This window comes from Miniopterus natalensis, chromosome 15, assembly GCF_054644295.1.
Source record: "Miniopterus natalensis isolate mMinNat1 chromosome 15, mMinNat1.hap1, whole genome shotgun sequence".
Taxonomy (NCBI): Eukaryota; Metazoa; Chordata; class Mammalia; order Chiroptera; family Miniopteridae; genus Miniopterus; species Miniopterus natalensis.
In genome coordinates, this window is record NC_142095.1 from 7,871,243 (window position 1) to 8,007,987 (window position 136,745).

At 49.1% G+C, this 136,745-nt stretch overlaps 4 protein-coding genes and 1 long non-coding RNA gene across 11 annotated transcripts; 2 read left to right on the top strand and 3 right to left on the bottom strand.

The window, feature by feature from the left end:
* Nucleotides 1-9,163: 9,163 nt before the first annotated feature.
* Nucleotides 9,164-17,895, bottom strand: LOC107524340 (uncharacterized). The gene is made up of 3 exons (XR_001601965.2): nt 17,616-17,895; nt 16,340-16,426; nt 9,164-9,551 (listed from the first exon to the last, which is right to left on the bottom strand). It is a non-coding gene; the product is annotated as an uncharacterized LOC107524340 (long non-coding RNA).
* A 554-nt stretch (nt 17,896-18,449) lies between these two features.
* On the top strand, nt 18,450-29,871 carry CSRNP1 (cysteine and serine rich nuclear protein 1). Its single transcript, XM_087824594.1, has 5 exons — nt 18,450-18,549; nt 24,946-25,196; nt 26,612-26,871; nt 27,333-27,647; nt 27,751-29,871. The coding sequence occupies exons 2-5, from the start codon at nt 24,986-24,988 to the stop codon at nt 28,729-28,731; spliced, it is 1,767 nt and encodes a 588-aa protein (XP_087680720.1). The 5' UTR covers nt 18,450-18,549; nt 24,946-24,985; the 3' UTR covers nt 28,732-29,871.
* A 2,972-nt stretch (nt 29,872-32,843) lies between these two features.
* TTC21A (tetratricopeptide repeat domain 21A) lies at nt 32,844-59,651 on the bottom strand. Of its 3 annotated transcripts, none has more exons than XM_087824597.1 (29): nt 59,625-59,651; nt 58,287-58,416; nt 57,349-57,459; nt 56,513-56,679; nt 55,847-55,969; nt 55,356-55,513; nt 52,479-52,563; nt 50,674-50,772; nt 49,528-49,720; nt 45,795-45,892; nt 45,459-45,659; nt 44,642-44,771; nt 42,659-42,816; nt 42,255-42,470; nt 41,539-41,777; nt 40,743-40,815; nt 40,541-40,651; nt 40,060-40,198; nt 39,770-39,873; nt 37,836-38,024; nt 36,514-36,624; nt 35,715-35,796; nt 34,727-34,877; nt 34,324-34,485; nt 33,997-34,189; nt 33,686-33,910; nt 33,266-33,386; nt 33,022-33,089; nt 32,844-32,921 (listed from the first exon to the last, which is right to left on the bottom strand). In XM_087824597.1, exons 1-29 carry the CDS (start codon nt 59,649-59,651, stop codon nt 32,844-32,846), a joined length of 3,942 nt encoding a protein of 1,313 aa, XP_087680723.1. The 3 variants fall into 3 exon arrangements, with proteins under 3 accessions (XP_087680723.1, XP_087680721.1, XP_087680724.1); XM_087824595.1 differs by having other exon boundaries at nt 50,674-50,790; nt 52,473-52,563; XM_087824598.1 differs by lacking the exon at nt 55,847-55,969.
* Nucleotides 59,652-59,906: 255 nt separating this feature from the next.
* Nucleotides 59,907-70,770, top strand: GORASP1 (golgi reassembly stacking protein 1). 2 transcript variants are annotated; one of them, XM_087824852.1, is made up of 9 exons: nt 59,907-60,005; nt 62,595-62,702; nt 63,183-63,386; nt 64,617-64,703; nt 64,843-64,973; nt 65,197-65,689; nt 66,479-66,629; nt 67,065-67,214; nt 67,431-70,770. In XM_087824852.1, exons 1-9 carry the CDS (start codon nt 59,943-59,945, stop codon nt 67,688-67,690), a joined length of 1,647 nt encoding a protein of 548 aa, XP_087680978.1. In that variant the 5' UTR covers nt 59,907-59,942; the 3' UTR covers nt 67,691-70,770. The 2 variants fall into 2 exon arrangements, with proteins under 2 accessions (XP_087680978.1, XP_087680977.1); XM_087824851.1 differs by having other exon boundaries at nt 62,595-62,675.
* Nucleotides 69,537-101,185, bottom strand: WDR48 (WD repeat domain 48). 4 transcript variants are annotated; one of them, XM_087824849.1, is made up of 21 exons: nt 101,107-101,179; nt 91,516-91,656; nt 89,545-89,623; nt 88,774-88,856; nt 88,517-88,646; nt 88,137-88,202; nt 86,484-86,572; nt 85,989-86,090; nt 84,892-85,116; nt 83,038-83,112; nt 82,057-82,159; nt 81,188-81,285; nt 80,473-80,580; nt 80,057-80,153; nt 79,271-79,366; nt 77,415-77,520; nt 76,406-76,493; nt 75,144-75,179; nt 73,471-73,547; nt 72,174-72,366; nt 69,537-71,516 (listed from the first exon to the last, which is right to left on the bottom strand). In XM_087824849.1, the coding sequence occupies exons 1-21, from the start codon at nt 101,152-101,154 to the stop codon at nt 71,421-71,423; spliced, it is 2,136 nt and encodes a 711-aa protein (XP_087680975.1). In that variant the 5' UTR covers nt 101,155-101,179; the 3' UTR covers nt 69,537-71,420. The 4 variants fall into 4 exon arrangements, with proteins under 4 accessions (XP_087680975.1, XP_087680976.1, XP_016051648.1 ...); XM_087824850.1 differs by lacking the exon at nt 88,137-88,202 and having other exon boundaries at nt 101,107-101,185; XM_016196162.2 differs by lacking the exon at nt 75,144-75,179.
* Nucleotides 101,186-136,745: the final 35,560 nt, after the last annotated feature.

A 136,745-nucleotide genomic window follows, 5' to 3' on the forward strand; every position in this document is an offset into this window, starting at 1 on the left:
CTCTCAGATCTTTAGTGACTGGGCTCCTTCTCACTCAGATCCCAGTTCAAATGTCTCTCCAGAAAGGCCTTTCCTGATCCATAGTTCCCCTACCTCCCCCTCTTATCTCCTCCCTAACCCCCCCTTCTAACAAGGCCTTCCTCCAAATTATCATGCTCTTTTATGTTTTCCTGAGGACCCATCATCACAATATAAAATTATATTGCTTATGTATTTGCTTGTCAGCATTCTACATACTATTCCTGTATAGCAAACCACCTTGAATTTAGTGGTTTAAGCAACCACCAATTTATAATGCTTATGATTTCTGTAGGTCAGGAATTTGCACAGAACACAGTGGAATGGTTTGTCTCTATGCCACCATGTGTGTGGGGCCACAGCTGGGAGGTCTCAAAGGCTGGAGGGATTGGACAGCTAGAGGCTGGAAACATCTGAAGATTCACTCACTCACGTGTCTGGCATTTGATGCCGGCTGTTGGCTGGGACCTCAGCTGGGATGTCAGCCAGAACACACATGCGTGGCCTCTCCATGTGACCTGGGGCACCTCAAAGCATGGCAGTCTCAGGGTAGTAGGACTTCCTACATTTCATCTCAAGGCTCCAAAGGCATGTGTCCCAGCTAACAAGGCAGAAGCTGCATTGCCTTTTAAGACCTAGCCTCAGAAGTCACACAGAATCACTTCTGCTGCATTCTGTTGGTACAAGTGAGTCACCAGTCTGCCTAGACTGAATGGAAAGGGTATTAGACACCACTTTTGGATGAGCAAGAGGCAAAGTTCTAGAAGACATGTGGCCGTCTTTGGAAAGTGCCACCTCCACAGCCAAGTCTTCCCCACTGGAATATCACCTCCATGAAAACCACCTCTCACTTGTTTATTGTTGTATCCCCAGTGCCCAGAATGGTGCAAAAGTACACCGTAGGTGCTCAATCCATGTTTTAGAGTGAATAAATAAAGGTTGGTCTTTCAACGAGTCATCTGAGCCCAGTTCTTCTCCCTATAAGTGTATTTCCTACTCCCGCCCTTGAATTTGGCCTGGTCTGCTCCGGAGGAAGGCCATGGGGAGCAGGGAAGTGGCCCAATGGGAATGGAGCTTTGGAGAGGTGCCTTGGGCAGCAGGGGGAGGGGGGCTGTGGTGCCTATTAGGAGCCATTCATTGCAGAGTCCACAGGTCTGTTGAGGTGCACAGATTCTCCTGGCTGTCCTACCCGTGAAGGACCTTCCAGTGGGTCTTCCCAAAGTCCTGAAGCACATACGGTTTCTTCTCATGTTTCCTCCTTTTCCATGAGGGGCAATGGGCAGAGGGGCAAGCCTAAGTGTATTCCCCCCGCCTCCCACCCCCCATCAATCTGTCTGCCTTCCCAAATCTCTCCACTGTTGCTCTGAGGGTTTGGATGTCATATTGCAGCAAGAGCCATCCCAATGTTTCCCCACTTCAAGTCGCACCCCCAAACTGCCAGCCCCACAGTGGCTCCTCGCCACCTCTACCATAAAACCCACACTCCTTAGGCCATCAAGGCCCTTCTCCTGTAGCTACTTCCCATACTTATAGTCTCTCCCCACCCGCTCGCCCAGGACAGTCTCCCTTCTGGGTGCTTTAATGTTCCCTCCAGGCTGTGTCATGCCACCCTGGCTTTGCCCAGGGCCAGCTTGCCCATTGGGCACAGCAGGCATGGAGCTTTGCGCCAACCACATTTTTAAGCGCCTGTGAAAATGTTTTAACTTCTTTTAAAATCAGAAGAAGGAAAAAAAGCACTTTTAGGTAGAAGAAAATGTTTTAATATGTAACATTAACATATTCATTTTTATGCCGCAAGTTGGTAAAATATATTTTAAAATATTTGTTTGTGGAGGAAGGAGCCCATGCAAACAAAAGTGCCTAGGGCCTGCAAAAGGCATAATGCAGCCCCAGGTTTGCAAAAGGCATAATGCAGGCCTGGGGGCTACCCCCCCCCCCCCCCCCCCGCGTAGCCCCCCTTTTGTCCACCCCGCCGTTTCTGGAAGACTTGATCTTGGAGACTCAGCTCGGAGGCAACCTCTTCGAGCAAGCCAAAGCCATCGAGGGTGTCCTTTGACCTCTCAACCTTATGAAGTTCTGTAGCTGAGATAATCCGGTTGTAACCTTTCTGTTCTGTGTGTCTCTCCCCCACTAGACTGTTGATCTGCAAATCAACACCCCCCCCCCGCCCCGCCCCGTTTTTCTCCCTCTTGGTACCTGCTCCCCACCTTTGGCAGAGCTGACAAGTTAGAAGCCAGCTCATTTCAAAGAAAACTCTAGTAAAGGCTCAGCCCGGGGGCCCCTCGGGAATAGCCCCGTGGCCCCAATCCAGGAAGGGCGGGGGCGGGGCGCGCGTGAGCGGGGCTGCGGGCCGGGGGGCGGGTTCCGGGGTCCCGCTGGCTGCAGCTGGGCCGCACCCCCGCCCCATCGCAAGAGGGAAGCTGGCTCCGCCGCCCTCTCTCTCTCCCTCTGTGTCTCTCTCTCTTCTGGCCCCAAAGCTCCGCCCCGAGCCCCCCCCTTTCACCCCGTGACGACGCACCCCCTTCCTTCTCCCCACCAGCCTCCCCCGTTCGGTTTCTTACGAAAAAGTGCTGCTGAGAATTCCCAGAAGGTCCCGGATGTGAAGTCACTGGTGTGAGGTCACCGAGGCTGATTCCAGGAATCAGATGCTGGCGGGGGAGGAAGAAACACGCAGAAAGCGAGGGAGAGTGGAGCCCGGGGTGCCGGGCGGGCAGCCGGGCTGGGCTGGGGCCCAGGCCCCGTCGCCAGCCTGGTCTGGGCAGCTCTGACCCCAGGAGAAGCTCCCAAGGAAGGCTCTTCAGTCCTCTCATACTGTAGAAATGCTAATTAGACACCAAAATACCCATCGGATCGGTGTTAACCGAGATCAGGAAGTTGGATCAGGGGTGCCAACAGGAGGGCGAGGGGGGGTGGGGGAAACAGGCTGGGCCTTCCAGTTGGAGATCAGCTTGGCAATAGGATCAGAATTTTAAAGGAACATACCCTTTGACCCAACCAATTGCACACATAGAGGGATTTATCCGGCAGACGTGAACACTAGGATAAATGCATAAGATGGTTCACAGCAGCGTTGTGTGAAATACCAAAGATTGGAAGCCACCTAATGCCCATCCACAGGGAGCCGATTAAATAAAGTATATGGCGCCCTGTACCCTGGGATACTGTGCCTTGTGGAAAGGAGTGAGGCAGTTGTAGATGGACCAAATGTCCAAGCTATAGCACTGGATAAACAAAACTGGGGAGCATCCTCTGACCTCCTGTCTGTGCCACTCCCTCATTGTGATGTTTTAAAGATATACATTCATTTAACAAATGTATTTTGAGCACCTACCAAGTACCAGGCACATTGCAGACCCCCGGGGGTGTACCAGTGAGCAAAACAGCAAGCCCCTGATTCCTGTGGGTTAGAGGACTGGGGGTAAACAAATGAAATGCATTAGGTGTGGAAAAGTAAGTGCCATGAAGGGAATGAGAGCAAGGAGTTTAGAAAATGTTGGAGGTTGTGCTGATTAGATGGGATGGTCAGGGAAGGCCTCTTGCCCAAGGTGACATTTAAGCAGAGAATGAGGGGAGAAAACTTCAGGCACCTGTCGAGCAGAGGGCAGAGAAAGTGCAAAGGCCCTGAGGCGGGATTTTATTTGGTACATGAGGAGCAGTGGGAAGTCCAGTGTGGCTGAAGCGCAAGGGTCAAGGAGCAGAGCGATAGAAGGGAGTGTGGCCAGGTTGCGAAGATGAGGGAGGGGGACCATTGAGGCCTTTGTAGGGGCTTTGGCTTTCCTGGTGAGATGGAAAGCCAGTGGAAGGTCTTGAGCAAAGAAGATTAGTCCGGCTGCTGAGGGGAGATAGATGACAAAGAGCTAAGGGTGGGATTTGAGAGCTCAGGGAGGAAGCTGTTGCAATAACCCAAGGGAGACACAACACTGGCTGAACAAGGGTGATAGAAGATGTCAAGCAGTGATGTGTTTCTAGATGTATTTTGATAGTGGAGCTGATAGAATTTGCTGATAGAACAGATGAGCCTGTGAGAGGAGTCAAGAGTGATTGTGTAACAAGCATGGAATTGTCATGGACCAGAACAGGGAAGACTATGGGAGGAGCAGTTTTAGGGAGTAGGGTAAAGAGTCATTAATCTGAGCTGCTTCCGTGGGTCAGGGGTTCAGGGGTGGCAGAAATATGAGGCTTGTTTGGAATTTGTAGCAAGGAGGGTCCCAGAGGGAAACAGCCGGGTCTCTTGGATTGAGAAATTTGAGAAGGGTTTAGTAAAAGAACTCTTTACAGAAGTGTAACAGGGTATAGAGAAACCTCGAGGACCATGCAGGACCTCAGGGCTAGTAACAGTGCATAGTTCTGAAGGGGTAAGAGGAGGGAGTTGCTGGAACCTGGGGACAGAGGGAGCTAAGTGAGAGGACAACATCCAAACTTGTGTGATTTCATCCAAGGAAGGAGACCTGTTTTTGATATGCTGACAAGAGCAGAGGCCCTTAGAGGAGGAGGGCAGCCATGGTAACCTTACAGGAAGAACATACAGCCTCACCTCACTCTTCCCGCCCTCCAAACGCGTGTCTGTGTTGGCCAGTGGTCAGGCCCCACGGGAAGCCAAAGGGCAGGGGAGCCACTGAGTTGGCTCATACAGGTCAGCCCCTAGGCACAGGGCATGCGGGAAGGGCAAGTGGAACTCACCCAGCACAGGGGGCGGCAGTGAGGGTGATTGCTAAGCCACGGCTGGAGAAGGGGCCACCTGGGGGTGGACATAGAGAGAAACGGAGCGGAAGTCATTGCCCTGGGGTCATCTGATATTTAGAGATTGAGAGATAAAATAGAACCAGGAAAGGATCCTCCTAAAAAGCAATGGGCGAGATAGGAGAACAGAGAGCCACGTCACAGCCAAGTGACACAAGTGTGTTTAGTAGGAGAGAGGGAGGGAGGGACAGGGAGGGCTGGGATAAATGCCCCCCATAGGTCAAGTAGGATGGGATATGTGTGTGTGTGTGTGTGTGTGTGTGTGTGTGTAATGTACATAGACTGTTTCTGGAAAGAGACTAAAAGAAAGACAAAAACAAAAAACCTATTTATAGTGCCTCTAGTAAAGTAACGCAGACCTAACTTTTCATTTTATTCCACTTTGGATATTTTAAACCATGTACATGTATGAATTTTATGTACGAATTTTATCAAAGGAAAGAAAATATAGGTTAAAAAAAGTCTCTCCCATGGCAAGAAACATACAATTTTACAAAAACTAGATCCACAGTTTTCCCTAATCGCTGGAAGACAGGCTTGAGGGAGCACTGGGACTTGAGGGAGAGAACTGAGGGAACCTGGAAGAGCAGCCCAGAGCAGAGGTGCTGGAAGGGTCTCCCTGTGCAAGTTCTGTCAATGGCTTTAGGAGCAGTGACACCAGAAATCCAGTGTGAATCATGGCCTGTTGCTCGTTGTAATCCTCCTGTAACTTGCCCCTTTCCCCACCCTGCCCTCTGTCTGATCCAAGATGTCAGGAAAACTTAATTCGTCATATGCCATGCTTTAAAGATGTGCAATCTTGTACATCAAAAATAAATCCCCTTCCTTGGGTGAAGTTGCACACGCTTGGATGTTGTCCTCTTGGAGGGGAACGAGTCCCTACAGTTCTGATGAAGCTGTGCTTTAGGCAGGTGACTTCTCTGCAGAACACTGACTCCTTTGGATTAGAAGCATTGTCTTTTCCTGTTAAGAATCAGCTCCAGGTGAAACTTATTTCAGGATTGTGCACTGGTTCTTATCTCTACTGCAGATGCTGAGGATGGTGACCCACTTAAGGGTCCCAGTAGAACCAGACAATCAGGAGCCTCAGGACAACTACAGGAAGCTTCTCAACAGGTGGAGGGGTGGGCATGGGAATGGGGCTGGTGGGGGTAGCCCTGGGAAATCTGTGTCCCTCCTTTCCTGGGGCTGCTTCCATGGGCTGGGAGGGGGAACTCCCAATGGAACAGGCTTGTGACTTTTCTAACTCAGGGTTTCCCCAAAGGGAGGGGCCATGAAAAAGAAGGGAGCCACCAGCCCATCTCCCCTCTTGGGGACTGACTGGCATGCTCAGTCTGGGCTTCACTTCACTCTCCATCTCCTACTCCCAGAATTACTCAAACTTCTCAGTATGCCCTAGCCTTTGAGTCTGTCTCTGTCCTGCTAAATAGAAAATTCCAGGAAAGCAGAGACCTTGTCTGTATTATTTGCCGCTAATGATCCATTACTAGAATAGTATTTGGTATAGTTCAGTAAACAGCATGAGTGAATGTACAAAATGACTTTTCTGCATCTCAACCTGGATTTCAAGGAAGAAATCTGGAAGGCTCTCCTGACCGTCCATTACTACACACATTCTCTCCATCATCTCCTCTGAACAGGGGTCCTGGGCTGGCAGCCTGCACCCAGGGGTGGATTGGAGCTGCCACCAACTGCCTGGAGAGCTGAGTGTGCCCATCTCTTTCCAATTTCACCTGCTGTGCCAGTAGCTTGAAATCAGCCGTGATGGGAGAATTTACACTGTGGAAATTGGCGAACACTGCAAATCATGACCCCCCCCTCCAGAGAACTGGCTGTTAAACATTTACCAGCTCACCATTGCCTCCCGTCCTGTTTCTGCCACTTGCAGGCTCTATAATCCAGACAAGCTCCTCTGTCACTCAGAGATTCCATTCTCCGGGAGATGCAGATCCCACAGAACCCACCTAACAGGACCGTCTGGGGGTGAGATGTGGTTACAGTGTAATGTGTTTAGCACAATGTTTGGCTTCTGGTAAATACACAATTCACTTTAGCATGGTTCCAGTTGTCTACTGCTGCATAACAAACCACCCCCACAAATTAGTGGCTTAACACGCACTGTTTATTTTGTTCAAGAATCTATAGTATGGGCAGGACTAGTGAAAATATCCCATAACTAGAGAGGCACCAAGGCTGGGGGTTGGAATCATCTGAAACCACGCTCACCCATGCAGCTGGCGTTTGGTGCTGCCTGTCAGCTGGGACCTCGGCCGGGGCACTGTAGAAATCAGAACACACACACATGGCTTCTCCATGTAAGCCGGGCTTTCTCACCACGTGCTGGCTGGGCCGCAGGCACGAGTGTCCCAAGAAAAAGCCAGCCAGTAGCTGCCTCACCGTTTTTATTTAACTTACCTTGGAAATCACACAGTATCATTTCTTCCACAATTTATTGATTAGAAGCAAGTCACCAAGGCTGCCTCTATTCAAGGGGAGAGGGATTAGATGCCCCCTTTTGATAAGAAAAATGTGAGAGTGTGCGTGGACATTTTTAAACCATCACAGCTAGTAGGGTTATTACTGTGGCCCGTATACTCCAGCTTCTAGTAAGTGAATTGCCCCACTTCTTAGTCCCAGCCCCTGTGGAAGGGCAGGGATTCATTGGGTCATTAAGGCCCCCACACATCGCTGCTCCCCTCATGAATCTGGGCCCTGTCCACTGCGGAGTCCACAAAGGTTAGGGAAGTGACTTTCCTCTCGTAGGAGCTGGCCCTGACATTTGTGCTCCAGCTCCTTTGGATGACATCCCTGTTGGCCCCATAGAAACTGAGGTGAGGACCTGGGCCGGGCCCAGCCAGGAGGGCAAGTGGTTTTACCAGCAGGACCATGACCCCAACAGGCTGTGCCCATCCTGGGGTTGTGGGTGACCAGGAGAGTAAGTTTACGGCAAGGTTGCCATCTGGGAGTCAGATCATGGGCTCGCTGTACAACTTCTTCCTTGGCCTCAGGTTTCCCACTCTGGCAACTGGGACTAAGTAAAGGTCTGTGGGTTGGGCATTTGGAACAGATCATCATATTATTTAGAAAGCTGGGCTAGAAGCCAGTTTCTTCTTCTGGCGATGGCTGACAGGGTCACAAGAAAAAGCCGGCTTTCCTCCAGAAACAGGGAAAGACAAGGCAGAGAGGAATCTCCTGCTCTCTCTGGGACATGAATCCATCAGACGTGGGGTCTAGCCCCAGAGAGCGCGCACGTGTGTGCGTGTGTGCGTGCATGATAAGGTGAGGGGAGGCTTCTTCATTTCAATGACGGGGTAGGGAGTAGGTGGAGCACCCACAAGAGCTGGAGAACAAGCTGGGAGGGGCTCAGGGGACTGAGAAAGTGCAGAGGGGTCATGCCCAGGCCCCATTCAGCCTCAGCTGCCCCTTCTCTTTTTCCTCTCCTGCCCAGTCCTGTCCTCGCTCAGTAGCTCTTCCAGATGTCTGAGAAGGGCTGAGACCCCTGAGGCCACGCCTGGGGCAGGGAGCTCCGTCAGACCCCCTAACACAGCCCTCAAGGGCATCAGAACCTCCTCCTGTGCTAGCTCCATCACAGGGAACTCCAGAGCCAGCTGGGCCACCTCTGACATGGAGCGACCCTGAGCACATCAGGTTCCCCCACTCCAGGCCCGTCTTCTCTTTTGCAAAATGACCAGAGTTGTCCAGAGCAGTTTTCCCTAAAGTGAGGCTCATGAATCTCACCACCAGCAAGGGGATTTCAGAGGAAAAACCAGCTGTGGGCTCATTTTCCCCAGAGGCGGGCCCTGAGACAAAGATGTGAGCACGAGTGTTTCACGTGGCAGGTGATCCCAGGAAGCACTAGTGGAGGAAAGGCAGACAGTGTGGAAAGAGAACCAACCCAGGGTGTGCTGGGGAGTGTTTGCAACTACGGCTCAGTCCCACTGGGACCTCTGGGACGCTGGCTGTGTGGGACAGCCTCAGAGCACCCCGCCCCAGCCCACTAAGGGGAAGGGCTGCAGCCAGGGGCATCAGCTCCCTGGCACTTCCAGCCTGCCCTGTGTGCCAGCTGAGCACAGTCCTAACGCCAGAGAAATCCCCTGGGCTGGGAGTGGCATGTGTCTACAGGGAGAAGCCATCAGCTCATGTGAGAATTGTGAGTGCCAGGGGACAGAGTGAGGTGCAGCAGGGGCTACTATATAGACAAGCAGTTTCATTCATGTACATTTCATAAACACGAGATCAGGGGAAATTTCCATAGAAATCCATCACCTTTGTAATCATTATCATGGCCTTGTAGGGGCACCTCTGCCACCAGAACTGAGTGGGCCAGTTCAGCTCAGTTCATCTTTAGTAAAGAGAATGCCATTAACTGTAGTTCAACTTGCTAAGATATTAGTCTACACCACTTTCATGTTATTGCGTGCATCTGTTATATTTTCATTTTATTGTGACTATCATATGGTAGTATGGCCCCAAATCGTAAAGATGGATCAGTAGTTCCAAAGAGGCTCATTAAAGCATAAAAGTAGTATTGAAAATAGTAACAAAAAATACTGCAGCATAAAATGTGATTATGTATACCAGCGTAGATGAGGTTGTGGAATGAGATAATTTTGCACGAGCAGGAAAAATGAAAGTGCGAATCAGAAAGAGAGATGGGACTGAATATCTGCAAATAGGATTTTGTTCGCTGGTGATATGTCGCCTCAAGTCCTGAAGGCACCATCTATTATGCAATGTTGCCAAGTAGTGGCTCAAAGCCCGCGGAGGCGTTTGCATCATGGTCACAGCAGGCCCTGTAAATTAGAAAGAAACCAGTCAGATCTCCCCAGAGTGTGCAAAGTAATAACGTCCAGTGTGACACCGATGCATGTTGTCATTAGAGACAGAGAAAAGATCAAAACCAGAGAAGCATCGTCAAAGTTGCAGAGAAAACCAACCCAGTTCCCACTATGACTTGTAAGTTGAGTCACAGGCTACTGAGAAATAGTACGATCAGATAAAAAGCAGAGCAAACTCTTGGCAAAACTCCTCGATCAAACAACACTTTTGGATGTCACATAGGCTCAGTGGCACACAGTGTGAAAGAGCAATCGCTGTTTCCTGAGTGAGTGCTAGCAGACAATCGGCTTCATTGTTGAATTAAACCACTTGTGGCAAGCCTTGTTCATTGTGGATCCAGAATCTATCCCAGCCCTTCTTTCTTGATAACAGATCCCTGATTTTGATCCATGCACCGAGATCTCCAGTCTCAGGCAACTGATGACAAGTGTCTAAAGCATTCCTGACCAGCCCATTTCCCATGTTCCCTTGCCGGGATTGGAGACCACGAGGCCCAGTTCTGGCCAGTGAAATATGATGGGAGGTCTGCTGAGGGCACTTCTAAAATAGGCATACATGCTGGGACCCCACTTCCCCTTTCTTCCTGACTTAACTATGGTCAGGATGCCTGGTGCTGGGAGGTCATCTTGCAAATAGGAAGCCACCAGCACAAGGTAAAGCCTGAAAATTCTAGATACCAGCACCGACATTACTGAATACGGGTGGCTGCCCACTTCCAGCCTTCCCGTTACCGTAGAGAAGCAAACCTCCCTGTTTGAAGCCACTCCATTACTGGGAGTTGACAGCATTCCCAATGGGTGTACCACTGATGTGGCTGCTCTCCACATATTTGCAGAAAACATGAGGGAAATGTACCTGATGACTTTTTATTCTATTTACCACTGAAAAACTTTGCAAGATAAGATGAATGAGCTTATGGATCCCAGTTGGGCTTAGCCATGGGGACCCCCAGCAGGAAAGGGAGAGGGAAGAGACTGAGATCATTCAGTCCCCTGGATCCATGTGTCGGATGGACCCTTCATTGAGGGGCCGCTGAGCCTCCCGAAGCAGCCAGCCCAGTCTGCTCAGTTCTCTCCTTCAGGTGACCCGCTCCTCCCCTTCCCCCCTCAGGCCTATTGGTGATCACAGCTTTGTTGGTGCTCCTGCAGGTTATTGCACCATTCCTTGGGCTGCTCCTACACCCACACGTCTGTAAATAGTCTTTTTTAAAAATAAGCTTTCCTAAAAGCATCCTATTTTGAGGGTGCCATTATCTGTTAGTTCACTGACTGATCAAGCAGCATCAATTCACAGATTTAAAACAAAACACACACGCACACAAAACTTGCATCTGAACGCCAATCACACACCACTGTATTTACAAACACCAGCTGTCAGGCAACAATCTGGCCCCTGATCTCGGTATGTGTAGAAACAAATAGCAAGAAGGGTCAATGCCCTCTATTTGTGTCCTCTCCAACCATGTCTTTTCAGACACTGTGTGGAGGGATGGACAGCAAGTAAGAGACACTGTTAAGCAAAGTACGCTGCCTGTTCGGGAAAAGATATTCACATGAGGTTTCGATGTAAGAGATGAGACACAGCATCCCTTTGTGGCTATCACTCTTTGCCGTAGGTGGCCAGCTCAAGCAGCATCTCAGTGGCATGTTCAGAATCTTGATTACCCCGAACCCTTGGCTTCAGAGCAGGACTATCACCATTTTTCACATTGAAGATAAGATATCAAGAATTCGAAGACAGAGTGGTGGTGCCAAGGCTCAGCCTTTGAGAATCTGACTCTTTCCCTACATATGAAGGTTTTCTTCTCTTGGCAGAGAAATAACTCAATATAAAGGCAACCACTAGAAAAATTAAAAGCAGACTATAAACCTTCAAATCATCAGGCAAAAATACAAACACATGTGCTCGCACACATGCATATCAAAGAAAACAAAAAAATACACATAGTAAAACAGAGAACAGAGGAAACATTGAAATAGAAAACACAGAAGATAAGATGACAGAATTAAGACTAATATATCAGTTATATCAATAAATATAAATAGGATAAACCCTCCTTATAATAGAAAAAAGGTTCTCACATTGGATCGAAAAACAATGTCCTATTGTGTTTTGTGTAGAAGAGATGTATCTTTACCAAAATAACTTGGAAAAGTTAAAGATAAAATGTAAACCAGATATATAAGACGATACTGAGCTGAGACTGCAGGGCTACCATCAGTCAAGGTTAAATTCAAAATAAAAATGTTAAGTGAGACAAAAGGAAGTTAAACAGAAGAGAGAACAGTATTCATGTTAAGAATCTAGTTTAGAATCTAGTGTTAGAAATCTCTACACACCAAATAGTATAACTTCAAAATCAAGAGTAAGCTATGATAGTTGAGAATAAAAATATACAGAAAACACAAGTAGAAATTGGATGAAACATAAGAGTACTTTTAAAAATATATATATCTTTATTTATTTTTATTTTTTAATATATCGTTATTGACTTCAGAGAGAGGAAGGGAGAGGGAGAGAGATAGAAACATCAGTGATGACAGCCATTGATCGGCTGCCTCCTGCACGCCCCCCACTGGGGATCGAGCCCACAACCCAGGCATGTGCCCTAACCGGGAATCGAACCATGATCTCCTGGATCCTAGGGCGATGCTCAGCCACTGAACCACGCCAGTTGGGCAAGAGTACATTTTAATTGAGTCCATCAGCTCGTGGCCTATCAAGAAAATGAAAGATAGGGAGGAATGTGGAAAATCTGAATAATATTAAATATGACTGAGCTTGAGGTCAGAGACATAAATCTCTGAGGTGGAAAAATCTCAAATAAAATACAAGCAAATATAGATCAACAATGTCTCAAAAGAATCATTTATCACCTCCAAGTAAGTTCATCCTAGTAACATCCAGGGGGTTCAACAATATTAGGGAATCTCTAATAAAATTGACCATATTAATAGATCAAAGAAGGATGATATAATTTCTTCTCAATACATGCCAAAAAGATATTTGACATCCAGTCCTGCTTAAAACAAACAAAGCCATAACAGAATAGCAAAAGTATGCATAGATGATGTGATTGAAAAATGCACAACTATCAGAGGCAATAAGAGAATTCAGGATGAGGGCAATTTCCAAGGTTAACATACAAAACTCAGTACCCTTCCTTTATATTGAAAAAATACAACTTATCAGAATACATAACAGCAGGAAACCGAAGTGACAATAGCACTCAAAAAGATAAAATGTTCAGAACAATATTTAAAAGACATATAAGGGCCTTTACAAAGATAATATTAAAGTTATACAGGGAACATTCTATTATTAAAATGTCAGCGCACCCCTGGCTGGGTAGCTCAGTTGGTTAGAGTGTCATCCCGATACGCCAAGGTTGCGGGTCAGGGCACATACAAGAAACAACCACTGAATGCATAAATAAGTGGAACAACAAATCGATGTCTCTCTCTCTCAAAATAAATAAATATATTTTTTAAATATCAGTGCTCAATTAATCTTTTAATTCAGTGTGATTCTAATTAAAATAATTGACCCTTGAACAAAGTAAGGTTAGGGGTGTCAACTCCTTGCAGTCAAAAATCTGAGTATAACTTTTGACTCCCCCAAAACTTAACAATTGTCTTCCGTCAGTATCCACAGGGGATTGATTCCAGGACCCTCTGCAGATATAAAAATCTGCAGATGCTCAAGCCCCTTATATAAAACAGCACAGAACAAGGCACATAGTCAGCCCTCCACACCTGCAGACTTCCAACCGCGGGTGGAAAATACTGTTCTCCGTCAGCGGATGGTTGAACCTTGGGATGTGAACCTGAGGATACAAAGGACAGACTGTACATTTATTGAAAAAGTCCCCATATAAGGGAACCTGCGAAGTTCAAACCCATGTTGTTTAAGAGTCAACTACACTCATAGGATTTGTTTGTAAGGTGGAGAACTTGTCAAAAAAAATAAAAAATATGATAAGAAACTCAACTGTGGAAATAAATAAGAGCCAGGAAATCTCTGAAAAAGAAAAGTAACGTGATGGGACTAGACCTATCAGATGATAAAACACATTATGAAATTATAATTTGTAAAGCATTTTGGTACTTAAAGATGAAATAAATAGATAATCCAGTGGGCCAGAACAGAGAGCCAGAAGCAGATTCCACCACACATGAGAAGTCAATTTCTGTTTAAGGGAGCATTTAAATTAGAAGAGAAAGGTGGTAGGAAAATTAACTGATCATGTGGAGGAAAAGTAAAGTGGGAACTCTATTCCATCCCTTATGTCAAAATAAATTCCAAATGGGTAAAGGATTTATATATTAAAAATAAGGTCATAAAATGCTAGAGAAAAGAATAGGTGAATTGATTTATAATATGATGATAGAAAATGAGGATCCCTCAATTGACTATATAAACATTTAAAACTTCTGTGTGGTGAAACATACTATAAATCAATGTAAAAACAAACAGGAATAAGTGTGACAGGCAGAAGAGCTCATTCCCTCAATCCTCAAAGACTTAAAACAGCCAATACAAAATAAGAAAATATAAACCAGCATTTAGAGAGAAAAACAAATGGCTTATAAAAGTCTCAACTTCACTCATAATTAGAGAAATGCCAGTTAAAGCAGTAAGATATCTTCTTTGTTTCTCCTATCAGATTGGCAGAGATCCATAAGTTTGACAAGACCTAGTGCCAGGGACGGTGTTGGGAAAGAGGCATGCTCAGATGCTACTGGTTGAGGGAAATGGGTGCAACTTTGGGGAGGGCATTTGGCAACATCTGTCAAAATCCTTTGACCCAGAATTCAACAGCTCAGCGTTTTAATCCGCAGATCTACACTCAAATGTCTTCCAGTTTAGATAAACAAGAATGTCCAAGAAATGTGCTTGAAGACAGTCCCCTTGCCAGGGTTTTGCTCTCCAAGGCCTTATTAGCTCAGTGGGTCTCAAACTCTGATGTGCACCAGAATCAATGGAGGGCTTGTTAGAAGACAAGTTGCTGGGCCCTCAATACCAGAGTTTCTGATTCAGTGGGTTTGGGGAGGGCCCAAGAATCTGCATTTCTAACAAGTTCTCCAGCGATGCTGATGCTGTTGGTCTGGGAGCCACACCTTTAAGGACTAGGGTGAGTGGAGGGATAGGGGTCTGGAGAGGTAAGTTCCTTTGAGTGGAAGGGGGAAGAGGCAAAGTGGAGGGACAGGACTCTTCCCAGGACTGGAGGGGCGGGGTTGTCCAGAGAGGGATGTTTGAGCATCCTAAGGAGACAGGGCCTTGTTCCCTTTCCCAGCCTCACTAAAGACTCCTCCCTTCCCTCGCTACAACCAAGAGAGCCACCACCTACTCTGAGTGAGTCCACAGGCTGGGATAAGGGGCGCATTAGCCACGAGCAGGCAGCATGCATGGAAAAATCAGAGCGCCAGGCCACCCTGAACAGAGAAAGGCGTCTCCATCTGAGAGACAAGCTTTGGAGGCAGTGGGGTTGAGGCAGCACATGGGACAGTGTCCCTGCTAAGGTTGAATTTCTGAGGAGCCGGCTGCTTTGATTTGATTGTGAGCTCTTCAATAAAAGGCCTAAATGTAAGAACTCAAACTATAAAACTCTTAGATACAAAATAACATGCAGATCCTTGCAACCTAAGAATCACAGTTGAATAAAATTCTTACCCGCTCCACTGATTTAAACAGAGAGAAACCTAAACAGTTGAACGTGACGTGACCTGTGACCCCAGGTATCCCTCATTGGTCAGGAGGTAGACTTTCTGGTGGACAGCTGAAAACAAGGGCATCAATTGTCATTCCCTCCCCTTCCTCTTATCAAGGCGAAACTTACATACAGTGAATAAATCTGAAGTGTAGAACTTGACTTTTTACATATGGACATACTTGTCCAACCACTGCCCAGATCAAAATATGCAACATCTCCAGTACCCAGAAGGCTGCCTTGTGGCCCTTTCCAGTCAATACTCCCTAAGGTAATGTTATCTATCACTGTGCTTTAGTTTTGCCTGTTTTTAAACTTCATATAAATAGCTGGAATCACAGTTATTCCTATTTTGTGGTTGGCTTCTTTTACTCAATATAGTTTTAAAGATTCATCCCTGTCATTGTATGAGGCAACTGTTTGTTCTTCTTCAGTGCTGTGTAATATTCCATCATAATCACAATTTGTTTCCACTTACGGTTTGGACATTAAGGTTGTTTCCAGTTTTAGGCTACGATGAATAAAGCTGCTATAACATTCTTGTGTCTTTTGGTGGACATAAACACCTTTTTTCTCTTGGGTATATACCAAGGAAAAAAACTATAAGATCATAGAGTTTACCTATGTTTGGTCTTAGTGGGTACTGCCAAATTAGTTTCCAAACTGTATCAGTTCACCCTCCCACCAACAATATAGAATGAATGTGGTTAATTCTCAATCTTGCTACATTTGCTACTTTTAAAAAAAATTGTCCTTTTAATTTTAGTCTTTCTGATGGAACTCATCATTAATTTTTAATTTTTAAAAATATTTAAAACTAGTCATTTTTTTATTTACCTAAAACAGGTGGTCCATGGATGCGGAATGTCTGAGAAACTTGTGGGACTCTCCTAAGTATTCAGCAGTTCCCTGAGGATGTGTGGGCGTGTCTGCCTATGTATGTGCCATAGTCATAGATGGATGCTGCTCCAGACCCAGCCCTCCTTGCCTTGGAACAGACCCTTCATTTCCCCACCAACAGGAAGAACTTACTTCGGATCCCAGAGGGAGATGTTTTCCATCACCGCCAACATCTGGGCAACATCTGGTGAGCCCATCCCAGGACAGGGAGATGCTTTTCTGGAGAAAACACGTCACTTATTTGATTCTTTTTACTCTCCTATATTTTCCCTTACTCTCTTCTTCTCTTCCTGCCCCCAAGCCCCGTCACCCATTGGGCTCCCAGCTCTAAGCCCCCAATCCAGCCCTTGCCAACTCCCTGCCCTGGCACCTGTTGGGTCTGGTTTCCCCAATACACAGCCCCGTAGGATGCAAACCTAGGCAGCCTGAGGGACGCTCATGAACTCTAGCCCTCAACCCGGCCCAGTTCCCTCATCAGCAGGCAGGGTCTTCTAGCTCAAGGAATGTGGAAGCTGGTGGGGTTCTCTAGTTCAGTGCTCCCCATTTTATAAGTTGGAAGACTGAAAGAGGGAGGGAGAGAGAGAGAGGGAAAGCAGAATTCCACTCTAGGTCCGAGACACCCGTTCTCCTGGGGACCTGGCCAGAGGATTAGAGACAGGAAGGAGGCAGTGAAAGAAAAATTCCTGGGGACCAGCAAGGTCTGCAACCAGCAGCCACAGGGACAGCGTAGCTCAGTGTCTGATGGGGATGGTGGTGGGCATCGTAGCCCTAAGGGCTGAGTCTTCTCTAGCAACTGACACCCAGCTCTGCAGCCTTTAAACTCCCTGCTGAGCCGTCTCAGCCACAAACCATGGCTTCACGGTATGAGCCTTATGCTGATGACCCATCTCCACTTCCAGCCCTGTCCTCACCTTGAGCCCCGCCTCCCTGTACACATTCACTAGGCCCATTCAGTTCACTCCCTGAGCTCTAGCCGCTGAGCAGAACACACCCTAACAACTTTATCAAGGGTGTGGGGTGGGAGTGTAGAGGTGGGGCTGGAAGAAACGTAATGAGATGTAGAACCGAACGCCCCCCGTGTAAACTGAAACTATATGCAGCTGTACCGACGTTACAAGCACGAGGTACAAATGAGAAGAAATGCGCACAAATTAAAAACAAAATGAAGGAGCAGGGAAGGGAGTGGGGGGCGGGGAGTATGGAGAGAGAGCAGTGAGGCTGCAAAGGTGGGCAAGGGCCAGGTTATCCCAGCTCCGCAGGCCCCAGGGGGTTAGCTGAGACTTCAACCTGAGGGCCCCGGGGAGTCGCTGGGAGCTTGGCTCCAGCAGTCCAGACACCTCCTGCTGCAGGCCCCCAGGTCACCCACTCAAGGCACCCAGGAAGGACAGGGCTTGTAGCTTCCCCCAACCTGCTCTCCTCCGAGCGTTCTTCCCGGGAAAAGTAAAGGCCTCCGGGCCCCTTCTGCAGATCTACACCTGTGGCTGGAGCGGGGCCTTCGCTACCGTCTCCGCCGCAGAGCCTCCCGGGCAGCGGGCAGCAGGGCCTCCCCGCCCCCACCTGCAGGGAGGCAGAAAGGAGCACCGAGGGCCGGGCTCGTCCCCGACAACTTCCATCTAGGACAGTCAGAGAGGAACCCAGAATGCAGCGGGAGCAGGGCCGGAGGGGGAGGGCCAGGCTTCCCCGGAGGCTCCCTGGAGGAGGCATTGCAAGCTGAGGCCGCAAGGCGACGGGGCTCTGGTCGGCGGCGAGAGGGCAGCAGGCATCCCGGGAGAGAGGACCGCCTGCAGCGCAAGTGTGAGGGTGGAAACGCTCGGGGCGCGCGTGGTGGGTGGGGTGGCTCGTGCGGTCGTAAAGAGGGGTGGAGGGTGGGCTCCTGGGGCCGGGGCTCGCTGCCGGGGTGCGCACACTCTCCCCTGCAGAGCACCCGGAGAGTTGCGGGGAGTCACGGAGGCCTCGGCGCGGGTACGGAGGCCGCGGCCGCAGCGCCGGGCGGGCGGGGGCGGGGCGTCGGGCGGGGCGTGGCCTCGGGCGGGGCGGGGCGTGGCCTCCGGGCGGGGCGGGCGGGGCTGGCGGGCGGGGCGGGCGGCGGGAGGCCTGGCGGGCGGCCCCGCGTGCGTCAGCGCGGCCGGCCCCGGAGTTTTCCACTGACGACGAGGGCGGAGCGGCGGGCGGGGCCGGGCAGACAGTCTCCCGCCGCCGCCGCCGCCGGACCGCAGAGCCCGGGGAGGCTGGGCCGACGGCTGCCGGCCGAGCGGACGCAGGGTCGCGGAGCGGACGGTGTCCCCGGGCGGGACGCGGGACTCGGGTCGCGTCGGGATACTCGGAGCGCGCCCGGCTGGCAGGTAAGCGCCGAGGGTCTCGGGGCCGGACCGGACGGGACTTTGGGGAGGGGGCGTCCCGCGCAGGTGGCGCTGCTCCTGCGGCCCCTGCCGTTTGCCCCCTGACACCGGGAGCGGGCACGGGGACAAGGACAGACAGCCCAGCGGGGCCCCAGGCTGCGTGACACGGCCGGGGTCCGGGGCAGGGAGGCCGGGAGCGAGAGGCGCCGGTGTTCCGCTCCCCTCCCCCGCCCGCCGCCGGCACCCCGAGAAGTCACGGCGCCCCGAGCCGCGCGCCGGCGGCGGCCGGGCCGAGGCTGCGCGCCGGGGCCGGGTGATGGGGGCGCGTGTCCGCGGGGGAGTTTCCTTTTGACCCAGTTGCCTGAGAACTTTTCAGAAGTTCCTCTCGTGGCCGGAGCAGGTGACATTTGTCTCTTTCTGCCTCGGGCTCCCCCCGGGGGCGGATGCTGGGGCTGCGGCGCGTGCCCGGCGCCCCTGGGAGGCGGGATCAGGGAGCCGGTGGAGGGATGAGCCTGGAGGAGGCTCCGTGAGTCACGGACCCTGGGAGGGAAGGGGGTGGAGGGAGAGGGATCGTGTCGTACACTCACCTGTTTGTCAGTCAGTCGCCGTCACCCGCGGAGGCCACCGGGGTGAGTCACGGGCGCAGCGACACAGGCCACCCCGGGGCACTCGCGGCTGCCGCCCACGCGCGCCTTCTCCCTTCCCCAGCACGTACTTCCTCCCGGTCCTCAGTTTCTCCCACCCGGGGGCTTTTCCAGCGGCGCGTACCGGAGACGCCGACTCCACCGCCGCCGCCACACACTTAGTCACTCCTGCTCCCCGGCACAGTCACACGCATAGCCCACACTCGTGACACAGAGGGTCCCTCCCCAGCTCCACCGCCCACCCCCCACCTCCATTCAGATGTCCCGCAGCCCTCTGGAGCGGCACTCGTCACCTCGCCCCCCAAATCCTTGACATCGCTGCCCTCTTCGGTCCCCACATCCTGAGGTCACCAGGTTCATTCCCCTTTCTCCCGTGTCCTTGCCCTGTCATCTCTCACTGAGCTCGGGCTGCGAGGTTTAACCGGTCACACCCCCTCCAGTCCCGGTGCTGAGCCATCTTTTTAAAATGCAAATCTGGTATTGTCACTCCCTATTTAAACCCTGCTGTGGCTTCCTGTGCCCTCAGGTTAAAGCCTGACCCGGGAGCCCTGGCTCTGCAGCCTCCTTGGAGCCCCTCCCTCCCCGCCACTCTGGCTCTCCTCTCTAGTCCCTCACTCCTGCTGAGCCCCCTCTCTGGAACCCTTTCTGCATCCTGGGAGAGACCTGTCTTCACTGCCAGCTGCATCCCCCCTGCCCACCGCTTCTACCCACCATCGGCGCACACAGCAGGGCTTGTAAACTCTGATTATACTCCTGCTCACTGAACTCAAAGCTTCAAGGGGCGGCACTAACGCCCGTCGTGCTCCCACTATGCCCAAGTGCCTGAACAGTGCTCAGCACCTCATAGGAGCTCAATAAATATTTGTTGAATGAATGAATGAGAGTGAAGGAGGCCTGGCTGGGGCGGAGGAAGCAGTTGCTGTCAGGTGCAGTTTCCCTGCTGCAGCAGCAATTGCCTCACTTAGCCAGCAAACATTTGGCACCTACCCCAGTGCCAGGCCCTGGAGGCCAAGGCGGAGGAACTGTCCCCTCCCCCCATCCCTTTCAGAGGGAGAGGTGGGGGAGGGGTGTGCCAAGGCTTCCTATCTGCCCTCTCTGGGCTGCCCAGGCTGTTTCTCCAGCCAATCCCAGTGGGGGCTTGAGGTGCTGAGAGGTGCCCTCCCCTTCTCCCAGGTAGTAGTGCTTGAGAGCCTTGGGGTCATGTCACCCCAGGTATTGGGGGTAATTGACCTGCCCTAGGCCAGGGGCTCTGAGGTTAAAAGACACATTTTTCAGATTCTTGGAGTTGGATGGAGGCTGCTAAAGGTGCCCCCTCCCCAGTACTAGCTTGGGGTGGGGGCTGGGGCATTGGGACTGTTGAGGTGCACAGAAGAGTTGATGTATCTTTTTCAGAGTCCCCGAGATTCTGTTGCGCCCCCCCTCCCCCAACTACCACCCCAAATGGTCTTTGTTTGTTTGGTGCCCAGGGTGAGGTGGCCTTCCCTGGATTCACATAGCATGGCCTGAGTGTGTAGATAGTTGTCGCAAGTGGGGTGGGGAGGTATGCCCCCCCGGCCCTGGGCTGTCAGCTCCTGTGTGTGGTGGCAGGAAGGCGGTCAGATTCTCAGGGCCCAGGCAGATCCCGGAAGAAGCCTGGTTCTCTTTGATTCAGGGCCTGTCTCCGGGGCTCCTGGGGGTGTGGTATTTCTGTCTGAGCCAGCTCCTGGGAATTGCTTTTCCTTCCTGCAGGACCCTAGGAGGGGGCTGTGCTCACCCTGGGAACTGTGCCACAGCCGGGATCTTGATTCCTGGGTAGCTGCTGGAGGCCCCTCCCCCACCCTCTGACTCACTGTCTGACACTTTTCTTGGACTCTTCCACTATCTTTCATTCCTTTTTCTGACTTGGCCTCTCGTCTCTGGCGGAGTCTTTTTTTCTTATCTCTGGCCTCTGCCTCTCTCAGCCTTTGGATTCCCAGGTGGGACAGTGGCGCTTCCCCCTCCCCCCACCCAAAGGAGTATCAGGGAGGAGGTGATTTCTCATTTCATTCCAGGCCTGCAGATCCTGCTGGGGTTCATCACAAAACCTGCAGTGCGGCCGTAGCTCCCCTATACCCTAGTTTCTCCATCTGCAGCCTTGGAGCTTATAACTCCTTGCCTTAAGTTCCCATTCTGTAGATATCCTGCGGCAGAACCAAGGTGTCTGACTTAAACCTGCTTCCTCGACCTGTCTAGTTGACAGGGCACCTCCTGAGATTTCTGGGTTGGCACCTGCTTGCAGCCAGAGCTTTCTTCTCCCTCAGAGCCACCCCCTTCTGGGTACCATTCTTGTTCAAACCCTGTGCTGCAAGCTGGGGGAGGGGCGTGAACCCTTCCCCTCTTTAACTGTGATGGGATCATTAGATCACACTTACCACTCACCCCCGAGAACTTGTGCTTAATCTTGTTTCTGTGTTTATACCTGATATAAAGCTCCCACCTGCCTACCTCTGATGGTCCTCAGGTGTCTTCTCTATGCCATAATGTGTTCTAGGCATGGGCACAATGACAGCCAGGCTGAGAGGCCCTCAGCCTGGTGTGAGGGAAATGAGCAGTGAGGCCACTGGGAGGTGGAGCGGTGAGGGCTGTGATGTCGGGATCCCAGGACCCAGAGAGGTGTGTAGTCAGTGAGGAGTGGGGGTTTCAGGGAGGCCCTCTTGGAGATGACTTCCACAGGGGGTGAGGCTGAGTGTCAGCTTGTGCGAAGGCCAGGAGGTGGGCAGGTCATGGCCATTAGGGGCACCACAAGTTCAGCTGGTGTATAAAGTGAGAAGGGGTGGGGAGACTTACAGGATGAGTCTGGAGGATAGGCGGCAGCGAGGCCTGCTTGGGTCTCGTGGGGTTCTGGACTTGATCCTAAGGGCAAGCTCCCCTAAGGGGAGCTCCGGAGTGATTCTAAACCAGGGGTGGCAGGTAGATAGGGGATTTAATAAGACACTCTGGCTGTAGGGTAAAGAATGGCTATGGGGAGAGGACAGGAGCAGAGGCAGGGGACATGGGTAGTAGCAGCAGGGGCAGACACATGAGGGTAATAAACTTTTAAAATTATAGGTGACATGCATGAAGTATATGAATTTCATGTGTACATCTAGATGGATTTTTATGGTTTTAGACACCCATGGAACAAATCTCAACCCAGATCAACTCCAGACTGCTCCATCCCCTCTCCAAAAGATTCCCTCATGTCTGTCCCCAGTGCATCCCTCCCCTCCCCCGGTAACCAACCATTCTTCTAATCTGTATCATCACTGATTGGGTCTGCCTTTTCTTGAGCTTCATTCACATGCATTCTTGTGTCTGGCTTCTTTCACCCAACATGGGATCAGTGAGATTCATCTGTGTGTGTATCCAGGAGCTCATTCTTTTTTTCACGGTGCAGGATGACATAGCCACTAAGCGCCGAGCACTAAGAACTTGACATGTATTGACTAATGTAAGCCCCCTAACCCTGCGAGGTTTTATGACAGGGTTGGAGTGGGGAGGTTAAGAAACTGACCCAGGGTCACTCAGCTAATTAAGAACTAAGCCAGGGTTCAAATGCAGGCAGCCTGGTTCTGGAGCCAAGGTTCTGAACCCTATGCTGGGTGGGCTCCATGATACCTACTGAGTCTGTGCCTGGCCTTGTGCCGATTAAATGAGCTAATGTGCGACTGGATGTGGATGGAAGGAGAGGGAAGGAGCAGTTGAGGATGACTGCAGGTTTCTGGCTTGAGTAACTGGGTGGGTGGCAGTGCTGTTACTAAGATAGGGAACACAGGAAGAGGAACAGATGGCACGGGTGGGGGGGTGGGGAATAGAGACAAGGGGTTCGATTTGGGGCTTGCAGAATTTTATGTTTTTTATGTTTCTAGGGAACAGCCAGGCAGAAATACCAAGTGGGCATTTGACTTTGGGGGGAGGGAGTCTCAGGCTTGGGTGTGTGATTAGGGGGCCACTCAGTACCCTGTAGCCACCTCTGGAGCTTGGGAAAAGATGGGTTCTCCTAGCGGGACTGTGGTAGGGACAGCATCCCTGGGTGTAGTTTGTCCGTGTGTGTCTGAGTGTCTCTGGTCTGCATGTGTGTATATGTGTGCATGCCTGGCTCTGGGTCATGAAGTTCCCCCATTTCCTGGGAGAACCTGCAGGTCAGCTGGGAGCTGGGTTGTTTTTGTTTGTGGTTTGACCCTGGGAGGGGGGGTGCCAAGCCTGAGAACCTACCCGCTGAGAAGCCCCCGGAAACACCTGCAAGTCCTCTTTCCCTGGGGCCCAACGAGGAGAGTTTGCAAGGCGAGCTGTCTCTTGCTTCTCTTGTGCCTGCCGGGGGAGGCTGTCCCTGGAAAGAATCTTATCCAGTAAGTCTATCCAGTAAGTCGATTGACAGCACACCTTCTAGGTCTAGGATCCAGGGACTTCATGGGAGGCTTGGCAGAGGGGAAAAGGGGTGTGTAGAAAGGACACCTTCGGAGGAGATTGCCAGCCTTCTGGTTGGTTTTTCCTGTTCTCTCTCATTTCCTGTGATGGCTGTGGGGGAGGGGCCCCCCAGCCGTGGGGCCTCTGCATCGTTTCCCTTTCCTTCTGGTGACCTCCTGGGGGCCCAGGCCTGAGTGCCACCGGATGTGCAGAGACAAGGTAGCTGTGATCAGCCCTTAGGACTGAGTCCTTTGGGGATTCCCAAGGAGTGGAAGGGACTGTTACTTGCCTTGGCATTTAGGGGAGGGAACCCCAAGTCCCCTCCACTCCACTTGGATGGGGCCAGCTGGCTGTGGGAGTCTGGTTGCATTCCTACGGAGGGCTGAGACCTTCAAACGGGAGACACCAGTGGTGGGTCCTGGGGTGCTCCCAGTCCCCAAGCTGCAGACTGGAGAGAGTGGGATATTGTCTTGGCAGGTCGGTTTCACTGGAAGAGTTTTTTGCTTTGTTTTGTTTAAGGGGAAGAAGTAATTTCCATGGGAAGTTAATTCAGACAAGCAGGGCTAGATATTGGAGTATAAGGCAGATGTAGGTGACTTTTTAAGACTAAGCAGGAGACATGAAAGAGGCGTGAAGCCAAGGTGGCTCCAGGTCCCACAGCCATGACTGGAGGCAGGGGACTTCTGCTGGTGGGGGTTTCTGAGGGAAAGTCTGAGCTGGTCCTTTTTGGGAGAGGAGGGACTTAGGAAAGTCCTGGGGCTGGGAATCCGGGCCAGTGGCGGAGCAGGCCTGTTCCCTGGAGTGTCCTGGTCAGCTGGGCCCTGGAGCGAGGGCTTGCAACTACTGTGTGTGTGTGTGGGGGTGTGTGTGTGTGTGTGTACACGCCCGGCGGTGTGCCTGTGGGTGTGCTTGGAGGGAAGGAGGAGGAAGCAGAGCCACTGTGCAGACAGTCTCGCACACACAAAGGCACACAGATGCGAGCCCTGTGAATCACCCAGCCAGTGAGTCAGCCCCCAGGATTCCTGTTGGGGAGCGATCGAGGCTGGGCAGAGGTCTGGCGGTCCATCTGTCGGTCTGCTTGAGTGTGTAGGTGGGTTGTAGGAGGTAGTGGGGAAGGTGCCTGCAGTGTCCTGGGAGAGCTTTTGGGAAGAGTGGTGGGAGTCTCCAAGCATCAGGACAAGGGCTTGGGCCTCTCTGTCTTGTGCAAAGAAGCCTCCTGGGGATGTGCCCCCTACACATAGGGCTCCCAGGGCTGGGGCGGGAGGGCCTGGGACACCCCGAAAGGTAAGTGGGAGAGGCGACAATTGTAGCCTCATGCCTGCCACTGAGAGCTTTCTGTTTCCCGTTCCAGGCTGTCTGTGCCCGGCGTCCGGAGAACCCCTATACCCACCATGACGGGGCTGCTGAAAAGGAAGTTGGACCAGCTGGAGGACGACGACTCCTCACTCTGCTCGTCTTCCTCATCTTTGTCCTCGGGCCACCACTCTGGCCCCTGCTCCCCAAGCTCTTCACTCTCCCCGGCCTGGGACTTGGAAGAGGAGGGCCCCTGGGATCAGATGCCCCTGCCTGACCGCAATGTCTCTGGCCCCCGAAGTTTCACCCGTGAGTCCTCACTCCCGTGGGAGCCCCACATGCCGCTTCTTTTTTCCTAACGATGGAATTGGGAGGCCTGTGACAGAGCTGCCCTGGCCTCTGGAGGCTGTGTCCCCATGGCTTTAGCTCCCCACCTCGTCTGCTTCCCGGTATACCGTGGTCACTTAGGAATGCCCACTCTCCAGAAGCACGTGGCCCTGGCTCCATCCACCTTTGACCTTGGGACTCCCTGCTTGGAAGTCATGACATTTTCCCGAGAGTGGCCCTCAGCCTTCCTGCCCAGGCCCCTCCCTTCTGCTCCAGTTTCGTTTCTCCAGCTTTCACCCTGTCCTTCCAGCTGCTGTGCCAGAGTCCCACGCCCGCACCTCTCCGCTGCGAGGCTGTCAGGCCAGTCCCTCTCTTGTCAAAATGTGCTTGGCTTTGCCTGAGCGGAGTGAAAAGTTTTTTCCCCCGGTTACTTTTCAAGCTGGCAGATCCTGATTCCAAACTGGAGCAGTTTCTTAACCTTGCTTTTTATTATCACTCCCCTGCCCCAAGGAGCCTTTTTAGATCTTTTCCTCATCACCCCCACCTGGTATTTTACAACCACGGATATAATGTTTATTTATGTACCATTTGTATATCTGCATTATACATAAAAAAGTAGGATTTTTAGCATGTAGAATTTACTGACGGAACAACTATGGGTTTATCCTGGAAGTGCAAGGATGGTTTAATATTATAAAACCCAATCTCATAGTTTACTAACTGACTTTGTCGGAGGAAAAACTTAAGGGCTACTCTAGATGCTGAAAGAATATTTTATAAAACGTAATGTTCCTTCTAGATAAGACTCTTCGTAAGATAGAAATAAGTGAGTTCTACTTAAATGGTTTAAAAATATGTTTCATCGCAAAAGCTGATTCTGAATAATAAGGAAATATTGGAAGCTTTTCCCACTAAGTCAGGAATAAGATGAGTATGCCGTCTGCCACCACTGTTAGCTAATGTTGTTCAGAAAGTGCTGGACAGTTCAGGTTGCAGAGAGAATAAGAATTCTATGCATTGCATTGGGACAGGCAGAATTGCCATTGATGTCTCTAATATCATATATAAAGAGCTCCTACAAATCAATATAAAAAAGTAGAAAACTGTACAAAGGACCTATAATTGGCTGATAAAGGTGGGAAAGATGTTTAATCTTACAAATGCTCTCATTTCGGCTGGTAATAACAATCAGCCAGTGTTGACATAGGGGTGGTGTTCAATTTTACCAGTTCTCGTCCCAGCCAGGCTGGCTCCTAAAATTTAAATCCATTTCTTTTCTGGGGGTGTGAGGATAGAGGAGAAGGTGTGAGGAGAGACCATTCAGCATCATCTTCTCTGGGGTCGTGCTGTGCCTTACGGAGAACTCATGCCCTGCCCTCTCCCTGCCTGCCTTCCAGCCCCGTCCATCCTGAAGCGGGCTCCCCGGAAGCGCCCAGGCCGCGTAGCCTTCGATGGCACCACCGTTTTCTACTTCCCTCGGTGCCAGGGCTTCACCAGCGTGCCCAGCCGTGGAGGCTGCACTCTGGGTATGGCCCCTCGCCACAGCTCCTGCCGCCGCTTCTCCTTGGCCGAGTTTGCACAGGAGCAAGCCCGGGCCCGGCACGAGAAGCTCCGCCTACGCTTGAAGGAGGAGAAGCTGGAGGTGCTTCGATGGAAGGTAGGGAGACCCCTCCAGGGCCCACAGTGGGGCAGGTGCTGGTTTGCTCACCATGTATTTGGGGAAGGAGACCCACGGGACCAATGATGGCTTGATCAGGGTCTGTTGCCTGGATTATCTGCAGGCAGAATGGGTCGTGGAAGGGCTGGTTCACTGCAGCGCCTGGGGCATAGGGCCTGAATCTCCCACCTCCCTGGGGAAGGGATACAGAATTGACCGACACTGGGGATCAGTGTATCTGGCTGGGTGAGGGCATTTGTCCGTGAAATGGGGGATGACATGAACAGGAAATCTCTCTGCAAATGCCCCTAGGGCAGTGTTCTTGGCTGTCCTGGTCACTGTGGTATCCACTGTGCTCAGCCCATAGCAGCACATGGGGAGCGATTGCCGAGTGACTGATGGCTGTGGGGACTGAGACCACCTGTCTGTGCCTCTCACATCCCTCTCTCCTATGGATGCAGCTTACGGAGGCTGGGGTACCTGAGACGGAGGCTGGCCTGCCACTGACAGTGGACGCCATTGATGATGCCTCTGTGGATGAGGAGCTGGCAGTGGCCGTGGCAGGCGGCCGGTTGGAGGAAATGACCTTCCTTCAGCCCTACCCCGCCCGGAAGCGGCGGGCTCTGCTGCGGGCTGCTGGTGTGCGGAAGATCGATCGAGAGGAGAAGCGGGAGCTGCAGGCTCTGCGCCAATCCCGGGAGGACTGTGGCTGTCGCTGCGATAGGGTCTGTGACCCTGAGACCTGCAGCTGCAGCCTGGCAGGCATCAAGTGCCAGGTATGGTGGTCAGTGGTCGGGCTGGGCTGGGAAGGGGAGGCTGAGGTTGGGGGCTTCTCTGGGCTCCTCAGGATCCTCACTCATGCCTCTACCTTCTCTGCAGATGGACCACACAGCGTTCCCCTGTGGCTGCTGCAAGGAGGGCTGTGAGAACCCCAAGGGCCGCGTGGAATTTAATCAGGCGCGGGTTCAGACCCATTTCATCCACACGATCACCCGCCTGCAGCTGGAGCAGGGGGCTGAGAGCCTGGGGGAGCTGGAGGCCCCTGCCCAGAGTGGCCCACCCAGCTCTGGTGGGCAGGTCCTGACCCCCACTTTCCCACTGGCCAAGCCCCCCGTGAGCAGCGAGCTGGGAGACCACAGCTGCAGCAGCGACATGACTGACTCTTCCACAGCATCAGGCACTAGCGAGCCTCATGATGACCCTGCCCACCCAGCCCTGCCTGGCCCCGGCTTCCAGCCTGATGTGGATGACGACAGCTTAGAGTGGATCCTGAGATTAAGTGACTCTGACCTGGGCGGAGAGGAAGAGGAGGAGGAGGAAGCGGGTGTGGGGAACCTCGACAACTTCAGCTGCTTCCACTTAGGCGATATCTTTGGTTCTGGTGACCCCGGTGGCCTGTCCAGCTGGACCCATGGCTATTCCAGCTCTAGCCTCACGTCAGGCATCCTGGATGAAAATGCCAACCTGGATGCCAGCTGCTTCCTAAACGGTGGCCTGGAAGGATTGGGAGGAAGTAGCCTCCCTGGCACCTCTGCGCCACCCAGTGCAGACGCCGGCCAGGGCAGCTCAGTGGACCTCAGCCTGTCTTCCTGTGACTCCTTTGAGCTGCTCCAGGCCCTGCCAGACTACAGTCTGGGGCCTCACTACACCTCTCGGAAGGTGTCTGACAGCTTGGACAACCTTGAGGCACCCCACATTCCCTTCCCTGCCCCTTCCCCGCCTGGAGACACCAGCGTTTGCTTCTTTGAATCCATCATGGGCTTGTCTGAGCCGGCTGCCGAGGGCCTGGTTTCCTTCATGGACAGCCAGTTGTTTGAGGACACTGCCCCAGCATCACTGGTGGAGCCTGTGCCCGTGTGAGAACTAGGCTGCCTTTTCTGGGCCCTGAAAGCCCTGTTGCTGCTGTGCCATAATTTGGGGGCTCCCCGGGGTCCGTATGTAGCTGTCTCCCATTGCCTGGCTCACCCATGTGGGCACTCCTAATTTTCATGCAACACTCTGGATTGATTTTTTATTTATTTTTATTAACTTTCTGAGTTGAAGAAAGTGTGAGAGGGGGCTCCCCCCCTTCAGCTGCCTGGTGCCCACAGTTTCTTCCACTTCCATGGCGCATGCCAAGAAGAGGAGGGCATGATGTTTCTTAGCCCTAAGACAGCAAGACAGGGCTGGAAACATCTACCTCTCCCAGCTTCTGCCACCATGAGCCCTACCCCCCTGGGTGGCTGAACCCTCTGGACTGTGAAGACTATAATTTATTTCCATAATTTATTTGGAGACTAGGTGGCTTAGGCTTCTCATCCCTGGCTGGTAGGCAATACTGAGGTCGGGGTGGGGCACAGACCCCACGAGTCCCTTTTGCCTTGTCCTGCAGGCCTGCCCTGCCTGGTCTTAGGTGTAGACCAGATATGGATTCACACCCTGTGTCTACCCTGGCAGCTGCCTGGCTCTGGATGGCTGAGCAGGCAGAGGCTAGCCTAGGACAGTGTCTGGGCAAGGGAGGGACTAGGCTGACCAACCATGACCAAAACCCTCTTCTGCTCCACTCAGCCCCCTCCACTTCCTGTCCTCTGCCCCATCTCCCCTCCCCCAAGGGCCACAGCCTTTAGTCCTGGCCCATCTATGTAGGAAGGGGAAGAAGGCCTAGAGAGGGCAAGGGGCTTGCCTCAGGGCCCACAGCATGCCCTTGAAGACTATCTCAGGGCTTTCTGGGCACTGCACTCCAGCCTGGCCCACCTGCCTGTGTCCTTGGTCAGTTGGCCAGGGCAAGGGGTGGCACCTTAGGGCTTTTATGCCCATTTGCTGATGTTGAATTTTGCATCCTAATTTCTATATTGTCCCTGAATATTAGAGCTATAATTTATTCATTTTTCTCTGTGTCTGTGCCAAGGAGCCCAGGCTCTGGACCAGCCTTCTTACCCAGGAGGCCTTGTCAGCCTGTGTGCTTGTGGGAACACCTTATACCTGAACTTACAGGTACCAATAAAAAGGCTCTATTTTTAATGGTGTGGTCTGCATTTGTGGGACATCTGGGAACACAGGTACACCCTCAGGAGGCAGTGGGGAGAAAGGTGGAGACTGGCCCTGCACAGCACTGGGTGCAGAGCCTGTGTTGGGGGTGGGAATGAGGGACATAACATTCTGGGCCTCCTTCCATGCAGGCCAGTGAAGAGGCAGGTGGGGCACAAGGATCCGTTTTCCCTTTGGAAGAACCCATCTCCAGTGGTCGTCTAGGGTGGATAGCCTCTGAGATAAGCTAAGTGCTTGGATAGGTGAGGGCGCACTCCCACTCACCCACGTTGAGCTGGGGCCTCTAATGGTGAAGTCACCGCCCCTCCCCCAGGTTGGAGGCAGCCAGTGGGATGGGCTGGGGAGCGGCCTTATGTGGGGCTGAGCTGCTGAGGTCCCTGGGGACTTGAGCACCAAACACCGGAAGCAGTAGAACTTCATCCATCTGCACCAGCCAGACCTGTCTGACCTGTCCCTGGCAGCCTAGGCTGCAGGCCAGGGGAGCAGGCTGCACTCTGCCCTGGTAAGCCCCAGTCTGGGGGCCTGAGGAGCAAGGTCAGCCTCCCCTTCCCGTAGGAATAATAATTTGCACAAGTGCTGGGAAGGGGACTCAAAAGAGACCTGACTTGAGTCTCCTTGTTCTAGTCTCTGCCTCTGTTGGTCTGTGCTGGCCTCCCTTGTTTCATCTTTGTGGTTTACTGGTTAAGAGCATGGACCCACAAGGCCAAGTTCCAATCCCAGCTCTTCTACCTAGTGAGGTTACTTATGCAAATTACTTCCCCTCACTGTGCCTGGGTGTCCTCGGTACTGCAAATAACACTGCGCACCCCACAAGCCTTTTCGGTTCATGCATACGCAGCACTCAGAAGAGAGCCTGGACCATGCAGGCCCCATGCCTTCCTTCTGCCTTTATCTTCTCTTTTTTCTTACCGGTTCTGTTGCCTTTTAAATATGTCTCTTGCCTGCGGACATGTGCGGACACATGCTCATATCATTAATGGCCACTAGAGGACGCATGGCTTGGAGTCTGGCCCGTGGTGGGGTAGCCTGTCCTTGTAAGCAGTTTAGGCAGGGACAGTCTGAGGATTCTCAGGGTGGGCATTCAGTTGTCCCGTCTCCCTTCCCACTGGTCCCTGGGAATCCTTTTGTGGAGACTGCTTCAGCATGCATGATCCCAAAGCTGGATCTGGCCAAAGGCTGTGAGGCTCTGCTCTGACTAGCCTGGGGTCTGGGTGGCAGCCTCCAGCAGCTCCCATACCCCCAGCTGGAAGACCCTGCAGGCTCTCCTACCCTGTGGACACAGCCCATGGCTAGACAGCCTGTTCACTCTCCATCTACAGCCACTTCTTGGCCTCTTTTGTTTTTTAAACATAGATGAAGACAACTTAGGTTTTATAGCGATATAAATGTGATTAATGCGCAATCCTTCAGAGGATCATTCTCCATGCAGACGGGCCTGTTTCTCAACAACCCTGGGTTGTAAAGCACATCATCATAAAGTGGACTGTTTTCCCATAGGAATGATGGTAGTAACCTGGGGAAAGCATTCCAGGTCAGTGATTCATACCAAGAGGCCATGCACCCAACCACAGTATGTCAAAAACAAGGCTCAGTAGCCAGCGAGGACAACTTGGGCCGATCTAAAAGGGACCCTTACCCGTTCACTGTTCCCAAACCTCAGTCATCGGACTTCTCTTCATAACTTGGCCACAACCACATTCTACTTATAATGACTATTTTACTCTGTATCAATGGCATCAATATGCTTAAAAGTTAGAGCCATCCTACAGAACACCACCCACGGATTCATGGGTTTGTTGTGCTGTTTTTCTCATTATATAAAAATATTTAAACACACAGTTATATAAAATTGTTAAATGTTTGCTAAATAGCATTGGCAGGGATTTGTACCATGATTTGGGAACACACAGATCCAGTTCTAATTTCCTGCCACAGATGGAGACCTGAAACCAAGAGAGGGGAAGGAAGGGTCTTAGGAAGGTCACACACGGACACTCTAGACCTCCTGACTCCCCGTTCAGAGTTCCTTCCCTCTGAGGTCAGGCTGGCCCATTATTGCCATCCTGATAAACAGGAAGAGAGGCATTGCGAGCACAGCAAAGGTGACCTTTATCGCCCTCTTGCCAGTTACAGTGAACAATATTCGTCTAAGTAGGGATCACTGCATTTGTCCCTTTAGGTGTTAAAGGGTTTCTGGAGAATGAACGAGTTGGTCGGTGTCTTTCACAGAAGCTGAAGTGGGAACTATTTTTTCTTGGGACGTATTTCCCTGTACTGGGCAAGGGTAATCAAGTTTCTCCCAAACCAGTGAGGACCAGCAGAGGCCAGCTGAAGACCCAGGGAGGAGGAGACAGGATGCGCAGGACAGAGTGGGCCGACGACCCTTGCAGCCTGCAGGATGGTGTTCTCTCCCACGCACATCACGGCTATGGGAACCTTGTGCCGCTGGGCCTCCTGCCTGGTCCCCCTGCCAGGGAGCACACAGCGAGCACCGTGGGGGGGGGGGGGGGGGAAGGGCCTTGGTTCTTTAGCTCCAGGACTCAGGGGACCAGACAGGAGAGGAGAGGCATTTATAGGGCTAACATAACCACTTAAAAATAGCTGTAGGGTACTTTTTAACCACCTCTTTGTTCCCCTCCGTCCCCTCCCAGAGTCTGGGATAAAAGTGAGGCCCATAGGAAGGTGCCCAATGAACCCAGCAGAAGCTAAGCCGCTTGATGTCCTTGTTCCCTAGAGCAAAACTGCTTCTTGTGCCTTAAAAACATAAAGCTTTGGGATGCCCCTTGGAACAGAGGAGGCCACTGTTCAAACAAATCACACCATATAGAAATGAGGAAGAATATGTCATTTTCTGAATCTCTTCTCCATTGACCTGCATCCCACCCCTTCCGTGAAGTTTCCATAGGTTGATGGCTTCCACCCAACCTGGCTCCCACTGACCAGAGCTAGGGCCTCAGAGACCCTTGGGCCTTTTCCAGAATTTCTTCTCTGATTTTGGGGTAGTTGGGGTGCTCCCCGAGGACCTTGGACAGAGAGAGAAAGAGCGTGAAAACATCAGGTGGGCTCCCTGCCACTATACCAGGCCAGTGCACCGAGCCCTCCCCGCCGGTGCTGGGGGCTTACATTGTGGCAGACTTCGATGGCCTCCACGAATCTCTTGCCCTTCAAGTAGTTGAAAGCTAGTTTGAAGCCTATCCAAGGGCAGAGAGAAGACAAACGGTGGGTAGCACCCTGATGACCCAAGTACCCCTCTGGTTCCAACAATGGGCCGGAATACAGGCCCTGAGGCCCGGGGCCAGGGGCCAGGGTGGCGGTCCTGCTGCCAACTCCCTCCCCCACCCACATGTGCCCAGGCCGGCCGCCTTACCGACAGCAGGGTTGGCATAATGGCTGTACTTCCAGGCCAGCTCGTAGTTGCTGGCTGCATCCGTGTAGGACTGCTCTTTCTCCATGATGAAGCCCATGTACTCGTAGGCTTTACAGCAGGACTGCAGAGAAAGCCAGTCAGAGCCTCGGCGGATGGGAAGCCGCATCGGGTCCCAGCGCCCGGGCACCCACAGCCCCTCCCGGCCTAGGCGACCCCTGCACGCCCCTCGACACGTGAACCCTGCCCAACTCTCCCCCGTCGCATGCTCCCCCTTGGCTGCCCGACCTTGTATGCCTCTTCTTGCTGTGCCCCCGCTGCGCTCCCCGCTCCCGTCCCGCTCCTATCCCGCGTCTTCTCCAGCCTGGGTGTCCCCCTTGGCCGGCCCCCCCCACCAGCCCCCCAGGGCGCTGCGCCCCTCGCCTTGTTGTACTGCAAGCAGCGCCGCAGCAGCTCGGAGGCCAGGTCGAACTTGCCGCCCTGGCAGTAGATGTCGGCCAGCAGGAGCCAGCTCTTCTCCAGGTCCTCGGCCTCGGCCAGCACCCACGGGGCCTTGGCCAGACGCTTCAGCTGTGTGCGCGCCTTGGGGACCTGCTTCAGCAGCATGTAGGCCTGCGCCATGGCCAGCAGCGCGGGGACGCTGTCCTTCTGCGCGCGGGGTGGGAAGCGGACATCTGCGCTGGGATCCCCGCCCTCTCCCGCCTGCCCCCCGCCCGCCCGGCCGGCCGGCGCACCTCAGCCTGCGCCATCTCGATGAAGGTGCCCAGCGCGGCCTCCACGTTCGCCTTCTCCCTGGTGGCCAGCAGGCAGAGGCCCTGCAGCAGCCGCAGCTGGGTCTGGCCCCAGGCCGTGTGCGGGTAGAACTCCCGCAGCAGCTTCTCGGCGGTGCGCACGCCCTGCTGCTCTGACTCCTTCCTGCCGGGGGAGCTGCGGGCATCCCGTGAGCCTGAGGCCGCCCACCTGCCCGCATGGCCCTCATCGCGTCTGGACCCAGAGGCCGCAGGCTCTCCCCGCCTTTCCCGGGGTCCCGCCCCTGCCCCCGGGGGCCAGCCAGGCCTTACTTGCTCTCGGCCACAAGGCTGTGGAAAGCCTCTCCTCCCACTATCTCGTTGTCTGGGTTCAGACAGATTTGCACCATGTAGTAGGTGGCGCTCTGGCCCCAAGTGCTGTCCTTGCGAGCTTTGTTTAGGAACCTCAGAGCTTCATTGGCCTGCCCTATGTGCCTGCAGTGGAGGAGAGAAACACCAAAGATAAGATGGGAAAAACAGAGGCCTGGGGAGTGTGGGGACACACAGGGGCCACCCCACGTCTGCACAGAGCAGGGGCTGGATCGCTGGTCTCCCCGCTCTCCGCTCTGGAAGCTGAATTTCTGCTTCCCCGTGCTGGGCAAAGGTCCAGCCAGCGAGCCTGTGAGGGAGAAAGCCTCCGGGCCTTACCTGCCCGGCACACCTGCCCCCCACTCACCAGCAGTAGATGCCTGTGCAGTAGTTGAACCCCGGCTCCAAAGGCACTCGGCTGGACAACTTCTTGGCCGATTCAAAGAAGGCAGGGGCGTCTTCGAGTTTCCCACTTCTTCGTAGCAGATCAATTAGTTTACTCAGTACAGAAAAATTGTCTAAAATAAGAGAGTGGAGATCTCCAGGCTGGGAAAAGCAGGGAGGACCAGGAGACACCTCCCCCATCTGGGCTGAGCAGGGACATTCCAGCAGCTTCAGTGTCTCCACTGGTCTCCAGTGTTGAGAGAATAGCGATAATGATGCTTAGATGTAGTAATAAGAGCAGCTAACAGTTACACTGACCCCCGGCATTAAGTGTTTCACCTGTATATTAACCACACAACGAAGCAGTTACTCTTATTGTTCCCATTTTACAGATGAAGAAATGAGACACAAAGAAGCTGAGAAATCTGCCAAAGGTTACACAAGCTGACAAGTGGAAGGCCAGGATTCAGACCTAGACATTCTGGCTCCAGGACCCACACTCCTAAAAGCTATGATCTGCTGGGCCTCCGGGCAGACCGCTGTGGGCCTGCTGTGTCTGGCGCCTTCTCCAGCCAGGAGGGGGGGAGGGGTACGTGCTGTAGTGAGAGGCAATGGAGCGACATACCAGGGGAGAAGTTCTAGCCACTTCCAGGTGGCTGTGACCTCAGAAGGGGACTTATGTTGATCCCCAGTGTCTGTGACTTAGGGACAGACAGGCTGTCCTGGGTCCGGTGCCAAGCACTGCCCTGCCTGAGACCTGGAACTGGCCCCTTGGACTCAGGAAAGACCAGCACGTTCCATCGGGGCTTTATCAGTTTCCTGCCTCTCTGGGAACAATCAGAGAGGAAGGGGCTTCCTCAGCCCGGTCAGGAAGGAGGGGAGGGGGCCCACCCTTCTGGGGAGAGCAGCGCTTGCTTGGTTGGGAGCTGAGAGAGGCAGCCTCAGTGGGCAGGCTCCATGCAGGCAGCTACCTGGCACTTTCTCCAGGACTTGGTGGTAGAGATTGATGGCAGCTTCGTACTTCTGTTTTCTAAACATCAGGTCAGCCATCATCTATCAGAAAACACACGGAGCTCTAGAATTCCTGCCAGCAGCTTGCGTGGGCGTGGGGGTGGGGGTGGCGGTGGGTGGGGGAGGCTGAGGGGAGGGGGGAAAGAGGGAAGGAAGATGAGCCTCCCTGGGCACTGGGAGAAGCTGCCACGGGAGGAGCCCAGAAGGTGGGGCTGCCTGGGGGAAGTGGGTGGGGTAGCCCTGGGGTGAGGATGGAAGTGGGGAGGGAAGGCCAGGGCTGGACACCAGTGGGATCTTTTGCCAGCTAGCAGAGCCAGCCCCTTCACCCGTGTCTGAGAACTGCTAGCTCCAGGCAGTGGAGGTAGAATGGGGGCTCCCCTCCTCTGCTGGGGTGGCCCTGGAGGTGGCCTGGGTGATAGGGATAAGTGGGACTGGGGTGGTGGGGCTTTTCCCACACACTTCCCCAATTCCCAGGAATTGGTCCCACCCTTGCCTTCACCAGCTGTGGGTGTGGTTTCCCCTGAAGTGAATCCACCTCCCTGCTGCCCCGGGTTGTCCCAGGAGGCAGATGCTGCCCCCTGCTGCCAGCCCACCCTCCAGTCTGAAGGACGGCAGGCCCCGAGTCTCCTCTGCTGGACAGGCCTCGGGGCTGGGTTAGCCAGGCATTGGAGGTTATGGGGCTAGAAAGAGGCCTGCATGTGGTTGTGGAGAGCCTGGGAAGGATGGGGAAAGGGACCGGGACCGGGGGGGGCCTTGTACCACGCAGGCGGTCTCGTGGTTCTTCTCAGTCTCTAGGAGAATGGCACAGTGCTGCTCGCACAAGTCCAGGTGCCCCTGGAGCAGAGAGATCCGTGCCAGTTCCATCACCACCTGGAACAAGGCAGGAAGTAATAAACGAACGAGGGACAGCATGGGACAACTCTGGGGAGGATGCCTCGCTCTCTCACACCCCAGCTCTATCAGCTCTGCCTCCAAAATAAGTCCCAAGTTCCCTGGGAGAACTGGCCCTCCTCCTCTCCCACCAATACTCCAGCCACACCACGCGTTTCACTAACTACCCTCTCGGAGCCGGGGGCTGATTAACTCGCACTCATCCCTCGGCTTTAACTCCGACCTCACCTTCTCTGGGAAGCCCTCTGTGCCCCAGACTCTGGGACAGGTGCCCTTCTTCCAAGTTCCCATAGTGTCCTGACCCACACACAGGCACGGATCTCGTGGTATTAGAACTGCACGTGTACTTGTCCACAGCCCCTTGCCTGAGGACAGTCTGTGCACAGGGACTATGTCTTGTCCCACTGTGTCTCCAGGGCCAAGCATAGCACCTGGCATGTATTAGAAATCTGTGAGGCGAGCACGTTCAGTGAATGAATGGGTCTGTCATGAAGCTTTTCATTTACTCTCTCTTTTTTTTTTCCCCTCACCCAAGGATATTTTTTCCATTGCTTTTCAGAGAGAGCGGAAGGGGGAGAGAGAGAGAGAAACACCGACGTGTCATTGATTGGTTGCTTCCCGCACATGCCCCGACGACAGGTGCTGGGGATCGAGCCTGCAGCTGAGGTTTGTGCCCTTGGCCTGAATCGAACCCGGGACCCTTCATTCCACAGGCCGACTCTCTAACTACTGAGCCCAACTGGCTAGGGCTTCATTTACTCTCTTAGGGTGAACTCCAGCCATCATTCCCTAACTGGAGCCCTACCTCCCTCAAGACTCTAAACCTCCTTGGAAACTTAGCCTGGGCTTCGTGCCCAGAGTCCCTGGCAGTCACACTCTCATTGTCTCCCCACCTCCAAGGGGGACCTGAAGATGCCAGACTAACATGACTTTCAGTAATGTCTCCCCCACTCCACCCTCCATGACGGGCCATCAAAGTGGGGCTCCCCAGCCTTGCTCCAAGGGCTGTGGTGGGGGAGGCCTGGGCGTCAGCTAAAGCAGGCTCCTCCTCACATCAGGGGTCCCATGCCCCTTACACCTGAGCTCCTCAGGGAGGTGCAGAGAAGGAACTAGCCTGCGGCCTGGTCAGGGAGCTCGGCAGGGCATCGTGCCCTAAGAGAAGGAGCAGGGTCTGGCTTTGAGGACCCCACCTCGTTGTCAGTGGGCCAGTAGGAGAGGGCATCCTTGTAAGACCGCACTGCCTTGGCATACTCCTTCTCTGCCAGATAGTGCTCCCCAAACCGGACGCAGATGGAGGCTGCCAGCTGCTTCTGGGAGGGGATCATCTCCGGTTGCTCCAGCGGAACGCGCTTCAGTATCCGAGACTGGAGGTCCAGGGCCTTGGGAAACCAGTAAACTCAGGGTCAGAAACCTGGAGGCTGATGAGCCAGACCTCAGGCCAATTCACAGGAAGTCCCCAGCTCTCATGTCAGGGCCTGCAGCGCTAGAAAGGGCATCTTAAGTGCCCTTGAGCAAATCTGGGTCACTCTGGACACGCGAGGCCACTGGCTGAGTGCTTGGGAGGCAGCTGGCATTCCCTCTGGGGCAGGAGCTGAGCAAAGGCACTCAAACAAAACACTCTATTGTACTCGACTTGTTTACCTGTTTCCATCACACCTTGGCACTTACTGTGTCAAATTTGCTGAGGCCCTCCTGCAGGCTAGAACAAGCACACAGTAGGTATTCAATGTAAGGCATGTTTTTTTTTTTGTTTTTGTGGGTTTTTTAAATTTTTAAAATTTATTTTATTTTTTAAAATTCTTTAAAAATATATATATATCTTTATTGATTTCAGAGAGAGGAAAGGAGAGGGAGAGAGAGAGATAGAAACATCAATGATGAGAGAGTCATTGGTCAAGCCCACAACCCGGGCATGTGCCCTGACCGGGAATCGAACCCTGATCGCCTGGATCCTAGGTCGACGCTCAACTGCTGAGCCATGCCTGGCCGGGCTGTTTTTGTATTTTTTAATATATCTTTATTGATTCCAGAGAGAGGAAGGAGGAGGGAGGGGGGGAGATAGAAACATCAATGATAGAGTTGTCATCAATTGGATGCCTCCTGCACTGGGGATCAAGCCCACAACCTGGGCATGTGCCCTGACCGGAATCTAACCTCGATCTCCTGGATCCTAGGTCGATGCTCAACTGCTGAGCCACGCCTGGCCAGGCACAAGCCATGTTTTGATGGATGTGCTTGTTCTGAATATTGCCCTGCTGGGAATGTGAGGCAGCCCCCACAAATGTCCATGACGTGCAATGACCAAGGGAGTAACTAGAGAGCATATCGGGGCAAGGGGAAATGATGATGCCAGGGTTAAGTTTCAGGAAGAGGGCACACATCAGCACTGGGCTCCCTGGGGGCCAAACAGAGGAATGGGACCCCTGTGGCAAACAATGGAATAAATCACGCAGTCAGAGTGGGCTCTCCCTCTACAACTACAGAATGCACCCCAGGAACAAGCGCCAGGCCACATCCTTGGGCAGAAAGAGTGAGGAAGGCAAGGCGGGAACAGCCAGGAGCTGTCCCACCTGGGGCAGCCCAGTGGGGAAAGAGCATGGGCTGGGACCAGCCATACTTGGTTCAAATCTCAGCTCCACCACTTACTAGCAGTGTGACTTTGGGCACATTTCTTAATCTCTTCGAGCCTTATCTGTTAAATAGCAACGTCACAGTGCTCTTTTCTAAGGGCTACTGTGAGAATTAAATAAGAAAGCAAAAAGCCTAGTACAGAATCCAGCATAGAGCTACAGGCATCGTTTATCATCGTCACCACCAGCACCCTTGAGGACAAAGGCGTTATCCTGCTCCCTGCCTTCTCCAGTCCGGCCCAGCCCAGCCCAGCCCAGCCCAGCCCAGCCCAGCCCAGCCCAGCCCAGCCCAGCCAGGCTTAGAGCACTTGGGTGCACCATCCATCAATGAGCAAGGGGGCGGGGGGAGTAAATGGGAGGTGGAGCTCAGAGGTGTAACCAAGTCCTCTTCTGAGGACCAAGCCTGGAGACGTCCAAACCTTTCGTCCTATTTTTCCTTCTCAGCCCCATCAGAAAAAGGCAGATTAAGGAGCTTGTACCTACTCGTCAGTTACCTTGTTCAGGGTTTCCAGCACATCTTCTTTCTTATGGCTCTTGTACACCTTTGCCAGCAAAAGCAAGCACTTGACATCATTCATCATGGATGGGATGTCTGTAGCTGCAACATGGAAATGCAAATTAGTGTTGTCTGCCCTTTGGGAGGCTGGGGATGGGGAGGGGGGCTGGGTTCAGGACCTCAGCTGGTGCCTGGTCCCTGCACCGGTCTGCAAGAGAAGAGAGAACGGGGTGGGGGGCAATGCACCTGCCCCCAGTGCGAGGGTAGTGAGTTCGAATGCTGCCTCACCTACATCATGTTCCAGCGCTTGCTTCAAAACCTTTTCTGCTTTGTTGAACTTCTTTAACCTCAGGAGCAGTTCGGCCAGATCACAGCACAGAAAGTCCTGTCCACTAATCTTCTGGGCGGCCTCGTAATAATTAATTGCCTTAGTGCAAACAGGAAATATTGGCATCAGGTCTGGTTTTACACTGGAGCGCCTCACGCTGGGTTCCCCTCAGCAGCCACCACACCTGTGGGCCCCTCCAGAACACGGAAGCCTAAGTTGAAGAGGCCCTCCTGGCTGGCAGGGCTCAAGCTTCAACCAGAGCCGGTGGGGAGCGGTGGAGAGTTGCTGAGTTCCCCCCTCGGCACCCCATTCAGCAGAGAGTTAGGAGGAAACTCAGGCACTCCCCCTCCCAGCCAAACCCTTCCTCCCACCCATGCACCCTCCCCTATCTTCCCTGCTGGGCCGGCCCTCCCCTCCTCTCCCCACCCAGCCCAGCCTGACCTTGGTGTACTGGTGAGTCTTCACGTAAGCTTGCCCGATTCTGCTGACCAGGGAGGCGTCGTGTGGGTTCTTTCTATAGGCCTCATCATAGACCTCCAGGGCCTTCTCCGGCTGGTGGGGAAAGTGTCAGAGGTCTCTCTTCTCTCCCACTGGAGAAGTGAGATTGGGGGGCCACTGGCAAGGCCATGAGGCCCTTGCTCACCTCCTGAATGTTCATGAAAGCATCACCCAGTAGCAGGCTGGTGTGGGGGCCAGGCAGATGTTCACAGAGCTCCCTGCAAAAGGAACCCAAAGCTGATCTCAGACTTGTGCATCTTTCAAATTCCTGAGTCCATCTCCTTCTCTTCTTTCCACTCACTCTGGTTGACATTCAGTCATTCAATCACTCATTCATTCATTCATCCATCCATCCATCCATCCATCCATCCATCCATCCATCCATCCATCCAATACCCATTGAAATCCCAATGTGATGAGGCATTGTGCTAGCTACCTTAGTTCAGGCTCTCCTCATGTGTCACCCGGATCATGGCCAGAGCCTTCACCCATTCCTCTGGCCTCCACTCAGCCCTCCAGACCCCTCTCTATGAGGCAGCCACACTGCTCTCTAGAACTCCAATCTGACCGTGTCACCCCACTGTTTACGGTTTCCCACTGCCATTGGGATAGTCGCCTCTATCCCCAAACCAGCACTCTCCTCTCACCTGAATTGCCTAGATGGAGTTTTGCCTGAGGAAAGGGACTGGGAAGGTACCCTCTGGGTCCCAATGTCATACCATAGAGAGACCTCCTTGGGGTGTTCCCACAGTTCCCCCAGAATGTGAGCCATACAAGGGGATGGAGGCAGGGCTCAGGGCTGATTCAGTTCGGTGTCCTTAGGACTCAGCAACGAGCCAGCCTGGCTGACCTACCAGGCTCAAATTCTAGCCCACGGGACATTTCATACTTTCGTCAATGCCGCTGGAGAGGAGGCTGTGGGTGCTCTGCCGGCAGCTCACCGGTAGCATCCGATGTAGAGGCCGATATCCTTGCGGGTCTGCAGGTAGATGCTGGCCATTTTTTCCTTGGCTTCCATGTAGCAGGGCTGCTTGGGCGTGATGTTCCTGAGCATGCTCAGCGCCATGTCCACGTTCCCCTTACTCAGGGCCAAGTCCACGTTGGCAATGGTGATGCGGATCTCCTCCGGCGTGCCGTTGAACTCATTGATGGCATCTTGCATGACCTTGGTGGCCTCGTGCTAAGACATGGGAACCCAACAGACCCTCCATTTGCCGCAGCCAGCCACAGGTGGCCTGACACCTAAAATCTCTTCCGGGAAACTGAAAGCAATCACCCTTCCCAACCTGGCCCGGGAGAGAAATGAAACACGGAGAGCAGTCCTGCTACATGGAGGCCAAGCACAGGCTGACCCACCTCCACCTGTGGAGGGGCTTCAGTGGCAGAAAGAAAAGAGATCACTTTGGTGTCCAGGGCCCCTCCTCCTTGAGATGCTAATGAGGACAGTGACATAGGCAGGGGACAGATAGGGCAGGTCCCAGTCAGGTTGAGACTTTATCTTGAGGGCCATGGGAGCCACTGAGGCCTTTTAGGCAGGAGAGATGTGCTCTCAAATAAAGGCTCGAATAACTGCCCAAGTAAACATTAGCCAGAATTGAAAGGTCCGGTGCCCAGGCTGAGCCCCAGGCCCAAGGAAGAGGAGCATGGCCTTCCTTACCAGCTCCCCGTTCATCCGGAGGGCATCGGCCAGTTCCAGCAAGACCGACACCCGCTCGCTGGGCCGCATGGAGGGCCCGCGGAGCTTCTTGCCTTCCTCCGTCTTCAGAGTTGGTAACTTGATGATCATTTTCAGTGTCTTGATCGCTTCTGGATAGTCCCCAGACTTGTTGAGGGCCCTGGCCTTGATGAAGTGGTAGAGGGGGTGGTCTCGGACCTGGAGCAGAGCAGAGGGTGGGGTTCATAGTACCACGGGAGCCCACGGAGCCTGCCCCCCCCTTTGGGCCAGCAGCATGATCTGAGGGATGCAGGGAGCTCCAGGGCCCTCTCTCCCAAGGCAAGTGGGGACTGCAACCAGCTGGGCTTTGGGGTGCTGAGTGGGTGACGGGCACAGAGGACTCCTACCTGGAAGTTGTGGCTGACGCCAAGCTCTAAGCAGTGGGAGCACATGGCAAAGTTGCTCTGAGCCAGGTAGATCTGGGCCATGAGGAGGTGGGCGTCCACGGAGGTGGGGTCCAGCTCCAGGCAGCGCTGCACGGTGCTCTGGGCATTCTCCAACTCCCCTGGAAATACCAAACAGACCACTGCATCCAAGGAGCCTCGGGGACTCCGGGGACCCAGTGTGTAAAAGCAGAATGACTTTCACATGTCCTGTTACCCAGAAGTACCCAAGGTGGGCATTTTACCCAGTTCTGCTCTGCTTCACTCAGAGGCTTCCTCCTAAAATGAAAACTACACAGTTTTCGTGAAACCCAAACCTCAGCGTGACACATCCTTTCTGTCACCCTCAGGGAGACAGCTACGCCATGTTACTGCTCTATCTGGAAGCTCCAGGAAACATTTAAGTCTTGATTCCCACACCTAAGAACAGAACGAAACCTAATAATAATGGTGGCTATACTCGCCACAACTTACGAAGCCCCTGCTCAATGCCCAACCCACACAAAGCACTTCAGAGGAAGGCTGGTTTAATGTTTGCCCAGCCCTGCAAGGTTGGTATTACTATCCCTGTGTTTTAGGCGGAAGGCTGGGACTCCAGTGATATAAGTCATGGAGCTTGCGTGGGACAAAGTCAGCATTTACACCGGGGCCCTCCAGCTCCTGAGGCGGAGCTCTGAATGCCCTGGCATGTGGGGCTCAGAGACCTCCCTGAAGCCAGGCTGGCCCTTAGCGGTGGCAGTGGCATCCTAGAGGTGGGGTGCAGTGAACTGGGAGGAGAGCCCTCCTCCTTCAGCAGCCAGGTTCCTTAACTGTTCCCACTCCAGGGAAAACAAAAATTGAAAACGTGAGCTCGGGGGTCACCAGAAGCTGGGTGCAAAACATGCGCAGGCAGCCAGGCCCCTTAGCAGCAGGGCCCTCCACCGCATCACTGGTGGGTGCGGCACACCCGCTCCTAGGCCCCGAACTCCCTGCTCCTTCCCTGGTGCTGCAGAAATGCGAAGATGTCGCCATGGCAACACAAGCAGCTGGAGACCTTGCTTTGGCCCTAAACCTGCTGGCAGCTGCCAGCACCCCTGGGGGAGCGCTCCTGCCCTCGCCTGGTACCCAGGAGGCCTTGAAGCTGTGGGTAAACCTGGTACTCAGATGAACACTGGGGAGGACTGAGGATGAAGACGGGGGAGCCCTCGGCAGAGTGCCACCCATAGGACGCAGCACCGGAAGGCACACCCCCATGGCATTCTGGATCCTTTGGAAGCCCCCGGACAACAGAGGTCAGCTTGGCTTTCAGGCAGCGGGGGTGAAAGGTGGCAGGGAGAGAGGGGGAGGGAGAGAGAGGACAAGGGGGCACCCACAAGGGTTCTCTCCTTCCCCTCTCTCCAGGATCTGGGCCTTGAGATGGGAGAAGGAAGCCACTCTGGCCACCCAGAGGCTCTGAGAGACTAATGGCACAGGGTGTCACCTCCCCACGAGGCCTTCCTGACCACCTGCTAAAAGCTGCAACCCTGCCACAGTCCCCTCTACCCCTTGCTCCGGCTTAGCTGATGTATCTTTACTGGAATGCAGGCTCCATGGGGAAACTTCTGCCTGTTTGATTGCTGCTGTGTCCTCGTATCAGAGCAGTGCCTGCCCGTAAGGGAGGCTCAGTGACTACTACCCAGCACGGGCCAAACCATCAGCAAAAGGCCTGGTGGGAGAGACCCCTGCTGGTGAGGGAGGTCAGGCAGGTTTCTGGGAGACTGGAGGCTGGAAGAAACGAATCGGCAGGCCTGGTGAGTGTGTGTGTGTGTGCGCGTGTGTGTGAGCGTGTGTGTGAGTGTGCATAAAGTATACCAGGCAGGGATCCCATGGACACTAACTCGGGGCAGAAGTCCTGCCAGGTGTCTGAATAGATGAACGGATGTGGGACGATGCAAGTCCCCACTTGGCCACCAGGACCCACAGGCTCACCTGAGAGATATTTGACCTGAGCCATCACATACAGGGGGTCGATCAGAGCCGGTGCTGCCTTCACCACAGGACCCAGGATCACAGCGACTTGTTTAAGAAGTGGAGACACGATCTGGCCTGGTGACCGGGGCTGTAAGGACGTGGGGGGGGGGGGGGGTCTGGCTGTGAAGCTTGCCCCATTCTCAGAGAGACTCCTGGAGCTCTCAGAGAAAGCTCTCCCAGCAAAGAAACTTCCCTCCACACATATTATCTGCTCTGTACTATCTAGTGCAAGAGCATAGCTCCAGGAATGGAGACTTCGTTTCGTCCATGCGTGTTCCCAGGGCCCAGCTTGGTGTCCAGCACATGGCAGTGCACTCAGCAAACATTTGTGGGGTGACTCACGACGAGGCATGAGGGATACTGGGTGTGTCAGATGTGATCCTTGCTCACAAGGAATCTCGACCGGCTGGGAAAGCAGGACCAACGAGTAGACTAACATACTTCTTAGAAGACTTCTGGAAAAAGGGAACTCGGTTCTTCTCGAGGATAAAGGCCGGGGCACGGGCTGGGGCCCTCCAAGTGAGATCCCTGGACCAGCTGCACTGGCATCACCTGGGGGCTTGTTCCAGATGCAGGGTTTCTCCCACTGAATCAGTACCTGCACTGGAACAACTCCCAGGTGATCTGCGTGCATGCTGCAGGTGGAGTCTGAAAAGCACTGGGCTCCCCAACCCCCTGGAGCTTGGAGCCTCCTGGTGACGGGCCGGGGGAGGTCCCTGCCTCTGTCCGAATCTATGCACCAAACCCCCGCCGTGAAGACATGCCTCCCGCTAACCTGCTTGGGGCAGAACAGCAAGTACTCCCCGGCGATGCAGACCAGGAAGAGGGGGTCCAGCTGTTCAAAGTACTCGGAGCCCAGGGGCAGGCCCTGCATCCTGGAGAAGTGCAGCTCCGCCGCCTCCCTCAGCAGCGCCGTCACCTCCTGCTCCCCCTTGCGCTTCTTGGAGGCCAGAAGGGCTTGGAGGAAAACCAGCACCTGTGGAGGCAGCCCCGGGGAGACGATGGTGAAGCAGGGGTCCGGGCCATCGTGGCTGCTTTCTCCTGGAGATTGGGGGTGGGAGGATGGGGGGACACCCTCCTGGAATAACCCACGGCCCCAGGGAGCTCTGACCTCAGACTTCCCCAGGGACTGCTGCACCTCTTTCAGGAATTCCAGCTGGTGCTCAGCCTCCTCCAGGTGGCCCTCTAGGATCTGACACCAGATGACCCCTGGGAGCAGAACAGAACACAGTGAGGAGCCAGCGGGGAAGTGCAGCAAGCAGCCCAGCAGGCCAAGGAACTTGGTGGGACCGCGGAAGGAAGGGTCTCAAGGTGGGGGACCTTTTCCAACATCTTTGTAAACGTAAAGAGTGATACATGCTCATGGGAGAGAATTAAAATCCTAAGGCAATGTAGAAAAACATCCCCAGCTCGTGCTCTGGCTTTCACAGTGCCTCTCTCCAGAGGTAACCAGCAGTAACGAATCGGGTTATTAATGCAAACACATACTTTCCCATCAGCTCATACAAATCTGCCCCATTCTCTTTAATGAAGACATAACATTCCTCTGTGGGTGTAACCACTGGTTTAACTATTGCCCTGTTGAAGGACACCTCGTCTCCCACTGGGTTTGTTTTCAATGAATAAATATTGCAAGGCGGTGGCGAGCATTTTGTGTGTGTTCCAATTCCCGAAGTGGAGTCGATGGGTCAGAGAACATGCATGTCTAAAACGCTGGCAGGTAAGGCCGGCTTGTCCTCCAGAGATATTTGCACTGATATCACTGCCAAGAACTTGAAAGCATCCTTTCCTCACCACCTCGCAGTCTAAAAAGTGAATTCCAACATGCCTTAATTCATGTTTTTGATTATTAGGAAGAATGAACATCTTTTCATATTGTTACTGTCTTTTCTACTATGAATTTTCTGTTCACAGCTTTTTCCTGTTTTTCTTTGGGGGTGATTTTTATTTTCCTCTTCAAATATTAAGATTATTAACTCTCTGTAGCAAACATTTTCTATTAGTTTACCATTTACCTTGTAACTATTTTTAGTGTCTTTTGCCATCCATTAGTTTTAAATGTTTACATGTTTAAATGTTTACAAATCAGTAAAATATTTTCCTTCAAAGTTTCGGAGTTTGTCGTTCATGCTTAGAATCTCCCAGGGAACCCAAATTCAATTCAATTTTTATGTTTAAATGCTTAATTCATTTGGAATTTATTTTTGAGTACGGTGTGAGATGGGGAGCTGCCTTTAGTTTTTTCTTGCTGGACAGCCAGGTATCCAACCATGAGTCCTTGAAATTCTATTGGTTTGAAGTGTCATCTTTATCAGAAGACCGGTTTCTGTCCCATTTTATCTCTTTCATTTATTGCAGCATTGGCCTCAAGCTGGCTTCACTGCTGTTGTTTTGTGATATGTTTTGAATTTGGGAGGACAGATCCCTTCTGTTTCTACCACTCTTTTAGAGGTGTTTCCTGGCCACTCTGGTGTATTTATTCCTAACTGTCTTCCTAATCACCATCTTGGTTCTCAGTGATATCCGTCCTGCTACTGGGCTCATCCATGGAACTTTTTACTTTGCAATCACATTTTTAATTTTCAAGAACTCTTTTTTAAAAAAATTATTGATTTCAGAGAGAGGAAAGGAGAGGGAGAGAGAGATAGAAACATCAATGATGAGAGAGTTATGCCTCCTGCATGCCCCCCACTGAGGATCGAGCCCGCAACCTGGGCATGTGCCCTGATCAGGAATCAAAGCTTCTTGGTTCATAGGTCGACGCTCAACCACTGAGCCACATCGGCCAGGCTCTTCAACTCTTTTTGGTTCTCTGTATTTTTTTCACGGTAGCATGTTCTTTACTTATTGACGTCCTAGCCTCTGGAGCCAGCCAGCTCTGGAGGTGTTATGTGGGGGCAAGTCTTCTCTGTATCCGGCCACGGCCTCGCACGTCCCGCTTGGCCCCTCATTCAAACTGCCAGGAGGTTTACAAAGGGACTAGACTAATGGGAACGCGCAGCTGGGCAGATTTCCCAAATTGTTAAGGTTACCGATTTTCTCAGCCGGGCCAGATAAGGCGGTGACTCCCGGCTGCGCGCGTGGGGCTGCCCCGTGGACTTCCCTCTGGCCTAACGGCCGGGGCTCTCCCTTGGGTGAGGAAATGGGGAAGGACTCAGCGCGCTGGAGGAAGGTTTCAGGGGATTTTGCCCATGTGTCCAGCAGCCACGTCTTTGGGTCCTTCCTGTCCCTGTGGTGTTGGGAAATCACAGGGGTGGGGGTGGCCGGGGGAGGGGTCTGCTCTGCTCCCTCTGGAGCCTCCTGATCCCATCCCTGGTCGTCAGCAATCCTCCCGCTATCTCGCCGGCTGCCCCGTGGCGTATCCTCTGCCAGCCTCCGGTGCCCCCGAGCTTGGGTTTTCCGTTTTTGTTTTCCCTGGAGCTCTCTGGGGGGAGCTGGGCCGCTCTGCCCGCGCTGGCTCGCGGGTTTCCAGACTTGCAGGAGTGTCTATGCATCTGAGGCTCTCCGCTTTACAGCTTCTCTCTGACGTTCTCAAAGTTTCTGGTCCACCGGCAGCGCCTTTCCCCATTTCTATGGCTGCATTTATCTTTTTAAAATGTCTTCCATCATTTCCATGGGATCTGGGGGTTAGGAAGAGGCCTGGGCCGAGGAGTCAGCCTGGCGTGCTGAAGGGGAAATGAAGACCGGCCGCTCTGACAATTGTGTGGCACCAACGAGGAGCCTGGAGTGGAGAGAGAAGTGACTTGTCCCAAAAGACACAGTTCCTCAGAGCCAGGGAAAGAGGCAGGCCTGCCTTGAGCACTGGATGGTGCGGCTTCCTCGCCCAAAACGAAACACTGCTGGTTCAGAATTCACCAGGGACCTGGATTGGAGGGCTTTTAAAAAATGTGTGAAGCCCTGGCTGGTGTGGCTCAGTTGGTTAAGCGTTGTCCCGGGCACTGAGAGGTCACTGGTTCGATTCCTGGTCAGGGCACATGCCCGGGCTGCTGGCTTGATCCCCAGTAGGGCGAGCACAGGAGGCAGATGATGGATGTTTCTCTCTCCCTCGCCCTTTCTCTTTCTCTAAAAAAAATCAATAAAAAAATATTTTAAAAGCCCAGCTGGGTGTGGCTCAGTGGTTGAGCATCAACCTAGGATCCAGGAGATCGCGGTCCGATTCCCGGTCAGGGCACATGCCTGGGTTGTGGGCTCGATCTCCAGTCGGGAGCATGCAGGAGGCATCCGATCAGTGACAACCCTCTCATCACTGATGTTTCTCTCTGTCTCCCTCTCCCTTCCTCTCTCTGAAGTCAATAAAGATATATTTAAATATATAGATATATTTAAAATGTGCAAAATGAAAATTAGGCTCTGGAAAATTCATTTGACATTTATATAAAGGGGGAGGGGAGAAGCACCTGGACAGACAGGGAAGTAAAACTCTCAGAATTACTGGTGGCCATTCAGCTCAGGGGCCTGTGGGGGGAGGGTCCACAGAGGTGAGGCTAGAGGCTTTGGGGCAGGGGTGCTGGGAGGACTGCCTCCAACACTGGCCTTGTGGGGCCTGAGCAGAGGCAGGGCTGTCCGAGCAGAAAGGGCAGGCTGTCCAGGGGGTCAGAGTGTGGACACTGGAGGTCTGATGTAGGTCAGAGTGGCTTTAAACACACTTTGGAGAATTCCTGTGCCTCTTACATCTATGCTTGTAGATTCACGGAAAGGTACCCCATCATACAATGTACCCCTAAACTCACACACCCTCTGGGGACAATGCTTCCCCACACCTCTCCTTCGGACCCAGGAAGGCCACCCCGCTTGCCTCCCAGCATCTGCCCTCCCAGCCCTCACCCTGCCCAGCCTGCAAAGACCTGTCAAGGCGGCCACACTGTTCTCGTCCAGTTTCATGGCCTCCGAGTACCACATGGACGCCTCTTTCACCTGGTCCTGCAGGATGAAGCAGTAGCCCAGCTCTATGGCCATGCGGGCGCAGGCGGGCGCAGCCATGAAGGTGCGCTCTATGAAGTTACACACCAGCCGTAGAATCACCTGGTGCCTCCCACACTGCAAGGAAAGAGCGGACACACGGGATGGGGAGACCGGTCAGTCCAGCCTGTCTGAACAAGGCCGTGTCAGAATTGGGGGACATTTGGACAGGCTTGGAGTGGGGCCCAGGGGAGCCTAAGAGGCACCCTATGTCCAGGTAGCTGAGTCTGTGTAGCTGATCACTTCCCAAAGAACCTTGCACTGGCCTCTTCAGTGGAACCTGCCTCCAGCCACAGGAACCCGTGTCCAAGGAGTTACCACAAGGTTTTTCAAAAGTTGAAGCTGGGTGACAGAGATCCCTGTGCCCCATTGATGGGAAGTGGTCCCAAAGCCTGTGAGCAGCCACGTTTCCTACCAAGTGCAGAGAATGAGTTGGATAGACTCAGACACAGACACGAAGGGAGAGATGGTCTCCCCGTGGCGTTCAACCCCACAGTTCTGGTCCCTGAGGCCCGAGAGCTGCCCCCGTTCCTGGGGCAAGTCCTAGTAAATCCTGCTTTGGAGCTGATGGGCCTGACAGAGGCAGGCTGTCTGGAGGCCTGGCCTGTTTGCACCTTGCCTGAAGTCACAGAGGCCTTCTAGACAGGCCAGCCTTCCCAGCTCACTTCCACAGAGATTATGGGGTGCCTAGTACCCCAAAGCCAGAGCTGGGCGTGGCTCTGCTGTGCAACAGCCAGACCGCCACCCTCAGAAACCCAAAGAGGCGCCTCCCACTCTAAAAGTGCTGCCAGTCTTATCTCCCTGATCTTCTTAGCATCTCTGAGGGGCACGTGAGCCAAGGAGACAGAGCCCACATGATACAGGTACTGGCCAGAGGCGGGTAGGGGCCATGGGGTGTGGGTGACCAGCCTGAGAGGCCAAGTCTGAACCAGAGAGAGGAGAGGCGGGGTACACAGGAGCTTCCAGGGGGACCATGGGGCTCCCCTTAGGGAACAGCAGTGCTTCAGAAACCTGGAAAAAAGCCTTCTTACCAGTCTGCTAACCACCAGAATTTTTTTAAGATGGAGGCTTGGATTTTGGGGTTCTCTAGTCTCTAGCGCCTTAATCAGATTTCTAACGTGATCGGCAGCCTGCAGGGACGAAACAGACAATGTCAGAGGCAATATGTAAAACGGGAGCTGGGAAGAGTTTCTCAACTCTGGCTGTGCATTACCATCAGCTGGGAAACCTACACATACCTACACCTGAGGGCCAGCCCCAGAGACCCAATGTAACTGGACGTGGGGGTCTAGGCATTGGCATTGCTTCAGAGCCCCTAGGTGGAGCTTTCAGGGACATTGTCCACCTGGAGTTGGCACTGCCCCTTGACTTTGTGAAGAGAAGCTGCCCTTTCTGACCCACCCAGGCAGAGCCTGGAGGCAGCTGTCACTGCGCCCGCACTGCAGCCCACCGGGCCAGCAGCAGCCCACCTGGGCTGGTCCAGGACCAGATGGTCAGAATGGGTCCCTGGCCCCGAACCTCTGCTCCACTGTGATGGAGTCACCACACTGGTGCCTCTCTGTCATTCCAGTGAATCCTCCCAATGGCCCTATAAGTCAGTGTTAACCATCTGGATTTTTCAGCCCAGCAGAGGAAGGGTTCAGAAAGGTTAGGGAATTTCCCCGAGGTCACCCACACAACTAGGTGATTGATCCAATGCCTGTGTCCTTTCCCATTGACTCCTCGGCCCGCTCCCTCCCCAGGTGTACAGGGTTCTCAGTTCCCAGCTGCAAAGACGAGCCAGGAGAGAAACCCTGGTTGGGGGGGTCCACTCTGCTCAATAAGTGCAAGCAAGATCAGAGCTGGGCAGCCTGGGCCGGGGCGAAGGGTAGATCCCAGGGTTTGAGGTGGGGGCAGAGGAGGGGCAAGACTCGATAACTGCCCTAGAAACTAACCCTCCAGCCAGTCCCCAGGAGGTCTTGCCCAGGGCCCTGGGGTCTTGGGGAGCTGATGACAGGCCTGTTTCTCTTATTCCTACCCAGGGACAGTGCTTGGTTCCAATTGTAGGCTGTTCCTCTGCCTCACCACAAAATCCACAGTCCCAGGGCTGTGCAGGAGGAACCAGAAGCTTCCCCCTCCTTCCATGACCTCTTTGACCTCTTGAAGACTCGCTTCGACATACTCTCTACAGAGGCAATGCACTTATTCAAAAGGCAGGCTTTTGGCCGAAAACACAAACTTTTTGAAAATAAGAACCTGCCTGGACATTGAGGTTTTTATTAAGAATTCTAGGTGTTTCTGAGTGCATTTGAGGGCAATTTTGGGTTTCTTCGGAAAACGACAAGGCTTAGGTGCAAGTTTGGGTCCAGGTTGTGCCTGGTCAATATCTGATTAATTCCAACCATTCCCTAAAAACAAACAAACAAAAAAACAAAAAAACTGGCATTTCCTGAAATCTGAAATACAACCAGGACCTCTATCAGTTAACATAGATCAAGTTGTTATAGTGCACCAGGCACTGTGCCAAGTCCTCTCACTTGTCATCTCATTTATTCCTTATAACAACCTTACAAAGTGAGTGGAATTATCTCCATTTTACAAATGAGGATCCTGGGGCTTATCCAGGTGGAGATACTTGCCCAGGTGCACACAGGGAACACCTGGCAGAACCAGAGTCAACCTCACTGCCTGCCTTTCGACCTGTGTCACCCAGAGACCAAACCAGAGCAGAAATCCTTGGCAGGGAGGGGCGGAGGGAGGGAGCTGAGATCCAGGGCGCACCCTCTGAAGCCTTGGGGATGGAGGTGCTATGAGGGGTTCCTCCTTGGCTGTGTTTGTTTCAAGGCTCAGAACTTACTATGGTCACGTTTCCTTCTCTTGCAAGCTCATGCATGGCTAGAATTTGGCAGGCATCAATATTTCTTTCGTCTTTTTCTAGGATTCTGAAACAGGAAGGGGAGACACGCGAATGGAGAGTGTTCCTAGGCAAGGCTAGGATGGTGCTGCAGCGGCAACTTCTGATTGTCTTCCAGTATCCATTCTCCCCTTCTTTTAATAATCGAATTCCCAAATTGGTGGGGCACATGGCTACCCAGAAAAACTACACTTCCCAGCCTCCCCCTGCAGCTTAGGTGTGGCCACGTGATTAAGTTCCGGCCAACGGGAAGCACGTGCAAGTGCCCAGTGTGATACCCTGGGGTGCCCTCAGACGTGCCTTCCATGTCCGCTTCCCTCCATCCTGCTGGCTGCAGTGTGGACCACGTGAGCGACGTCCTAGGGATGGCGGAGCAGCGAGACAGGAGGGGCCTGGGGCCCTACAGCCCTGGACCACCACCCAGACTTTTCCCTAAGAGGGGAACAACCTTTTATGTTATTTAAGTCACGTATTTTGGGGTGTCTTTGTGAAAGAAGCCTATTCAAATCCCGACTAACACAGACGTGAACATGGTACCAGGGTCTGGGGTGGAGGGAGCACAGAGAGGTGGGTGCGGCTGGAAGACGGAAGGGACACCTTGGTTCCCATCATGTGTCATTGTGGAGGCAGTTTCTGATCCTATTATGGGCTTTTCAATATTCTGTTTCTTTATAGGAAACTTCATATTTTTCAGTCTGGTCAGGGAATGGCCTTCTGTTTAATAGAGGGTCATGCTACTTAACATGTAAAATTCCAACGAGATTAGGCAGAGCCCACATTCAAGGAGTTCTAACCATTTACAAGGATTGTGAAGGGACTGTGAACCTCATACATTTGGAAATTTTTTAAAAACAACTTTTAAATGACTTATGGTCTGAAGAATCAGAATGGATATCAGAAAGTTCTTAGAACCAAATGATACTAAAAATACTAAACATAAAAATGTGTAGATACTGCTAAAATCTCAAGGGCCAGCCATAGAATGAAATGATTATATCCTAAGAGACTGAGAATGGAGGAGCCGGGCATCCAACTCAAGAGTTAGAGAAAGCCCGGCCAGCGTGGCTCAGTAGTTGGACATCGACCTATGAACCAGGAGGTCATGGTTCGATTCCCGGTCAGGGCACATGCCCAGGTTGGGGGCTCAATCTCTCTCTCCCTCTCCCTTCCTCTCTCTGAAATCAATAAAAAAATCCCCAAACACCAAACACATTTTTTTTTTAAAAAGAGAGAAAAACAACAGAATAAGTCCAAAGGAAGTCGGCAGGAAATAATAAAGAGCAGAAATGAATAAATTAGAAAACAAAGACATAATAGCATCAACAAAACTCAAAGCTGCTTCTTTCATAAGACAAAAGAGACACATTATTTTAACACTGGTGAAGAAAAATAAGATGAGAGAATAAATAAATAATATGGGGGGATGACAAGAGAAACGCACCCAGAAGCAGCAGAGATTTACAAGTGGGAGAATTCTGTGAACACCAGCGGCCGGGAGGCTTCCGTGGAGGAAGGTGTCAGGGGGTTAGGCTCAAGCCACTGGCAGGAAACCCTGTCTCCCTGCGAGTGAGGGCGGCAGGGCCCGGGCGAGTGGCTGCGGGCACCAGCGGGTGTGCCCTCCAGCCAGGTGCCTCTAGGTAGCCTGCTGGCCCAGGCCCAAGGCACCAAACCCAGCTGTTGATCCAGCTCCTGCCAAGGACGCTGGCCAGGTGTCAACGAAGAGAGGGACGCTGAGGGCCCGCTGAGCGACTGCACCTGTGGGGCCCTGCAGGCTGAGCGGGGGGGGATCCCTTTCAATTTCCTAACAGCCCCCTCTCTAGGAGGCGCAAATTGCACTCCTCTCTGGAGGACTCCCCCTCCCTTCACAGCGAAGGAAGAGGCTTGTGTTTTGTTTTCTTCGGGGCTGCGCTGTATATTATCATAGAATTTATTACTTGATAAAAACAGTTATAGCGTTAAAAAGAAAAGCTTCAGTTCTCTAGAAAATTCCATCCTCAGAAAACGTCCCATCAGATATGCCTCCCCTGAAGCGGTCTTTCTCTCTCTTCACAGTGAAAGTGCTTCCAGATCACCCTACTCTTGGCGTGGGGCTTCCACAGTCCCAGTAACTCCTGAAACCTCCACTGTCTTGTTGTCGGGCCCAGCCCCAAACTAAAAGTCTTCTCTCAGTCACCAATGGCCTTTTCCCCTAAAGTTTTTATTAAAGTAAATTATAGCCATAGTTTGTTTATTGTTTTATTTTATTTTATTTTTATATTTCAGAGAGAGGAAGGAAGAGGAAGGGAGAGGTGGAAACATCAATGATGAGAGAGTCATTGATCGGCTGCCTCCTGCACGCCCCCTACTGGGGATCGAGCCCGCACCCCGGGCATGCGCCTGATGGGGAATCGAACTGTGACCTCCTGCTTCCTGGGTCGACACTCAACCACACCGGCCGGGCCCATTGCCATAGTTTAAAAAAATTAAGAAATACAGTCCCCTATCCCTCACACCTCAGTGATGACTGCTCTTGCCCTGTAACTCCTGCTGCTTTGGGTTCTATAGGTAGTTCCCTCCATCTGTCCTCTAAATAATAAGCTCATACCTCACGAGATGCCTATTTCTTGATTTGTCCATGGCAGGCCACAGCTGCTGGCTTCCTGCCAGGACAGGTAGGTGCTCTCCCTCTCCTTCCCTCCTGAGAAGATGCTATCAGTACTCACAACTCCTCTAGTGACAATTTTTACTTCTGTCTTGTTCCACCAAATATACAGTATCTCCCATCTCCCCGCCTGGTATGATGGGAACATATTAGTGGCACGGTTGCCCCTTGCCCCTCACCTGTATCCTGTTTCAACCGTCTGCTCCCAGTCCTGCCGAGCCAAGAACAGCTTCATCTTTAGGACCCAGGCGGGCAGGAAGCTCCCCGAGATGACGGTGATGTGGTTCACGACCTCCAGGGCTCCGGAGTAGTTCTGCTGCGTCATGTGGTATGTCGCCTGTAGGAGCCGAAGAGAAGAGCCTCCATCGGGGCCCATGCGGGGGGGGGGGGGGGGGGGGGGGTGTCAGTATCTCCACCAGGACAGGAGCAGAGCCTGACACCTGGGCACGCAGTGACCAGCCCAGGTCCACAGCAGTCTTGGGCTCAGGGTGGGCAGGGCAGGGGCTCCAGGGAGATGGGTGAGCCCTGAGCAGGCCTGGGCTTCAGCGAGGCCACGTGAGGGCTGCCCCTTAGGGAGAGAGCTGGGGTCCCTGGGCACTTGCCAATTCCAGAAGTGGTCCATTCATTTCCCAGTTAGGGCAACTCCCACCCCTCTCTCCACACTGCCCACCTTTCCCATCAGCCCCAGCACATCTTTGGTGTCCTGAATTCCTTGTTCCAGGTACTTGATGGATTTCTTCACAGTGTGGGGCTTGTCTGAGGTGAGGTCCACCCAGCCTCTCAGCACATAGCCCTGGAATAAGAACAAGGGGAAAGATAAGGCCCGTGGTCCTGCACGGCCTTGAGTCGGCCCGTGTCTCCTGCCTCATGTCCCATGAGGCATCACCGCACACCTGAGGCCCTGCCAGGCGCAGCTGCATGCAGATCCCAGGGCAGCCCTGCTCTCTCTCACTGCCAGGGAAAGACTGCCGCTTTGCCTGGAATGCCCTTCCCAGCACACGCCCCCCAAATCAAATCCTTTCCCCTGATAATTACCACTAGTCTTTAAAACAGCCTAGGAGGCCTTCCTTGACCTTCCTGGCTGGGGCTGGGGCTGGGGCTGGGGTTCGGCCCTCCCTGTGACCCCCACAGCCTCTCACTGAGGCACTCTCACCTGTCTTGTCACTGCCTGTTTACTTTACACTGGGCTCAGGTGTCTTGTTAGTGGCGGGGTGGGGCCCTCCCCCAGTCCCGTGGCCCTGCGTAGGAGCGGGGCCCTCCCCCAGTCCCGTGGCCCTGCGTAGGAGCAACGGCCACCCTGCTATGATGTGTTGGGACCTGCTTCCCCCACGAGTACCTCTCTGGAGCTGCTGGAGAGCCTCAGCACGCGGTCGATGTACTCCTTGGCCTTGTCATGGCGGCCCATGAGCCAGAGGAAGAGGCCGGCGTAGTACAGGGCCGTCCCGCTGGCCGTCTTGCGGATTTCCTTCAGGCTGCTCTCGAGCTCCTGAATCGCTTCTTGGTCTGTGAATCCGAGAGAGGAGGGAGAGGAGGTGTGCTTGGCCCTGCAGGGGACACTGAGGGCCCAGGCAGCTGCCTCTGGACACTCTGAGGTTCCCTCAACACATGGAGCCGATGACACACCAGCCCAGGGCCTAGAAACCAGCAACACTGGCCCCTGTGGTGCCCCGAGAGCTTCCCAGGCATGGACTTGGGCTGTCTGCCTGAGATTTATCGTTTCTCCTCGGTGCCCAGCAGTATGCTGAGCAGACAGACAAGACCCGAATCCTCCACCTCAGGCCTACAATTCATTTTGGGTAGGGAAATAGTAGTCTGTGGTCTCTTGGAACCTCTCTAGAGAAGTGGAGACTAGCAGTAGAATTACTTATATCAGGGTGATTTTTCCTGACAACATCATGGCAAAAGAAAGCAGGGTGTCTCCCCCCAACTCTTGGGATCTGGAAGGACGACCCCTCCCTCTGTCATGCTCTCTGCCTATGGCTCCCACTCAACTGGGTCTTCTTTGGGCCTTGCATGGGAGGGGAACAGCAACCACTCCTCATGGGCCAATAGAACCTGCAGTCACCAGGGCTCACACCTCCTTCTGTAGCCCTCATGGGGCTGTGTCTCTCTCTGGAGTGGGGCGATCTTTCCCTGGTGGAGCCAGGCCCAGCTAAGCATAGCTGCACTCACCAATGGTTTCACAGCCCTTGTGAGCGTAAATGAGGGCCATGATGGAGCACAGGGACATGTCTGGGTGATTCCGGAGGCTCTCCAGGTTGCTGATGGCATCTTGGATGCGCTCTGCCAAGAGAGACCACGTGGTTATGCTCTTGAGCTCTAAGCCCAAAGGGCAGGAGGTTCCATGGAAGGTACATGGGGGCCCTTATTAGGGCTGTCCCAAGGCTTGGCACCCCCTGGCTTCACCCAAAATCAGAGAACTAACTGGTCCAAAAATTCCCCAATGGCCTGAGGTCCCTGAAGACTGAAGCTCCCTGGAAAGGCTGCTGGCCCCATGGCCCAGACTGCCAGGGGCTGGAGGGCTTGGAGCTGAGGCTGTACCCGTGAGTACTCATAGGGATACCTGCGAGGCTGAGATTTTTGGCTCATGTCACTTCTGAAGAAGAATGGTGGGGCATTTCCAGCTAGCTGTTCAAGAGCCAACAATTACATTTAACCCTCCATGCCCACTGATGTTGGCCATGGACAGCTCAGCCCGTCCCCAGCCCAGGACCACCTTCTGAATGTCGGTGAGTCAGCACCTGCACGGGCCCCACTCTCTGCCTGCTCCTGCACCATACCTGCTGGTACCCACACCCACTACTTCCTTCCTTTCCTGCACTCCTAGCTCTCAGCTTCCAAGCCTGGGATCAACTCAATAATCATGCAGTCATCTTTCCACCCACTCGTCCAGATGGGGAAACTGAGGTGCATTGCAGCAGTAGTGAGCCCCCTGAGGTCTCAAAGTCAACTAGATATGGATTGCACGGGCTTCTGTGGACTAGCCTGGGGACGTAGGCACTGAGTACAAGACTGTTTCCATGACTGGGGTAGAAGCGGTCATCTGGTGGAGTCAGTGTTAGTGCTGGGCTAGTGCCCAGGTCAGGAGGCCAACACTGATGAGTCCTTACCTTCCCTGAAGAGTCCGTAGGCTTTAAAGAACTGCAGCACGGGGTCGTTGCTGAATTTTTCCAGACCCATGGCCGCTGCCTGCTGCACATGGCGGAAGTACTTTTCCTGGCTATAGTAAATGATCCCAGCCTGTGGGAGGGAAGGCACAGTTGCAATAGCCCTTTTGTGTGTCTTTTCTAGAACATTCGGGCCTTATCCTGTTCACCAGCCCCAGGAGCAACTCCATGCAGTTGCCCTCCCCCCTCCCTCCGCCCCAGAAGGAGTTTGGAGGTTTTTGTTTTGGAATTATCCACAGATTCTGGTTCAACTCAAGCTGTCTTAGGAAGGAACTAAGAGGAAAGAGAGGGGACCAATAATAAGAATAATTACATCAGTAGTTAGTTACAACTTATTGTGGGCTAACCACCTGCCGGAAACTGTACCCAGGGCTTTACATCCATTATCTTCTGCAGTATCCTCTCCATATCCTTCCCAGTTAAGAGGGCCAAAGGCCATGGAGACTGGGGCTTGACAAAGGTCACCCAGGAACAGGGGCTGAGATTTCAAAGCGAGTCTCACTTCCCCTAAGGTTTGTGGGTGCTGGGGTTGGAGACAGATGTGGTTGGATTCTAACAGCCTTGTGGGCCATATGAAAGGGCCCAGACATCATCCTGAGGGTAAAAGGAAGCAGTTGGAATGGTTTTACACAGGGGAGAGGGATGTATTCAGATGTGTGTCTTTGCAAAAACCACTTTGGTGGCTTTGTGTGTGGTGGGGAGTTTGGTAGGGGGGACTGCTGGTGAAGAGAGCCGAAGCAGAGAAACCAGTTGGGCGGGGACTGTTACAGGTGCCCAGGGGAGAGATGGCCGTGATCCTGGGCTCAGAGATAAAAGGAGTGAGTGATCTCAGAGGACATTTAGGAGCTGACATTTCCTGCTGATAGATACGATCAGGGGATGGGTAGGAGGAAGAGTTTAAGCTGGGGGATCAAATGGTGGTGCCATCTATTGAGGCGGGGGGCACAGGAGAGGCACAGGCAAGGAAAGGGCAGATGATGGCAAGATGATGGAGATGGGTTTGGGTGCGTTGGTTTGGGGGAGCTTGGGGGACAGGCCTGAGTGGGGATGTTGATTTGGGGCTCAGGGTGCACAGAGAGAGCACCAGAGAGGATGCACTCTCCAGAGAGAGTGAAGCGAGAAGCAGCCAGGTCCCCCCTGTAGCGGCGGATGACAGCGAAAGGCCGGTAAAGGGGACAGCAGGCACGGTCAGAGGTGGCAGGAGAGAAGCGGGGCGCGGGGTCACCGATCACGGGCGGAGAGCCCCAAAGGAAGCGGCCGGTCTGCGATCGGGCCACGCACCATAAGAGAAGAGTCATTGCTGCCCATCCCGGGGCGCTCGCGGCTCGCCGTCCGGGCCCGGTGGGGCGGAGCGGGCCGGATTCCCGAATCTGGGTCCCGGGCACGCCTCTCGCAGCCGGAAGTCAGAGGCGCGCGCGTCCTTGGAGACGGAGCCGCGGCCGGTTGCTAAGAGCGTCAGACTCGGGGCGGGAGTCGCGGCGGCCCACGTGACCAGGCGCTGGCAATTGAGCGCCGAGAGGGCGAGCGGGCGCTGCTGGCGCTGGTGGCGCTGGGTCGCGTCTCGGTTCGGGACACCGGCGCCGGAGCCGGGCGGCGGCCATGGGCCTGGGCTCCAGCACCGAGCAGCCCGCGGAGACCTCCGAGGGCTTCCACCTGCACGGGGTGAGTGGCTCCGGCGGCGCCGGCCACCGTGGCCGGGCGTCCACGCCGACGCTCCCGACGCCCGGTCGCCGGCCCGAGGGCAGGCGAGCGCGGCCCCGGCCCCGGCGCGCTGCGGGGGTGCAGGGTGAGGGCCCCTGGGTGGGGGCGGCCGGCGCGGGGCCCCGCCGCACTCCCGGCGCCCGGCCCGTCCGCGGCCGCTGTCGCCCGGCGCCCGCCCCAGTGCCAGCTGTGCAGGAAGCGGGAGCGTTTCCTGGTCGGGTCTGGCCCCGGGAGTAGCGCTTTTCCCGGGTGCAGATTGCGGCAGCTCGGGTCGGGACGCAGTCGTGCACTTGGGTCACATTTATGGTCGCCCGCTGTGTGCCCCTCGCTCTCCGTGCTGGGCCTGGGGACCCGGTCGCCGCTCTTGGGCGCGCGGGGTCGGGGAGCCAAGTGGACGCCAGCAGCTGGTGGCCCACGGGCGCACCCCCCGCTCGTCGTGGGTCGGAAAGGCTTCGGGGCTGGAGGATCAGTGCTCACCAGCCAGCGAAAGTGGCAGCCTGAAGACTTCAGATTTTATTCTGAGACGTGGAGCCGTTGGGAGGCCTTAAGTGGAAGAGTGACATTACTTACTTACATTTTTAAAAACTGAAGAACAGGTGTGCTGCCTTCTGTAACTGTGGGCGTTTCCACTGTGTGCCAAGCACATGGGAGAGGTCCCTGCCTTCAGCCAGCTGTGATTCCCCCGGAGACAGCTGGGACAGGGCAGTGGGTAGGGACGGGCTCTGGGGTGGGTTTCTGGGGTCAGATTCCTGAATAACTGAGTACTTTTACTCCTCGGTAAGTCGAGTTAGTAAAAGGGTGAAGCGAGGGGTAAGCAGGTGGTGCTGTCCCCTGGCACCCAGACAACCCTCAGTGGGTGAGCTGCTGTCCTTAATCACAAGAGGTTCCCTGATGTGAACCTCAGGGGAGAGAGTTATGGGCTGTGGGGCTGTGGGGCTGGGTGTGATGGGAACCAAAGGAGAGCCGGCCAGGGGGCCATGCTTGTTGCGATAGTGGGGGTGCTGTGGGGTGCGGTGGGCAGCAGCGCGCAGGTGATTTCTGCTGCAGAGCATAGTGGGCGATGACAAGGCCCAGGGCAGGAAGTACAGCCAGACTGAGGACAAGGCCACTGGAGAGAGTAGGCAGAGGCTCTGGGTGGGTTGGGAGGGGGCTGGGCCTGGAGACTGGGGGCCTGAGCCTCTGGACCTCGTTAATGATGGAGGGCAGCAGTCGTGAGCAGGTGCCGGGTGGCATGGCTTCAGGAGCAGGGTCTTGCCAGAGGGAGGTACAGTGGCTTGGGGGTTGCCTCCGAGCATGGAGGAGTGCCTCTCCCCAAGCTCTCTGATTAACTGTCCTTTGGTTTTCAAAAGCAACCTAGTCCCAGCTTTCCCCTAAAGCAGTGGGGAGCAGGCAGGGACTCCAGGCTAACTAGGGTTTGAGTGGGCACTCTCACTGGAAGCCATGGCAGCTTCTGGAGGTGGCACTCAGGGGCTCAACTGGTGACACTGCCACGAAGGAGTCCTCATTCCAGGGGTGAATTGGCTTTGACCTGAAGGCTCAGTGGTGAGCTGTCCTTCAGCCTGGGGGATCCAGGACTGGAGGGGCTGGTGGGCGGCAGAAGCCACAGGGCCTTCCCCTAGCAGAGGTATCCAGAACCAGAGGCCACATGAGCCCTGTGCCCTCTGGGCTGGGGCCTGGCTGATGCCTGACCAGCAGGGCATCAAGTGCACAGCCAAAGGCCCGAGGGTGTGGGGCCCACATGCAGGGTTGGGACCTGGAGATAAAGGCTGCATTGTTGAGTGAAGCTCTGTAAATGGGGCCTTTGAGAGGGGATTTCTGCCATGGCTGCAAGCCCTGGTTGTCGGAGACAGCAGGATTTGGGGAGTCCAGGGCAGAGCAGAGCAGGAAGCACCCTTGTGCCAGGAATGGCTCCTGGAGCTGTCCTGCTCCAGGCAGGAGCGGAGGCTAGATTCTGAGGCTGGGATCCAGCACTGCTCACCAGGCTCCCTGGCTCAGGCTCATTCCTGCCCCTGCGGTCTGCCTCCATCGTCTGCTGGGTTGACCTTGACCTGTCACCACAGGGTCTGGGGCCCTCTGGGATCTGGCCACAGGGTTCCTTCCCCGCTGCCTTTTTCTGGGCACAGCCCTGGCTCCGTCTGTCCTGGGGCCTGTCCGCTTCCACTGCACGTCAGGCCCTCCCTTTCTGTCCACATCCTAACGTTTCTGTGAAATCATCTGCGTTCCCCACAGGCTTGCGCCACCCTGTTTCCTGAGACCTTCTGGTAGCCCCCAGGACTGCCCTGTGCTCTCCTACGGGCCATCTCTGGAAGCATGGCCTGTGGGTCATAATCAGGGAAGAGCCATTTTCCTAGCGAGGAAAATGCGTGCCCAGGAAGGTGGTGAGAGAAGATGGAGTTCATGGTGACAGTGCCCATGTGGGGCCTGTCTGGAACAGTTCATGCCAGTGCGTTTCCGTGCTGGGACATGGGTGGTGATGGTTTCTGAGACTGAGGGCTGGGACTTACTGAAGTCACGGGGCTGGCTCGGTGACTGGCTTCTGCCATGGGACAGGTGCAGGAGAACTCCCCAGCCCAGCAGGCGGGCCTGGAGCCCTACTTCGACTTCATCATCACCATCGGGCACTCACGGCTGGTGAGCTTTGCTGTGTCTGTGTGTCGCGTAGGTCCCAAAGGAAGCCCCTGCCCAGCTCCCACCTCCCTTTTCTTCTGGAGGGAGGCCCTGCCCAGTGCTCAGCTAGACTGAAGGGCTGATTGACTCTTGGGGTAGCCATGGGGCCTGCCCCTTGGAGCATGAGAGATGTGAGGGCTCTGGCCAAGGGGCAGCTCAGAGTGGGACTGCCCTGCAGTACCCTGGACCCAGGAGGCTCTTTGCGGATTTTGTTGCATCTCCTGGGGGCAGGAAGCACTGAGGGAGGAAGGTTTAGCACTGCTTGGGGGAAAGGGGTGGTCATAATGGCTACAGGCCCAGTCCTGACCTGTGGACCTGGGCCTGGGCCCGGTCGCTGCCTCGGCCCATCCCACACCAGGCCCTACTGGGGCAACTGGCCACCAGGGCCCTTGCCCCATCTCAGACCCAGACTTGTCTGAGTGGCCCGGCTGGGGTGTGGGCGTCCTTGGAGTCAGCCCCCTGCCCCCGTAGAACAAGGAGACGGACACGCTGAGGGACCTGCTGAAGGCCAATGTGGAGAAGCCCGTGAAGCTGGAGGTGTTCAACATGAAGACCATGAAGGTGCGCGAGGTGGAGGTGGTACCCAGCAACATGTGGGGCGGTCCCGGCCTGCTGGGCGCCAGCGTGCGCTTCTGCAGCTTCCACAGGGCCAGCGAGCATGTGTGGCACGTGCTGGTGAGTGGGGCTGGGCTGGGCATGGATGTGGGTGGGGCGGTGAGTGGGGCATTGGGGTCACAGGCAGGGCACTGCAGGGGCAGGGCATGTGGGGGAAGGTGGCGGGACCAGAACACGGAGGGTGTGCGGGGGTAGCTGGGATGGGGACTGTTAGAGGACTCCCTGAGGGCAGGGCCTGGCCTCACTCATTCCAGTGTCCCAGAGAGGGCAGCTCTTTACTTGTGCCCTGTGCCTTGCCTCTTGTTAGCATGTGACTGGGTATTTGTTTACCCTCTGTCCCATGGATTCTTATTTTGAGAGGTGGGAAGGATGGTTGTGCTGCCAGAATGCCGCTGCTGCTACGTTAGTCTTTCTATGTAGTGGGATTTTTTCTGGCAAATCCCTTTCATTCTCTGGGCACTGGTCTGCTGCCTGGGGTCTGCACCTTAGTGAGCCTCAGTGACTGAATTGTCACAGATACATGTGCATAGGTGACGTGTGCATCCACTGAGGGTGCCCAAGTTTGCAAGAATGTTTGGTCCTGTGGCTTGTTGACAGGAGAGTGCCCTGAGCTGGAAACTGGCTGGTTTTCTAGCCTCCTCTGTTGCTCCTTGACTTTTTGGGGGGCCTTATCAACCTTTCCCGCCAGCTTCAGCTTGTCCTTCAGTGCCACGGGGCAATGGTGCAAGTCCCTTTGCATTCCTCTAGGAGGTGGGGAGTGGTCAAGTTTCCCAGGGCCCTCTCTAAGGGAGAAAGCCACCCCTGTACCCAGTCCTGCTCACTGCCCTCGCCTTCAACCCCTACCCAGGGATCTTCAGCCGCACGCCTGCATCATTAACAGCCATGCAATTGGGCACTGACTGTGGGTCAAAATGTGGTTTTCATTCTTTACATATATTATTTTTAAAAATCTCAGCAGCCCTACGAGTAAGCACTACATGTCCTACTTATAACTGTTGGGAACCTGAGGCTGAGGGGTTAAAATATTTGTTCATAGTCGCCCAGCTGGCAGTTGGTGGAGTCAGAAGTTGAACCCAGGTGAGATTCCGGAGCTCAGTGCTGTGAGCCGTGCCCAGTGCTGCCCCCTACTGGGCAGGCTGTGGACCTGGGAGAGGTAGGGTAATTAGGGGGTACGGTAGGAGAGTCTGGGCTTGAGGCCTTGGCCTGGGGACCGAGGACAAGTATCCTACTGACTGCCTGGAAAGGCAGTTTCCCGGTTCCTCCCCGGACAGTTCTCAATTCCTTCCCCAGGATGTGGAACCCTCTTCGCCCGCCTCCCTTGCTGGCCTGCGCCCCTACACGGACTATGTGATTGGTTCAGACCAGCTCCTCCAGGAGGTGAGGACCCCGAGGCCTAGCCCCCCTCAGGCCCTGTCGGGGTGGAGATATGGGTGCTGCCATGAGATGTGCCTGGTTTTGTCGAGGCTCCCACTTCCAGTGCTGGGGGCAGGGCTCAGGCACTGTGTGTTTGTCACAGTCTGAGGACTTCTTTACCCTCATCGAGTCCCACGAGGGGAAGCCCTTGAAGCTGATGGTTTATAACTCCGAGTCCGACTCCTGCCGGGAGGTGTCTGTAACTCCCAACGCAGCCTGGGGTGGAGAGGGCAGGTACTTCTGGGGGCCCAAGGGCTGTAGGGTGGGGCTTGGGTGCGCCTGGCCAGTGGGTATGGACCCAGAATCCTATTGGGGGGTGGAGGGCTGGGTCCTGGGATCCTGAGGCTGATCATTTGTCCAGGACGCATCCTTTTAGCACCCATTGGTGGGTGGGGGTGGCAGAGATAGGAAGGGCTGTGGGACAACTCGTGGATTGAATGTTTCTGGACTTTGGCAGTCTGGGGTGTGGTATCGGCTACGGGTATCTGCATCGGATCCCAATCCAGCCCCCCAGCTACCACAAGAAGACACCTGGTGCCCTGCCATCTGGTACCTCACCACCTGGTACCCCACTGCCTGGTACCCTGCCACCTGGTACCCCACCACCTGGTGCCCTGCCATCCGGTACCCCTCCATCTGGTGCCCTACCACCTGGTACCCCTCCACCTGATGTTCTGCTATCTGGTACCTCACCACCCGCTACTCTGCCACCTGGTGTTCCACCATCTGGTACCTCACCACCTGGTACCCTGCCACCTGGTGTTCCACCATCTGGTACCTCAACACCTGGTACCCTGCCGCCTGGTGTTCCACCATCTGGTACCTCACCACCTGGTGCCTTGCCACTTGGTGCTCTTCCATCTAGTACCCTGCCACCTGGACTTACCCCCCAGGACTCTTCTGCTCATCCTGGCCCAGAGATGGGTTCCAGGCAGGGTGACTATATGGAGGTATGTGGGGAGCACCTGCCAACCAGGAGAAGTGGGGAGCTTCATGTGGGTGGAGGGGCCTGCCAGCTGGGGAGAAAGGACTCTGGAGGCTTCCTTCACCAGGGGCCTGTCTTTGGAGCCCCTAGGAGGCCCATCTGCTTCTGGGACCCAGTGGGAGCATGTGGGCCCATTGTGGGACCTTGAAACCTACTTTGGTTCTCCTGCCACTTAGGTCGGAGGTGAGGGTAGTGGCAAGGCGCCAGTTGTCATATTAATGAGTGGGGGACCTGAGACTCAGAGGTGGGCAGAGCCTTGTTCTGTGCCTCAGTGAGTGCGTGGTAAAGTTGGGCCAGGGGCAGGGCATCCGATCCCTGCTGGGCTGGTGTCTGGCCAGGTCTGCAGGGCAGTGCTGGTCTTGCCCTCGTGGCTGTTGAGCGGGTCACCTGGATGCCTTAGGCACTGGGCTGGTGCCTGGGGTCTGTACCTGGGCACACGAGGATTGCTTCCCAGGCAGGCTGGGATTCAAGGAAGGCCCTCTCTTCTTGTGACTCATTGATGGGGCCCAGCCAGATGGGCACCTGGGCTCCTCGGCAGAGTGGCAAGAGGGCTCCTGCTCCGTGTCAGCACTGCAGGGGAGGCCAGCCAGGCCGTCTAACTTCCCGTCACCTGTAAGAAGGGGCAGGTCACCAAGGCTGTTTGCTTCTTCAGGCAGAGCGGTGCTTCAGGGGCCAGCAAGGGTTGGGTTTGGTTAGACTACACTGTCCCGACTGCCCCCTCTCTCTGTTCCCTCTTCTTCCCCGGCTCCCCTAGGCCCTGCTGCAGGCACCTGGCTCCTCTATAGAGGGACTGCCTCCTGAGCCTGGGAGTCTTGGCTATGGTGCGCCAGACCTCGGGGGACTTCCACGTCCCATGGAGACTCCTCTTCAGCCTCCACCGCCAGTGCAGCGAGTCATGGACCCAGGTAGCGAGTGGGCCCCAGAGAGGAGGCTGAGCAATCTGCAATGCCTGGTGCAGAAATGGGTCCCAGGCTCAGGGCTGGTCTTTGGGTACCAAAACCTTCCTCAGACCCACTGACCCCTACTATGTGCCAAGATGGTGGCAGATGACCATATCCAGTGTGTAGATGGGGAGGCTGCTGTCCAGAGAAGAGAGGTGGCCTGCTCAAAGTCAGCAAATTGGTGACTGAGCAGGTTCTGGGCCTCTGGCACTGTGCTACTCCCATGGTGCAATGCCAGGCCCCTTTCTTTCCTTAGGAACAGGCAGTGGGGAACCTCTTTGGGTTGCACTTTACCACAGGCTGAGCCAGATGCCCCAGGAACAGGATAGAGTGAGCCAGGGCACTGGCCTTTAGCAGGTAGGGCTGTGTTCTAGCAAAGAACTGTGCCTCTTCCCCTAGGCTTCCTGGACGTGTCAGGCATCGCCCTCTTGGACAGCAGTGCCAGCGCCTGGCCCAGCCTGCCCCCTTTCCCAGGGCTGACCTCCACCGCCGTGTCAGCCCCAGGCCTGGAGGATGTTGGCTCCAGCAATGGCTCCCACGAGCGTGGTGGTGAGTGATCTGCACCTGAAGCCTCTGGGAAGGGCTGTTGGGATGGCCGCCTGGAGTTTCTCAGCGGGGTAGAGGCTGGCCTTCTGGAGGAATCCAGCCACATCAAGGCATGTGGACACTGGCTGTCATCCCCCATCAGTGTTTGGGGTGGGGTTTGGGAGTCACAGTGGCCCCAGGTTCTGCAGGCCTCAGCCCCATCCTGTTCGTGTGTTTCAGGTGAGGCCACATGGTCTGGGTCAGAGTTTGAGGTTTCCTTCCCGGACAGCCCGGGCGCCCAGGCCCCGCAGGATCACCTGCCTCAGCTGACCCTCCCCGACAGTCTCACCTCTGCGGCCTCACCAGAGGACGGGCTGTCTGCGGAGCTGCTCGAGGCTCAGGCTGAGGAGGAGCCGGCAAGCACAACAAGTCCAGACCTCCGGGCGGAGGTGGAGGCAGAGGGGGCAGCCAGCCAGGCCCAGCTCCCTACCCCCAAATAACACCCTGGGCTGTGACAAGGCCCCTGATGGCATTTCATGAGGCCCACATGTGGGGAGGTGGCTCAGGCCACACTGCGGGACCCAGCCCCTCGCTTGATCCCATCCCAGTATGACCAGCTTCCTAAGCTGCAGCTTTAAGTGATGTGCAGGGACTTCTGCAGGTGGGGGGCTCGTGTCCACTCAGACCCTACTGGTCTCTTAAGAAATGACCTACCAGCATTCTGCGTGATGGTCCTGGCTTTGGGGAATTGGGCGCTTGTTTGAGAATCTCAATCATGTCCTTTTCGGGTGGGAGCTAGGGGTGGCACCCTAGGTTAAATCAGTTTTGGGGCACGGGTAGGAGAGGGCTGCTTTGCTGCTTGTGTGGGGCATGGAGCCTCAGTAAGTAGGAAGAGGGGACGTGGGCCTCGGGAGGGCATCCTTTGGCTGTGTTCCCCGAGGTGCAGCGCTTGCTCCTGCTTGGTCACTGTGGCTTCCCAGGGGCAGCAGGGCCGAGGCATGACCAGGTGTGACGATGGGGTGAGGGAGGAGGGGTTGGTGTGGAGTTGCCTAAGCGCTTTGTAGAGCTCGCCTTGACTCTTCCGCACAGCTGAGCCAGCATTCACTGGAAGCACCCCCAGCCCTGGGGAACCTTGAAGCCCCAGTTACTGTCTCTTTTGTCGTGTGCCCCCATTCCTGTGTGACACTGCACAGCTGGCTCAGGCTGACTGACACCTGCCAGTAACTGCTGGAGGAGAGAGGCAGTGAACTTGCCCACCTCTCCTGGGAGAGCAGGGTTGGAAATTCTGGAATCTTCAGCACTCACCTGTGCTTGGACCCCGATGTTTCTTCTTCGCTAGACCTAGTATCCCCAGTGTGAGTCCTGTCACCTCCCAAACTCACACAACAATCTCTAAACACACAAGGCACCCAGCCCGCCCCAGTGGTGAATGAGTTACGAGTTTAAATTCACCGACTCTCAAAGCCGGTCCCCCAGACTGATCTCCATACACAGCTCCCACCATAGGGGGAAATGAGAGGCTGGGACAAGAGTGGGTAAAGACCCTTCTGTTCTTTCCCATAGCATTGTGTGTGTGTGTGGGGGGGGGGAGGGGCTGTTCTCCCCCAACCAGGTGCCTGGGAGGCGAAGGCTCAGATGAGCCTTCTGCTCTGCCCTGCAGGAAGAGGGGGGCTCCACCCAGGGACAGCCCTTCACCTCACGTCCTCACCTGTCCTGGCCAGAGCCCCTCACCTTCCCACACTTTGGGCTGACTACCATGAAAGCTGCCTCTGGCCTTGCCCTCCAGTCTCTGTCCACATAAAACCCCCCCTTTGCTGCTTGATTTGCAATATCCACGCTTACAAGGACATTCAGAGCTCTGTTAGGCCCGTAGCACAAGGACCATCGGCTGTGGGGGGCACAGACCAAGTATATGGAGGGAGGGCCCCGAATTAGCAAACACTAAGTTCTAGCACTCACTGCACTAAGAGCAAGCCCTGTCATGTCTGCCAGCGCAGCTCAGCCTGCAAAGCAAGGAGGCTGGGAATCCAAAGCCATGCTGGGGCCTGGCTGCTGGGCCGCCCGGGAGCCCGGAGTGTGCCTGCGGAAACCCAGAGAGACAAACAGAAGCACACGGGACTGCTCTGCGGGCAGCTCCCCTCCGCTGGCCTGGTGGTCTGACCCCGTTGCCCTCGCCCAAGGCTTCTGGCTCTTCCTGCCCTTACGCAGTCCTCTCCCCAAACTGTAGGACAAAATGGGTGTCAGTGCTGATTATTTCCATGGTGACCAGGAACCCAGAGGTTTCTCAATTTCTCTGTTGTCTGCTCAGAAGGAAACTGACAAGTGAGAGAAATAAACGTGCTATACTTTGAGTATTTTAACTAAAGCCTTTATTCTATACAACTGTGAAATACAGATTTTTACCCTTTTGGCATTGCAGACTGTCAAATTTTCTGGAAACTTACTGGTTTGACTGGAAGAAAAGAAAAAATTACAACCATGCTGGGGTCAGATCTGTGACGGGAAGGGAGTGCAGCCGCCCCTCGACTAGGCACGCAGGGCAAGACAGCCCAGCGAACCCACTCCTTTAGCCCGAGGGCCCCTCATGCAAACACTACTGAGGGCTGGTAAATGAGGGTTTTTTTTGTTTTTTTTAAATATTAACAACTATTGCTAAAAAATGTGCACCAAAAGTGCACTGTTGTATCCAACAGATAGAAAGGGTTGTTTACAAAAGAAGCCGGCTGCTCTCTGTGCGAGGGAGGGCTTGATGGGAATGTGGCGTGTCTTTGCTCACGTTGGGAGAGCCAGAGGCAGTGACCTGTCCACTTTCCAGAGGAGGCTGCCCGGCAGTGAGGGAGCCCTGTCTCTACAGTTGTGCGAATCAGAGTATCTCTAACAGTAAGGTCTGGACCCAGGCCCATCAGCTGCCTTCAGCTGAACCTGTGAAGATGTAGGAAAGAAAAAACTTGCCCACCCCTGCGCAGGCCCTGCTGCTGTGGGCACGGGCTGTGCACAAGCTGGGGAGGCACCGGGACTGGAGAAACTGCCCTCTGAAGGCACTTGTGCTTCTGGCTTCAAACAGGAGGCTCGTCTCATGGAGTCAGATCGGGGTGGACCATTGTTCTAGCCTGAATACAAATGACCTTGGGGAGAATCCAAAGTGTTTTTTTCTGCCAAAAGTTGAAGTGTTTATCCCCAATAAGTTATATTCTGTACAAGATCCAAATGATTCTATGAAAGCTTTAGATTGTTAGAAAGAACAGAGAAAAGAAATCTGGATATAGGTACAACAACAAAAACCTGCGTATAAAACTCTGGAAAAACAAATATGTATCTTCCCAGGCTATGAGTTACCAACGTAACTCACCATGATATCCTTTTACTGACACCATACATTTTAGGTAGCATTTAAATGAAGTTAAAATTTCACCATGGTCTTAAGTTGGGATGGTGCCTTGCTGCTCACCAGAGCAAGATCCTCTGGTGTTACCTGGCTTTGCCCATAAATAAAACGACATGGGAGGAAGGAGTGAAACAGCCACACCTCCCTGTGGCTGCCGTCCAGTCCAGGGCACTGGGGTCAGTGTGGCATCGCTGGGCACAAGTACAAGTGCTCTGGCCCAGCCCCTGGAAGTTCAACAGATCCTCTTACAGGAACACATCTGAGGTGCAGTATTAAAAACAAGCCCAACAATAATCGTTTATTATGAAATGGGCTGGCTCTGAATTGTGCAACAGCAAGTTCCTATTAAAAATAACTGTCTTAAATGGAGAAAACAATTTGCTTGTTTTTAATGACAAACTTGGAAAAAGCCTTCATAGGTAGGTACTGCATGAATGGAATGTACTCTCTTAGAAAAGCTACACAGCGTGTTTGAAGTTGAAACAGTGACAGACGTGGCCCTGCCGGATGTGTTTCTAACAAGTGCTAACAAAGATAAGGTCCTTTGAAATAAAAGGAGGAAGCCAAGTCTGCGCTGGCCTGTCAGTTCTCTGTACATCTCACGAGAGTTTGCTGGGGGTTCTTCTGCTCTCGGACTCTGCCTCCCTGGGGACAGTTTAATCTACACAAGAAGATGGTTTCTATATTACATTTCGATTAGTCACTTCGGCTGAAAGAGAATCTGAGTCCATACCAAATCCGCCGTTAGTCTTGCTCCCACTGGGGCTCAGTGGGCTTCCTAGGACTACGCTTGGGGCCACGGAGGAAGGTCAGTAAATGGATACCCACGGGTGCTCACCCACCCCTCACGTGGACTTCTGCCGGTAATGCAGGGTGAGGTCCCCGCCACTCTTCCATATGAAGTGTTTCACTGTCCGAAGGTCCATGTTTGGATCTAAAACCTGAAGAACAAAACATAAATGAGAAATGTCTAACATCTAAGTCCTTTACTGTTAACTCCGGGACTCTCATCAGGTGAGCCAGCGTGTCCTCTCCGCCCCCATGCCCGAGACAGGCCTGCTCTTGCTGACATGACTGCCATGTACACAGGCACGAACCTGGGCACGGTAGATGTGCAGCCTGTGTGGCTAGGCCAGCAACTCTCTTCAGCTGTTCCCCGGGAGAGAGGCCTTGAGTATATCCTGATTTATCTTTATTTTTTTAAATGTTTTTACTGATTTGAGAGAAGACGGGAGGGGGGATAGAAAGATAGAAATATCGATCGGCTGCCTCCTGCACACCCCCTACTGAGGATGGAGCCCGCAACCCAGGCATGTGCCTCTTGGTGCATGGGCCAACGCTCAACCACTGAGCCACACGGGCAGGGTGAGTGCCTCTTGCATTAAAACAGCTCCACCCACCTCCACTTCAAACCCTAAACTAACAACAGATGCTCCCTGCAAATCAAGATGATCCTGCCCTCTCCTTGCAGGGGCCTCACACGCAGGTGGGAGACACCCAGAATCCCTGTCTCCTTAAAAGCAGAGGCCCCTGACGGCACCAGCTTGGGAGGCACACGGGCACCGCGCTGTCGCAGCACCAGCCCCGCGGGGGCTCACCTGGTCCTGGCACAGCAGCTCGATCTTCTCCTCCGCCAGCACAGCGATGTCCTCCTCCTTGTCCTGCTCGCCGGGCTTTTCGTTATTGGAGGAGCCGGTGGTCTGCGACTCACTATCCAAGTTGATGATTTTCTCATAAACATGCTCCATTACTTTCCGGACTTGGAGCATGTCGCTGGCAGAAAGTCTGTCTCTAAAACGCAAGGGCAGATTGTGACATCACCAAATCACTGGGTGTTCTCTTGTCCACACTCCTTGGTGTTAATGTTTGATAAAGATGAAAACATACCACAGAAACATAAGCCAATACAATTTTTAGTCATTGCCTTAATCCAGTTTTAGAATTTCCAACAGATTTCTATGGTGTCCTTTTAAGACATGATTATGCTCAACCGGAGCCCAGGCAAAGGAAATACTTCCTCACTCCCAAACCTACTTCTCCTGTTTCTCTGACGTCAGTTAACGGCCAAACCAAGTAGGCTCAGGCTCAAATTCCGAAAGTCATCTCGAGTTTGGGGTCATTAAATCGAGTGAGGTGAGATCTAGGACTTGCCCTGGTGTGTGCAGGCAGATGGGTGGGAGGGCAGGAAGAGGTACAGAGGAAGCAACGTGTTTAGCCGTGTGCTAAGAATTACTGAAGCTGCTGGATGGGAATGAAGGGGGTTCATTCCCCTATTCTCTGTTTTGTATGTTTGGAAATTTTCCCAGCAAAAGGTTTTAAAGTCTTGTTGATTTTAATTGGTGGTATATGCGTGGATGAAACCTCTTAATGTCTTCTCCGACTTCCCTCCTAGTTATTTTTCCTCCGCCCCCACAGCATGGGCTGCAGCTACAGAGGTCCCCGCTCATCTTTCAGAATCTTCTATGTGCTTCCGCTTCACATCCCCAATCCAACCATTTCCTGGACCTGGGATATCTCTCTTGAAGTTCTAGCCATTCTTACATGTCCAGCTCAAATCCCATGTCCTTCAAGAAGCCTTTCTGGGAAGCTCCAGTCAAAAATTCCTTTCCCCTACGCTCATGATTCCTAAGTATCCAGAAAGGCAGTTATTACACACGGCTTGTGTCCTACACTATGAGTTATGGCAAGAGATGAAACCCATGTCTTATTTTGAACATCTGCAACCTACCACAGTAGGTACTTGATAAATGGTTAAACTGTGAAAAGTGTTAATAGTATTAAAACTAGCCTTAGGTCCAGCATTTGCCTCCTTTGCTATAAAAGCAATAATGAATAAAAAACCCCTCTCTGGTAATTAATTAGACCAAATCATCACAAAACACTACATTTACTTACTTTTTTAAGGTTTTTGCTCCTGAAGATGCATGAGGTTGGAGGTAGAAAGGAATTTTGTTGAATTTGGGCATATTTTTCTGAAATATTAAAAGTAAAAAGTGGCATAATAGTTTCTATTAGCTGATAAATTAAAATGATGTCAATAGAAAACATGATTTACAAGTTAACAGCAGTTTTACAATAAAAAGTCACTTTCTACAAAATTGATAATAGGCTATCAAATTATCTAAGTCAGCCTCAGACAAAATGTATCAGGAAAGTCTAATGTTCAGTTTTGTAATAAAAGATAATACGTAATGCCAGTGGCAAGCATGGCTCTTTTCAAATAATTCAAGGAATTAAAACAAGTTTTACTTTAATTCTTTAAGCCATACAAACCAAAATCTCAATTCTACATTAAAACATTTGGGCTGATCCCTAAAGGACCAAACAAAAACTAAGTGTTGAGAGAAACCCCGAATATTTGCCTTTGAGCAAAACCATATACTCTACACTGGTGAGGCCCCTTGTCCAACTGAAAGGCCAACCAGGTCCTCCCACGCTCCTTCCCTCGGACATCAGAGTGGCGTCTGAGGTTTTCCACAAGAGTGGAAACTTCAGCCAACCACCCAGACAGCTACTGTGAAGTAAGCCACATGCTCAGTGAAGGGTAAAATGAACTGGTCACCTTTTCTCTGTGCATTAATCTCCTCCGAGACTCCATGCCCTGTCCTATCTGGCTGTCCCCTCAGGAATAAGCCACAGGCCTAAAGTCAGCAGTGTGTCCTGGGAGAGTCTCACACTCCAAGGCGAAGTGCTTTATGGGGAGCTCAGACTTAGGGAAGGCCACAGAATACCCACCAGCTGTCACACTGGCTTTCAGTTCTCGGAGGGAGTATATCTGGGATGGAGAACAAATTTTCTGAAGGTTCTAGAGATTAAATCTCTTTTCATATGGCTTTAGGAATAGACAAAATAGGTCAACAGCACAGAACAGAGTCTAGAAACAGACCCACATGTATAGAGAAATTTAGTATATGATAAAGAGAGCATTTCAAGTTAGTAGAACAAGGATAGATTATTAAAACTTGTGCTGGCACACTGGCTATCTGCTTGTAGAAAGTTATATCCTACTTCACACCAAACAGATTAACTTCTAATAGACTGAAGACCTGGACATAAGCCATTATCATGAACATCTAGGGAACACAGAACCTTTTTGCTGCTCTGGAGTGAGAAATACATAAGCAAGACATGAAGCTCAGAACCCTGAAGAGTCAATCTGATAGTAGCAAATTAAAACTTTTTGCCTGACAAAAATACCATGAACAAAGTAAAAATTCAGTTGAGAGGCACAGACAACAGTCAAAGGGTTAATAGTCAGCATGAAGAGCTTCTATAAATAAGAAAGACAAATTACCCAACAGAGAAATGAGTAAAAAATACAAACAGGCAATTCACAGAAGAAATGGAAATGGCCGATATGAAAAGATGTTTAACCTCACCACATATTTAAAAAACCCAAACCATATTAAAACAATGTGACAGTATTTGCCTATCTTTCAGCAAAGATTGCAAGTATCCAGTGGTGGTGAGGGTGTGGGCAGGCATACCCTGTGGGTGAGAGTGTAAACTGGTACAGCCTGTGTGGAGGGCAATTTGGCAATATCTATCAAAATTTAAAACGTGCATACCCTTTGATCCAGCAATTCCACTTCTAGGAATTTATCCTAAAAAGTACACAAAGATACATGTACAAGGATGTTCACTGAAGCATCGTTTGTAATAGAAAACATTGGAAACAACCTAAGTGCCCATTAACAGGGTACTGGTTAAATAAATTATGGTACATTTATACAATGGAATAGTATACAGTCATTTAAAAGAAATGATCCAATGTAGAGACATGAAAAAATGCTCGAGATAGATTTTTAAGTGGAAAAAAAAAGCCAAGTTGAAGAACAGTATGTATAACAGATCTTGTGTAAAATAAAACAAGCTCTATGCATATATAGATAAAATATGCTTATGTGAGCATCAAAAAAAGTACTAAGGCTTTGCACTAAACTATTAACAGTTATTATCTCTGGGGAGAAGGACAGGGGGTGAATGGAAGGGAAGGAGGGACTGAGAAAGGGAAGGGAGCTTCGCTTCATTCGTTCATTTTCCTTAATAAGCATATGTTAATTTTATAATTAAAAACCAACGAAGACATAAACAGATAAATATCAATACTACTTCTGCAACTTTGGAACTGTGGGGAAGCAGAAGAGGATTCCACCTGGCAGTCTAATTTTTTTTCTTACTAAATTTATTCACAAAAAGGAAGACTGTAGAGGGTCTGGGGGTACATGGGCAGGGGCCTGGGGGCTGGGAGACAAGGGAACCTCCAGGTGGAAGGGTGCTTTATAATAAAAAAAAGCAACGGGAGCTACAACCACTCCCTCCTTGGTCCTCAATTAAAAAGACACAAAAATGACATCTCTAAGGTGAAAGGTATTAAAAGGTTTCACAGGTGCTAGGGTTTCAGGGGTGTCATAGGCACCAGGGCAGCTCCTGCGCCAGCTGGTAGAACAGCACGTTGCCCTCATTGGGTGCAACCTGGTTTTCACTGACAGGGGAGACACAAGAGTCCGTGGAGACATGCCAACCAGTCTGGAACCGGCACAGGGCTATGTGGTGGCCAGAGCGGACGCTGCCCAGGAGGTTGCAAAGGGCACAGAGCTGACACACAGGTCTCCCGGCTTTGTCACTGGCACGGGAGGCAGAACATTGATCAAGACGGGGGAGCACGAGGATTCGGGGGAATCTCTGTACTGTTAACTCTTTGAAACTTCCTTTTCTTTGGCGGTCTAGTCTGCATTAAAGTTTAAGGTTACATAGTCTAAAGCAGTTCTGAATTTGCTTCGTGATTTGGAAAAAATACCAGGGCGAAGCGGGCGCGGAGGACACTTACATCCACAGTGATGTCAATTACCCACTGCGGCACCGTCTCATTGAGGAGCATGGACTCGGTCTCGCCTCCGGAATCCCGGCAGAGCAGCCTAAACACAGCCATCAGGCGGTAAGTGACACGACAAGCAGAGGACAAAATCACTGCGATAAACACTAGACGGAGGGACAGGACCTTAGAGTTCATTCAGGATAACCCCCACTGAGCTGAGGAAATCAAGTGCTGCTAGGCAGTGACTCACTCAGCTAAGAGAGAGAAGCCCTGAAACTCAGGCCAGGCACACACCATAGCTGCCTCCGAGTCCTTGCTGATGACAAGAAAGCTGCGTGTAGGCAAAGCACTCAGGAAAGGCGCCCTGCCAGTGCCACAGAGCACGGCGCAGGCCTCCCCACGTAACGGGGCCAGAAAACCACCATAAGGGAAGAGAAGTCTGCGCTCAAGGGTAAGACAAGCACTTTTCTTCCTTATAGCCCCACAGAAGACTCTCATGAGCTCTCCCAATGCCACCAGGGCCTTAGTGGCAACGGTGGAGATAAAGCCAGTCTAGTTCTTTCCTGCAGGGCCTCACAAAGGACACCCTCGCACCTCGGATCGGGCCATAGTTGGGCCCAGCAGTTCCCAGGAGCAGCCTATGCCATGTTGCCTGACCCAGCTGGAGGGCAGTTACCTACTCTGCTGCTGTCCTGTGGACAGGGACTCCTGGTGATGCCATCTGTTCCCTGACCCTGGCAGTCATGCTGGCTAAGTGAGAGAAGTGACAGTTTCCTGCAGAAACCACCAGAGAAGCTGCTCGAGGCAAGGTCTCGACCTCATTTTAACAGCAGAGGCCCAGCTCTCAATTAGAATGGGGTCTAATAGCATCAGACACAACTATCTCACTGAGATGAAAAACCTTCCAAATCCTGACATCTCTAGAAGTTAATGATCAACAATGTATAACATCTGTTGGAATCAATACTTCTGAGCAAATGAGATGAGTTCTCAGACAGGGCCCTAGCCCTCCTGCCCATACCTGAACAGCGTGCGACCTCCAGCTTCACCAAAGATCACAGGGGTGTGCGGGGGCACTTGGAAATATCCATTTCCCTTCTGCACTCGGTTCTCTTGCTCCCCGTTTACTAAGAAAAGATACAGACGGTGTCAGATGCAGCGTTAGTGCTACGAACACAGATTCTAAACATTTTGTTTACACAGGCTTCAAACACTGTCATAAAGTCAAAGTCCTTTAAGTCAGCCAGAGTCAGAAATAAAAGCAAAAACAAACCAAGTCAAATTCCTGAAAATAATACAGCAACCTATGATATGCCTCACAAGACATGACTGCATTTTAGAGGGTTTTAGTAGAAGAGATCAATGTCTGAGATTTGAAACAAAAACATAACCATCTACTTGAGCCACAGGGAAGTCTAGGGCAGCCTGTTTATAAATGGCAATCTGAATTTTTAATTTTTTTTTGTAGTAGAACACCAAGCTCAGAAAAATTTCTTGGATCAGGAAAAAATTATTTGAATGGCAGCCGTAACTAATAGCAGAGGTATCGATGAAAAATAAAATCCTTGACAAGGTCATAATCTTGCTTTTCTTGTTCTCTGCAGATTTCATTTCGCTCTTTTCTCTGTAATCTTTTGACAAGTGCAATCAAGTGCCAACTTGCTCATAAACATTTCCCTAATGAATCTGGAAGCAACCTCACCCTCTGAAACCCTACCGTACCTCCAGAGCCTCCGTCATGGCACCCAGGGTTCTTCCTGATCTAGCTGAGAATGCTTTCTGAAGTAGCTCTCTGCCCTACCAGAATGCCAGTCCCTGCAGGACAGGTTCCATGCCCACTGATCTGCAATAGCCCCACCTGCAGCTCACAACCCCTGAATACTTGAGCTGCTTAACAAGTATAATCTAAGCAGCTACTGAGTAGCCACGGAGCATGGAGCAGGTGCAACAGATTACCAGCCGGGTGGCACATGTAGTGTCCTGAGCTCTGGCTGGGGAGGTGGGTGGGCCCCGCCCTGCCTTTACGGTTGCAGTTTAAGATTTGGGGTTTCCTGGGACTTCTTTCTCACTCCCCCAACCAAAGCCTGGGTCCAAGAGGTGCTTAGTGCAGCCCTCTTTCTTGACTCCTTAATCTTTATTGTATACCTGGGCCCCTGAGGGCATCCTGTCCAACTGTTATGTTACAGATGGAGGACAAGTCAAGAACAGAAAATGACATGCCCACAGCTACATAGCTGATGAATGGCAGAGCCCATACCAGAGCCTGGCTTTCTCAACCTTCTGTGGAGAGCTGTGTCTACTGAGTTTCTCTGGGTCACAGCCCACTGTAAAATTCTGATGGGGAGGCGACAGAAAAGCCACCACGGGTGGGATCAGTGCTTTCTCTCTGACGGGGACATCAGAAGACTGGCTTTCAAGGAAGCATGTCATCCTTGCAAAAATCATTACGTATGAGTCAGTCAGCCAGAACGAAGTCTGACAGGAGGTCCTCATCATTGCTGACCACCAGAAGTAGGCCATCCTCAGCTTTCTGATGCAGCTAATAGCTGGCTTTGGCAGATCCACGGTACTCTGAGAAACAGCGTTGGAATAAGCCTGCTAAGCTGCCTACTTTTAAGGACAAAAGTCATGTGAATATACAGTGTTTATTCTATCTTGAGCAGTGTCACTGGCTGAAAGTTTCTTGGGTTTTCAGTTAAGACTGGGTGGATAGTCTTACTTTGGGATGTGGAAGGGAAGGCAATAAACTGGGCACATCACAAATATTCTCTCACAATTTAGCAAATGCTTAAAATGGTTCTTAAAATAATAACCAGTCTAAGTCTCTCTAACTTCTGAGTACTTTTTCATCACTTATTCTGACGGAAAAGCACGGACCATGGTTTACTTCATTTTCTTCCTCATCTATGGGATTCACATGTGTTCTGGGCCAATATTCTAGGAGCGCCTGGAGTAGAAGTCCTCCCAAGTTCACTGCAAAAGAGTTAATTAAAAAGAAAAAAAGTGGAATTACTAGTTTTCACCTAAAAATAGAGGGAAAGAAAGAAAAATAAGTTTCCATATATCCTGATGTTAAATTTTTAACCCAATGCCAACGATGTTTAAAAGCAAGACTTTGGAGATTTTGCCAAGTCTATTAAAATTTTATCTTTGAATGTTTAAGGCGGTGGCAATATGGAGTAAACATATTCTATCTGGTTGTTCAGATATAGCCATTCTTTAAAAATGAACAAACACAACGGGAGCTGCATTCATTAAAAGGCTATTCCATGTAAAGCCACTAAAACTGTATTTGTATATATCAGGTACATGTTACATTCTTAGGAGAATCCTGACCAAAGACATCATCAGCACAAGAGGACGGATTCTTTTTTTTTTTTTTTTTTTAATATATCTTTATTGATTTCAGAGAGAGGAAAGGAGAGGGAGAGAGAGAGAGATAGAAACATCAATGATGAGAGAGTCATTGATCGGCTGCCTAGCCCGCAACCCGGCCATGTGCCCTGACCGGGAATCGAACCCTGATCGCCTGGATCCTAGGCCGACGTTCAACCACTGAGCCATGCCCGGCTGGGCAGAACAGACTCTTAGAAGGATGAGCACAAAGGGAAGACAGCACATGCCACCTTCTTTTGTGACAAGGAGGCGGAAGGACACACTCACGTTTTGGATCTGACCCGTCGGGACTGCTGAAGCCAGCATCTTTTGCAGAAACCCAAGCAGCAAAACAGTCACTCTCATCCAAAGTAATAGTCAACATCTGTCAAAAATGAGAATTGTTAGTGGCATTCCACTGAATACATTCTCCAAATAAGTATCTAAACCTTCTTTATTTGTGCTATTTCACCAAAGTGCTAAGCCACAGATTCAGAACCAAAATGTGTTTCGTGTAATTAAATGCAACTACAATTTGATTTACGGGGATACCAAAAGGTATTTAAACTGCATTTTGCAAGAATTAACATAATTTTTTTCTTTCACACTTAAAACAGGACTGTGTAACTAATGATAATTAATTTTGAGCTATATTAGAAATTTTCAACTATTCCAAAATGCACAAATATCAACTGCTAACTTACCCCTGTTTTTAAGTCTACTGAGAACCAATTTGGTACATACACCATCTTAAATCTTTTCTTAATTTCATCTTCAAAATCCACTTTGCCCAGATCTTCCACTTTACTTGCCTATACATAAAAAAGAGAGGATAATAGTTAATTTGATTCTGGCTTAGCTATTCAAAATTTTACAATTTTCACACTGGCCTACATGATATGGAGTCTAAAGGATTTTAAAAAGATGTGGCCAAACATTTGTTTTTAGAGCATTTACCTTCAAATAACTATTATAATTAAAAAATTTTAAAAACCTAAAAATATTCTCTTTCAGGAAACTATAGCTTTATCTAATATGCACATAAGAATCCACCCCCAAATGAAGTATTGCAACTAAATCTTTATGTATTTAGTATCTTGGGATAAGAAATAAAAACTTATGTATTTATTATACTGGGATCATATATGGGATACATGATTTGGTAACCTGTATTTAATACAAAAAGAGCTCAGCTGGGCGTGGCTCAGTGGTTGAGCATCGACCTAGGATCCAGGAGATCACGGCTGGGTTCCCGGTCAAGGAACATGCCCAGATTGTGGGCTTGATCCCCAGTTGGGGGCATGCAGGAGGCAGCCGATCAATGACACTCTCATCCTTGACGTTTCTATCTCTCTCTCTTCCTGTCCCTCCCTCTCTCTGAAATCAACAGAGATACATTTAAAAAAAAAAGATACTCACCTTCAATACATCCCAATATGCCACGTTATTATTGGTATCTTTGGTTAATATATGTCTCTTATCATTAAGAATGTGGCACTGAATAATACTAGCACCACCTGAAGAAGAAAAAGCCACACAATTAGCAAAACAATCCTCCTACTACATTTACATTCGCAGTACGGCTATAACTGTTAACTGCATGTAACAGAACAGAAATCATACCAACCACCAGGAAGGAGAAGGCAAGTGAGAAGGCACATGTAATACAATCATACCTAAGGCAATTTAAGGTCAATCAAAAAAAATTGTGATTTTAATAACAGATTCTAGATTAAAAGACTCCTCACTTCTCCAGGGGCTGCTAGTTGAGAATGCTGAGGGTGAAGTTTTACCCGCTGGGAAAGCCCGAGTGACGACAGGAAACCTCTGCATCAGCCCAGCTCTGTCACCTTGCTCCCCGTTTCCTCCTCTCTACGCCCTGAAGGGACAGTCTGTTCTTGGACGTGCCATTCAGTACTCTAACCTCCAACTCTGACACCACGGTCCCAGCTGAAGCATGCAGAATTCAAGGACCAGATCTGACTTTGTCTGGCTTGTGCCAAAAGGTGACATTAAACTCTCTATATTTTTCAAAATGGCTGTTGGCTCTACCAAGACCGTGACTACTCCGATGCCGGCTGAGATTAACTGAAGGAAGCCCATGTTCTGAAGCCACTGAACAGCAGTTTACATGTTTTTCTCCTATTAAAAACAGATCAATATGCTATTATGAGTCTTTTGTGGACATGAGAATTACATTTAGAGGAAGGTCATCTGTACTTGTCAGTCTCTTAGTAACTAGAGTTAATCCCCACAGAAGGGACGGTGCCTTTGGTCTCCTTACTCACCTTTAATAACCTGGTCAGGCTGTGTACACAGAGGTGTTACAGGGCTTGTACAGTCGTTATCATAATCCCCAGAGGCTCTAAAATTGTGAATCCCCTTCAGTGTCTGAAGGAATAAAATTCAGTATTTAATCATTTTATGCTTTATAAGCTTTGCCAATCTGTTTAAAGTGGCAAGAAAAACAAAGAACTGGCAAATGAGAAAAACCCAACAGTAACATCAACCAGAAAATACACAGTGACAAAGTACAATTATCTATCGTGATTTAAAAAACCAAAACAAACATGAAGAAGGGACTATTGTCTTTCTGGAGAGAACACGAGGCACTCTTCCAGTTAAACGATGTTGATCTCAAACTGGTACGACAGACAAGACATATAACATCTGATACAAGCACAGAGAAAGACCACTTGACCTGTATATGGACAGAAATAAATGTAAATACTTTCTCCTTTGTTATCCACAAATAGCCTGGTAAGAAAATGTAAAATCTTCTTTAATTAAGATTTAAGAATTAATAGTACTTTTGATGACTTCTATTTCTCTCCTTGTTCTTCATACTATGAAGAAAAAGGAAATAAATTTGAAAGCAGTTTTGTTTTCTCTGTTTAGAAAAACAGAAACCTAATGAGCTTCCCTGCTGTGTTGGTACCTGGGCTGCCTATTTTCAAATGCAGCTTCATGAGGTCAGAGCTGCACTGATACCTACTGACTGTATCAGGCTACAGTGCCTATTCTAAGCACATCAAATATATTTCTTGGCTCCTGACAGTCGTCAGAAGCTTCATTTGGACTACTACCTTAATTTCTGTACAACCCTTAGGCTCACACCTGTATTCATGGGGGCTTTCGGATTTCTGCCACTGTTGAAAGGCATGCTGAGAGTCAGGTTCACAAGTAGCATTTGCTACAGGTATCTGGCAGGTCATGATAACAAACCACATGTTTTCAATCCTTTGCCAAGTGTACAATGGCTCACTTACCCATTTATTTACTGTAGATTTAGTTGTTGCAACCCAGATTGCAGGAGGGGGGTCAGCTGATCTATCAAGCTCCATCTGAAAACAATGCACAAAAATATTGCTTTGTGGAATGCTGACTCTTCTGAGCTGCCAGGACCAGCTATACATTATTAAACAATGCGTCCATTCAACATTTGTGTGTTGACTATACCATGGCACGTGTTAAAAGCTAGGGATTTAAAAGATCAACAAGGGAGTCTGTGCTAAAGAAATTCACGACCCTATAAAAGTGTAGTAGTGGTGACTTAAAGTTTTAAGTGTGGTTAATTTAAAGAATCTGAATGGGTACAATCCAAAGGACTTACCAGAATTTTTTGTTTTTTACTACCCTTTTGTTTGTTTTTATGTTCTTAATAACAAAGAAATATGTTTATTTTTTCTTTGAAAATGTTTGTAGTAAAAAAACAACACAGCAAAAGTGAAAAGTACCTCCACCTGAGGTACCCCCTCTCACCTAAGGTCAGTGTACTTGCGAACAGTTTACTGTGTGCCCTTCTGCATTTTTAAAATACTAAACATACAAAATATACAAATGCCCACATATTATACAAAGAGTCACTCTACATTTGCCCACTGTTCTTCCTGTACCAGGAAACTGCAGGATGAGAGTTGTGGAGCAGGGCTGGCTCCCAACAAGCAGGAATCCTCTCAGTTGAGTGATGCTCCTTCTAACACATGGCTGTCTGCCAGAGCCAAGAGATCCTGCAGCTGCAGAACTCACGGCGCAGTGCTCCTCCTCCCAGCTTGCCCCCCATCAGCCTGCTTCCTGCACACATGCTGTGCCTGTGATTTCGCCCCAATGCTCTTGCTTCTCCAAGGCGTTACTGGCTTGCCCATGAGGATGTGTCATCTACTCTAGAGAACTGCACTCGGCCAGCTCTGTGTGAGCTCCTAGACCACAGGCATCCTCTCAACCGCCTCACCTTCCCTACTCCCTTTCAGCCCTCCCTCCTACCCCGTGGACTGGGTTTCAGATGCCACTCAGTTTCACAGGTGATGGGTATTTGCTGTTGTTTCCAGATGGTTTCTGAGAAGACAAAGTAGGCTGTCTTTATTCTTCATGCCTCCATTTTACATCTGGGAAATTCCTGCGTTTTAATGTGCAATTCTAGGAATACCAGTGAGGCTGAACATTTTGTCCTATGACTGGACATTTTTCAGCCTAGGCTTTACTTTTAGCAGGTGTCAATACGGATGGCTTCTCAAGTACTTCTGAGGGAGTGCCGGTGTGGAGCTGAGCCAGCTTGTTCCCCCTTCAGGAGAGCTCTTTCACACCCTCCCTCTCCTGAGGCAGGGGACACAGGTCTGCTTTGCCACCAACTCAGACACCTGAACTCCTCATACTCCCCCTCTAACGACAGGTTAGAAAAGCCAGGCGATCTCAGGAGTGATGCGGGGCAATCCCACTAGGATTCGCCAGTGGGAGAGCCAGGCATCCCTGATGTGCCCAAGAAGTCACCATTTCTTCTACATGTGACTAACAAAAATGTTAAAATAATCTTTTTTACACTCTCACAATTGATTCATGTTTTAGTACAGATTTTCCTATATACAAATTTTCAAATGTACATTTGGCTAACAGATGTAACAATCTTAATTATATAAAACTAAAATATGTGACATACTGCCTTGGCCGGTGTGGCTCAGCTGGTTGGAGTGCTGTCCCATATACCAGAAGGTGGAGGTTCGATTCCCGGTCGGGCATGTACAGGCACATACAGGGGCAACCAACCGATGTTTCTTTCTCACATCGATGTTTCTCTCTCAAATCAATTTAAAAAATTAAATTAAATAAGAAATATATATATCACATACCTTGAGAACTGGTGCTTTTTCTTCACAAATCAGCACTCGAATGTCAGGGTTTCTTAGGTCTGTACAATAAATCTTCCGGTCCCTCCCTCCGGAATACACATGCGTGAAGGCGTCATTGACTTGCAGGGCCCAAACTCCTTCATCATGGACCCGGTACGTTGCTATACATCTCTGCTGACCAAGGGACCAAAGGCGAATTGTCCCATCAGAACTGCCAGAGAGGCACTGGGAACAAAGAAAGTTAGGGTTAGAAACCTGTCTGAAAGTTCCCCTGCTCTGCACTGGCTTCTCTCTTGACTCCACACTGTCAAACGCACACCGTAACCACCTGTATTTCTGCCTCTGAAAAGTGCCTCACCCCAGTGATGTTGGCACCAATCAAAACAAGTGCAATGGTGACAGGCCTTAAATCGTTAAGATTTGCTAAATAAGGGTCTTACTCTACAACAGAGGAGCTGAGGCAGTAGGCTGCCGTCCCGGGGGTTCACTGGCCTATTACACATCGTAAGCCCTTGACTTACGTGCCACCAGAGACCCTGATTAGGAGCCTGCTGGGCAATTCTGCAGGATGCAATACGAACTCTGGCCCAGTAATGATAACTCTCTTCTGTATCACAAGAGTTTGAGAATCAGCAAGTAAAGGTTTCTTTTTTCCCCTCTTTCCCCCAAGTGAGTAGTTATAGTTGTTTTGTTGATCAATTCCCTAACGTAAAAGTGGTGTATTGTCGGTGGTTAAATTTACATTCAGTCTTTAGGGGTCAATAAGGCAAGGGGATGGAGGAAGGACCGGAGGAGGGAAGATACCCACTAATTACGCACTCTAAGGCTGACAGGCAGGTTTAACGTAGTACCACACCACTGCCTCTGCTTGGGGAGAATCAGCTGGCTTCACGTGAAGTGCATTTACCTGTTATTTAAACCATCTCGGGTAAAAGCACATTCATAAATGTATATATGGGTAACAAGGCATGCAGTGTAGTAGTGGGGAGGAACTTTAGAAAGTTGGCCAGGTCCATGGAGACCATATGAGCCAGTCCAATATGGACAAAGCTAAGAGCATGAAGTGATCAGGGGAATGTCCCCAGGGAACTGCGTACCTGGGTGCCATCTCTGTTCAACAGCAAAGCCTTCACATTATCCGTGTGCCCCTTAAGCTTCATTAGTTTTGCACATGTTCTTGGATCCCATACCCTTAAAACCTGTAAATTTTAACAAAATGTTACGCACAAACTGAGTCCATACATAATGAAATTTGAATAGATGACTTTTATAAATCAAATGACAACCATTAAATTCTGAGAAAGAAATACTGCTTCTGCCAATGGCCACTGCCTACGGCTCCCTTTCCAAGTCAGAGGAAGCCTCGTTAATGTCCAAAAATGCACAGGCCTTCGAGACCCCATCCACCCACCCCCATCACCACACATGACAGTAATTACATAGTTATACTCTTATTTGTTCAAATAAAACCTTTCTTTTAGCATCCCACTAGGCAAAACCACTGTCTATATATTTAGTAATTACACAGACCGAGTTATTTTGGTGTCTTTGTTTTCTAGAGATAAAATACCCCCTTTAAGCACCCCTCTTACCTTCTCAGTGGACCCTGAGACAATTATTGTTCCCAGTTGATTCATTGCCAGGCTATAAATGGAATCTTTGTTCCCACTTAAAGAAGAAGCTATTAAGGATAAATGGAGCTAAATGTTAACAAAACCATCAGATGTTTAGTACACAGTCAGCAAAAACTGCAAGTTTAATTACTCAATTTAGAAAAATCTTATCTTTATGAGAGCTCTAAAGAAGTCTATAATAGAGAGGATTCTAAATAATAATATTGCCATCAAGTTTTACATCTTCTTTGGATTTGAGTAAACACAGTGCTTAAGAAATACTTGCTAAATTGAACTGCACTGTCATCTCAAAACTATCCACATAAGCAATGTATTTTCAAAGACATACATGTGCCAATATGTGAAAAATATGTCCAAACTCACTATTTTCAAAGAAACACAAATAAAAACAAAAATACTATTTTCACAAAGTCAGATTAAAAAGAAAACAAGGTAATATTCAATTATCAAAACCTCCAGTAAAATGGCACTCTCATACATTGCTTGAGCGAGGATAATTTGGTACAACTCTTCTGGAAGGAAATTAGGCAACATGTAGCAAGAATCATGTTCATGCCCTTTGATTCTGAACACAGTATCACAGAAGTGAAAAGAATTGCATATAAAACTATATAGTATGATCCTAATTTTACAATAAAGAATAAATATAAACAAGCATACTGAGAAGTGTTAAGTAAAAGAGTTAATATATGTAAAGTATTCAGAAAAGTAACTGCATGTAGGAAGTGCTCAACAAATGTTAGCTATTAGTATTATTTCTATAATCATAAAAAAAACCCTGATGTGAGATCCTCTCTAAGCGATCCTAAGCAAGACATGTGTTACGAAATCTGGAACCTCTACACCTGGCCTTGGACCTGGGACTGCCCTGCTTCTCTGCGTTGTCCCCTCGTTAGTGTCTCCGAGGCAGGCCTCACATCTAGAGAGCTAAATGATGGACCGTGACAGCCCCAGTAGGGACCAGCTACTGATCCCTGAGGCAGTGCACAGGTGGCAAATCAAGAACAAGGGGAGAACAGTGTTTAGACTTCACATATTTCCTGGGGAAAAGCAGAAAGATAATCAAAAAATTATAAACATCAGCCTCCCAACTCACCCCTCTTGGCACACACTCGGGTTCATTAGAAGTGCCTTAGCTATGCCAATATGAGTATTCCACAGGCATGAAAAACTGAATCTGTAGTAGAGGGATCTAGATAGCTCAGGCCATGTCCCGAACACAGACATTCCAGGCCAGGCTTAGCCAAAAATGTGCTCCTTAGAGTCCCTCCTGACACCTGGCCAGAGGACTCTAGTAGGTTGGGCCAAGCACGAGGCTGAGTTTCCAGTCCAGACTTGTATGGGTCTGACCTGGTAATCTGAGACCTCTTAGTTGATGAGGCACCTATGCTATTAGTTTGCTATGAACATTTCTGAATGGCCTCTCCCTGCACCCTGGCCTCCCTGAACGCTTCTGGAATTGGCTGGATTCTTTAGGGCTGCTCTGAAAAGATCCTGTAAAGTTAGTGCTAAAAATCTTTTCTTTCTTTGCTTCGGGTATTTACCATCTTGGCCATTAACTCAAAGACTCTTAATATACAGTAACACTTTTAAAAGTCAGAAACTGCCTACTTTGTCTGGTAGTTACCACCTCCATCAACAATATCTGCTGAGTGTGTGGCTTTGGGCCAGGCAATGCTGTGGGAGATACAAAGTAGTAGTAAGACAGACTCTCCTGCCCTGGAGGAACTTATTCTTTAGCTAGGGAGCTAAGACATGCACACGTACAAAAACACCAGGTGATACCTGGAGAGGTTACCATTTTTATACTGCAGTGAGGAACTAGCTCCTCTTGTTCAAACATACTCTTGGGGGCTAGAATGCTACAGGTAGAAGCACTCTCTAAATATGAACCACTGTCTCAGTGCAAACTTATCAAAGATGCTTTATAAACCATTCTTTATTTATGTCAACTTGGAGTACTTTCAAAGAAATTTTTTCAAACACCTTACTTGTGACAGTGTTATTTGAGGCAGTCAATGCTGTTAGAGTATTCACATCCCAAAGGAATATTTGTCTGTCCAACCCAGCCGATGCTACCAGTTCTTTATCCTTGGCATATGCTAAGGCCTTTACATAATCCTGTAATAGAACACATGTACTATGATCTACATGGTAGATCAATAAGAAAATGAGCCACATAAAGTACTGAGATCCCAATATTACACTACAGACACTGAAAATGGAAATATTTAGTTAGTTGTTTTACCTTATGTGTCCTTAATGTTGACATACAAAATCCTTTGTGTGCATTCCATACTTTTACTGTCGTGTCAGAAGAAGCAGATATTACTAGAAGAGGCAAAGAATTAACGAACACCTTAGTAGTATAACTTATCACCATTTTAAAGACTTATCATAAAACAATTGTTTCAAACTGATATTTATACACACACACCCCTGAATATTTATAATACTCTTAATATTAATTCAAACACCTGTTCATACACACAAACACACATAGTACATATATGTTGTAAAGCTTTTTCTAGAACCTATTGTATTCTGTCTCAAATATTTTTTTAAATATGCAGGGCAAACATTTTTTAAAGTTCCAGGTGAACTAATTTGACTGGGAAAATTTCTGTAACACAGACTGAAAAAAAAACACAAGAAATGGATCCTACCATAATAAGAAAAAAAAAATTAATAAGGTTAAAAGAATACATATTGTATGAGTCTATTTATTTACAGTTCAAATGTAGGCAAACCTAATCTACAGTGTTTAGTAGACAGAGGAGCAGGTACCTTGGGGCAAGGGGTAGTGAGTGAAAAGGTGGCACAGGGCGGGGGACGCTTCTGGTGATCTATTCTTGATACAGGTGCTCACCTTGTAAAATTGTATTGAGCTGTACTCTCAAGGTGTGTATGCTTTTCTGTACATGTGCTATACTGCAATAAAAAGCTTACATGAAAAATGAAAAAAATGCATCAAGTTAATTTAAAATTCCCTGAAGCCCACTACCCAGGAAATACTTACACGTTTTCCCATTACAACAGAGGACAATGTCGTTTACCCAATCGGTATGGTGTTCCATAGATGCGATATATGGGTCTTGCTGAAATTAAAAGAAAAATCATAGGACATCATTAGTTTGTCTTAGGAATGAAATATATTACAAATTACAGATACGTTTAGATTCTTCAATTAGTGTGACACACTGCTCCACAACCTTAAAGTCTAGCTCCCAAGAATTAATGCTTCCAGATAACAGATGTGCATGGAAGTTTTGTTTTAGGACAGTTTTATTACTGATAAAAAGCCTAGGTTTCCAAGACAACTGCTTAATTTTTATGCCTTGAGTCAGTGAAGGCAACAACGCTACAGCAAGGGGTTCTAGGAAAGGACAGGACAGGACATGAACCAATCTCAGGCTGGGAATTTGAACCGGTGGTGGTGAAGATCCACAGCAGACAGAAGGGACAGAAATGAGGCAGATGCATGTGGAGGAGCCCAGCCTGACTCAGACGGAGACCAATACTTTTGCTTTTAGCTCCCTACACAGTTTCTACCGTCTGAATTAAGTGTTTTCCTCATGGTACCTACAGTCCTTCAGAGAAGAAACGGAAGCCAAGGGCTAAAGGAGCACTACCCTGGTCACCATTTCTATTCAGTAATGTGAGATTCTTCTATGCCTCTCCCTTGGCTTAACTACCAGGAGAGGTCTCAAGAAGAGTATTTAGTTACATCCTACACCCAAGACAGGCAAGCTCAAGACACTTCATGGGCAAAGAGAACAGCTCTCTCCAAGACTATCTGAGAAACGCTGCTACTCGATCTTGTCATAAAATGAAGACCAGAAAAAAGATGTTTGAGGACAGGACAGGCAGCTTTCAAGATTCTTGCAGGTTAGCATTTGTGTTTTCTGTAATTTGTTTGAAATACTGTTAATTTCCAGAAAGGTGACATTCCAATTCAAATATAAGTTTCAAAAAGCACTTAAAAGCCATGGTTTTCTTACTTTCTATATTTCTGACTTTGGGCCACCATTACTGACGCTGGTTAAAGAATCCAAAGCCCACTAGACCAAAGTCCTTTTAAAGAGACACCATCTAGTAAGTGTGCAAAACAGTGGGTCTTTTTTGAATCCTACATCAGACTTGCGGAACCTGCTAAGATGACACAAACTTTTAAAACCGCAAGGTTTACCATCAGGGTTTTGAAGTTAGATGGGCTCTAATTCTCTGTCACTTACTAGCTATTTAACCATGGATTCCCAGTCTGTTTTCCCATCTATGAGCATGAACCATAACAGCTGCCCTGAAGGAGGATTTGTGAGAACTAAGACCGTACTGGACATGAAAGTGCTAAGAGTGTACGGTACATAGCTGGTTGCTCCATAAATGCCCTTTTCCTTCTCGGAATCTTCCTTTCTATGCCATTCACAATACAGGCATTCAAACAAAATATAAAAGGAGTTCCTTGCCATTTGACTGGGGGTTTGTGTTTACGTATATTTAAATCCTGGTTTCTGTTTAAGAAAGCAGACTTTAAATCTGAGGAAAGGCAGCACGTTGCCTTCATACTTTTACACCAACCTTGAAGAAATCAAGTATCTGTTCAAGATCAGTTATAAATGTAAAAGCATATTCAACCTCTTCTTAGTAGCATGAGAGGGTTGCCAAGAGGCTTTATGGGAACATATTTAAAGCAGAAAAATAAATTGTTGCAAGTAATCCCTCTACCAGACAAACCTCTGTTTCTTTGTAGCTGAGAGCTCTTATCACAGACCTAGTTTATGGAGCCCCTGCCTTTGCTGAAATACTTCTCAAACTCCCCTACGGGTGTTTTTCTCAAAGGCTCATAGAATGCTGGTTGCAGTCTTTATAGAATGTACCAAGTAAGTCAGTGCTCAGAGATTACATCTGAAACTATGAAAGGTATGCCATATTGGACAGACCAAAATTCATGGAGTATAGCTCTCAAATGTCACCTTGATCCCTGCCTTACCTTGTGCTGATTGACGCTCCATATCCTTATGATGGAGTCTCGACCTGCCGTGAAAAGTCTATTGAGGGCTGGGTCCAGCTGCAGGGCGTTGACTCCATTTCGGTTGTACTTCTCCACTTCATCTCGAATAACGTAAGAAACCTGACAAACATGTCAACATTGGCTTTCTATGAAGTTACAGAACATGCAATAAAATGCAGCCTGCTAGTGGCCAATCTGAAATTCAGAATCTCATCTTTTCCAATATAAAACTTAAGTTTTCAATCCAATGAAAATTTATTTTACCCTGTAGCGACGGAAGGGTGGAGAAGAATGACATTAATAACAGGCTAGTCCAAGATGAGCCAGTCTATGCTCAACTGCCGTACCTGTTTCCTAACTGGCCTCCTCTCCACTCAGTGGTTTGTCTTTGATCCATTGCCCACCAAGCAGCTGGAAACTAGAATGTGTTTCACTCGTGCTCAAAATCCTCTCCAGTGCTCACTCCACTAGACTCACAATCTGATCTGAGCTGCTCAACTCGGCAGCAAGTGCCTCGCTCACCTCTCCTGACACTTGTCCTTGCTCCCTCTGCCGTGTTCCTTGCACACGCTGTGCCTCCTGACTGTCACATGTGCTGGTCCCCTCGGTTTGGAAGGTCTCCCTCCCCTCTCTGGCCAGCCCTACTGCAGGCTTTAGGGTTCTGTTTCAATAACGCTTCCTCAAAAAGGCCCTCTGTGACCTGGCAAGCAAGTCACACACTAGGCTCCCCCTTCCGAGTGCGCTGCGTCGTGACTGCAGGGAGGTTCTGTCTGCTTCGCGTGGGACTGAAGAGCAGCCGCCGCGACAATTACGCTTATGAAAAGTCAAACTGGCTGGAGACGAAAGCGAAGCTCTTCTGATTCAGCGAGACAAGCAGTCAGGGCGTAATGGGAGGCGCGGGGCAGTGGGGGGGCCTATTCGAGACAGCAATAGAAATGAAGACCTAACATAACTGGCCCAAAAGGTCCGCAAGAGAAAGGCCTGAATAAAGGAGGTGCCAGGTAATAGCACAGAAGATTCGCAACGGACAACTGTTTCCTAAACCTGCGAGTTCAACCCAACTCTGGCCAGATCCCACTGGATTTCTTTCTAGAAGCTGACAAACTATACAGTGCAATGTTTTATTTTTCAAAATGAAAGCATAATTAAATACCTTAAAAGGTATTATAAAGCTAAAGCTACCAGAATTATAATGAAGTACCACAATAGGAATATATATAAAAGAATCAGTGGAGTAAAACTAAATTTGAAAACATAATTTCCTATTATAAATTTTTTATTCTGATGTAAACATAGTGTTTCAAACCAACGAGGGCATGAATTATTTAATAAACCATCTGGGAGCATCTAGTGATTCTACTGGGAAAAATCACATATCTTTTTCCAAATCTTACACCAAAATGAATTTTCATGTGGACTAAAGGTTGAAATTGAATAATTTAACCATAAAAATACTTTAAAAAAGACAGGTGAATATTTACATTCACTATGTTGAGAAGGCTCTGCTAACATGACAAGACAGACAGCAATCTTTCCAAAGGAAAAGAGTAACCCTGATCTGACCAAATACAAGTCAACACCCTTTGCATGTACACAAATGTTCACCACAGCATCGATCGCAAAAGCTAAAAAGTGGAAACAACTCAAATGTCCACCAACTGACAAAGGATAAACAAAACGTGGTCTATGCATGCAATGGAACACTTTTCAGCCACAGAAGGAGCAAAATACTGACAATGTGCTACAACCTGAATAAATCTTAAAAGAAACATGGTAAGTGAAAGAGGCCAGTTATAAAATGCCACATAGTTTATGATTCTGTTTATTCTAAATGTCCAGAATATGTAAATCCACAGAGACTGAAAGCAGATTAGTGGTTGCCAGGGGCTTGGAGGAGAGGAGCATGGGAAGAGACTATTAATGGGTAAAGGGTTTCTTTCTGGGACGATGAAAATGTTCTTGAATTGTGTGATCAACGCAGAACTTTGTGAATATCTTCAAAATCAATGAATTGTAAACTTTAACAGGGTGACTTTATATTATGTGAGTGTTATCTCAATAAAGCCGTTATTTTTAAAAATACCTTCTGAATGTCAAAGAACAGTAGGAGCAAGGTTAAAAGGCAAACATCTAACTGGAAAGGCAATGGAATGAATACAAAAGACAAAAGTTTACTCTTGACAACATGCAAGATTCCTTACAACACATAGGAGCAAGCCAAACTCCCCAACAGAAAGAGTAAAGGTCATGAAAGGGAATTTTAAAAAAGAAAGAAAATGGCCAATGAATATAAATAATCAATGACATGGAAAGGGCCAGGGTTGTGTGCACAAAGACAAAAAGGATGTTGTCTTAACCTGGTCCTTGGATACAAGTAACTGTAACTGAAATCGACTCAACCAGCTTAAATTGAAAAAAAAAGAAAGGAAATTTAACATAAGGATACAAGATATCTAACAGCCCAAGGGCAGGAAGTAAAGTATGACTCATAAAAGACATTTTGAAATAAAATCATGACACTTCTCTGCTGACACCTTCCAAAAGCTTTTCACTACATTTAAAGTTCAATCCTTCACATGCTTCCTGCACCCTCAACTCTCCTCAAACTCATTTCCCCCAGCCTCTCTCATATGAGGCAGTCACACCAATCGCCTTTCTGTTCCTCCAATACATGGAGCTTTCCTCCTCCCATCCCTTCACATTTACTGTTCCCCCTGCCAGGAAGACTCCCCACCTCTCCAATCCGTACAAGAACTCTTCCCCCAGCTGGTATCTTGTCTGGCCCACCTCAACCCTCAGGTCTTAGCAGAAAGGGCACCTCCTCTCAAAGGCCTTCCCTGATCTCCTCCCCTTGTCACTTACCCTACTTATTTCTCCCACAGTGCTTACCACACTCCATATTTATCTTTTTTGTTACATCATCTTCATTAGAATAAAAGTTACAAGAGAGCAAGAAACTTGTCTGCCTTGTTCCTCCCCTTGCTCGTGGTATCTGGCATAGGAGACATTAAATATTTGTAGCATGAATCAGATATTAGAAAGCCATCAGGAACCAAGTTGGCTTCCATGTCAATTTCAGTCTCTATCAATCACTTTCTCTGGGGCTTTAAGGCCCCTTATCTGCTTCTCCCCTCACATTTCCTTTATCAGAGACCATGTAGCATATATGAATCTTAATTTTCAAATTTCTGGGAGACTATCTGATTGGTCCAGTGGGAAAGGGTCAGAGAATAGCGTGATTGTCAGGTCCTCATTCTAGGTGGAAAGTGATTCCTAGCTAAACAAGTGGGCCACCTCTTCAAGAGTATCTTCCGCAGATGTGTGATTGAAAACGGCAAAGAATTAGAAGTATCCTAATGGGATACATTTTGGCACATCCATAAAACAGAATACTGTTCAATCATTAAAAATGTTGACCTAGATCTAGACTGATTGACGTGGGAAGAAAGCCATGCTATATTTAAGTGAAATGTATGTGGTCCGACACAGCCCTGTATAGTAACCATTACTGTAAAAATATTTCAGAATATTAAATGTACATTTAAAAATAAAAGTACAAGTTTGGAAGGACATACACATATAAAACTACCAGTAATCATTCCCGAGTAATGGAATTATGGTGACTGTCACTCATGCCTTTTTTTATATGGTATGCCAGTCTTAATCCCCAGAGGTGACTAATTTAAACTCCTCGTTTCTTCTGGATACTTACTGGATTTCTTGAAATACCGTGCTTATCTGACCGGTCCAGTGGGAAGGGGTCAGGGACCATTTCTGGCTTACCCATTTGATTTACCTATTTACTCAGGCTGTGGCGGGTTAGGATGTAGCTCTGAAACTACCACGGTACCTCCTCCCCTCCATTCTTCTGATCTGGATATGCTGCTATTTGGGGTTGAATGAGTAATCAGGGCTGCACTGCCTGACTGCAACTGCTATCTGCTGACTAGCTAAGTGCTGTATTATGAATACATTTCCTTCCTCGGAGAGCTTTTCTTTTCCCTAGAGTTCTTTCTTTCCTTCTTCAGTGGTTTCCTCCACTTTAACTCCAATTTTCTTTAATTGCTGCACCATATTAGATATTCCAGCAAGAACCCCTCAGCCCCTTTTCCCAGAAGGCTTCTCCCTCAGCATCCTCCGCCCTGCACTCCAGGCTGGGCTGGCTGCCCTCTAGGTCTGCTGGCACAGCTGCCATCTTCTGTGCTTCCCTTTACTGCTTTTCTGGGCTAGAGCCATGTTTCCTGAATTCCAAGGTCTCCGTTCTTTGTTTACTCCCAGTTTTGCTGAAGTACATCCCCAGGTCTCTAAAAAACTAACACAGGAGAAGTTACTTAGACCCTGCAGGCCTGAAAAGTCTTTCCCTTTACACTTGATTCGGCAGGACAGGAAGTCCATGTAGAAAAAATTCCCCCAGCTTTGGAAGGCACTTCTCAATAAATGAGTGAACAAGGTCCTGGAAAAACTTCATTTAAGGCAGAGAAGAGGACTCACATCTGATTTGCTTTTAAAAAGAGGGAGGAGAAGGTACTGTAAGAGCTCGGCAAGGGATGAGACCCTCGGTAGGAAGTGTGCATTCTGGAAGAGATCATTAAAGGGACTTTGGTAGGAAGAAAATAATAGGGGAGTCCCCTGGCAGCAAGCATCCAGTAAGTTATGCTTTAAGTATTTGTAGCTGGCTCAGTAAGCAGCAGTTAATTTCTCAAACAATTGTCTGGGACCTGAAACAAAGAAATCAGAGTGGGGATGATCCACGTGGTCTGTCTCTGCTTTCAAGCTTATAGACCCTTGCAATCATAGGTAATGTGCCAGAGGGTAGAAGCAATCAGGAGAAAAACAATCTTTGATTACTTTATTTCAAGATAATCAGATTAGTTTTCTATTATTGACACAATAGATCACCCAAATGTAGTGGCTTAAAACAGTCCCTTTCATTAAATTTCACAGTTCTTTAGGTCTGAAGTCAGGCTGGAATGGGTGGGTCCTCTGCTTAGGGTCTCTCACAAGGCCAAAATCCACAAGTCCTGGAAAGCCTTAGTTCCTCCTGGAGGCTTTGGGACAGTCTGCTTCCAGGATCATGCAGGTAGTTGGCTGAATTCAGGTTCTTGCGACTGCAGGCATGAGGGCCGAGTTTCCTTGATCCTAGAGGCTGCCTGCATTTCTTCTCATGATTTCTATTACCCTCTCCTGCAACAGAGGTTCCCCCTCATACCTCAAATCTCTCTTGACTTCTGCCTCCAGCTGGAGAAAGCTCTTTTGTTTTTAAGGGCTCATATGATTAGATTGGACCCACTTGGATAATCCAGGATAACCCTTCCGCTTTAACGTCTATAACCTTAATTACATCTGCAAAGTCCTTTTTACTATGTAACATAATATATTCACAAGTTCCAGGGATTAGGGCAAAACATTTTGGTGGGGAGGCATTCTGCCGACTAAGGTAACTAAACAATTTTTTTATATGGAAACAAATGTGGATATATTATGGAATAAGTACAAAATTCACAATATTTTTAAGAAAAGAAGGGAGATTTTAAAAGCATTTCAGGCACACGAAGGGGACACTCTGGGCTATGCCCCCAGGACCCCCTGAGGTGTGCATTAACTCATCTCCACCTGGATGTGTCTTAATCACAAACTGAGCTCCTGAACTCCTCTCTATAATATGACTCCATTCTTCCAGTTGCTCAGGCCCAAAACCTTGGTGCCATCCTTACTTTAATTTCAAGCCCTTCTCACCAGCCTGGTGGGGGCCACTATCATACAGCATCTGGATTTCCTAAATGGCTCCTGGCCTCCCCTCGCTGCCCTTGTTCACAGCAGTCTGTTCTCAACACAGAAGCCAGGCCGATCTTACTAAAACACATGTATATCATGGATATTCCTCTGCTCAAAATTCACCAACTGCTGCCCATCTCACTCTAGAGTAAGAGCCAAGACCTCACTATGCCCTAGTGCTCGACATGATCTGGTCTGCAGGTACCACTGAGTTCATCTCCTACTCCTCTTACCTTCACTCACCTCCTGCCAGCCGCAAGGCATCTTTACTCCAGACAGGCCAGGTACATTCCCACCTCAGGACCTTTGCATTTGACATTCTCACTGGAATGCTCTTTCCCCTGTGGCCATCTCGTTTCGGCATTTCCTTCAGATCCTTACTCACGTGTCAGCCTCTCAGCAAGGCCTTCTCTGGCCACTGCACTAAAATTTTACTTGCTGACCTTCTGCTGTGTGTCACTGTCTAACTAAGGTTTAGCCTTTAAAACTTATTTTCTCCCAACCTTTTATTATGAATAATTTCAAACACATACAAAAGTTGAAAGAATCACACAGCAAACATTCATATACCTGCCACATATATGTATTCGACAATTAACATTTTCTGTAGTTGCTTTACCTCATGACAATCTATCCATTTGATGTTATTTTCCGACGCCTTTCAAAGTAAGTTGCACATCAATGATACTTCCCCCTAAATACTTCAGCATGTAAAACATTAACTATAGTTCATTATTTATTCATGGATCCTTTTTTAAAATGTAAAATTTACTTGGAGTGAAATGTACAGACCTAAGTGTACAGATACTTCTGACAAATGAATGCACCTGTGTAATACAAACACCTAGTAAGACACACAGGACATTGCCACCCTCCTAGCAAGCTGCCTCGTACTCCTCCCCAACCTCCACACCCCACTCCCAATCGAAATCTGATGTTTTTCACGGCAGATTGGCTTTGCCTGTTCTATAACATCCTATAAAAGGAATCACACAGTTCTTTTATGTAAGGCTACTTCTAGCTATCAAGCTAACTCAGGCTAAATTTGGCCAAGAAAAATTGGCCAAGTATCAATAATTCTCACATCTGTTTTTCCTGCTCAATCTTGTGGACCATGACTTTCTGCTGGAACCTATATTTCTAGAGTGTTAATTTAAAAAGTATTCTGAAAAGCAGTCTTGTCTATCTTGTCCTACTTGGTGGTTAGTAAAAAACTGCCTTTGGGCTAAATCCTGTTTTGTAAACAAAGTTTTACTGGAACACAGCCAAGCCTATTCATTTAGGTATCATCTATGGATGGTTTCACCTTGTAATGGCAGAGACCAGTGGTTATGACACAGGATGGCCTACAAAGTGTAAAATTCTTACTATCTGGCCCTTTGGAGAAAGTGTGCAGACCCCTGTTCTAACAGATGTCACATTAGCACCACAGTTTTAATTACCCATCTTACATAAAAAGGAACTCAGATATGGCTAAGGGTCTTTTCTTGAGAAGCCAGGATTTCCCATCATTCTAATTCCTTAAAAAAGTATCAACACCTCCCCCACCGACAGAATCATCCCCTCAAGATGTCAATAATACTCAGGGTGGCCTGGCTGGGTGTGGCTCAGCGGTTGAGCATCAACCTAGAATCAAGAAGATCGAGGTTCAATTCCCGGTCAGGGGGGTGCAGGAGGCAGCCAATCAATGACAACTCTCTCATCATTGATGTTTCTCTCTCTCTCTCTCCCCCTTCCTCTCTCTGAAATCAATAAAGATGTTTTTTTTTTAAAAATAATAACACTCAGGGTGAAAAATCCTGGGCTAGGATTATATATCACCATCCATAGTTTTTTTTGAAGAGTGGAGGACAATGGCCATTTATACTTTTGTGCTGTTTGCAGGTTTTTTGCAGTGAACATGCTCTAGTTTAAAAAACACTTCCATAAATAAAAGTTCTCCCTCATGATGAGATAAAATCAATCTCTGTGGCTTTTCACATTGGTTCTAGACCTTGGGGGAAAATTCTGAAACCAGCTAACAAGACTCACTGAATCTTATGTTCAGCAGACTAGTCAGTTCTTTTGAATGCTCTTAATAGGAAATAGTTTAAAGTCACTATCAACCAGATCGCTGTACCTATTAAGAACAAGGTGATAAATGCTGAACCTCAAACTCTAGTTCTGTACTCGTATCAGCGAAGAGTGGAATTATCACCTCTCATTCTACATGCAATGGCTCACATTCAGCTTATTAAAACACTCAGTTTTTCCACACACACTGCAGAGTTACATTTCCCCACCCTATACTTTTATATGGCCTTTTAAGTCTAAACACAAGAAATGGAGAGGCCTGATTAGCTCTCCTTACTACCCTAAGGAGTGTACCATTCTAACACCTAGAATACAATTACCATTTTGAGTTACATTTTAGCCAGGAGCAGACATTCTCCCCACCTGGCTTGCATGCTGGGTTACTTAAATTCTGTCACTGATGCACTCAAAAATCACCTAACAGCCCCAGCCAGGTGGCTCAGTTAGTTGGAGCGTCATCTGGTACACCAAAAGGTTGTGGGTTTGATTCCCAATCAGGGCACATACCTAGGTTTCCAGTTCATTCCTGGTCTGTGCGTGTATAGGAGGCGACAGATGTATGTTTCTTCTCTCTCCCTCCCTCCCTTCCTCTCTCTCAAATCAATAAAAACATATCCTTGAGGATTTAAAAAATTTTTTTTTTTAAAATCACCTAACAGTAAGCTATTTTAGATCTCAATTCAACACCTACTGAGTGCTTAGGATACTGTACTACACATCAACGAGATCAATAACACAAAGTGCACTGGCCAGAAGACTTTATGGCCTACAGCAATTTGCTGGGGTTCCCTCACTGAAGGAGCGCTCACTGATTTCACCCCGTAGAACTACATGATCATGCTGTTTCATAAAGCAAGCCTGGGTGTTACTTATCCCTACACTCTCTCAATTCTTTGCACATTTTTCCAACATTATTGGGCCACACTAAGTGCTCAGTAACGTTTAATGAATTAAGGGCGCCCTACCGTCACTCCTACATACACTATACCTGAAGCAAGCACCTGTTGTAAGGCTTTGCTATTCCTCGCATCGCTGAAAATCGGTAGGTTAAGACACCTCTTCAGCCTTGGATAGTAAATTATGGAGACAGAAAAGAAGATTCAAGGATGCACAGTGGAGATGAAGAAATGGTGAAGACGAAATGAAATTCCCAAACAATAACAATTACGTTTCCCCCCCCCACCACCACCAGCGCACTGCCCCCGTCGTTTCCACCTCGGCAGGGGGCTCTCACGCGCAGCGGCCCCCACGGACACCCCGCAGGACCGTCTGCGCGCCGCCGCCCCGCCACGCCCCCGCACAGGTCCCCCGGCTCGGCAGCCGCCCGCCTGCGAAGCGCCCGGAGGCCTCCGCTCCGCTCGGACGCGGCTCAGGCAGGGCGCTGTGCAGACAGGCAAGGGAAGGGGGAGGCAGGTGGGCGGCGAACGAGCCTATCCCGACCTCGCGAGCCCGAGCCCGGGAGAAAGCGGGCGATCGGCAACCCCGGGCTCCGAACCGAATCCCCGAGGGTCCCGGGACGGGGCCCAGGCAGGCAGGGTCGGCCGCCCCCCGCCCCCTCCAGAAGCCGTTAGCGCCGCGGCCCCACCCCTCGCCGCCGGCCGCGCCCCGTGCCACGCGCCCCACGTCGCCACCCCGGCCGATCGCGGCCCGAGGCATCTGCTCGCCGGAGGTGGGCCGGGCTGGCAGCCGCGGCCGAGAGGTCGCGGAGCCGGGCCCCCGTACCTGCACTTTCCTCCGCCCTGCCGTGTTCTGCCGGTGATGGGCCGCCATCTTGCATGTTGACACTCCTACGTCACTTCCGGAAGTGGCTCCGTCCGGGCGGAAGTCGCGCCTCTTCCCCTTTGGCCAAGGGCAGGTGGTGAGGCCGCGGGTGGGCTGTCCGTAGGCCCCCCCGTGGCCCTGTGGTGAGGTAGAAGTCCCGAGAAATTGTCGCGTGCGTGCGTGTAACGCCGGTCTCGGAGGGAGCGCCGGCCTCCGAGCCTCGGGAGCCTCGGAATCCAGCCCCGCGGGCCTCTGAACCCGGGCGTGTGCTGCGCCAGAGGCCCAGGCGGGCTCGAGGAAAGCGCTGGAAGGATTGATAATGCCGGACGTGGGCGGCTTAGGACAGACACTCTCCCCCCGGGTTTCCCTGGGCAGCCGGGGGAACCGACAGATTTGCCATGACACACCCCAAAATGTGGAGAACTATAAACTGGCCTCAGAGGAGGAGATTGCAAAGGCGGTGGCCCCCATCTTCAGGAGGAGCAGAGTCTGTCTGTCCAAATAAGAGAGAAAAGGATGTTAGGAAGGTGAAAAACGCACACCAGTTAAAACGGCCCTGAGAGACAACTTTTGAAATTGCAAATGCTGAAGGAGCTGGGCACGCTCTGGAATCTGGTTGAAGTCGTCTCGCGCCCGGGCCGGCGTGGCTCAGGCGCTGCTCCCGCGACCGACGCCATTGCTGAGGGTGCAGGTTGCCGGCAGCGGTGACCGGTCCTAAGTTGGCCATACGCCCCCTGCTCCGGGAGGATCAGCCAGCCACATGGAGGAGGCAAGTCGATTCCGTCGGTCCTTCCCGATCTCTGAGGGAATAGTTACCTGTCTTCCCTGGAACACACCGTAGGTTTAGACTGGCTTTCCCCGTTTGCTGTGCGTCCGTGAGCACCGCCATCCGGGGACCGACAGGATGCTTCGTACCCCGCTGTGTCTGACGCCACACTGCTTCTGGCCGAGAAACTCGCCCTGTTAGGAGAGCAGCAGTGCGGCGAGCTAAGGCCCGTAGAAGCCGTTGGTCCAATGGTATATATAGTGCACCGCCAGGAAGCGCCTGGCCTGGGGGAAGCCTTACTTAGGGCGCTTCCGGGAGACAACCCTTGCCATGCTACCTTCTAGGACGCAGGATATGCTTTCTATTGTGTCCAATAGTTGGAACTCTTTCTTCCTGTTCCTCTTATTGCTGTTTAGCCACCCGAAAACTTAGCGGTTTAAAACAACTATACAATAAATTTAATTTGAAAAAAGTAATACAATAAAAAAATTAAATTTAGTTAAAATAAGTAAAACACCTGCAACATATACTTTGCTTGCGAACCTGTAATTTGTGCAGGGCTCAGTGGGGACAGCTTATCTGTGTTCCGCTTTCCACTTGGTTCCGCTAAGCACTGGGGCGCTGAAATCACCTATTGGCCCACTCACTCCACCTGTCTGGTGACTGATGCTGAATCTGTACCAGGACACCTACTCATGGCCTTTCCACAGGGCTGTTAGGTTTCTTACAACATAGTAGCTGGGTTCCAAGGGCAGGCATCCCCAAAAAGAGAAATTCGGGTGGAGGCTGTAGTTAATGCCTTTTCTAAACCAACAGTGGAAGTTGTGCAGTGTCACTTCCAACCACATCTAGTTCATTAGGATTTACTAAGCCTGGTTATATCTAAGGAGACTCCTTTTTTTTTTTTTTATGGCAGAAGTGTCAAAGAATTTGTGGATGCATTTTCAAAACCACCACAGTTCCATAAGCAAAATTTGATGGCTTTAGGAACAAAGAAATATACTTAATGACCCCCCACTGAAAAAAATTTTAACTGCCATTCTTTGAGATTCTGGGCTTTGCTGGTTTAGAGATTTGTCTCCATAAAAAGGAATTCTTCAAACCAAGGCTGAAAAGCGGTCCCATTGATTTGGAGCTGAGACTGCTATAGTTTTGCATGTCTTGCATCCCTGGATAGTCAAAAGAAGGAAAAGGGCAAGGTGATGGTATTGGTGGGAGTGATTAGCCTTGATGAGCAAGCAGAAATGCGTTTGCTGGCACACATAAACACACAGGTCCATCAAACACTCAGATTTCTTAGAAATGAAGGTTTTAGTTGAAAGTAAAGGGAACACTATGGCTGGTAAAGAAAGTCATAACGGAGGTGAAATCCTCATGATCGGGATGAAATGAGAGCTGTCATCTCTCTTGTATTTCCCATATTGCTGTATCGTGTATACTTGTATATGTTTTAGCTTTTATTTTCTTTCTTTATCCTTTGCTTTGCTATCGTTTTTAGGGTGCGCCATTGCTGGTAAATTTTGTTATTTAGTCCATAAGTTGCAGAGGCATGGATATCAACTTGAGGTTCTAGGCTTAGAAATGGATGAGTGGATGTGGTAACTGATGAAACGGGGTTGACTCGCTTAGAGGGTGACAGTTAGTACACCTTTTGTCGAATGAGGGATAGTTGCAATATATTGACAGCTTTTTTTGACATATAAGCATTAAAAGCGGTGGTTATATTGGTGTTGGGCAGCTAAAGGGGTGACTGAATTTGACATTTCTGTGACTTTATTTTCTGCCATCCATCGTTTGAGCTCTCTTTCTGTGTTTGAGGAATTCCCCACTGTGTGTCTTGGTGATGGTGAGCACTGCTTACAGAAAGTGAGAAAGACAGTTACCCGCTTTTTTTTTTATTTTTAGCCTTTTTACGGCAAGATTGTGTGCATGACCTCAGCTTCATTAATCAGATGACATCTCGCGTGTAACTTTATGAGAAACTCTTGAGTCAGAACCATTCAGCTAAACTCCCAAATTCCCGACCTACAGGAACTGTGTGAGATAATAAACGTTTATTGTTTGATGTGTCTTAGTGGTAGGGCAATTCGTTACACATCCTCCCTTATCCATGAGGAGGGGGGATGTCAGAGCACCTTCACAGCTCTGCAAAGATACTCTCACCATCGGCCTTACCAGTCCCCATTCAGTTCTTTGTCTTCTGTTGCGTAGCTGCCAGGAGGCTTATCCTGACGGAATTCCTCCATCAATCTCTTAGCATTTCTTTCATAGGAAGATTGATGTCTCTATTCAAGATGTAAGAAGGCTTGACACCTATTATATTGTTCTCAGTTTTTGAGACCTCTGCTTAATGTCCTAGACAACATGAAAACTTTGACATCCTGAAAAAATAATCCACATTAAATAAAAATGCAGTAAAATTGAAAAGTAAATAAGAGTTGTAGAAGGCTTCTGTTTCCAAATAAACTAGATTCGTTCTTGTTAAATCTTGCTCTGGAGGTTGGTCCTTCCCTCTGCCAGTTAACGTGACCAAGTAGTTAACTTAGGTTTCTTTATCTGTAAAGCAGAATAACAGTACTACCTATCTCATATGGTTCTTCTCAAGGTAAATGAAATAATCCTAGCACAGTACCTGGTATACAGGAAATCTTCAGTCTATTTTAGGTATTATTTTTAATCATCACCTTGCTCAGGAAACATTGCTAGTGCTGTAATTTCCTAGAGTAGATTGTCTCAAGTTTTATGTAATATAGGCTCCATCACTTTTTAAAGTTTTCAAACCAGCTTGAAATTTTATAGCTTTGGTTCTTGCCTTCTCTCTTTTTCTCAACAGCCTGGAAAAATATTTGTGATCAAGACTTTTAACGGATTGTCCTCATGCTTAAATACATGTTTTCTGGCTCCATGATCAATCTACTTACTGAACAAATCAAAGGTAACCAGGTATGTCCTTGAAGACTTATCATCACCAGGGGGGAGACATGAATGTTTTTGTGTGTTTTTTTGTTTTAATTGTTTAGAGGAATTAATATGTTTTAAAAATTTGTTTAGCCTGGCCGGCGTGGTTCATTGGTTGAACATCCACCCATGGAACCAGGAGATCACGGTTTGATTCCTGGTCAGGGCACATGCCCAGGTTGCCGGCTCGATCCCCAGTAGGGGCTGTGGAGAAGACAGCTGATCAATGACTCTCTCTCATCAATGATGTTTCTATCTATCTCTCCCTCTCCCTTCCTCTCTCTGAAATCAATAAAAAATAAAATTAAAAAAAATTTGTTTAAAATTACAAAATCATGTAGAGGCTTGGTTTGAAACTCCTACTGTCTGCTAGTGATTAATGCATTAATTTGGATACTTTAAAGATAAATTTTGGCCCTGGCCAGGTAGCTTAGTTGGTTCTGATATGCCAGAGTTTTGGGTTCGATCTCTCGTTAGGGCATATATAACAATCAACCAATGAATGCATAAATAAGTTGAACAACAAATTGATGAGGTTTTTTCCTCTTCTCTCCCCTCTTCCCCTTTCTTAAAAAAAAAAATCAATAAAAAAATTTAAAAGATCAATTTTTAAAAAAATAGAATTTTAAGTCTAATTTTAAAAAGAATAGAAGTGCTAAATAAACTTTTTCATGCAAGCTGGTCGTATCAGTCAGATTCATGGAGAAATTGAAAAGCTGCATCATCATTCCTTATAACTCTTTAAGGAGTTCCGTATAACTACTAAGAAGGGTGTTATGATATATACTAGACTACAAGGTTATAATTAAATAAGTAAAACAATATTATATAAGTGAATATAGAGACAGAATGCTTAAGATGTTTGTCAAAAGTTGTGTGCTATTTTGTCTTGTCAGCAAATCCGGTTTAAATACAGTCTTAGAAGGCATGGTACTAAATGACTCATCATTCAAACAGAGCACATATTTTTTAACACACTGGGGAAAAATAGCGTTTAGTTCTTTTTATCTCTTTCTGTCTATATTTTTTACATGCCAGTATTAGAAATATAAACCAGTCTCTCCCATTTCACAAATGTTTCCGCCTTTGTCTAGTTTATCCACTGGAGGGCAGTAGAGAACCATTCAGGCCATCTCTGACTTTGGACCTTCCCAGCATTCTAATGTGTCAAGTCAGACCTTAAAATGCTTAATATCTCCTGCTGATAAAATATCATGATCAAAATATCTTTTCAGGAAATCTCTGTGATCCCATAAAAATCTATAATATACCGTGAAAACAAAAGGAAATAAAGCAAAATCTGTGTATTTATGAGGATTTACTAAGTGGGGAAAAAATAACAAAACTACATCACAAATGTAATTTTTCTGTGGTGGGACTCTTATACAGGAGCTGAACTGGCCAAGGCTTCCTAAAATACCAGGCCACAAAAGTACAGTGGGTGTGAATCTTATTCCACAAACTCTGGTATATAAAGATGTCAGGTTAGATTATTAAAATTAAATTAATTATAACGAGCTATTTGAGCTCTCAGCCAGCCAATATGATGGAAGAGTAAACCTCAGTCATTGTTAAGGCTCCCTGGCTACCCTAATCCACGATGAGGTCACTCATAGATCCCAGAGGTCATATCCTGGAGGCACCAACAATCCTTAGACCACACTGGTTACGGCTGAGATGCCTAGTGTCCTTTGAAAGTGAACAGGCTTCTGGGGTTGGGCTTTTTTTGTTACAGCTAGAAATCCCAGTGTCCAGGGCCCCATCTCCCTAAGATCACCTGCCAGAATCACCAACCTGGATGCTTTCAACAGTAGTCACAGTCCTTCACTCCTCGCAGAACCTCTTCTGCTTTCACTGACTTCTCATCTGCCCTACAAGGAGAATTCACTTGTCCCCTGCATACCTTTTCCCACCCAGATTGGTAGCTCAACTTCTTCAGTGAGCTTGGGCTCTCACTAAAGGCAAGACCGGGGTGGTGGTTAAGAGCTTCTGCTTCAGGCCTAGTAATACAGAGCACCCCTGAGATCAGCAAGCACTGTGGACTGGCACTCAGCAGCACAGAATGGGGAAGGGAGGAAAAGTGCAGCAAAAACAAAATGCACTCTGATGTTTCACCAGTTGTCCTCCGTGGAAGCTGGAACTGAAGACAATTCTTTTCCTAGTAATCTCCCTGCAAACCCCACAGGCTTGCTTTATGCCTCTAAACACCTTCAAAGTGCATTCAAAATTAGGGTGGTGAGTCTGTAAATCTCCCTTTGCTAATTCGTTGTACATGAATGCCTGCAGAAGCCTTTGAATGGTAAATACTGCGGGAGGGGCAGTTTCCATGGCGACTCTTCAATGCACTCTTTTTCTTGCACTCACTCCAGTTAGATCTTCATTGCTGGGCTGCGGTGAATGTGAGAGTAACAGCTTAATCTGGAGGGCAGGAGGAAATGTGAGAGAGGCAGCCTCTCTCTGCGCAGCCATACTCTGAACCCACCGAGTTGTACTGTGCTCGCCTTGCGCCATTTCTTCTTCACAGTCGCCCTGGCCCCACTGTGGAAAATGTATGTGCAACACATGACAAAGGGCCAATTTCCTTACTATAGGAGGAGAGCTTATAAGTGAATGTGAAAAATACCAAAACACAATAGGAAAGAAAAATGGGCAAAGGACATAAATGGGCAGCTTACAGAAAAAGAAAATTCATGGCTTACATTGCCTGAAAATATACTTCATTTCATTCATGATAAAGGAAATACTTACTTAAATTAGATTCCATTTTTTACCTACCAGGTTGAAAAAGATCTAAATGTTTGGTAACATATAGTTTTCAGAGAATGTGGAAAACCCATGATTTTATACACTCTTAGTGGGAGAGTAAATCAGCATAATCTTGGAGAGTGAATTAGCAGTTCCTCTGCTATAAATTTATCCTACAAGTGTAATTACATTTTACTTAAAAACACAAGTAGAAGGATGCTTGTTGAGTTATTGAAGCAAATGTTTGGGACAGATTAAGAGTTATTGATACTTCCAGTTATTCACACAGGGCACTGAGAGACAAAAATAAAGTTGGGTTTTCCTCACATCCAATGAATTATATGGTCAACCTGTTTGCTAAATTCTGTTAATGGATAATTCTAAAAAAATAAAAATAAAATCATGACTTTCGTGAAGCTATAAGATGAACACAAGTTGCTCAACTAGCATGGCTCAGCGTTTGAACATCGACCTATGAACCAGGAGGTCACGGTTCAGTTCCTGGTCAGGGCACATGCCGGGGTGTGGGGCCTTCATGCCCGGTAGGGGGCGTGTAAGAGGCCACCAATCAATGAATGACTCTCTCTCATCCAATGACTGATCTGCCCTCCAGATTGATTAAGCTGTTACTTTCTCATTCACCTCAGCCCAGCAATGAAGATGTAAGTGGAGTAAGTGCAAGAAAAAGGGTGCATTGAAGAGTCACCATGTAAACTTTCCCTCCCTCTGAAATCAATAAAAACATATTTAAATAAATAAATAGAACACAATAAAAACAAAGATTTTACTTTGTTTATAGTGAAGGAAGCAGGCAGATGTCATAACTGGTTCAAAGGAGAAGTCGAAGCACAAATTCACGTGGAGCAAAGGAGTGTTGAAGTGATTGCAACACTGGTTTTTCCATAGGTGGGTAAGGTCGTCCCTCCATCTGACAGAATTGGTTTGAATGTGAATTGACAGGAATTAGTCTTCATTGTTTCAGTTAGGGGTCATTTACAGAATTATAAAATAGCTCTCAGAGAAGGATCAGTAATGATGCAGGGTCTGTTGCAGTACAGAGCTCTCTGTTGTTGGGGAGAGGGTGAGAGCATTTTTATTTGTAGGATGTACCTTCTGCCTAACTTTTTTGTTGTCAGTCCCAGCCTACTGATAGTGATGCTATCAACTATGAGTGCCAGAGGCACTCCCCCCTGCCCTATTACTCTTAGCAAGCTTCCACAGACATTTCCCCAAATGGGACCAGTGTAGCATCCCTGAGTACCACACGGTGGTGGGGAGAGAGGACTTGGGGCTTTGCCTTTATTATGGTCAGAGAGTAGGGTGTCTAGGGCTTTGTGGGTTCACTCTATATTGGCTAATTTAAAGCATAAGAGCAGGAATTAGGAGATGGGAAGGGAGAAGCAGGGTCATTCCATCAGCCAGTTATCTAGGTTACCCAGGGTTTTCTGAGGGAGGGACCTTCGTGGGAGGGGAGGGCCTAGTTCTTTATCTGGCTTAGCTAGCAGCTGTGTCACATAGCTGGGATATGTTTATGGATGCCTTTTAAAATGGATGCCTTGGCAATCAAAAGCTTAATGTCAGGCACTCACACTACAGTTTTGCGTTAGGTGGAACACAGAGTGACCTTATGAGAGTTACATGTGGGTTGAGGATGAGAATGAACACTGAGCAGCCAGAGGGGTGGGCGGTGCTGATCCTGGGCCGAGTACCTCACCGGGTCCCTACCACAATTGCCTGGGGCCTGCCTGCCGCTGGCTGCCTTTTCCTGACTCTCGGATGTCTTCCTCCCTGCTTCCTCTCTGCCTCGTGTCTGCCAGGGGCTGTTTCCTCCATAGTCTGGTCATGGCACATACAGAGCTTTCTGTATGTGAATTCGTATGTGTGCGAAGCCTTCGAAATGTGTCTCTGGACCACAATGTTTGCTATGTCTACCAGGAAAAAGAGAACTGGAAGACATTATTAATGATGCAGCCTATTAAAGGCAGCTGTCCCTACGTGGTGACGTTACTGATGACTTGTTCGTTTTTGGTTATTTTTTAAAAGAGGAATAATATGCCCCCTCTCACCTCCAGCAATGAATGCTCTTTGATGACTAGTGCACATTGTCACCTGGTATTTATTTTCATGGTTCTCTAATTGCAGCTAATCAAGCATTTACCTTTGCATTTACAAGTTCTTACTGCAGGTACATTTTTAGCCATCCTGAGTAAAGAAACATAATTGCAGTAGAAGCCATAGAAATGAACATAGGCAAAAGTAAGAGACGAGGATCATCACTTATTTCTTAAGCATACTCCTTTTTTTCTGGCCACATAGAGATCAGGAAAACAGCATTCTAAATAGAATTTATGAAGCAGGGAAGCTGTTGGCAGGGAGCCCAAATAAAAACCTCATGGCATCTGCATGTAAAGAAACCATACCCAGTACACTAATTTTATTCAACAAATAGGATTATGCATTATTTAATTTGTACATCTCAAAGACCAAATATCTTCTTTTCCAAAATGTTTTTATTTCCATTTTAAAGATAAAAGAGTTACCTTGACTAGATCAGTCCGCCCTGCCTTTGCTGTGGAGAATAGTATTAGGAGAGCACACAGTAACTTTCAGACCTGATAGTAATCTGTGCAACCATCAAGCACAGCCCTCTTATTTAACAGGACATTGCGACCAAGCTTTGTTAGATGAGTAAGTGGCAGACCTAGAGCCACAAACCATCCTCTTGACTCTATCTCCCCTGCATCCTATAAACATTTGAACAGATGAACAGTGGCTTTTCTTCACACCACACGTATCCCTTCGCAGCAGCCCTGCCCTGTGGTTCTTTCATGCCTCCTCCCCTGGTTGAGAATTTTCCACTTCTGAAATCAAAATTGAAAATCCCGAGTGTACCGTGCTGGTGGTCTGAGTCATAAGGCTGAACTGCTCTCTTTCATGAACTAACCAGTTCCATTTTGCAGATTCTGTTCCTTTTTTCATGGAAAAATAGATGTGGAAATAACTCGGTCGCCTCCAAGTCAGTCCTAAACAAGTCAGATCACACCTGTGTACTAGGGGCTAAAGCTGCCGTGAGCAGCCCATTCTTAGGAAAACTAGCTGCCGTTTGTTCCTCACTCACTCCCCAGAACACATGGGATGCACATGGTGCCCAGGCTCTGTGACAGGCCCAGGGGCACAGGTCCTGACCCCTGAGGGGCTGGCTATCAAAGCAGGCATTTTCAAAGTTAAGGTCCAGGAAAAATGTAAAACTTCTATGTGGATTATATTTTTTTTCTATTTTCAGTTTTTATCTTCAACAAAATTATACATGATTAGAGTAAAATAGGTCTGTAGGACTTCCTGGGAAAACAGCCCCCTCTTCTCCATTCCCCCTCCCCAGAGGCTACCTCTTCCACTTCCTTTCTCAGGCTTTTACGATTTATCTCCTTCCATATCTTTGAATACATGCTTATATTCCTATATCTTCTTTTTCGTGGTTAGCTGTTGTCTATTGGCTTCCTACAGTGGGAGATGAGGCTTTAGTTCTCTTTTGACAACCTCCCTTCAACTCCCTGGTCCTGTCCCCAGTGCAAACACCCTCGGGAGAGCACATAATCTTGTTGACTCTCCTGTAATCCATTCCCCACCTTGCTGTCTCCCACCTTCATTTAATCTTCTTTCTAAATTCCAAATGTATAAAAGAAACTGCAAAACTGCCCTTCTCCATAGCAGTTGGGATCTTGCTTCCCAGAAATGTCATCAATTTGGCTCAAATTCTTATAAAAATTCTCTATAGGTTTAGACCTTCTTACCTCAACAGGTATCCTATGATTTAATTCAATTCAGACTCTTACCTACCTGGAGATAGCATCAGATCCCTCAGGTTAAGGGCTGAGTCCCACAAGACTTCCTATGAGACTTCTCATATTTCAGACAACAATCGCAAGTCCAAGTTGTCACCTGTGATGCTCCGACACACTATAAATTGAAAGTTCCCACAACACGCTCCTAGGGTTTGATTAATTTGCTAGAACAGCTCACAGAACTCAGGAAGACAGTTTACTTACTATTACCATTTTATTATAAAGGATACAACTCAGGAACAGCCAGATGGGAGAGATGCACAGGACAAGGCATGGGGGAAGAGGTGTGCAGCTTCCGTGCCTTCTCTAGGTACACTACCTTCCTAGTTCCTCCAGGTTGGTGACAACCTGGAAGTTCTCTGAACCCTGTCCCTTTTGTATTTTTATGGAGGCTTCATTATGTAGGAATGATTGATGAACTCTTTGGCTGTTAGTGATGACCTGCACTTCAGTCTCTGCCCCCCAATCTGGAGTTCAGAGGGTGGGGCTGAAAGTTCCAACTCTGTAATCACCAGCCTCCATCCTAGGGACTTTACAGAAACCACCTCATTAACATAAACTCAGGTGTGATTGAAAGAGGCTTGTTATGAACGGCAAATTCATCCAAGTCAGAAACTGTAATGCCTGCTAGTCAGGTATAATGTTGACAGTGAAATTGGAAACGAAGCTTAACCTCAGTAGATGGCAGTAGTTACAAAGCAGATATTTGTGGTTTGCTGGTTTTTGTTTGTTTTTCAGTACTTTAGCTTCAGGGGTTGAACACAGACTTAGGGCTTAAACACACAGCGTCTGGAAACTGCAGCCTGGATGGACCTTAGACAGTCCCCCAGCCGGCATCCATAGGTTACAGGTGACCACCTTGCGCAGAGCAGACCATTCATGTGTCTCCCAGCGTAGACCTTTAACCCAGAAACTGCAATGCTAACTCCTGTTGAGTGCAAGGGAACCTCACTATCAGAGTATTTACTATAGGAGTACCCAAGATGAAGGTAACCCCCAACCTGAAGTGCTCAGTAACAGATTCTTATAAAGCCAGCCCCCTGACACCTCCCTCTGGCTTAACTCTAGCATCCATCTTCCCCCAACAACGTCAGGCGTTTTCATTGCAATTACTATGCCAACCAGTTGCAAAGTGAAACTGCCAATCTTGCAAAAGACGTAGGATTTGACTCAGATGATGAAAGTGATGGTAGAGGACTGATTCAATAATTATTAGACAGTCTCCAGGAAATGAAGGTCTGGCAGAGTTTGTTTGCTTACAACTGAAAAAGAGAAAACCAACAAAGGTGATGACACACTGGAGGCTTCAGAAAGGGATGCTCAGAAATTCAGAAAATTAGGAGAAGTTCCTGGGGAAAAGTGATAAAGCCTTTGACTATTTTGCAGAATTCTCTGTCTTTAAAACCTTGCTGTGAAGATCAAATGAGAAGTGGCAGGTGTCATATGTTGCTATCTTACAATTTTTCCCTAGAAAAAAGCACGCCAAAAACAAGTCTTGATTCACTTTTCTGTTCTAAGAATTAGTCCATAGTTGCAATCAAAATGTGTTAAAATAAGATAAACTTACTATCATAATTTTTAGTTCTTTTTAAGATAAAGCCCCAATTCACACTCCCCTTAATTCCCACTGACTACTATAAACTCTCACTTCCCATTTAAGTAGGTTCACTTAAAGTGACCTTTTCCCAAGACCAATTATCCTCAAAAAGCTTTTTTCTAAAGAACTTAATTCTACCCTGTAAGAGCTTATAGGGCCCAGTAGGCATGAAAGCAGTTTTAAACGTGCCGTGTTTTTGGTTAGTGAAGGTTGCAAACCTGGCTCCAGATCACTGGCCCTGCTCCTTCCCGCAAGAGGAGCAAGGTTTCCTTGTGGGAGCTGCAGCTGCTTGTCCCAGACGTGAACCATGGAAGGCTGGGCTGGCCCACAGGCTGCGCTCTGGGCTTCGTGAGAAATTCAGCTGCTGATGTAACTGGCTGTTCGTCTTCTCCTTAGCGCTGCAGCCACATTTCTTAAAAAGCGATACATGTAAATAAAATATTTATAAAGTGAATCAATTCTTAGGATGAGGAAGTTCATCGTAATCACAGCGAAACTCCCCCTTTTATGGGAGGTGGTTGTGAAAGCAAAGAATCCCTCCTTTTTTGCAAGGGGATTATGAAAACCCTTCCCTCCCTACCCTAATTTGTAGATCTTTAATGTATTTATTTGTAAATTGGGTGGCAAGTGTGGAGGCAGGAAAACAGTTAGGAAGCCATTGCAATAATCAAGGTGGGACCTGGTAGTCACACCTAGGTGAAAGCAAAGGAAGTCCTAAGATTGATTGTCTTTGAAGGTAGACCCAACATTTACCTTGATGCATTGGATATGTGACAGAAAATAAGGAGGAGTAAGGGATGATTCTTGGTTTTTTGGCTACTGAAAAGATTGAGTTTCCATCAACAGACATGGAGACGACTATGGTTTGAGCATGAGAAAATCTTAGTAGTTTAGCCGTGGATATGTGAAGTTCAAGATGTCTACATCCCAGTGGAGATGGCAAATAGGCAGTTGAAAATATGAGTTTAGAGGTTAGGAGAGAGTTATAGGCTGGAGATACAAGTTGATTGTCATCAGCAGATAGATGGTAGTTGATAGATGGGATCACCAGTGGTGGTAGAGAAGAGAAGAGGCCCAGGATGGAGTCCAGGGGCACTACATGGTAAGGTCTTGGGGGGGATAGGAGGACACATAAATGAAGACTGAGAAAGAGCTGCCAGAGAGGTGGGAAGGGAACCAGAAGAGTATGGAATAAATGTACATAAAAAAGAAAGTGTATATAAAAGGAGAGAACTGTCAGCTGTGTTGTATGCGGCTAAGTGATCAAAATTGTGGGCTGGGAAATAGTCATTAGGTTGAACAATGTGGGCCTCACTGGGACCTTAACATGAGAAGTTTTGTTATAGGCATGGAGGCAAGAGCCTGATTGGAATGAGTTTCAGAGAGAACAGGCGGAAAGGAATTGGAGAAAGCAAGAGTAGACAACCCTTTCACTGCAAAGAGAAGTAGAGAATTGGGGCAGGAACTGGCAGGGGAAGTGGGGTCAAAAGAAAGATGTAATGGGAAGCTGGCTGTCAGAGGGGAAGCTAGATCAGCCAGGAGCACGCTGGTAATCTATAAAGACAGATAACAGAGTCAGCAGTTCTGTTTAGTAAACTGTAGGCCCGGGGGAGAGCAGTGTGTTGTCTACCAGTGTTTTGAGGCATAAAAGCACAGAGCACTCTTGAGGATTGAGTGTTCAGCTGCAAGGATTTGGCCACAGCCAGTTCTGGATAGATTGAAATCCGGGTCTTTACTCTTTGACTTAACCATGATGGATCAATTTGTCAGGCTTGCAGTGAAAAGCTTTACCAATAGAGGATGTGTGGCATGCAAAGGATGTGTTGAACTTTGTTTCTGCACTCAAGGATCTTGGGGAGAACAGAGACAGCTGGAACTTACTTACAGTCTAAATCACAAACTGTAAGTTCAACTGCTTACCAGGACCCAGTAGCCAGAGAAGCCCGCCATTTGTAAGAAAAACAATAGCACAGAAGCAATATACATGGCATTGACCTTAATGTGAGAGTGAGTATAGGGAGTGATAAAGATGGAGGCAAAAGGGGCAGCTTCAACTCAGCTTCCAAGTTGCCTGTTGAGAATGCATGCCTACAGTTGCCCAGAATTTTTGGTTTGGTCAAAGAACTAAGAAACCCAGATGTTTATATAGAATTTCACAATTTTGGTAAGTTCTCAATTTTTAACAATTGCAAAACACAGGCCTGCAGCTCTCTTTTTGTGATCTTTACAAACACGTGGTGGTGAGTAGAAAGCTGGGTAAGCTCAGAGAAGAGAAAAGAGAGGTTGCAGGTGAGCCTGGCTTCCTGGGCCTGAAGGATAGGCCTTTTGACTGGTCGGAGGGTGGGTCCCCAGCTCCCTCTGGGCAGAGGACAGGATGCAGAGGCTCATCTTCACTGCACACTTCTGTAGCCCAAAAACTGTCTCTGGCTTCCCCCTCTTGACAGCTGTTTTTCTTAGGAGAACCTTGGTTGGGGTAGGGGGAGGAAAGTCTTTCCTTTGTCCATTTTCCACAAAACAACATGGAATTCTAAAAGTAATTCAAGGCAGCATTTTCTAACATTTGGAGAGCATAAAAGTAAAAATCAGAGCTTCCCTCCCTTCCCACCACTCTCCCCCATTTCCATTTCTAAGAGGTAATTACTGATAAAATTTTCTGTCTGTCATTTTAGAAATTTTCTGAGCATGTAAAACCCTACACGTGATTTCTTTTTTTTCACCCAGTAGACAGCGGGAAGATGTGATTGGCCACAAAGCAGAGAGCAGAGTCCCCCCTCTGCGCCTTCGTGTCTCCTGCTCAAAAGGCCTTTCTCTTCCTCCTGATCTCCTTGCACTAATGCCTTGAAAGGACATGCAGTGCAGTGACAAAGATCGCAGACCCTGAGTCAGACTTTCTGGCTCCACGTCCTGGCTCCAGCATTTACTAGCTGTAATTTCAGCTGAGTTACTCAACCTTTTCACGCCACGATTTTCTCATCTGTCCAAGGGGATTAAAGTAGAGTCTGTCCTGAAGAGTTGTGACGAATGAATGCAGGTCAGGTCCATGAAGGGCTTAGGCAGGATTTGGCACAAAGCAAGTGGGATATAGGTGTTTACTACTATTATTGCTCTCAAAGGTCTAGCGCTTGTTTCCTTTCTAATAGGAAACCTTGCTCGATTACCCCTAATCCCAGCTCCTCTTCCCCTACAGTTTACCTCTTTTAGTGCTAATGATACTACCAGATGTTGGTGTATTGTGGACCTATGGAGGGCAGGCCCACATCTCTCACTTTTCTGTGTCTCTGCAGAGGCCTTGTATGAACAGAGTTGGGGCAGGAACACAGGTGCTCGGGCCTCCATGTCTGTGACCTCCTCTGCCCCTTGTGGGAGAAGTCAGTGAGATACAGCAGGGAGCCGGGGACCCAGCTGCCCTCACGCACCCCCATGCCTGGGATTAGAGGGAAATTGAGTGCTTGTCTTGCATTGAGACACTCCTTATACCCCCCAGAAGGTGCCTTGCCAAAATTTAGAGCAAACAGTTTTAGAAACTCTCCACTAGCACCAGAACCCTAAGGGCAGCAATGCTCGGCACTTCTCCTGTCCCCAGGGAGCCTCTGAGATCATCTCAGTAAAACTTTAATGCCTGGAAGTCAATTAGAGTAGAGCATTCTCCTGTAATCAAAAGAGGCAATGCTTTTATTGGGAAGGTGCAAACTAGAGGGGAAGGATGACAGCTGTGCGAGCCTCTGTGGAGCTAATGGCTGGGGCTGGGAAAATTATTTCGACAGGAGTCAGGCCATGTCTACTGGTCAGCAAGGCAAGAAGAGGGACTGTGGAGTGGGCTGGGGGAAGCAGGCTGTAGGTAGCCTTAATGATTATCCTTAGAGTGTGCTGAAGAGCTCCCAGAGCAGGTTTACACCTTCATTTTCCTGGATTGTCCATCACATCCACGAAGTGAGAATTACTGTCTATCTGTCATGTCATAGAGAAGGAACTGAAGTTCGGAGAGGTTAATGTGGCTCTGGAGTGAAACCCTAGGCTGTCCACTTCTTCTCAGAAAGAAGACCTGGCTGGAGTGAGGAGTGTGATTGACGGGGGAAGCTCTGCTCTTAATTGGCACCTTCTCATGGCCTATCAAGGGAATGCTGAGAAGCTGTTAGAGGCAGTCATACGAAATGTATTACTTGAACAGATGCGCAGGTTGTACGCGTCTGCTTCAGTTACCGCTGCGTAACAAATCCCCCCAAAGCAGATTGTCTTCCAACAATCGTTTTATTGTATTCATAGGTACTGCAGGTCCGGAATTGAGGTAGGGCAACAATGAGTATGGCTTCTCTGAAGTCTCAGCTGGGAGGACATATATCCCGGGGGGGAAGGGGTGTCACTTAAAAGTTGGGGGCTGGAATCTTCTAAGGGTCCAACTGGCTAATTGGCTGAGAGCTGATGTTGGCTGTCAGCTGGGAGCTCAGCTGGAGCTGTTGACCAGAGCACGACATGTGGCCTTTCTAACATGGCAGTCTCAGGTATTTGGTGCTCTTATGTGGAGACCGACTTTCCCCAGAGTGAGCATCCTGAGAGAACCAGGCAGGCCTTTTTTGACCTAGATTAATTTCCCACTCCTATTGGGTGAAGCAATCATGAGCCTGCCCAGGTTCAAGGGAAGGGACACAGGCCCACCTCTCGACAGTGCCGAAGCCTATGTAGCCTTTGTTTCTAGGCTCCACTGTATCTCATTCCTTTATATTCTTATTCCTTTCGACCCCGTCAGTCCCTAATTCTTTTAGGGATTGTACTCGGAGTCAGCAGGGGCTAGAATCCTGCCTTGGCTTTGCCACTAACTCACTGTGCAACAGTGAACAAGCCATCTAACCCATTCAAATTTCTGTTTTCTCATTTATAAAATCCTTTATTACAAAATAAATAAACCTTTAGATACCTTTTGTCACTTATAAAATATCTTTAAAACGTAGTTGTCCTGTTAAACTCTGAACAGGATTACTATAAAAGATTGGAATAGTCCCAAGCTGTTGGCAGAACTCTTGTTGGGCAGAAGCTCGGTGGCAGTGGAGGGAGAGGTGGAGAGGGTGTTGAGAACAGTGGTGGGGAGTTGGAGTAGAGCTGGACAGGGGTGAGAGGTGTGTGTGTGATACCACCTGAGGCAGGAAGGGCCTGGAAGGTGACCCAGGAGGGCAGGTATGAGCTGCAGGGATGCCACTGCTGCCCAAGGCAGGAAGAGAGCTGTGAGGAGGAGGGAGGAGTACGGAAACTCTGAGGAAGGAGGCTGCAGGGTATGTATCTGGCCAGGGAGACGGGAAGATGAAACTGCCTAGGCTGGAGAGTGAGAGACAAAAAGTAGAGGAAGGAAGAGCGTTTCTCCCTGCAGAGTTCTGTATGGCTCAGCCCAGGGCTGGATGAATTTCAAGGGCAGGCATCAAGGCTGTGGAGCCCGGGGAAATAACAGGCAGGCGGGGCTGGCTTCCTGTGTGCTTGGAGCGTGGGGCATGGTCCTTGGTTCAGAGTGCTCCTTTTCAAGGGTGGGCCTGGGGCAAGAGGCCACCTGGGCTTTGCATTTTTAAGGTGAGACTCAGTAAATCTGATCAATTAGCTACCTCCGAAGTGTTGTGCCCAGAGTGAGTTTGCTAGTTTTCACAGGTTGACCATCTTAGGGGTGAAGTTACAGACCTTCAGATCACATAGGCAGATATCCGCCTCCTTTGTGTGAAGCCTACTCTTGGGAGGCAACTCTTGGGTCTCAGAGTGTCTTGGGGAGAGGATTCCCTTCCTCAGTATTTGACCCGCATCCCTTGGGGAGTTCCTGAGAGGGTTCAGGCACTAGGAGAGACCCTGTCACCTGTGGAAGAAGCCATAAGCTAGGAATATGGACCTTGGACGTGCCTGTGCCATTAGCCAACCCTGCAAGTTGACAGTGACTCCTATAAAGACAGGACAGGTGTGTATGTGGGTGTGAAAGAGGGAGGTGGTGCCTGGGGGGTGGGGGGAGGGAGGGAGAGAGGAGAGAAGGAGAGGAGAGGGAAAGAGAGGAGACGACAGAACAGAAGAGGAGAGAGGAGGGATGGATGAATGCCTGTGACGCTCATTTTCCCATCCCACCCTTCGGAACATACCCAACCTCTCTTTTTCCATGCATTAGTCACGGTGTTTTAATGGGTAGTTTTACATTAAAATCATTTTGTGTGGCTGGGGGAGGTGCAGAGGCTTGTGTTTCTCAGTTGGATGTGTCTCCTTTCTGTTGGCCCTGCTGTATCTATGGAGGTGTGAGAAGGAAGGTGGTAGGAAGCACAGACATGCAGGGGACCACATTCCTCCTTGACCATGGGGCGGGAAATGGCCCCGTAGCTGGTAAATGCCATATGGCTTTATTGATCCCAGCTTCTAGAGACTCTGTGCAAACCTGGAGCAAGAGGCTGCTAGGACTGCACCCAGGTTTCCCCAGAATTGTGTGGACTTGGCCTGTATTTCAGTCACTCCTTGTCCTATGTTTGCTCCTCTCCAAAATGCTTGATCCCTGACTCAGAGCCATTGAGTCCTGCTGCTCCCCCTTTCCCCAGCCCTCTCCTGAGCCATCAACACCTTCACTGTGTAGCAGACACATTTTAGGCCACCATATAATGCCTTGCCATCGTATCTCTCAGGAAGTATTTCTGCCGATTCCTCATTTTCAGGGAAACCTCCTTCCCTTAATAAAGGAAACCTTTTTGAAAGTTGGTTCCAGTACAACAAGCCACAGGGTTCTTTCATCTCCCTGTAGGTTCATAAAGGAGTAGCAGCTTTAAAGGAGCTAGCTGCCCCCTTGCTTTATTAGCTCTGTGGGGCTGTATTATAGAAAGTCAGACTTTCCTACTGAAGTCAGGGGCTCACCTATTTACTCAGAGCCCATTAAACCATTAAGAAAACAGGTGCCTTCGTGGGCCAGGACAATCTGTGCACTCTGTTGGGAGCGAAGCTAATTTCCTCTGGCTCTGTGAAAAATGCCCTTTACACTCATTGAAAGTTCCAGGAATTCTGCATCCTAAGCTGGTCCAGGTATTGCTCTGACAGAGCAGACAGCAGGGCTACGGTTCCTCCTGAGCATTTGGCTCGTTAGCTCTCACAGCTCCATGCAAACAGGCCTTGTCTTACCCTTGTTCCCAGGGCTCTGAGTTAATGCTCTCTCACTGTGCCCTCTCTGTCAGATTCATCTCACTCACTGGAAGGTCTGACATTGAACGGGGCCACCCCGGCCCCTCGGGTTTTTTTGAACTGGAATTCTCCCTGTAGATTGCCCTGTTGCTGGCTTCATCCTTCACCTCAGGATAGTCACTTATGGCACTTGACCTCAAAAAATCAGCCATAAATCAGATGGCTTGCTGCCCCTTCTGGAGACCGTGGATGAAGTCTGCAAAAAGGAACTGAAGACTGACCTCTAGAGACACTGAGCACCATAGGGCTGGACCCAGGAGGCACCTGCTCCCCTTGGATTTCAGTTCTTCTCGGCTGGCAGAGCTCTAATTTATATTTGAGATAACTTGAAGCCATTTTCCAGTCTGCTTTTCTGAACTACTTCTTGGAAATATAATTAAGGTGCACAGGGGGACAGTTACACTCTTTGCATCTGTCCACCAGATAGAGAGTGACTTTCCTGGACAGTAAGAGTTTCCAGCCCTAGACAAGGCCTGTAGACATGCGGTTGATGAGATTAGAGTTTTTCTGAATGAGGAAGATATAAGGAGCTATGTAAAATAAATTATAATCTTGGAAACTGTAACATGCTAATGGCAGATGTGTATTTCTTAGCAAGTTAATTTAACATGCCTACACTAGTTTCAAGTTAATCAACACTTTAATCCCACTGAATTAGACAGTGGAAGGATCTGAGAATGCTTTAATCTCTCTCCCTGTTATACAGTATTTTATTTCTAGCCTACTATCAACCCTCACATTAGGCATTATTATTATTGTTACTATTATTAATTTTGAAGTCAGTGTTTACTTAGCTTTACCCTCACATTATCATACTGTTACTCACCATCCTTTCTTGTGTCTCAGACTCTCCATCTAGGAAAATTTTTCTTTAGCTTGAGGTATATTTTTTAGAATTTTTGTTAGGATCTTTTGGTGATAAACTCTTCTTAGGTTTTGTCTGAAATTGTCTATGTCCTACCGTTGTTTTTAAAAGATAGTTTTATCAACATGGAATTTTAGATGGACTTTCCCCCCACAAAACATTGGATACTTTCTTCCTTTCCTCTCTGGATTCCTTTACTGCCGCTGAGGTGCCAGCTATCAATTAACTTGTCATTCACTGGTACATGATCTGCCTTTTCTCCATGGCAAATTCCACAATCTAGTTGCTTTAGATGTTCTGAAATTTTTTTGATTAAAAACATTTCTTTTTTTCTTTCTTTGGATTTACAGAGTTTCTTGGACTTGAAGATTGATGTTTTTCTAACAATTCTGGGAATTTCTCCATTATTATATTTTGAATATTGTCTTTCCTCTTTCTCTCTATTATTTCTTTTTGGAACTCCAATTAATTAGACTTATTTTAGGCCTTGATCTCCCGCAAGTCTTTTCACCCCTCTTACTTATTTTGCATCATTTTGTGTTTCTGTGGTACATGCTGGTCTTATTTCCTTATATTTATTATCCAGTTAAAAAAATTTCTCTTCGTATGTGTTTAATCTGCTGTTTTACTTGTGTATTATATTTCTAATTGCAGTTGCTAAATATTTTAATTTCCAGACATTACATTTGTTTCATTTAAAAATTTGCTAAGATCATTCTTTATAGTGTCTCGTTCCTCATGTTTTCAAGCACTTCTATTAGTTCCTAAACTTTATGTCTGATAATTCTAGTGCCTAAAATCTTTATGTTGTCTATTGTTTTGGTTCTCACTCATGGTGACTTACTTCCTTGTATGTTTTGTGATCTTTATTGTGAACTGCTAAGTGTTATTAAAACCTTATTGCCCTAGCCAGTTTGGCTCAGTGGTTAGTGTGTTGACCCTCGGACTGAAGGGTCCCCGATTCGATCGATTCTGGCCAAGGGTACGTCCCTCAGTTGCAGGCTCTATCCCTGGTCCCTCTCGTGGTCAAGGCACATTCCAGAGGCAACCATTTGATGTCTCTCTCTCTCTCTCCCCCTTCCACTCTCTCTGAAAAAAGCAATGGAAAAAATATCCTCCAGTGAGGACTAAAAAAATAAAATAAATCTTCAACGCCCCCCTCCCCAAAACACCACCTTATTGTGGGAATTGCTTGGGGCCTGATCCAAGTGGAGTTCCTCCAGAAAGGATTTGTGTTTGCTTCTGCCAGCCTCCTTGTAGAGGCAGATTTTATTTCTTGTTCACCTTATATCATGGATGTAAGTCCTTTGGTGCTCCATCTTTACCCAGTAGACTCCTCTTAAACATCCCACTTTCAAACGGCCCTGGTTTTCTGACCTGCCCCACACCCCATGAAGCCATCCAAATGGAGCATGAGGTCACCAAGGCTTGGCGATTAGGTAAAAGCTAGTTCTAATGCTCTCTTCCAGCCAAGGGTTTCTGTTTTTATCTGTAGCGTCCTCAGAGATTTTTAAATGTTTTAATTTTTCACCTTTTAAAACAGTCTTTTAGTTGTTCCAACTGTAAGAACCACTCAAGGTATCTAATTCCCTATACTGATAGGAATGTCACTCTGGGGTCTCCTTTAAGCTATATATACACACACAAGGAGAGACTGTGAGCCTCTAATTAACAGGCTTGTGAAGTTTTTCTCTTGAGATTACATTTATTTACACAAAAGCTTCACTAAAAGGAGTGTAGCAATTAAAAACTTTTTCTTGTGATAAAACGGAAGGTTGAGGATAGTCCTTAAACATAAGATTAAAAATAAATTTAAATGCATGTTTAGGAAAAGGGACATGGTCTTCAAACTTAGACCTGTATTATATCTTATAACCCTCTTTTTCTATTTCTGTGATTATGAAAACGTCTTTTGATAATGTTTGTTAAACCATCTTGTGGACACGTGGACTTCCATGTTTTAATGTCGTCTCCCATAGCATGTAACCATAACTCTCCAAGCCTTGCTAATTAATTGTCATAAAAACATTACTTGTCAAATCCTGGTCTGTAGAAGTTCTATGTTTCTAAATGTCTTTTTTTTTTTTTTTTTTGCTGATGGTGTTATCAGGCTTGTTTTGCCTGCCTCTCTCCCTTTGGCCACAGGATTATTAATAAAATCCCAGACTCTGATTCTTTGTCTTAAATTAAGTGTTAAAGATTTTTTTTCTGTGCAGCCCACAACAGTTTCGATATGCTGGTATCTGTCCTCCCCGAGAGAAGGCAGAAGCTCTCTCTTACTCATTTCTCTGTCTCCTTTGGCTCCCTCCCCCACTAAGTGTTTTATAATAACTCAGGGTAAATATAGTGAATAAATAAAAATGTAAGAAAAAAAATCAGTCAAAATCCAAGTTTTTGAAGAGAAATTAAATCTTCTGTTGAGGCATCTGGCTTCCTTTAGGGTGAGAGACATGGAGTGGGGCCCGTTGGGGGCAAAGTTGGTGTTCAGAGGCTGGGAGATCATAATGGGACCTCGTGCCACTCAGCCCAGCCCTCTGATCCACCCTTCCTTAGGCTACCTGGCTGCCACCAGCTCCAGCCAAAGGGGGACCAGAGTGTGGGTAAATGGGACTTGGCCACCCAAGAGGCTGGGGAGTGAGGTTGGCATGGTGCTTGTCATCCCTACCTGAGGGCTTTGTGGTCCTGGAGAAGAGACTGCTCCCACCTCCCACCCCATTCAGGCAGGCTCAGCATTTGGCTCCCTCCAATTAACTGTGCATAACAACAAGGAGTGAAACCAAGTGAATTAAGTAATAATTTATCATATTCAGTTCACCATTAACAGCCTTCTAGTGTTTTCTTTGCCCTTTTAAATGAGACTTTGTTCTGATGCCCAGCTCTTCTGTGTACTGCACAAGCTTTTAGTGAGCGCTTTCCCTCCCTGGCCCTCCCCTCCTCCAGTTTTCCTTGAGCTTTGAAACACCAGTGTCTTTCTGGAAGCAGCTGAGCCATCTCCCATTTAGCCTCTTTTCATCCCATTTAATAGGAAACTTGTATGTTAATTTATGAGCATCAACTCCTGGCTGGATGCTGAGAGACAGAAGGGAAGAGGGTATAGTCTTTGCCCTGGACCAGCTTTTAATCTAACTGAGCCGATGAGGCTCATCCAGCATGAAATGGTCAGAGGGAGCAGGGGACAGTATTTGTCATTTCCAGCAAAGTAAGACCTTTCTGTGAGAAAAGGTCCCCGAAGGAGAGGACTTGAACTGAGACCTGAATGTGTGTGAATCTGGGAGGAAGGAAAGGAGAGGACAGCCCGTGCAGGGGTCGGGCAGGAGCATGATGTGAGCCTCCATCTAGCGTGAGAGGTGAGGTGAGGGCAGGGAGGTGAGCCTTAACTAGGCCAGTGCCAGGGCACCCTTTCCTTTGCCTACCTGCTTGCTAGGTGGCATCTTTTTGGGATCACCTGGCCTGTGAGCCTCCCCTCTTTTTTTTTCTTCTTCTTTTTTTAAAAAAAATATATCTTTACTGATTTCAGAGCGAGGAAAGGAGAGGGAGAGAGAGAGAGACAGAAACATCAACGATGAGAGAGTCATTGATCGAGCCTGCAACCCAGGCACATGCCCTGACCAGGAATCAAACAGCAATCGCCTGGATCCTAGGTCGATGCTCAACCGCTGAGCCACGCCCGGCTGGGCCCTCCCCTCTTTAACCCCCTGGCTTTTAGACTTTTTCTTTACAAAGGAAATCAGGTAGTGAGTGGCCCCAATGATGTTTTAGGTTTTCTGGGTCTATTTACTTTCATGTCTCTGTTCTGCTGGGGGGGGGGGGGGGGGGTGGTGGTGGTGGTGTGTGTGTGTGTGTGTGTCTACACACACACACACACCTGGGTTCTCAGGGACCCACATCAGACACTTTCGTTTTTCGATTTGGGGCTGGAGAGGCAGGTGCTATAGTTTTGAATCACTGAGGCTGTGAGAACCTGGGCCCCCCACATACTGCATGCAGCTCTGCCTCTACCTCAAGGCTTCTTGGGCTCCCTGATGGTGGAGGATGGGCCCAAGGATGTGGTGGGGGTAAGGAAGCCTGGGCCTTCAGAGTCACTGAGGAAGTACCCACATAAGCCCCTTCTCTTGAGCAAGGTTGCTGGATTTTGGGGGCCCATTGAAGGTCCCATGTTCAGGGTTCACCCACAGCCCACTGCTTTGATCCATTCTCAGAAGGAGACAACATGCTGGGTGCTGTGGGGGAGGGGTCACTGGCTTTCAAGGAGCCAGAGCTAGACTGGCCAGGACACAGATAATCCCAGGGAGCAAGCCGAGGAGGGAGAAGCTGGGGAGGGACCCGGTTGTCTGCACACGCATGCTCACTTCAAGATGTCTCTTGACTAAAATGTCTTAAAAATTAGACTTCAACAACAAAAACAGCATTAACTGAGATTTCTGGTGTCCATTTTAATTTCTAAAATTAAATATAAAATTGACAGTAAAAAATAAGACAGTATTACCTTTAATTCTAAATTATGGCAATCCAATGAGGTGGAGTCACATTTATTTACTAAAATTTCTTTTGGAGGGAGCATGTTGTTTACTTGAAAGTAACACTCAGATAAATTGCTTGAGGCAGAGGGTAAGTCCCCAAGGGCATGAGTGTAAAAACAGAGGGGGGTCACCTTTGAAACTGTTATGCCCAAGGCATTGAAAGAAACTTGCCTCATTCTTGAGAGGCAAGGTGGTAAGACGTTGAGGTGAATAGGAAAATTGGGGGTCCAGTGGGGTTGGAGAAGGCCAAGAGAGATACGGGGAGGGGAAGGGGGCAAAAGGGGTGGATACAGGCCGTAGCAGAGGGACAGTTATCTGTACTACAGGTAAAGGACACATCTTTTTGAAAAAATATATCTTTATTGATTTCAGAGAGAGAAAGGGAGAGGGAGAGAGAGAAACATCAATGATGAGGGAGTCATTGATCTGCTGCCTCCTGCACGTCCCCCACTGGGGATCAAGCCCACAACCCCGGCATGTGCCCCAACTGGGAATGGACCTCCTGGTTCATAGGTAGACGTGCAACCACTGAGCCACCCCGGCTGGGCTCATTGGTTGATTCTTGTAATGTGTTCTGACCAGGAACCGAACCACGATCTCCTGGATCATAGGCTGATGCTCAACTGCTGAGTCACGCCTGGTCAGGGAAGGACACATTCTTTTAATGATGACAGATGGCCACAGGGTCAAGCATGCCTGGGGGTTTGGAGGAGAGGGTGTTAGAGAGAGAACTGAGCTCATCAGGTTCAGGTTTTGGCCTGAAACAATCAACCTGAGGCCAAGTAGCAAAGTGAGGAGGAAGGTCCTCCCATTTCCCCTGTGACACCCATTCATTCTATTTCTGAACCTGAATCCCAGTTAGTGGACATTGTCTCTCTTTTATGCACATTGTGAATTCATTTCCAGATACATTTACATTTGCTCCCCAAATACAAACATTCACTTTCTACCTGGTCAGTAAAAAGCAGAGGAAAAAAGCTGAACTGACCAAACAAGAGGGCATTCATCTTCAGGGGACACTGACTACAGCCCTGGGACCCTTCAGCCTCCAAGGAATGAGCAAGAGCAGGGCAGGGACCAAGGACAGAAGGGAGCTGGGGAAGGCAGCTTCACAGCCAGGTCAGGTGTGTTTCTTCCTGTTGGGACTCCCTCTGTGTGTCCTCTAGGGAGTGGCAACGCAGACATCTGATGTCGCAGCAGGCCACTGAGTTTTTGTTCAAAGCTGAGATCTGTCCCTCTCTTTCACCAGCTGGTGGTGCTGCCCCTTTAAGACTTTTCCTTGTCTTTTCCCTTCCCTTTCTCCCTAACAAGGGCAAACTGAGAAGAATGAAGCCAGGGCAAATTGAGAAAATATTTGAAGCCTATTAAGCGTGGCTACAAGTTTATTGCAATTCCTAAGTTAATTATATCCTTTTTGACTTGCAGCCAGTCCCTTCGCTGAGCTTCCTTATAGACTTGGCCACCTATCCCAGCTCCGGCTGGCAGCATGCCCCACCACACGCCTCCTTCCTTCCCACCATCCCTTTCCCCATTTCTCCCTCACAGATAAGTCAGCAGTCCCCTGGAGCTGCTACGTGCTGGGGCTTATCCTCAGTAGGGGCTGTGGTGGGTATAAAGAATTTCGAGTGTGTGTGTATTTGTATCCCTGTGTGGGGTAGGGACATGGTCGCTAACTCTCACCACAACCACATGCACTTACTTTAGCTTGTAATTTACAATGCTATCCTTGATCATTTCAATCTCATTAGTATTTTGTAGAGTAGTGCCATTTATGAATGAAGAAACAGGCTCAGAGAACAAGGTAGAATTCAAGGCCAGGTCTTTGACTTCTAAGTCGTGTGTGTGTGTGTACATGTACATGCTTTCCTTCTGTACTATACTAGTTTCTAAGTAACAATAGAGTTGTGCTTTTTTATAACATTTAAGAACATGCGGAGGGAAGTTCATGCATATTGCCTCATTTACTCTTAAAACAATGTGATGTTCGTGCCATCCCCATTCCCGAGTTCTTTAGGAATTGTTCCCCTGGATCCATCCCTAGGTTGGCAGTGGGAGCTGCCTGAGCTCCATTGATTGGTTCAGCTCCCTCTCCAGGAATTTTGTGCCCGAGGATGAAAGGGATCAGCATATAAGTACAGTGGTTGATGAAAGTGGCCATTTTCGGTCAAGTCAGTGAGGACCAGAGGGAATCAGTGCACAGTAAGACAGGAGGGCAGAGAGGCTGGGGAATAGCATCAGCAGGAAAAGATGAGGAGAGAGAGAAATTTTTGAGGTTCCTGCCTTTATTCAGCCTCTGGTTCTAGTCTGTGAGGGTCTGTAGCCTCTCTGTCCTTAGATTCTGTATGACCCTGTTTCCTGTCAGTAAAGTCTCTCTCTCTTTTTTTGAATACTGTATGATAGAGTGAGCATTTTGATTACTTGCAGCATAAAGAATCCTCAGTAATACATATCAGAAAGCAGAGACAGTGTGAACTAAATGTTAAATATAGGCCCAAGGAAGGAACTACGGATCTTAGAGGGTGGAGCAGTTTTCACTGTTGTGTTATAGACCTCTTGAGTTGGGCATCGAAGCGTTTGCTCAGCACCTGTGCGTGTGCAGCCCTTTGGCAAGCCCTTAGATGGAACAGAGAATACACAGGAACCATCCATAGGAAGTTCCCAAGTGTAGGAGATGCTTTTGGTACCCAGGTCACATTCCCTCAGCCTGCCTCTGATTTCATTTGAGCTGTGGTGGACAGTTCCTGCATGCTCCCAGCACCTCGAGGGCCTGCCTTGCTTCTCTTGGCTTTTCTGTCTCGGTGCTTTCTTCAAAGCCTCGGGAGCTCTCTCAGCCTGTGAGCAGGCATAGCCCAGCGATCTGGAGGTTGAAGGGAAGTTAACCGCTAACTTAGATTTGGAGAAGCTGCTTCCAAGATGACTTATGGCTGATCAATTGGTCCTGGCTATTGCAAGACTTCTCATTGCCTTTCCATATGAAGTCTCCATATGGCTGATTGAGCATTTTCACAGCATGGTGACTGTCTTCCTCTAGATCGGCAGTTCAAAAGAGCAAGGAAGAAGCCATCTTGCTTTTTATGACTGAGCCTCAGAAATTACACATTGTCACGTCTACAATGTCTTGTTGGTTATATCTGTTCATGAATGTCAGAGATAAGGGTCATTGGGCCCATCTGGGAGGCTGGGTACCATAATGTCCCTGTGGACAACTCTCAGCTGATATGGGAGGTGAGCTAGAGGATAAATGCACAGCCTCCTAATTCTCATATGCATTCTACATGATTCCTTAGAGGCTCCCCAAAAAGGCTGAGCCCCAGTTGGCCATAACAGTAATCATCTCAAGTGCAGGCCCTTTCTTGGCTTTTTCTTCTTAGATGTCCATTCCTCTCCCCCTTACTCCTATTTCCTGTGATCACTCCCAGATAAACTCCTGCAATCACTCCCAGATAAACTCCTGCATTGAAGTGCTTGTCTAATGCTTTTGAAGAAACTCAAGCCAAAACACAAAGGTAATATCTAAAATAATTTTGAAACGGCGTGGAGCTGATCATAAAAGTGCATGCCCCACTCTACTCTTAGAATATTGGTGATTACTTGTATAGAGGCAGCTCATGTGTAGAAGGATGACGTGGTCAAGAAAGACTTTATGGAGGCAGCAGGAATCGAGGGATTGAGAGATAGGGAAAATCAGTGAGAAGAAGAGCAGGAGGAGGGCAGCTTTAGCAATACTCAGAGTGGGTGCAGGGCCTGGACAGGGCAGGGCGCAGAGAAGAGCTAGATACAGCTGGGCTGGGGCAGGAGTGGTCAGTGGGAAACAGAAGACTTGGTAGTTACACATAAGTATTTAAAAGCTTAAGACTGTCAGTGTCCATGCCTGTTACTGAATACAAATTCAAGTTCAAACTCCTTAGTGGTATTTAAGTTGTATGCAAGGCCATGCAGAGCATCCCTTCATCATAGCCTCCTCTCCTTCTATGCCCCTCCCTTTGCCAATATTCCATCCTCATGGAACCACTTGACATTCTCTACACATGCTCTGTTCTTCTAGGCCTGAGTGCCCTTCTTCATACGTTTCCTGGAAAGCCCACCCCTGCTCTCTCTGCATATGGAGTTCTTGCTCATCCTCTGAGCCTCAGCTCTAATCCCATATCTTTTTGGAAATCTTCCCAGAGTGAGTCGCTCCCTGTTCCCTGCTGTGAAGGCCTCTGTTCGATTCTTGCTTGCAGCTTTTCGATAATCTCTTTCTTGTCTTATAGTCCTTTGTATACCTTTGTCATACAATGGGCTGCATGCTCCTCAAGGGCTCAGGTCTTGGTTTGGTATTTCCAGGTGCTCTGCAGTTGTGGAAGCTCAACGCCATCTTGCTAAATGAACAGATGGAAAGTGTGGCTTCTGCTAAAGCTGATGCACCTTAATTGGTCACTGATGTTGAAGCTGGTCAGCTTATCAGATGGCAGGACTGAGACTGGCAGGGCTCGCTGCTTGCTAGCAACCTAGGGAGGTGACAGTGCTGTATGGCTCCAGGGAGGCAAATGTGGGGGTATCCTGACAATGGTCTGATGTTAGTATTCTCTTATTATGAGAACTCAGCATAGGTGCTCTGCTTTGTCTGCCAAACGCAAGGAGAGGTGAGTCTAGGGAAGGTTCCGAATGCAAACCCCATACTGTTTGGGTGGCCTGTGTTTGTATATTAATTACTCTTTGACGCCTAAGTCCTCACATTTACCTCAAAGATGTAAGTACAAAGATTCTTTGAAACTTCAGAGTGGGAAGTGTGAATATGACTTAATAGCTTAGGAAAATAATGTTTGCAAAGAGCTGATATTTTAAAAGGCCAAGGCCTTTTAAGATAATGGATTTAGAGGTGTCCTTTACCTCTTCAAACGCACATGTTTTACCCATGTAAAAAGTGCTTATTAACTCCAAGTGCTTCTCCTGTTCTTCGGTCTTCTCTTATTCGGAGAGTCACCTTGAAATCAGATGAGGGCTTAGAATTTCTGGTCACTGCTTTAAAAAGTCAGGTCATGTATGTGCTGTGCCAGGCCCAGTACTAGTCCCATGTTTAATTTCAGTTCCTCCCTCTGGGACCTAGATGTTGAGTCAGCAGAGGGAGAAAGCAACCAGGTCTTTTCCTTCTTAAAAATTAACAGATACTTTTATCTAGTGTTTGCAAAGTGCTTTTACAGCTCTTGTCATGTTTGCTTCTTAAGACTAAGGATGTTTGAAAGTATGATCCCATTTTATAGGGAGAAAATGAAGGTTCAGTGAAATTGAATGGAACATTCAATATTACGAAGCTTATAGTGGTGGAGCTGTGAATTCTGCCAGTGTTTTGTTTTGTTTTTTGACTAGTGTTTAGTGTCCCTTCCTACAGGACTGAAATCTGCCTGTGATTCCAACACTCCTTTATACACCAGCCTCCTACCTGCGTACTTCTGTTTTGTAAGCATCCATCTTGTATCCTTTATCACAGTTGGCTGTCAGCTAGCCTCTGGAAGGTGACAATGACTGAAAATAGCTTATGGTGTGACACATCCCAGAGACATTTAAATTTCCCTCAAGAATTAACAAAACAGCCCAGCTGGGCGTGGCTCAGCGGTTGAGCATCGACCGAGCCTCCAGGTGATCGGGGTTCGGTTCCCTGTCAGGGCACATGCCTGGGTTGCGGGCTCGATTCCTAGTCGGGGGTGTGCAGGAGGCAGCCGATCAATGATTCTCTCATCATTGATGTTTCCATCTCTCTCTCCTTCTCCTTTCCTCTCTCTGAAATCAATAAAGATCTTTAAAAAATAAAATAAAAATAAAATCACAATGCAAATACAAGACACTTAAAAAAAAAAAAAAAGAATTAACAAAACAGAAGCTTCGGGGAGAGTTTGGTTTTGGTGACAGGTTGATTGTGGAGATACTTTGGTGGCCAAGGGATCTTTTTGGTGTCCCTTATGAAAACCACATAAACAAGCATATCTTTTTTTTTTTGCCTGAACCCCCAGTGTTGATGGCACAAGAGAAAAGGAAGGAAGAGGAGCTGATTGGGTGGCTTGTGAACAGTTTCACACGAGGGCCTCGGGCATTGCTAGGCGGGGAGACCATGGACCCCAGGTTAGGCGGCCTGCAGGCCAGGCTGGCTTCAGAAGCACAGCCTGGCTTCCATAGACCTTTCCGTGTTCTCTTACCCACTTGGATGAGGCCAAAGGGAAAAACAACAACCTGTTTCTTTATTAATGATGCTTTCTGCAGAGTTAGATTAAGCACTGATTAAAGGCAGATGCTTCCAAAGTAGAAATGTAAGTACCATCTCAGTCACTTCTCCGGTTACAGGGTTTCCTACACGATTCTTTAAAATCACTTTGGCTCTCTTCCCATTTGCCTTCCTCCATGCTCTCCACCCAGCTTCTGAGCCGCTCCTCCCAGAAGGGCTCCGGCTGCCAGGAGCGGGAGCTCGGACTCAGAGAGAGGAGAGCTTTGAGAGCAACCACGGGGGCTGCTGTCTGGAACCGCCTTCCCGGAAGGCAGGTAAGTCTGGGCTGGGGGCAGTCTGTTCTCTGTTCTTTCAAGTCTGGACTTGCCGCTGTGGAACTTGCTCTGTTTTTGTTTGTTTTTTTTCATCAGGATGGACTCTAGGCCTTTGTAACCATTTCCTGCTCAAATCAGAGGCAGAGACCAGGTACTAGATATGAAGCTCAGTGATGGAGTCCATCAGGTGGTGCTTCTTCTTTCAGATGCTCTGATTGGGGCTTGGGGATGGGAGTGGGCTGGCTGGCAAGACCAGACTTGGTTTTAGGAATCGGACTTTTCTGATAAAGGTATGCTCAAGTCTTGTCTCCATCTGAGGCTATGGTGCAAATCCTCCAAATATTTTCTGGATTCCCTGTGGTTAATTAACTTAATCAGGATTTTATATATATATTATTTTTTCTGAAGAGCTAGCAAACTAATCATGGGATTGGTTTTAGATTGAGATCATTTGTTTTAAAGGAAAACCCTGGGAAGCATGTCCCACTCAGTGAGGGTGCCGTAGACCTAGCCCAGCTGGAAGATAATGTGTCTTTCTTTTCCCAACTCCCTTCTCTCACCTCTTCGGTATGTCTTAGTTTTGAGTATAAACTAGGCAGGTAGGTGGGCTGCAGGATGGTGTTAAGTTGGGATTGAGATTCTTCAGCACTTACATATGTGGTCATAGGCAACTATCTCAATTTCTCTAAACTCCCATGTTTTCTTCTATAAAATGTGGATGGTATAATAATATCTGCCTTGTAGATTTCTTGGAAAATTATGAGAGATAATCCATTTAAACTATTAGACACAGTGTTTAGCCCATAGCTTATAGCTCTTATTAACCTCAAGGTGGACCATTGGCATTTCAAGTTGTGTGGGCCAGGTCCATGCTAAAATGTTTTGGGCATGCAGCTGCAAACCTTTGGTGACTTCCCCAGTGACTTCGTTGCTGGTAAGGGTAAAGTGTTTGGCACCTGACCAAGAGAGAAACCTAGAGAGAAACACTGGTCAGTGAGGTATAAGGTTAAAACCTCTGCCTCTTAAGAGGAGTTCAAAAATAGTTCACCTGAATTCTAGGTGAACATTTCCTTTCAGAAATGCCCCAAGGATAATCTTTACCTCGTGAGGTTGTCCTGGGGATTAAATTTTACCCAGAACAGGGTTGACGCCATTAAATGATGCCTATTATAGTAAAAATGTTTGTGATAAAGCATTGATTGAAAAGTTCATGATGTAAAATTGCATATGTTTTACAATTATAGCTACGTAAATTATACGCAATAAGGCTATGGAAAAAAAATATACCAAAATGTCAAATCTTGCATTTGTTGGGTGGCTTTGGTTTGTGGGTGATCATTTCCTTTTCTTGTTTTCTAAATTTTATTTAATGGATGACTTTATTAGCCAGGGCCCTGGCAGGAAACAGATGGAACATTCAGACTGGGCATTTCGAGGATGTTTTTATTGAAGGGACATTTCACAAAGGTATGGGCAGAGCTCAGTAACAGAAACAAGTGAGGGTGCAGTTTCTCAAGTGTGGTGAGAATGGGTACCATTACACCCCACACCTGAAGGGGGGGTGAGGGAAGGAGGCATTACAGAACTGGGGAGAGAGCTGGGTGGATGGGCCATCTGACAGCTGCTGTGGCCTATGGCCACTGTCAGGCAGAAAGTTGGGGAGGAAAACCCTGACCTCAGTCTCCACCATTCTCTGGTCTCTTGCTGGTGCCTCCCATTGGCCAAACCCAACCAGAAGCCAGAGTTGAAGGGACCCCAAAGAGAGTTCTATGTGGATTGGCTTCATGGGCACCAAGCAGGGTAGAGAAGGATGGGGAGAGGTATGGAGGGCAAGCTGAAAATGTCCAGCACACAGGGTATGTAACTTATAATTGTGGGAAAAGTCATAAATAAGAAACACAAGCCCTTTGCTACGCTCAGTGCCTTTACACATGCATATACCTCCCTCTCTCCTCCCAGCTCAATGACTTTGGATTCTTCATAACCATGCCCTCTTCTGGGCTCCCACAGTACCCAGCGCCTCCCCCTAGTGCAGCCATACTCACTGTGTGGTTTCATTCCCCATCCTTGACTTACATGACCCCCCCACCACTGTAAGCCCCTCGAGGGCTGGAGATGGTGTTTTATATCACTTTGCAACACCAGCACCTAGCACATGAATGAATGAACAATTGGAGTTCAGGTTTAAATATCTCGATATAGCTTATAGATTTGAAGTAAGGCCTAGGGCTACCTAATCTTAACTGCAGGTGAATTCCTGAAGAATTTGGGGTCTCTGCTTAGGGAAGTGAGGCTTGGTCCTCTTTCCTAGCTGTTTGTTCTCTGTCTACTCAGGGTGAGTGGGCCTGTGAGCTGGATGGGCCAGTCCTCAGAGCAGAGTGAGCAGAGCCCTCTCTGACAGGCAGCTCCCACCTCCCTTGCAAGCCTCGCCTGTCATATCACAGAGGTCTTGCAGAGCCCCCTCAGGGTCCTTTCAGTCCCTGTGGTTTCCCATGTCACATCACAATTCACATGTCACTGGCCTCCTGTTTTAGGATGGCAAGTTGAGATTATGCCTCCTTCCTTTATGACTCAAGGAGACTTCAAGCCTGTCACTATACCTAATATTTCAACTCTATTTTGAATCAGAGGATGTTTTGAGCCCTTAAAGGATCTTTAACACTCCTTTTGCTGTCCTATAAAAGTAAAACGCACATGTACTTAGTCAAATAGCTCAAGACGAAAATATGTTGGGAAGGATATAACATGAAAAATAAAATGTCTCCACCTTCACCTATATACTCAGTCCCACTTTTAACTATTTCAGTTTTTCAGTCTTCTAGTCATTGTCTTGCTAACTCTAAATAATTCTCTTCAATTTTTATTTCTCGATTTATTGAGTTTAAGCAGGAGTTATTGAATTGTCTCTGTGTGGGATGTGGAATTTAGCTCACTGACAGTAATCCTTCTGCTGTCCTCATGATTCTTCCAGTTCTTGTTACATATTTTTAATTTGGTTTTGAACTTGATTCCCTGCTTAGTTTTGAGAGATAGACTTATACAGTATTTGCATTCCTTGACCCATCCACCTTAGAATGTCTTGATTTTCTAAGTATTTAGAATGAAGAAGTTGGTACATCTGAACTTCCCTTTATCTTTTCTTTCCAACTCCAGCTTGCAATAAAATTTTATAGCATTTCTCACATTTGGACTCTATTCTGTAATTGTGATTAATTCTGCCTTATCTATAAGGATGATTGTTAAAATTAAAAACTAACATATAACTTTTACAACATTACAGTTTTGTAGCTACTAGTCTCTAAAATCAAGTACCATATATGGACTCATAGAGAAGGGGATGAACTCGGATGTCACTGACCTTCTGCTACATGAAGGAGAATGTTCTAAGTGTCAAGGTCAAGTGAACTCTCTTTTTTTCCTAGCCTTATATTGTATCAGCTGTTCAAACCATTTAGTTGGCTTCATATATAAAACATGACTTTCTGAAAAATTATATGTTTTAATGGAATTTCTAATTATCTTTCTTTTTTACCTATTAAGAAACCAGCTTCTTAATCAATTCTGTGTTACAGATGGTTTACTTTATTCTTGAAGTATTTTTCTGAGGGCTCTCTGACTTCTAATTCTAGACAAATCAATTGCTTTTTAAGCTGATTGAATGCGGTCATCCTGAAATTTTTTTTATTGTACTCGAGTTAGGTGCACTATGCCTTGGATTCCATGCACACTTCATTCATTCTCAACAGAGGGATATTAAAAAGCCCTGATAGTACTACTCCTCTGTAATAATAATGATAGTAATAATAATAGTAACCCACCCTTTAGCAACTCCCCATGGTCCTCAGGATGCAGTCCATGGTCTTGACTAAGGATTATAGCATCCCATGTACTCTCGAAATGCTGACTAGAGCCCTTTCTGGCCGTTCCACTCCACAAACTCCCATTTCCTAGCAAACAGAGCTTGCTGATGGATACCATATTCTTTTAAACCCAGGGTTCCCTGTACACACTGTTCGCTCCTCCTGCAACACTCTAATGTCCCCTTTTTTCTTGTCTAAGTCCTATATCTCCTTCAGGTCTCAACTGAGACATTAAAGCTTTGACAGGCCATCCCCTGTTCCCCCAAATTAGATGCCTATCCTATGCAGACATAGCACCCTCTACTTCTCACTATAGTACCATTTGTCTTACTCTGTTGTTGTAACTTCCTGTCTTTTATCTGTCTTCTCCATTACACCAGGGTAGAACAATTGTAGGTCCAGGAGGAGGGACTGTGGTTTTTTCCACCATTGGTGCCTAGCATTGTGCCTAGAACAGACACTGAGCACATAGTTGTTGAATGAACAAACCAGTGCTATCTTGGATTCCCCTTCAGAATTCCCTGGAATGGTTTGGAAGGCAATCCTAGGTTGGCATTCAGTAAATAAGAAAGGAGAGAATGGCTGGCATGGGGAATAAAGGCATTCAACCTGAACACTATTGCTTTTTCTCAGAGTCCAGTTTTAAGCTTGGGGCTGAAGAGAAAGTCCTTGTAGAAGGGGCTGTCAGAGATAGGGGCCGGGGAAAGCTATAGTTACATAGTAGAGTGACTCCATTAGCTTTGACAAATCATTGATTT

What these genes read in the sequence shown, in the direction of transcription:
- CSRNP1 (XM_087824594.1), top strand. Translation starts at nt 24,986, where the DNA reads ATGACGGGGCTGCTGAAAAGGAAGTTGGACCAGCTGGAGGACGACGAC. An exon ending in TGGCCCCCGAAGTTTCACCC is followed by an intron (nt 25,197 to 26,611) that starts GTGAGTCCTCAC and finishes CCTGCCTTCCAG; the next exon opens with CCCCGTCCATCCTGAAGCGG. An exon ending in TGGCAGGCATCAAGTGCCAG is followed by an intron (nt 27,648 to 27,750) that starts GTATGGTGGTCA and finishes CCTTCTCTGCAG; the next exon opens with ATGGACCACACAGCGTTCCC.
- TTC21A (XM_087824595.1), bottom strand. Translation starts at nt 59,651, where the DNA reads ATGGGCAGCAATGACTCTTCTCTTATG. An exon ending in GCGTCAGCCACAACTTCCAG is followed by an intron (nt 42,471 to 42,658) that starts GTAGGAGTCCTC and finishes GCTCTGCTCCAG; the next exon opens with GTCCGAGACCACCCCCTCTA. An exon ending in AGTCCTGGAGAAAGTGCCAG is followed by an intron (nt 34,878 to 35,714) that starts GTAGCTGCCTGC and finishes CTCTTATTTTAG; the next exon opens with ACAATTTTTCTGTACTGAGT.
- GORASP1 (XM_087824852.1), top strand. Translation starts at nt 59,943, where the DNA reads ATGGGCCTGGGCTCCAGCACCGAGCAGCCCGCGGAGACCTCCGAGGGC. An exon ending in AGGGCTTCCACCTGCACGGG is followed by an intron (nt 60,006 to 62,594) that starts GTGAGTGGCTCC and finishes GCCATGGGACAG; the next exon opens with GTGCAGGAGAACTCCCCAGC. An exon ending in AGCATGTGTGGCACGTGCTG is followed by an intron (nt 63,387 to 64,616) that starts GTGAGTGGGGCT and finishes TTCCTTCCCCAG; the next exon opens with GATGTGGAACCCTCTTCGCC.
- WDR48 (XM_087824849.1), bottom strand. Translation starts at nt 101,154, where the DNA reads ATGGCGGCCCATCACCGGCAGAACACGGCAGGGCGGAGGAAAGTGCAG. An exon ending in GGTGGTAACTACCAGACAAA is followed by an intron (nt 86,573 to 88,136) that starts GTAGGCAGTTTC and finishes TATCCTTAATAG; the next exon opens with CTTCTTCTTTAAGTGGGAAC. An exon ending in CAGTAGACTTAAAAACAGGG is followed by an intron (nt 80,154 to 80,472) that starts GTAAGTTAGCAG and finishes CATTTTTGACAG; the next exon opens with ATGTTGACTATTACTTTGGA.